Source organism: Pongo pygmaeus, chromosome 15, assembly GCF_028885625.2.
Source record: "Pongo pygmaeus isolate AG05252 chromosome 15, NHGRI_mPonPyg2-v2.0_pri, whole genome shotgun sequence".
Lineage (NCBI taxonomy): Eukaryota > Metazoa > Chordata > Mammalia > Primates > Hominidae > Pongo > Pongo pygmaeus.
In genome coordinates this window covers 75,850,425-75,992,143 of record NC_072388.2, presented here as the reverse complement: position 1 = coordinate 75,992,143, position 141,719 = coordinate 75,850,425, and the positions used below count along the sequence as shown (strand labels likewise).

Sequence of the window (141,719 nt, the reverse complement as noted above, 5' to 3'; positions counted from 1 at the left end):
AGAAGCCTTTGTCATAGTCATCTCCATGCTTTTATGTAACTTGGCCAGCCTGGACACACAGGTGACCTGCTACTCCTTGAGGGTTCTTAGGGCAGAGGAACCTCTGACCAGGCCTCCTGGTGACTGGAAATGATGCGTGCTGAACTGCTGAGCATGCCTGCAAGGCTGGTGTGAACCACCGTCCAGCCCCACCCCCACTCCCGCCCCACCTGCAGGCCCCGCTCAGGTACTCTAATGTGCCTGCGCCTGCCCACCTCGGGGCCTCTGTTACACAAAGGCTTGCAACCAGTGGTTCTGAAATTCGAACATGCATTGGAAGCCCCTGGTGCGCTCATTCACGGATTCTGGACCTCTTCCGCAGAGTTCCCGATTCAGTAGGTCTGGGGTGGGGCCTGAGAGTTTGCCTTTCTTACAAATTTCTTTGCTGAAGTGGCTCGCACCTGTAAAAATCCCAGCACTTTGGGAAGCTGAAGCAGGAGAATTGCTTGAGCCCAGGAGTTTCAGACCAGCCTGGAAAACATGACAACACCTGTCTCTACAAAAAATAAAAAAAATTAGGCCGGGCATGGTGGCTCACACCAGTAATCCCAGCACTTTGGGAGGCCGAGGTGGGTGGATCACCTGAGGTCAGAAGTTCAAGACCAGCCAGGTCAACATGGTGAAACCCCGCCTCTACTAAATATACAAAAATTAGCCGGGTGTGGTGGCTGGCGCCTGTAGTCCCAGCTACTCAGGAGGCTGAGGCAGGAGAATCGCTTGAACCCGGGAGGCAGAGGTTGCAGTGAGCCGAGATCATGCCATTGTGCTCTAGCCTGGGCAACAAGAGCGAAACTTCGTTCAAAAAAAAAAAAAAAATTAGCTGGGTGTGGTGGTGTGCACCTGTAGTCCCAACTACTTGGGAGGTGGGAGGATCACTTGAGCCCAGGAGGTTGCAGTGAGCTGTGTTTGCACCACTTCACTCCAACCTGGAAAACAAAGTGAGACCCTGTCTCTAAAAAAAAAAAAATTTAAACCAGATTCCTTGGTGATTCTTATGCTGCTAGGCCAGGGGCCACATTATGAGAAACACCGGTATAAGCTATTTCTTCATTTGTCACTTCCTCAGGGAACCCTTCCTTGACCTCATCAAACAGATGAGGTTCTCATACTAGGTGCTTTCATGGGATCCAATACTTCTCCTTCATGCCACTTATCACATTTTGCATTTACTATAAATTTATAAAAATGTTAAATTGATGTCAGTCTCCCTCTTAAGCCTATGTCTGTTTTATATACCTTTGTCTCCCTGGTACCTAGTATGGCACCTTGTACATAGTAGGTGCTCAACAAATCACTGCTGTATGAATGAATGAATGAGTGAGTGAATGAGTGAATACATGCAAAAGACATTCAGAGGCTTTCCTATGGTCACTACCAGCTCAGGCAACCCTGAGCACTAGGAGAGCATGGCTACCGGAACCAGATTCTCTGGGTTCAAATCCAGTTGGTTATTACTAGCTGTGTGACCTTGAATTGGCTACTTAATCTCTCCACGTGTCACCATTCTTGTCTGCAAAATGGTAATGTTACTAGTACCTGTGAATAGTTCATAGGGTTGTACGAGGATTAAATGAGCTAATTTGTCTAGAGGGCTTCCTTTTCTGCCTACCACATGTGAAATACTATCCAAGGTGATGGCTTAATTGTTACCAAAGTGCCTGGCACGGAGGCCCCGCTTACTTTATTTTAATAAGACCCTGGGCCAGGCGCGGTGGATCACGCCTGTAAGCCCAGTATTTTGGGAGACTGAGGCGGGTGGATCACCTGAGGTGAGGAGTTTGAGACTAGCCTGGCCAACATGGAGAAACCCCGTCTCTACTAAAAATACAAAAATTAGCTGGGCGTGGTGGTGCATGCCTGTAGTCCCAGCTACTCGGGAGGCTGAGGGAGGAGAATTGCATGAATGCAGGAGGCGGAAGTTGCAGTGAGCTGAGATCGCGCCACTGCACTCCAGCCTGGGCGACAGAGCAAGGGTCTGTCTCAAAACAAAACAAAACAAAACAAAACAAAAAAACAAAGGCTCTGTCTAGGGATCAGCTTCTGGAGCATTTCCTCTGGTTGACCTGGGCAAGATCTAGATACAAGGAAGTAGCCCAGATTTGGGTTTGGATTAACTTTCCCGGAATGCTCCATCCCCACCTACCAGGCCTCCATGATGGTCACACACAGTGCATGTTGGGCGGTGGAGGGCCTGGCTCCCGCTCCTCCAGCTGCTCCCCATGTGGATGGAGCTGGTGTTTCTGGCCTTACCACCACCGGCCTGGCTTGGAGCTGACTCACCGCCAGGAGGGGGTGGTGATTAGTATGCAGGGCGAGTACTGGGAGGAAAGCTGTCTCCACGCAACAGCTCTTGATGTGTTTCTCTGATTAATGTGGCAGAGAGAACATTGCAGCTTTTTCCTGAATGGTCGCCACGTGGAGCCGGAGTCATTAGCATTGTGTCTCCTGCTTGCCATGACCCGCTGACCAACCTAAGTAGATAAAAATGAAAATGGCCAAGGCAGCTGCAAGGCTCAGAAACAAACTGCCTGGTGGCTTTGCAGCCACGGGAGAGTCTTTTATGTGGAAGGTTTCTGGAACAGCCCTGCCTTCTCCATCCTTTCACACCCCTCCAAAGCCGTCCCTAAAGTTTTTGCTTCTGTATCTGCTGGTTCCTAGGGAGGTCAGAATTCCTTTCTCAGGAGTGGAGCCCAAGTTGGGGCACCTGTATCAAAACCTCCCCCAAGGGTGTGTACTCCAAGCCAAAAGAGTGTGGGAGGAGGGGACAGGGGCTTTAGGGGGAGGGATCAGACTGGGCAAAGGACAGGAGATAAGGGAGCCAGGGCAAGGAGGGATCTATGATGGATCAACCAGGCTAGGGCAAAAGAGGGCACGGGAGGACCTGAACTGAGAGCAACAGGGAGTTCGTTGTGCAGGCTGGACAGGAGGATAAATTGGGGGCCCAGTCTGGAAGTGGGGAGAACCATGAGGAAGCCGTTTTCATAATCCAGCGGGGAGTGCACCTGCACATTCCTCAGTACACTTCCTCCCCACCCCGGGGAGCTCTGTGCATCTATGTGCAATCTCTGGAGGCTAAAAGCTTGTGTTGAAACTCACACAACCAGTGGCGACCTGACAGCCTCCCAAGGATAGGAGTGATGGCGGGGGAGCTCCTTCTATAGCTCTGCTTCCTCCTGGGCTCTTTGGGCTTGGACCCGTGTGGCCATGTTGCCTTGAATTATTGCTTTTGGATTTTTATTTTTTTTCTAATTTGCCATATTCCTTCTCCGGGTCTCAGTTTCCCCATCCATGCAATGAGGGTGGGTCAATGGTGCCTGAGCTTGCTGGGAAGCAGGATAAGACACAAAGGCAGCACCAGACATCAGGAAGCTAGAGTTCAAGCCGGCACCACTCCCCCGCATTATGCCTCTGCCACTGACCCCACACCACCATCCCCACTCTATTTGGGTGGTGGTCTTCAAGCCAGCCCCACGGCTTCCGCTTGCCAGAAAGCAGGCCTCTGCACTCGGCCTGAGCTGGAAGGGAATGAGCAATGGTGCTAATTGTGAAGCCGACAGGAGAGGCTGGGGGTAGGCAGCCGAGAGAGAAATCATCTTGTGATACACCAATTACTGATCAGCTGGGACATAATTGCGAGGCTGCCATCCCGGCTGCTGGAGGTACCAGGCCTCCCTCTCGTTAATCAATGATAATCCAGAATTACGACCCTTAATGATTTGCAAAGACACTTATGCACACACGCACACATGCTCTCATACGAACACAAGTAATTGATAATCAACCATGTAATTTGAGGCAATAATTCTGTCCGGGATAGATGACAGGCTCCACCCTGTCAGCAGAACAGAGCCCAAATGACAGCAGACCCCTGCAATGGCTGGAAGATTCTCCGGGGGAGGGGGCTTCTTTCCTCCTCCAGTGTAGGTATTGAGGGGACCTCCGATTGTCTCTAGGCCGTGGTATATGCTGGTTTTTGTTTCCTATTTTTACTTATCTATATTTTCTAAATTTTGTACATTATTATTAGCAGCATTTAAAAACATCATTGGCCAGGCATGGTGGCTCACGCCTGTAATCCCAACACTTTGGGAGGCTGAGGTGGGCAGATCACGTGAGTCCAGGAGTTTGAGATCAGCCAGGGCAAAAGAGTGAAACCCTATCTCTACAAAAAATTAGCCAGACATGGTGGCGCATGCCTGTGGTCCCAGCTACTTGTGAGGCTGAGGTGGGAGGATCACTTGAGCCCAGAAGGCGGAGGATGCAGTGAGCCATGATCACACCACTGCACTCCAGCCTGGGCAAGGAAGTGAGACCCTGTCTCCATAAAAGATAATAAAAAATAAAATGCATATATGCTGAAGTAAAAATTATATAACTACTACATGCACAAAAAGACATCTACAAGGATGTCAAGACAGCATTTTAGTAATAGCCAAAAACTGAAAACAACCTAAAGGTTCATCAAGAGGGAAATGGTTAATGGTGTTCCATTTCTACCATAGAATACTATGCAGGAGTTAAAAAGAATGAGGCTGGCCGGGCGCGGTGGCTTATGCCTGTAATCCCAGCACTTTGGGAGGCCGAGGCGGGCGGATCATGAGGTCAGGAGATCGAGACCATCCTGGCTAACACGGTGAAACCCCGTCTCTACTAAAAATACAAAAATTAGCCGGGCATGGTGGTGGGCGCCTGTACTCCCAGCTACTCAGGAGGCTGAGGCAGGAGAATGGTGTGAACCCAGGAGGTGGAGCTTGCAGTGAGCAGAGATCACACCACTGCACTCCAGCCTAGGCGACAGAGCAAGACTCTGTCTCAAAAAAAAAAAAAGAATGAGGCAGACCTTTGTGTACTGAGAAAGGGCACGGAGTGCAAGGAGGCCATTCTCAGGGTCACAGAGGATCCTGCTTGCCTCACCCTGCTCCTGACCCTGCCAGGGTATATGGATAGGTGAAAGAAGCAAGTCAAAGAACAACAAAGCCTGGGCAACATAGGGAGACCCCATCTCTACTAAATAAATAAATACATAAATAAGCCTGGTGCCATGGAGCACACCTGTGGTCTCAGCTACTCAGGAGGCTGAGGCAGGAGGATTGTGTAAGCCCAGGAGATTGAAGCTGCAGTGAGCTGTCATCGTGCCACTGCACTCCAGCCTGGACAACAGAGTGAGACCCTGTCTCACAAAAAATAAAATTAAATTAAAAACAAAAATAAAGGCCAGGCGTGGTGGCTCACACCTGTAATTCCAGCACTTTGGGAGGCTGAGGGAGGTGGATCACCTAAGGTCAAGAGTTTGAGACCAGCCTGGCCAACATGGTAAAATCCTATCTCTACTAAAACTATAAAAATTAGCTGTGTGTGGTGGTGGGCGCCTGTAATCCCAGCTACTCAGGAGGCTGAGGCAGGAAAATCACTTGAACCCAGGAGGTGGATGTTGCAGTGAGCCAAGATCATGCCACTGCACTCCAGCCTAGGTGAGAAAGCAAATCTGTGTCTCAAAAAAACAAAACAAACAAATAAAAACATCATTGCCATTGCTATATTGGATTGGGCAAAGGATGGGAGAAGAGGGAGCCAGAGCAAGGGGTGCTCTGTGATGGAGCAGCCAGGCTGCAAAACATCATTGCCATTGAATCTGGGCTGATCTGGTGTCTTGCTTGGGGCAGTAGAAGTGGTAGAAGTGACACTGTCCCAGCTTCAGGGCTAGTCCCTAAGTCTGGCAGCTTCTGCTTTCATTCCCTTGGATGAAATATAATTCCCAGCTGCCATGTAATTAATCCAGTTGACCTGAAACCACCATGCTGACCATGTGGAGAGGCCATGCAGAGGAGCGCTGAGATGCCAGGCCTGTAAGTGACACCTTCTTGGCCCTTCCCTCCCAGTCCAGCTGCCAGCTGAATGCAGCTGAGTGACCCCAGCTGACACCACATGGAGCAGAAGAACCACCCAGCCAAGCCCTGCCCAAATTCCTGATTCACAAAATCATGAGAAATAATAAATTGCTGTTTTAAGCCACTAATTTTTAATTTATTTACTTTTTCCTTATTTATTTTATTTATTTATTTATTTTTTTTTTTTTGAGATAAGAGTCTTGCTCTGTCTTCCAGGCTAGAGTGCAGTGGCGCAATCTTGGCTCACTGCAACCTCCACTTCCCAGGTTCAAGCGATTTTCCTACCTCAGCCCCAAGAAGCTGGGACTATAGGCCCTGCCACCACATCTGGCTAATTTTTGTATTTTTAGTAGAGATGGGGTTTCACCATATTAGCCAGGCTGGCCTTGAACTCCTGACCTCAGGTGATCCGCCCACCTCGGCCTCCCAAAGTGCTGGGATTATAGGCATGAGCCACTGTGCCTGGCCTTAAGCCACTAATTTTTGAAAGTCAATTGTTATGATCTTGTTCTGATACACACAAGTTCAGGAAGCATGACAGGCCTCAATTTCCTGATCTGTAAAATGAGAGTTAAATGAGATCATGCATCTAAAACCCCATGCCTGGGGCCTGGCACCTTGCCTGTGCTTCACTGAGAATCTATGATTCTCAGCCAAACAATGCCACGATTCCGTACCCATGCTCTGCCCCAACTGAGTGATGGCCACGCAGACCATGTTGTTCCAGGTCCTCAGATGAACAGCCATCATTCTCCTCTAATGGAAATGGCCTGTCACCATGGCAGCACCCTGACTAAGAGCAATGGCTTCTAAACCAGATAAGCATGGATGTAAGCCCTTCTCTGTCGGTTTCTAGCTTTGTGACCTTAGGCAAGTTATTGGCTGTTCTGAGTCTTGGTTTCTTCACCTGAAAAGAGAGGAAGTCAGCCAACCTCCCTCTCCAGGAAATCTACCCTGATTAGCCTCTCCCCACCATATTTCTCTAAATAGAGCTTTGTCATGGCTTGTTTACAAGACAGGTATTAGTTTCAAAACTTTAAGAAAAGGGATGAAATTAACTATATTGGTTGGAAAAGGAGATTGGGGGACCCCTGACCATAATTTATTAATAATAGAGCCCAACACCTCCTGCCTCTTCCCATCCCCTCTCTCCTTGTTCCCACTAGGACAGCCTCTCTGACCATGCTTCAGTATCTTTGAATTTGCCATTTCTTCTGCCTGGAACCCTCTTCTACCAAATAGCTTCATAGCTCACTCTCTCATCTCCTTTTGGTCTTTATTTAAATGTTACTTTTTCAATGAGATGTTCCCTGACCACCCCATTTAAAATCCCCCACTCATTTTGGGGCACCCTCTTTTTTGCTTTGGTTTTCTGCATAGCACATATTACCCTCAAACATCATGTTTATGTTACTTGCTTATTTACTTTTCTATCCCAGACTCCCCCCTGCACCCCCATACAAATGTATGCTCCAGTGGGGCAGGATTTTGTGTTTGTGTTTGTCTATTTTGTTTACTAATATTGCCCTAGTACCTGGCTATAGCTCAAAGTTTGCTATATGAGTGTGTACAAAAGCACACACACCCATACATATCCTGAGCATGGGGTGCAACTATGGACATCTTGAAAGAATAAGCTGGACCTGACTTGGGTTGTGTGTTGATACAGGTGTTAAAGCATTCCTCTAGCATCAACTGGCTTCCAATCCTCACCTTTGCTCTGTGTGTGTGTGTGTGTGTGTGTGTGTGTGTGTGTGTGTGTGTGTGTAATGAAGGCCATGGGGAGTAGAAAATTGGATGTTAATAAAAAGTCATCAAGAACATATTTCTTATCCTCTTCAAGCCCTTAAAGCCCTACCAACTGTGAAGGATTTGCCCAGTGGTCTGGGGGAGAACAGGAATCCGGACAGGCAATGGTTCCTACTAGGTTGGCACTGAGGCTAACCAGTCCAATTAATTTAAGGAGAAATACCCATGTGTCACCCGGAGAGAAAGTTGCAGGGTAACTGCACGATCCTCCCACATCCACTCTGATGACCTCTCATTAGAGGTTAGGGCTCTATCATTGCCCTGGAGCAGAATGGCTTGGGGCAGGGGTCTTCCGGGGTTCCTGGTAGATGGAGAGCCTGGGGAGATTGGCATGACAGGGTCCCTTCAGAATGAACCAAATGAATGACAGCCCAGGCTCAGAGGGATGAGGTTTCCTTTGAGAAGAGATGGCTGTTGGTGGTGACTGTTAGCTCCCTACTAATGACAGCGACCTTGAAATCCATACCCAGGGTCTCTACCCTCTGGTTTGAGGGGAAGGAGTAGAGAAGTCTTCCATGCTACAGATGAGAACCTGAAGCTCTGAGGGATTATGTTCTCTGTCTAAGATTACTGCAAGTCCACGATGTCAGGACCTTTGTTCATTGCTATATCCCGATGCAGAACCATTTCTGTTGAATGAATGAACATTCAAGCAGATATTGATAGTCTCTGGGCTTGAACCCATGCGTGGTCGACACCAAAACTAGTTGGCTCCAAAAACCTAGCTTATCTTTCACTCATTTTGCATCGCTCCCAAAGCCTGGCGGGGTACCTGACACCTGGGGGTGCTCTGTGAATATTGGGTCAATTGACCCGGCAGCAGCAGGTGGTGCTAACACGAACCACCTGAAGATCCCCGGCGGACAGGCGGGACCTCTGCTCACAGCCAGCAGGGGGCGCGCACACATTGTTTTCCAGTGGGCTCACCTCCCCAGGCCCCCTTTGCAATCCTCCTGTCCTGACCAGTGGTGTGTTAGACAGAAAGGGCCCTCCCTCAACCAGCCTGTTTTATGTCAGGAGGCTTCAAATTGCGCGGTCTTCCCCAGCAGGCAGCCCTCTGGGACGTGTGGCTCTTACACCAGGCGCTGTGCTAGGCCCTTAACACACATTATCTCATTTAATCATCTGAGGTACTGATATCAGTTTTACAAATGAGAGTACTAAAGTGCTATTTTTACCCATTTTACAAATGAGAATACTGAGGCTTGGGGCTGTTCAGGGACTCGTACCCCTCTACCCTTGAGGCCTCGTCTCTTTGGGGTGGTGGGACCCTAACAGGTCCTGGCAGAGGCCTGAGCTTCTGGAGAGGGCCAGATGGGAAAGACCACTTCTCAGAAGAGGAATGGCTCCTGCCCGGGTTCTTCTCCAGTTCCTGCCTCCTCATGGTTTGTCACTGTTTTCCAGAGCTCTGGGCAGGCACCTTGGGCAGGCCTGCCAGCTCCATGCTGTGCCACAGGGCACCCAGGGACACTCCCTCCTGGTGTCAATTCCAGACACCTGGCACACACTGGTGGGTGTCCTGGGTGGTGGTGTTGGTGGTGAGAGGAGAGAAGGCTTCCTAGCATGTCACAGTAGGTCCAACTAGCCCACCCTGTTTGCCATTTTACATGCAAGGAAACTGGCCCAAAGGGGAGGCCCCTGGCCCAGGGGCTTGTCACGGCAGAGCCAGGGCTGGAACCCAGCTCTCTGGATTGCCAGTCTTTCTTCAGGCGCTAGCAGATCATGTTCTCTGAGGCCTGGAATTGCCTCCTTCCTCACATCCACCTCTCTCCCCACCCCTGCCATGTGCCATGGGCAATCCTGCCCATGCTGCCCTAGGCCCGGCCCCCTGCCCCTCTTCCGGGGAGCCTTTGCCATCCTGAGTTAGAACTACTTGTTCTCTTTAGTCTGTAGCAAGTGTGTCTGTCTGTTCCTGGGTGACTTGCCCCATCTCCCCGCTGATCTCTGAAACAAGTGCCAAGGGGTAGGGCAGTACAATGGACGAGGCACTGGGCTTGACTTTGAACCTGACTGGGCCTCCAACTTGCTGTGTGACTGAGGGAGGTCATTTCACCTCTCTGGGCTTCTATATCCCCCCCCGGTCTGGGTCAGGGCTGTTTGGATGCTGTCCATGGAGTCTCTGACTCGAGGCAGAGTGGACAGGACCCTATCCCTGCCCTAGATTAAACTGCAGCAGTCTTAACTTTTTTTTCTTTCTTAAATACTTGGGCTTTGGAGTTCTGAGGCACACAAGTTTAAACACCATTCTGAGGTCCTTTCTGCTCTGATCTTCCTCTCCGTATCTCTCACCCCACCCCACCATTAGCCAGGAGGAATATGGCATCTTACATAAAGTATTCTCAATAAAGATTTGGTGAACAGGCTTGAGCGTCAGTGGCCAGGCGTAGTGGCTTATGCCTGTAATCCCAGCACTTTGGGAGGCTGAGGTGGGTGGATCACCTGAGGTCGGGAGTTTGAGACCAGCCTGGCCAACATGGTGAAACCCCATCTCTACTAAAATTACAAAATTAGCCAGGCGTGGTGGTGCATGCCTGTAGTCCCAGCTATTGGGAGGCTGAGGCAGGAGAATCACTTGAACCCGGGAGGCAGAGGTTGCAGTGAGATGAGATCACACCACTTCACTCCAGCCTGGGCGAAAGAGCGAAACACTGTCTCCAAAAAAAAAAAAAAAAGAATTGAGCATGGAAGCAGGGCTGTGCTGAACCCAGCTCAACAGGGGAGGGGCAAGCAGGAAAGGAGACCCTGAAACAAGCTTCTAAGGTGAAGGCGGCCTTTGAGAAGGCAGCTCAGGCTGCCTTGAGTTTGTGGCTTCTGCTCCCAATCTCCTCCACGTTCCTTCCTGACTCGTCCCTGAAGTGAGCCACCGCCTCTCCCACGCCCTGCTGTGGGTGCCACAATGTCCTTGCACAAACCCTGCCCTGTCCCCTGATGCCAGGACCGCCCACACAGCTGGACGGACATGAGTCTGGCAGACACTGGTGTGGCTGAGCTCTCCTGGAATGAGGTTCGAAAGGGCTGTGGGGCTGGCAGGGAGCAAAACTCCATGGCCTGGTCAGCTGGCCAAAAGCCAGGCAGCCCCCAGAGGCAGCCCCACCCGAGCTGGAGAGGTCTGCTGGGCTTCTCTGGGCCTCTCAGGGAGGACGGACTTGGTGTGCTTTTGGCAAGTCAAAGGCCCTGCTTTACGTTGTGTGGGTATGATGGTTCTGCTTTCAAATCTTGGCTCCTCCTGGAGCTACAGATTATACTCTAAAGTCTGGGCGCAGTGGCTCATGCCTGTAATCCCAGCACTTTGGGAGGATGAGGTGGGTGGATCACTTGAGGCCAGGAGTTCGAGACCAGCCTGGCCAACATAGCAAAATCCCGTCTCTACTAAAAATACAAAAATTAGCCAGGCATGGTGTCACACTCCTGTAATCCCAGCTACTTGGGAGTCTGAAGCACAACAATCGCTTGAGCCTGGGAGGTGGAGGTTGCAGTGAGCAGAGATCGTGCCACTACACTCCAGCCTGGGTGACAGAGCGAGACTCTGTCTCAAAAAAAAAAAGTACACTCTTGCCTTTATCCTGCAGCAGGGCTTCCATACCCCAGGGTAATTAAGGACCACCCTGATTGTACAAGTATGGCTACTTACAATTAGAAAAGCCTGTACATGCAATGTCTAATTCTGACCCGGGTAAGAAAAGGCATGAGAAGTATAAAGGAGAACCATTGTTACAGCCCCAAGAAGTTCCATTAGGACATTTACTAACATAATGTTTGAATTTCATCGTCATTGTCATCTTCATCATTCTAGCACCCACCCACTTCTGAACTGCTCTAACTTTTATTACCATCTGCCATGTTCTCTGGACCACTCTTCACAGTCATTCCTGCATTCACCCCAGAACATCTCAGCAGGAAAGTCTTTAATCTTTGAGAACCTACTATGTGCCAGATCCTGTCAGGCACTTTTTCAATTTTTTTTTTTTTTTTTTTTTTTAGACAGAGTTTTCCTCTTGTTGCCCAGGCTGGAGTGCAATGGTGTGGTCTCTGCTCCCTGCAACCTCTGCCTCCCAGGTTCAAGTGACTCTCCTGCCTCAGCCTCCCAAGTAGCTGGGATTACAGGTGTCCATCAGCAGGTCCAGCTAATTTTTATATTTTTAGTAGAGACGGGGTTTCACCATATTGGCCAGGCTGGTCTAGAACTCCCGACCTCAGGTGATCCACCCGCCTCGGCCTCCCAAAGTGCTGGGATTATAGGCATGAGCTACCTCGCCTGGCCAATTTTATTTTATTTGGTCATCACAGCAACCCTGCGAAGTTGATTGTTAGGATGCTTTTGGCTGCAAGTCACAGAAACCTTGGTTCCACTGGATTGAGCCAGGGGTCCCTCATTGAACAATGAAGGAATTGATGGAAATAGTCCAGATGTGGGTGGCTCCAGGGCAGAGTAATCCAGCTGCCGAACTGTGCCACCAGACTAATGTTCTTTCCACATTTCCTTCCATTCTATCATCTCTCTTTTTTTTTTTTTTTTTGAGATGGAGTCTCGCTCTGTTGCCTAGGTTGGAGTGCAGTAGTGCGATCTCCACTCACTGCACGCTCTGCCTCCTGGGTTCACGCTATTCTCCTGCCTCAGCCTCAGCTGGGACTACAGGCGCCTGCCACCATGCCCAGCTAATTTTTTGCATTTTTAGTAGAGACGGGGTTTCACCATGATAGCCAGGATGGTCTCGATCTCCTGACCTCGTGATCCGCCCACCTCGGCCTCCCAAAGTGCTGGGATTACAGGCATGAGCCACCGCACCCGGCCTCCATTCTATCATCTTTAGTGTGTTGACTTAGTTCTCTGAATGGCTGCCTTCATCATAGCAAGATGGCTGCTGTAGCCCCAGCCATCATCACTGCAGACACACATACAGCTACAGAAAGACAATTAATTGTTTGGCTGGGCGCGGTGGCTCATGCCTGTAATTCCAGCATTTTGGGAGGCCGAGGCAGGTGGATTACCTGAGGTTGGGAATTCGAGACCAGCCTGACCAACATGGTAAAACCCTGTCTCTACTAAAAATACAAAAATTAGCTGGGCATGGTGGCAGGCGCCTGTAATCCCAGTTACTTGGGAGGCTGAGGCAGAAGAATCACTTGAGCCCCAGGGGCGGAGGTTGCAGTGAGCTGAGATCGCGCCACTGCACTCCAGCCTGGGTGACAGAGACTGTGTCTCAAAAAAAAAAAGAAAGACAATTGTTTCTCTCTCTCTCATGTTTTAAGACTGAGAAAATACGGCCGGGAGCGGTGGCTCACGCCTGTAATCCCAGCACTTTGGGAGGCCGAGGCGGGCGGATCACAAGGTCAGGAGATCGAGACCATCCTGGCTAACATGGTGAAACACTGTCTCTACTAAAAATACAAAAAATTAGCCCGGCATGGTGGCGGGTGCCTGTCGTCCCAGCTACTCGGGAGGCTGAGGCAGGAGAACCACGTGAACCCAGGAGGCAGTGCTTGCAGTGAGCAGAGATCACGCCACCGCACTCCAGCCTGGGCGACAGAGCGAGACTCCGTCTCAAAAAAAAAAAAAAAAAAAGATTGAGAAAATATTTCCTAAAACAAGCCCCCAGCCCCCATGTCTTATTCACCAGAACTGGGTCACAGATCCATCCCCAAACAAAGTGTTAGCAAGGGGGATGGGATGCTAAGATTAGCTCAGACTAATTGGGAATTCCCCCCAAGGCACGTGGAACTGAGGGGTGTGGGACTCCTGAAACAAATTCAGGGCACTAAGGAAGAAAGCAGGAGTGACTACTTTTTAGCAATCAACAGTGTCTGCCCCATGGGTAATGAATGTTATCTTCATTTTACAGGTGGGAAAACTGCGGCTGAGGTAAAGTAATGACTTAATGGCACAGTAAGAGACCAAGTTACGATTTCAACCCAGAAATACTTGATTCCAAAGCCCCAACTCTTTCTACTGCATGATATACTAAGCACTATTCTATCTCTACTTCTGAGTAGAATGCTCCAAGATTTTGCTGGGACAGGAAGGGTATAAATAGTACATACATACATACACTTCCATATTATTTTGGTGACAATAAAATTACGTCATAAAAATGTATATTTAGGCATGTTTATTTGACTAGCCTTTATTTAGGGGCTTCTAGAGGCATTTGGGATAGAATGGACCCAACCTTGAACTTCAGTGAGTCCCCAGTGAGGCAGTGTGAACAGATAACTACAACTGTTTTTTTTTTTTTTTTTTTTTTTTTTTTTGAGACAGAGTCTCACTCTTTCTCCCAGGCTGGGGTGAAATAGTGCGATCTCAGCTCACTGCAACCTCCGCCCCAGGGTTCAAACGATTCTCCTGCCTCTGCCTCCCGAGTGGCTGGAATTACAGGCGCCCCGCCGCCCGCCCCCCCGCCCGGCTAATTTTTGTATTTTTAGTAGAGATGGGGTTTCATCATGTTGGCCAGGCTGGTCTCGAACTCTTGACCTCAGGTGATCCATCCACCTCAGCCTCCCAAAGTGTTAGGATTACAGGCGTGAGCCACCGCGCCCGGCCAACTACAACTCTTTGTGATAAATGCAGATTGCAATTGAAGCACAGAGCTGGGAAATGCCAGAGACTATTTTCACAGGAAAGGCAAAAACTGAGCTGGGTTTTGAAGGATGCATAGAAGTTTGCTCAAAAAACAAGAGGGAGAAAACATTCTTTGTAGGTAGAGAAAAGAGCCCCATAAAGGCATGGGGCCTCAAAGTTCATATTGTGTTTAAGGAATAAGAGGAATTTAATGTGGTTAGAAATTAAGGAGAAGGAAGAGGCAAAAAGAGGAATTGGAGGCAATTTCCCAGAGGCCTTGTGTTCCAAGCTAAGGAGTTTTTCTTGATCCTGTAAGGCGCCTGGAAGATTTTTATTTATTTATTTTTATTTTTTATTTTTTTGAGATGGAGTCTCGCTCTGTCGCCCAAGCTGGAGTGCAGTGGCGCCATCTCGGCTCACTGCAACTTCTGCCTCCTGGGTTCAAGTGATTCTCCTGCCTCAGCCTCCCAAGTAGCTGGGATTACAGGTGCCCACCACCACGCCCGGCTAATTTTTGTATTTTTAGTAGAGACAGGGTTTCACCATATTGGCCAGGCTGGTCTCGAACTCTGGACCCTGTGATCCTCCCGCCTTGGCTTCCCAAAATGCTGGGATTACAGGCGTGAGCCACTGCACGAGGCTTGGAAGATTTTTAAGCAGGAAAGTAAAATGATCATACTTGAATGATTTAGAAAAACTTGGAACACCCTAAGGAATCTAATTGAACATGAGTGGGCAACATAGAAAGGAGGACTTGTTGACTCAGATGCAGATGCTGATGCTCAGGACATGTGGATTCTGGCATAAGTTAAGAGAAGTCACAGAGAAAGAAGGAGAAGGTATTTTCCCCAACATCAGTGCCACACCCAACTGTACTTGGAGCCAATATACCTGTATAGGGATGTATGGGCCTTTCCAAGGGTTTGAGAAGATCCACAAAAATGATGACTAACTTGATCAATGTATCTATGCTGAAGAAACACAAAGCTATCGGCTGGGCACGGTGGTTCAGACCTGTAATCCCAGCACTTTGGGAGGCCGAGGCAGGAGGATCGCTTGAGCCCAGGAGTTCAAGACCAGCCTGGGCAACATGGCAAAACCCCGTCTCTACTAAAAGTATAAAAAATTAGCCCAGTGTGGTGGCATGCACCTGTAGTCCTATTTACTCAGGAGGTTGAGGTGTGAGAATCACCTGAGCCCAGGAGGTTGAAGCTGCAGTGAGCCGTGACTGCACCACTGCACTCCAGCCTGAGAAACAGAGTGAGAACCTGTCTCAAAATAATAATAATAATAATGATAAATAAAATAAAAGATAGCATCCATTGAGTACTTACTATATTTTGGGCACTCTGCTAAGTATTCTAAATGCACTATCTTATTTAATTCTTAAAGCAATTTTTTTTTTTTTTTTTTTGAGACAGAAGTCTTGCTCTGTCGCCCAGGCTGGAGTGCGGTGGTGCGATCTCGGCTCACTGCAACCTCTGCCTCCTGGGTTCAGGCGATTCTCCTGCCTCAGCCTCCTGAGAGGCTGAAATTACAGGTGCATGCCACCATGCCCAGCTAATTTTTGTATTTTTAGTAGAGACGGGGTTTCACCATGTTGGTCAGGCTGGTCTCAAACTCCTGACCTCGTGATCCACCCTCCTCAGCCTCCCAAAGTGCCAGGATTACAGGCGTGAGCCACCACACCCTGCCTTAAAGCAATGTTGTAAGGCAGGTTTAGGCTAAATTACATGAAATTGCCAATATTTGATGTGTCTAACAATGAAAACAGATGAGGAAGCCTGGAGGTGCAGAAACGTGGCACAGGCCACACAGTCTCATGAGTCAAGATTCAAACCCAGATCTGTCTGATAAGGCCTCTAGAGTCAGGCAACCCTGAGTTCAAACTTCAGCCACCACTTACTAGCTGTGTGTCCTAAGATACGTTATTTAACCTTTCTGAGTTTAGTTGCTTCATCTATAAAATGGGGACGATAACTGAATCCACTTCATTAAGTGTGGATTAGAAGAGATAATGCATTAAAACACCCAGCACAATGTCCAACACATAAGAGGTGCCCAATAAATGTCAGCCTTGCCTATCATCATTGCTATTAATATCCTAAAGTCTGGGCTGTTAAGCACCTTCCCAACCTGCTGTAGGAAAGATGCTTTCCGGAGTCAGTATGTCCCTGGGTAGAAAGGAAGGAGATTTTACTGCCAGAACCACAACAGTGCTGCTGGTAACAGTCTTCAAACTAACGGGGCGAGGAGAGCTGGGAGCTGTGTCCTCTAGTTTCTATCACCACAAGCCTCTGATTGTTCCACTTCTTCCGAGGTTCTCCTGGCCACAGGGGGTGCAGCAGCCCTACCATTGCAGAGTGGCTGGCAGCTCTGCCCTCGCCCAGGGCGTTCTCCTTAAGGAGCAACTTCTGTCTCCTTTGCCCGTGAACCAACCTGAATGAAGTGTATTTCCAGGAAATATAAGCCGCCTTTGCTTTCAAGAGTCACATCTGGCTAGGTGCAATAGCTCACGCCTGTAATCCCAGTACTTTGGGAGACCAAGGTGGGCAGATCACCCGAGGTCAGGAGTTTGAGAACAGCCTGGCCCAATGGTGAAACCCCATCTTTACTAAAAATACAAAAATTAGCCGGGCATGGTGGCATGTGCCTGTAATCCCAACTACTTGGGAAGCTGAAACAGGAGTATCACTTAAGCCCAGGAGGCGGAGATTGCAGTGAGCCAGATCATGCCACTGCACTCCAGCCTGGGCGACAGAGCAAGACCCTGTCTAAAAAAAAAAAAAAAAAATCCACATCTATCAGTGATGGGTCCTGCGTGTCCCCCTTGCTCTTGTACCTCATCTATGCACACCTACCCAGTAGCTTTCTGGTTTTGTATATAGACAGATGTTTCTGATATATGCGTGCATGTAGTTCTGTGTGTGTTTTCTGGGCTCAAAAGCATCTGCACTGGCACAGGCTGAAGGTTGGCACCACCCTTGGCAGCAATAGCCCAAGGACACTTTTTTGTGCATTGCATTCCATGTCTAGGTGGGGCCCCTGCCTGCTGGGTAGGTGTTGACTCCCTGCACTTTTCCATCTATATCTTGGAGTATTCTTTTGGCAGAAACTACAAGTGTTGCTAACTTGAGAATGAAGTCCAAACCCCAGCACCCAGCTGTTCTCAGTGTATCTCCCTGAGATGGGGTGCTTTGGCTCACGGACTGACATCATGGCAGCTGCCATAATAAAACACTGAAGGGGTGCGGAACAGGCAGGCTCACTAAGCCACACCTTGCTTTCAGAACTTTTGGATGCCCACAGATCTTTTTAGCACTGTCTGCCCTCTTTCGTGGCTGCATTCTTGCACAAGACCTGGTTGCCCCTAGCTTCGTCTCTCTGAAGAACATGTTCAGCTCCCTCCAGAAAAAACTCAGAAACTCCTATGCATTTTCCTGGAATCATTCTATAGCTCCAGCCTGGGAAAGCTTCCAAAAGTTTCCTGAACCAAAGATAATAATAATAAAAGAGGTGAGGGAGGGGAGAATCGTGGGCACACAATTCTGTTGATTAATGTGCAAGGGAACAGACTTGGATTGTAGGGAAAGGAAAAAGAAAGGCTTTTCCAGGTCAATTTAACCATTTGTGTTGTCTTCTTTAGAGGCAACTTCAAAATAGTTGGCCTCCCCAAAGCGATTTTTTGGAATCTACCCAGAGGGCAGAAAATGAACCCTTCCTTCCCCCATCTGGAAAGTCTTCACACCAGAGGCCCCACTCATTCCTGAGCTCTGGCTTTAGAAGGACTTTCCCAACCTTCCAAGATTCCCTGCCCTCCCTCACCCGCTGACCTATAGGGAGTTATGTTTGCTCCACCCTAAGCAGCTGCATTCCAGCTGTGGAGCTATTATGAAACATTTAGGAATCCTCTGGCTAGAAAGGTAAATGAGGAATATGTCCTAATGACAGCTGAAGGCTGGCTAAAATCTGTAAACAGAGAAGCAGCAAGGAACAAATGCTTGACATAGGATTCCCTTTACAATTCTATTGTGCAGAAGAGTCAGCTGTTAACTTACAGAAAACCTTCTAGATGGTCTCACAGATAAAAGTGCTGATCAGCCTGACCCCCTACTGTGAATCGCAAGAAATGAAATTCAAACCTATTTGTGAAGATTCAAAAATATTTTCACTTACTCATGATCGCTCATCTTTTTAATTAAAGCACAACATCTTGCTCAAAACAAGCCTTTGGAACAACAAAATAAACAGAACCTTAATTTAGGGATTTGCCAACTGATCTTGACTACTGCTGGCAGGTTATAGCAGCCAGTTAGAAGCAGAAGATGGGGTTCCCTGCCCTTCCAAAGATGGTGTCTGCCTGAGGACTCAGAAAAGAGGGGGCCACAGAGACCCATGAGGATCCTTGAAATACACAGAAGTTGGCCAGACAGGGCAGGGCTGAGCAAATGGCTTTTTAGGCAGCTGAAGCCCTCTGCAGCTGTCAGAACAACTGCCACCAAGCTCTCCTGGTTGAGGTTGCAGCAAGTGCTGCAGTGTTGACCTTATCTTCCGAGACTGCGTTGTGGACACTCAGGTTAACGGCAGTCCACCTTACTATCTAGTTCTAGAACAGTCAGCGGCACCTGCCTAGCTACACGCTGTCTCACCCAAACCATTTCATTTCCTGGGTCTTGCAATTCTGGACTTTTCCACTAGCAACAACTGCCATCCAGCCAGACAGCAACAATGAACCACCATAGGTATGCTTTGAGAATCCAGTATCCAGGGTGGGGAACTCCATATAATCCTCCATTCATGCATGGTGCTAAAAGCAGATATGGAGAATTAGTAGAAGAGGTGCCCTGTGTCCCAGGAGGCCGCCCAGCTACAGTGAAAGCATCTCTCTCTCCCCACTTCTTCCTGCTCCAGTTGTTCTACCTCAAACACTCCCTACAGAGTACCTTTTAACACCTCTGGAGCCACCACTGCCACGTCACCCTTCACCCCCACCCACTGGCCTAACCACCCAATTCTCAGCCAGGTCTTTTGCAGAGCACAGCCTCCATGGTTGCCATGGAGGGTTCCTCCCCCCAGCAGTACCCCTTGGGGCTTTGAGACCCTATAAGGAAAGCACCAGGAAACCCCAAAACGTTCTCCCTCCTGAAAACAATGGTTCCCAGTGTCTATGCCAGACACACTCACACCACCCAAAATAGACTCATTGTCCTCTTGCACAACATCCAGGAATTTGGTGAAACTCATCATTTTTCAGGTTACCGATAATGCAAGTTTGGAAACTGAAACAGGAAGGAACACAGGCTGAAAAGCTTTTATCCAGCCCACAGCATTTCTCTCTCCAGATGCAAGATAGTTTTTTTTTTTTTTTTTTCCAGCAGTACTTTGGTGGGGTTAAAATTAGCTGGCAGCATTCTGGTCACATGCTAGACAACGAAACAAAAGGGAGTTGTTCCCCCTGCCGCTCCTGAACTGGCCCACGACAGAGCTTCCTAATCCATGGATTTCTGGGATGCTGGCTCTCCGGGCCCTGGTATGGAGGGGCTACACCGAGGACTCCCCTCCGGTTATCATCCCTGCTATAATGCGGCGACACAGACGAGGTCAAGGCTGTTTGGAATCTTGGGGCTTGCCTCGATCTGGGAAGGCACTCAAGGGTCCAAAATGGCTTTTGTAAATCTTCTCACCAAAGCCAACAAAGAAGCAAACACTACAAAAACACTGAGAGAGAGAAGGGTAACATCTGACACGTGACCATGGGCATCCATTACTTGTGGGGTGGTGGCTGCTCTTGGCATGATTGAAAAAAAAATAGCCAGGCATGGTGGCTCACGCCTGTAATCCCAGAAACTTTGAGAAGCTGAGGAGGGCAGATCGCCTGAGATCAGGAGTTTGAGACCAGCCTGGCCAACATGGCAAAACCCTGTCTCTACTAAAAATACAAAAAGTAGCCAGGCGTGGTAGCACACGCCTGTAATCCCAGCTACTCAGGAGGCTGAGGCAGGAGAATTGCTTGAATCCGGGAGGCGGAGGTTGCAGTGAGCTGAGACTGCCCCACTGCACTCCAGCCTGGGCGACAGAGCAAGACTCCGCCTCAAAAAAAACAAAACAAAAATAAATAAACAAACAAACAAATAAATAAATATAATACATCTGGGCTAGAGGTGGCGAACATTTAGGATAGATTCTTTATCTCTTGACATTGATGATAGGGACATGTCAGGGTCTGCTTTGTTCATCCAGCTTAAAACTGTCACCAGAAGCCCTGGATAAAAATGCAGCCTCTGATTCACACACAGTCAGGAAACATGCCTTGTGCTCAGTACAGAAACATGTCCGTCAACCTGGGAAAGGAATCACCACCACGAAATATGCTTTTGGCTTGCCAAAGCTTAGCAGCTGCGAGAGCCAAAAACCCAGCTGCCTGGACTGTCTGGGGAAGTTGGCGGGGGGAGGGGGGGTTGCTTTCTGAATCACCTGATTTCTGCCTCTAACTCTAGTTTAATTCCAAGCCCAAACCTATCTTGAAATGTCTCAAGGGCCTACTGCTCCTAAAAATTGTAGGTTTTAGCTAACCCTTCAGCTCTGTGCCTTCTGGCAAGGTGAAGCAGATGGCGTTTGTTGATTATTTATTTCGAAGGGGCTACTTTGGAATCAGGAAATTCCAGCGAGACAGTGCATCGCCTTGGCCAGAGCTGCCGTGACAATCATGAGCAGACACCCAGAGACAGTCAAGTTCAAAGAAATTGCAGCTAAGCCCCAGGAACTTGGGGCATTTTCAGTCTTTCTCCTCTCCTGGCCTCCATGTTCACCACGCACTTAGGAAGAAATGTTTCGTTCAGTTCAACGTTCTGTGGTCTTCAAGGGTTTGAATACAAGGACCCACATTCAAGGTCCCGCTTTGTCAAAAGGGCTTTACGAAGCTAACAGGCCTCTGACTTGTGTTTCATCCTGAAGCCCCTCATTATACAGACAGATCAAAACAGAAATCCCCCCTGCCTTAATGCCCACCACATAAAGTCCTCTTTAATTAACATACACCATTTTTCAGCGAAACAGCCTCAAGGTGTTAAAAGTGCATAAAGGTCTGAAAGCTGAAGCCCAAGATAAACAGTGTGCTGAAATATATTTAGCAGAAAATATTGAAAGCCACAGGAAAAATAAGTTCCCTTCCTGGGATGTTAACGAAGGTTTAGGTTCAGGAAACCTTCAGGAAGTAGTGAGCCGAGAAGGAATACTGCTCACCGTTTTTACCCCCAATGTAAATAAATCACTAAACCTCTTTGGTTTCCATAGGCCTGGGCTGGAGTGGAATATTTCATTTTTTCCCCATTAAACAGGCCACCCGGAGTGTTGGCATTACGGGCCTGAAAATATACCAAATCTGAATGTGCTATTTTGTTTCTGTACATTAAATCAGACTGTGTTTCAAACGGCAGTTCGTGCTAAATGGGGGGCCAATGATCCAGACTGTGCACCCTCACACACCTGAAATTGGCGCAGCGTAAATGATAGATCTGTTTCACCTTGGATCCCCCCGTGTCTTGTCTCCTACAGAAACACACCCTCTGTCGTTGTTGACCAAGGTGATGTCATGTTCATTCTAAAGGCCGCGGTTCCAAGGGGACTACACCACAAGAAGATGCCTTCAGAAAGACCCAGATTTCCTGCGGTCTCAGGTAGGCGGCAGGGAGCAAGAGAACAAGGAAAGGACCCGCCACCACTCTCCCCAAGATGGATGCTGCATGATGTAAGTGGCTGGCTAAAATATCTGGCATCCTTGCAGTTTTAAGTTGCCAGCTAAATATTATTAAAAAGATAAAATACACGCAAACTGTGCAGAATGCAGGGCTGCTGTGTTTACATCCGGGTTTTGATGACTCAAAGACTTACACTTGGGCTTGCTGAAAAGCTCTATTAAAAACACCGCTTTGTGAAAGCCCCCAGGGAGCAGGAAGAAAGCTGGTGGTGTGAAAGAGGAGAGCGGGAGGATGGTGACCCACCCAAGGACGGCGCTGACACCTGTGCTCCGGGCTGGCACTTAAGGCCATGGAAGTGCTTAGAGGTTAACCTCCTCTCAGCCTCGGAACCAGAGCGGGGAGGGTTAACCTTTTTCCAGAACATTTATTTCACCATCTCACTGACTAGAGGGAGGAGGGGCGGGAGGGGGAGAACGAGAGCCTGCCGCGCAGAGAGGCTGCGGATCACAAGGCCATTCTGATAGCCTCCTGTCCCCATGGCAACTGCAACGGCATTTATCAGTTCCTTCTGCGCACAGGCACAGCAAATCTGCATTGCACATGGCAGGCTTCCAGCATTTCAAATGAAAGAGCACTTTGAACGGCTGCCAAGTTTGGAAGGAGCAGAACTGTCAGGGCTGCTTAAAGCTGGCAGTTTATACTGGGAGGTTTTCGCTTCCCAGAATCCTCCGGGCCTGGCGAGCCGCCAAGTACTTAGCGGAAGCTAAAAAGTAACTCGCTCCCCTCCCTCCCGTCCCCTCCCCCTGCTCACGCTCCCCCTCCACACTATTCACCGCAGTGCTCTCAAAATTTTCCACATGTCCTGTGTCACCAGTGCAGACTGTACAATGAAAACCAGAACGCCGGCTGCCCACGACCAGGCTTTTATTAATAAATAACGGAGGGAGAGGGAGGAGGGGTTGGGATCAGACACTGACAGCTGGGGCACCGGGTCTCCGCGTACCTGCCAAAACCCCATAACCACTGGGTGTGAATGCGTGTGGTGTGTGTGCCTTTCAGCCTTAAAAATACATTAATAAAAATAAAAATAAAGGGAGCCTCAGAGCTGTAGACACCCTGAGTACTGGGGGAGGAGGGGTGGGTTTCGGTTGGATGGTTTGGCGCTTTATTTAGGGTGGGAATGGAGGTCTTGCAGGCAGCGTTGTTCAGATCCAGCCTTTCTAAGATCTGTAGGGAAGAGGGTTGTTATTGAGAGCTAAGCCTGTTTCTGGAGCTTTCCTTGAATCTCTCAGATGTCATGGTGAAAGCTCTGAGGCCACAGATGGGGAGGGAGTTCGGAGATGGTTTTCAATGCAAAGTTTACCAGATAACTTCTGACCATCACGCACAGCCCAGAGCACAAGGGCTTCTATGGGCAGAAAGTGGAAATTGGCATAGTATTCACTGTACTGTTTTTTTTTTTTTTTTTTTTAATGAAAATCTACACTGAGATCAAGGGCTTGGGCTTTATTTTCCAGCACAAATAGAATGAAAATTGTCTGCCGCTTAGGCGGTTGGATAGAGTTCAGGAAAACTATGTCTGGCATTAATTCCAAAGTGGAGGTTTTGGTTCAAGCGAGGCCCATTAATTTCAGTAAACTGTTTTCACTAGTCCAGACCCTGCTGTGCAAGGACTATTTATTACCTTTTGCTAACCTGATGTCTGCAGAGTTGTAAAGCAAAGGGGAAAAAAATCCAGGGTGAAGATATCTATATTTTGCATCAAATGGGTTTTGCACTTCCCTTGGGGGGCCATGTTTTATGGGGAGTTTTCTATCCCTGGCTTTTCTTTATCAGTGCCAATTTTTTTTAAAAAACTCCATCTTGCAATGAATTAGAAAAAAAAAATCCTGATGGAGAGGAGCCTGGTGAGAGCAAATACCCATCTCCTGCCTCCTTCAGAAGGGCACCTCCCAGCCACAGGGATGTTTCGTGTCCCTGTCTTCAGCTCCCAGGCTGCTGGTTCACTGCAAAGCCCTGACATGATTCACCCTGGCGATCCGGTCTAAAATACACCAAGACAGTCAATTTTGGCATTTGTTCTCCCTTAGGAATTTTACTAGCTGCCTTAGAAAAGCACATAAATTACTTCCCCCTCCCTCTCTTTTTTCCGTGCCTCCTCTCTTCATCCCTCCCCCCCACAAGTCCATCTTGATGTCATTTCAAAGAGAAGGATGAAAAGCGGGGATTTGTCAGGCAGTCCGGTTTGAGTGTGTTTTGCCAGGCCCCAACGCGCGCACACACACACGCGCGCGCGCGCACACACACACACACACGCGCACCAGCTGAGAATGTTAATCAGAATTAAAAGCTAGTCAGTACTATTAAAGCATCAAACATGAAGACCTAGAGAAGGAAGGTAATTGGGGGTGGGGGTAGAGGGAGTGGGAATGAAGTAGAATTCCGTCTTCTACACTGACTTCCTAAAATAAAGGAGGGGAGAGGCAGCGGTAACCCCGATTTGGTCACCTTGTCAAATTTATTGGTCTTTCCTTTGAACTACCCCCCCCCACCCCACATCTCCCCATCTCCCTACCCCCTACGCCTCACCCCTTCCCAGCACAGTCAAGTTTTGTGCCATTCCCAAGTGTGATTAATCTCTGGCAGAGGCCAGAAACAGGAGTAGGTTTCTTGGCTGCCCGTTCTGATAAACAATCTGTTCTTGGGAAGAGTAGGTGAAGGGGACTGGCGGGGGATGTGGGGGCGGTAATCTGCGGGCATGATGTGGAGTGGGGGTAGGAGAAGGAGGAAAAGGAGGGGGCAACCTCCAGGCCGGCCCCAGCTAACCCTAGTAGAGGCCGCCCCCCCACCCGCCGGAAAATGCAAGTGCCCCTCCTTGGGGCGCGTGGTCTGGGGGTGGGTCAGGTTTCCTGCCCTTAAAAATGTGAGCAGACAGTATATGCTTTCTTGCTTGTCACTTCACAACGTCCAGGGAACGTCGGAGGGACACCAAGGGCCCAGGGAGAGGGGAAGGAAGAGGAGGGGAGGAGAGAGGAGACCGCGCATCCCTAGGCTTTGAACCCATTTCAAACGCTCTGGGCGTTGCAAACCAGGTGTGCTTGTGCACAGACTGCTTGTCCGAAAAGGAAACCGAGGCAACCACGGGGGAGGCTGGGTAGGGATGGTGGTGGTAAGAAGTATTTTAAAGCGGAACAAGGAAAGCCAGAAGATGTTTAAAACAAAAGGAGAGACTATTGTTCAGCGTCGGAGGTCGCTGGAATGGAAGCTGTAGGCAAGAGAGCTGGCTGTGGATTTTGCAGTGGGTTTATTGTGTGGGCAACCAGGCAGAAAGCGGGAATATGAAAAAGTGGGGAGGGGGAGAGTTGGCGTGAAAGGAAAATCAGTGCCTAGAAAGCTATGCACGCTGAAAATGTCACTAAGGAGAGGGCAGTGGCACCGAATAAAAGATGAATAATCGGCTACCTTTTGGAAAACGCAATGTAAAAATATTAATAAAGGCGAGAAGCCCGCTTCTTCTCAGCCTGAAAAGCAAATCCATTTCTCACCTCCTGCCTCTCCTCCCCATCCCAACACACACAAAACACACACATACACACAGCTCTTGTCTGCCCTGCATCCAAGAAGCCTCAGCTAGGCTCGCTTTCCTTTGGATTTAATTACTTGAAAATGCTGAACAAAAACCTGTAATTACACCCTTAGTCCCTGCCACTCAGGCCCAGTACACTTCCTGCCTAGTTTTGTTTTTTAAAGAAGAGGTCATTGCCTCTTTTCTTTCCAAATTGGCCAAAACAAAAAAAAAAGTAAAAGCCCTAAATAAATCCAGCTGCTCCGAGCTTCACTGCCATCACCAGGGATTTGGAGAGGGGATATCCTTGTCTCTCTAGGAGAGATGAGAAAAAAACAGCCTAACCTTGCTATTGTCTTTCTCCAGCTCTTAGGCCTAGAGCCTGTCATTGCTTGTTTGTCTGCCAGCCCAGAAGGACACGGACATGCTAGAGTGGCCCCCTAGGAGGAGGCCCTCCAAGGGCAAGATGAAGAGAGTGGACAGAGCTTAGCGGCAGGCCTGGCTTTCCACCCATTTTACCTCGAAGGGCTTAGCGCTGGAAAAAAGATTTGTCACAGTGTCTCGCCTTTCTACAGCCCTAGGCATTAACATACAGAATTTCATAGCAAACCCCTGAAGTAGGGAGAACAGGTTTTAATATCAACCTTTGACAGGTGAAGAAATGGAGTCCCAGAGAGAATAAATAGATTGCTCTAAGTCAGTCATGTGGCTGGTGGGAGTACTGAACAAGCTCTGCCTCTTATGACTTTTGGGCTATTGCATCAGGAAAGTAGGACACCTAGGAGGAAATGGAAGCTTCTAGATTCTGGGCTACAGCCGGTCTGGCTTGGTTCATCCAGCACTGAGATAGAAAGTGCTCCCTAAATAAACAGTTGAATAACTGAATGAATGGTAAATGGAAGGGCACTGGTTAAGGAGCTGGGGAACAGAAACCCACCAGGCCATCTGGTAGCCAAGTTTCAGCTTGGAAACAAAATGTAAGTAGTGAGAATAGTTTCACACCAGGGACCTATCAAGCTTACTCTTCCGTGTACGGCCAGAGAGGGCAGTTCAGGTTAAAATCTGGTGGTCCTCTAGATGTGTTGGAGGGGTCACTTTGTTTCCTGGCTTTCTTGCTCCAGTGATGCCTAGGCCAGATTTGATGTCAGGGCTATACACCTACCCTTGGCTAGAAGTGCTTTTTTTTTTTTTTTTCTCTTAAGAGATGAAGGCTGGGTGTGGTGGCTCACACCTGTAATCTCAACACTTTGGGAGGCTGAGGTAGATCACCTGAGGTCTGGAGTTCAAGACCAGCCTGGCCAACAGGGTGAAACCCCATGAAACAATATATACAAAAATTAGCCAGGCATGGTGGCAAGCACCTGTAATCCCAGCTACTTGGGAGGCTGAGACAGGAGAATCGCTTGAACCCAGGAGGTGGAGGTTGCAGTGAGCCGAGATCATGCCACTGCACTCCAGCCTGGGCGTGGGGTGAGACTCCATCTCAAAAAAAAAACGTCTTGCTCTGTCAGCCAGGGTGGAATAGTGGAATGCAGTGGTGTGATCATAGTTCACTGCAGTCTCGAACTACTCCTGGGCTCAAGTGATCCTCCCACCTCAGCCTCCCAAGAAGCTGGCACTACAGGTGTGCACAACTGCACTGCACCTGGTGGCCAGAAGTGCTTTGAGGACTGTAGACGGCCACAATCAAGTGGCCCCTAGCCTAAGGACAGGACAGTACATGTTGGGTGAGTGTCTATACAGCTGGTGTGACCCGTATAAGGTGGCACACGTTACTTGTGTGGTATGACTTTTGGGTATGAGAAGAGGCTCCAAAATGCACTCTCTTCATTTTCCTCCTTGTTTATTGTTCAGCCTGGGGTCTTTTTCAAGAGTGCACAATTAAAATGCTGCTGTCCTTGGTAAGGTATCTCTGTAAATTCCTAAATGCTTCAGTGAGTTCTAGAACTTCAGATTTTCCTCCATCACCTCTGCCAAGGACCGGGGTATAGAAAAGGCAGGAAGAGACCAGATGCGGTGGTAATCCCTGTACTTTGGGAGGCTGAGGTGGGAGAACTGCCTGAGCCCAGAAGAGACAGGCCTGGGCAACATAGTGAGATCCCCGTGTCTACAAAAAATAAAAAACTAAGCTAGGTATGGGGTGGTGCATGCCTGTAGTCCCAGCTACTCCGGAGGCTGAGGTGAGAGATCATACCACTGCACTCCAGCATGGGTGACAGAGTGAGACCCTGTCTCAAAATAAATAAATAACGTGTTTTTGTTTTTGTTTTTGTTTTGGCAGGGGCTGAGCACAGTTGCTCACACCTGTAATCTTAGCACTTTGGGAGGCCCAAGCAGGTGGATTGCTTGAGTCCAGGAGTTTGAGACCAGCCTGGGCAACATGGCAAAACCCCATCTCTTTTTTTTTTAATACTAAAAATTAAAAAAAAAAAAAAAAAGAGCTAGGCGTGGTGGCACGCACCTGTAGTCCCATCTACTTGGGAGGCTGAGGTGGGAGAATCATCCGAACCAGGGAGGTTGAGGCTGCAGTGGGCTGAGATGGCACCACTGCACTCAGCCTGGGCAACTGAAGTGAGACTCTCTCCAAAAAAAAAAAAAAAAGAAAAAGAAAAAAAGGCAGGAAGAAAGAGAATGGTCTTACAGGATGCCGGGAAAGCATAACTACTCAATTTTGCTTCAAAGCTGGATAGTGATTTTAACTCCAAAATAACCTGTGCTAATTTATGTATAACCTTGCATCTACTGGGACATGAACCTGTAAACTCCTATGGGGAGAGAGGTTTTAATTTCTTGCAGTTTCTGAGGAGCATTTGAGACCCTCAAAAAGCTATAGCAACAGGCGGGGTGAAAGAAGAAATGCCAGTTTTACAGCCAGGGAACCTGGTTTCCGAGTAATTCTGGACTTGGCTTTCCTCACCTATACAGGAGGTTGATGAAAGTAACACCTACTTCACAGGGTTGATGTAGGGATTGGTGAAATAATGTCTGGGAATGCTCTTCGGAGCCCTAGACAAATGTTGGTCATTGTATTGTTAATAATTTCTTACATTTTATTTAGCACATTATATTGTCTTCCACACAGATCAACGAGGCAGGCAAAGGAAGCAGTGTAACTTTTTCCCATTTTACGGATGAAGAAACCGAAATTCAAGTGATTTGCTCAAGTTCACACAGCTGTTTAGGGTCAGCCAAGTCCGACTTAAACAACGTAATGTAAATATGTACCCAAATGCTAAGTGCCCTCCCTTCCTCCCTCTCTCCTGAGTTTCGGGTTGAACTACTCAGCTCACGCAAGCCAAAATATTTGAAGGTCCTGGCCCATCCATCCCAACCAGGCACAGCAGTGACAGTTGCCCCGTGTACCAGACCTGACCGAGGGATGGCGAGGCTGCAGGGAGGGTCTTCCCGCTCTGAGGCCCCGCCTTCTGGTGGCCCCAGCAGGAAAGCGCCGGCGGCAACGGGTCTCCGTAGCCGGACGGTGGAAATCCCCAGGTCGGTGCGGGCCAGTGGGAACTGGCTGGCACTCCTACTCCCTGCTGAGGCCCAGGCGCGCGCCCGGTGGGGTGGAGGGTCCGGGGGTATGCGCACCTGTGGCCTGGTCGGCCGCCCTGCCAGCTTTCTGCCCTCTTGCCGTCCAAGGCTTCCTTCCTCTCCAACCCCCCTTTTTGGGGTGTGGGTATTTGTTTTAACCCAACCAGGTCAGTGAATAGCACCCTTGTCTGGCTCTTCCCTCTTTTTTTTCCCCTAGGCCTGGTCCCTGGGCGGCTCATTCCAGGGTTCCTTTATTTTTGGACCTAAAAAAACCACACCAGCTTTTGCTGAGGACAGCGCTGGGCTCCCCCATCCTGGCACGCGGGCAAAAAGAGGAAGCGGGGAGGAGGCAGGAACCAGACGCGACTCCCCCCGCCTTTCTTCCCCTCTCCTCCCTGCTCCCCGCCCCTCCAGGAAGAAATCAGTCAGAGATCCATCGCTCGCTGTGGCCACTGTGCCTGCACCAAACACTACACCCGCCCTCCTTTTCCTTCCACCCGATTTTGCACGGAGAGCCCGGCTGCCCGCGCACCCCAGGCTGGGCAGGTCCTGGCAGGCGGTGCAGGCTTTCCTCCTCCGGGGCTTCTCAGCGAATCACGTCGTTCCTGGGATTTCATGCTCGAGTGGCTCTTGCGTAACCCTACGCCCTGGCCTAAGTTAATACTTTTTTTTTTTTTTTTTTTCAAATACCGGGATTACTCCCTTAGGGAAAGGCAAATACTTCCGCCACGGAATGGGCCTGGGAGTAAATCTGTAAATTATCTTGCTGTCTCCCTTCCCCCACCCTCCCCAGCCTCTTTGCGCGTCTCTACAGGCCCAGGGCTCAAACTGCGCCTCTGGGGTTCCTGGCGCTCGGCGATCAGGGGCCATCGAAAGGCCAGAGGAGGGCCCAACGCAGACGTTTGTTTTCATCTTCTCCAAGGCGGATCTCGCAGGCCAGAGAAGTGGGTCCCGCTTATCGCGGAGCTGTTACCAAAAAAGGCCTTTCTCTCGCTGGAGCGCTTGGCGGCGCGCGTTGCAGCAGGGTGACGAGAGGTTCAGCCCGGGCCTCCTCGAAGGTTGAGCCAGCTGACTGCAGGGCTGCCAGGCCAAGAGCCCCCCCCTTCCCTCCGCAACGCACACACACTCGCGCCCCGTCTTTGCCACAAAACGGCGGGGGCAGGAGAGAGACTGCAAGGAGCTTCGAAGTGCGCGCCTGGCGACCTTCTCACCACTAGTAACCTTGGGCTATGGTGCTCCGGCAAGGCCAGGTGGAAAGCTGACCTTTTGCTCCAGTTTAGAGCAGGGTTCTCTGAGGATGCCAGCCCAGATGGCAGGCTGGGTGGGGAAAGCGACAGTAGGAAGGAACTTTGGGAAGATGATGCCGCCGTTTGGCGCCCGGCTCTGCTAGTCTCTGCTTGTCTCCCAGACCCCATGGACAGAGTTCTGTGAGTCTCTGCACCTGGCAGTTTACGTTGAGGCTCCTCCACCTCCACCACCCCCCTCCCAAATCCTTTCCAGTTCCTTTCCACCGTTGTCATAGTTTTGTTGCACGGGACTCTTCCTCAGGGAGAAAACCCACCTCCAGAACATTGGAGTTCTAGCCTCTCGCCGTCTCTCACACATCCCCAAACGGCCATCTCAGGCAACAAGAGATACCACAAATGATGGTGATTCTTTTTTTTGGTGGGGGGAGCGGTTTGGAGAGAGCTGTGTTTTATAAATGAAAGGATTATGAGTCTGTAATGGAAGTCTGTTTAAATACACATTGATTTCTAACTCAGTGTGTCTGAAGGCACCCCGGCATGTATGTGTGTATATATATCTCCTTTAGTAACAGTGAAGACAGAGACAGACAGGGAGATGGAGACATATGTGTGTGCATACCAAACATAACACCATGACATAGAATCCAACTTGCTTTCTCTAGCAGCCTGGATGGAGGGTTGTGGCTAAGTTGCTATTTCCCCAATATTTTTGGTTTAATAAAGGGAAGGGCTGAATAAATATTAATGTAAAGAAATGGGTCACCCAGCCAAGCCAAAGCTAAGGAGCCCCAGGCTGGCGGGGATGTCAAACCATTTCCCACCCCTATGTTTTGACTCTCTCCAGGGTAGCTGTAGTGTGGGGAGGGCTGAAGTCTAGGAGAGTGAGGCAATGCTCCCCAAGCAGCTCTTTGCAGAGGAATCACTGCAAAGTGCCAGCAGCCCAGAGGAAGTTTATTATTGCTCTGGAGTGCACAGTGAGCTCACTGTTTTGCAAAAACAGAAATCTGGCTGCTTTGAGATGAAAGAGGGGCTCCCTAGGGCTCCTCCTCCTCCTTTTCTGTCCTTAAAAACTCGCCTTTCCTTTGCACTTCGGGGCCCCAGAATGAGCGGGAGATTGGGGCTCTGGGGAGTGTTGGATAGGGGAATAGGCTCTGGAAGTCAAGTGTCAAAATAAAAATAAGTATCTCTTGTTGCTTCCACTGAATTCTATTGCAATTACTAGTAATAAGAGTGGTAAGAATAGTGATCCTCACGTTTTATGCAGTTTACTAAGTACTGTCACATGTCAACCAGCAATAGTACCAACACTAGTATCAATACTAATAATAACTAACACTGTGAGTCCAACACTGCTCTCCATTCTGTATGGTGTATTTAAGTTACAGTCTGGTAGTGGCAGATCTACAACTTCTGTATATAGAACTCAGTGGTACAAATGTGCTTGGAAGGGGAGGCTGGGGGTTGGTTATGAAGGTGTATTGGCGTAGTACTTACGTAAGATTGTATGTAACACCAAATCAACTGGGGCTGATGGGAATTTTGAGCACCCCAAACCACCTCTGTGAGCCTGAGCTTGTCAAAGACACCTCAAATCAGATTTACTGGATTCAAATCCCAGCTCCATCACTAATGGCTGTAGGCAAGTTATATAGCCTCTTTACTTTCCTGGTTTGTAAAACGGAGGTAAAACAATCTACCCTGTAGATAATATTTAAGGGTTTAATACTATAATAGGCCGGGCACGGTGGGTCATGCCTGTAATCCCAGCACTTTGGGAGGCTGAGGCGGGAGGATCACCTGAGGTCAGGAGTTCGAGACCAGCCTGACCAACATGGCGAAAGTCCGTCTCTACTAAAAATACAAAAATGAGCTGGGTGTGGTTGCGGACGCCTGTATCCCCAAGTACTCGGGAGACTGAGGCAGGAGAATCGGTTGAACCTGGGAGGTGGAGGTTGCAGTGAGCTGAGATTGCGTCACTGTACTCCAGCCTGGGCGACAGAGTGGACTCTGTCTCAAAACAACAACAAAATACTATAGATAATATCCCCTTAATAATGTAGATGATATTAAGGGTGATGCAAGTAAGCCAACTAGTTTACTAAGGGTCCCACGGCAAGTCTTAAGCGTTATCTCTTATTATGATAAGAAACAAATTGAGGCCGGGTGAGGTGGCTCATGCCTGTAATCCCAACACTTTGGGAGGCCAAGGTGGGTGCATCACTTGGGCCCAGGAGTTTGAGACCAGCCTGGGCAACATGGCAAAACCCCATCCCTTTCCAAAAATACAAAAAAATTAGCCAGGTGTAAGGGCACAAGCCTATAGTCCCAGCTACTAGGGAGGCTGAGGTGGGAGGATTGCTTGAGCCTGGGAGGTCAGGCTGCGGCCAGCCGCGAGTGTGCCACTGCACTCCAGCCTGGGCAACAGGGCAACAGAACAAGATCCTATCTCAAAAAAACAAAAAACCTAAGTTGAAATCTCAAACAACCCTAATAAGCTGGGAGCTATCATTCCATTCTCTTTTCCATGGAAAAGAGAGATTTTGTGAGTAACTAGCTTGAGGGTGGAAAGCCAGTTAGTGATGGAGAGAAAATTTCAATCTGGTGGGCCAGACTTCAGAACTCGAAATCCCATTATATTGCTTTCCCTTCTCCAGCCTTCCCTGGGATTATCTCAGTTTTCATGAAATAAAAAAAAAAGCAAACCCGATAATTAGAATAATCAATAGAAATGCCCCAAATAGAGCTATGACCAACATATCCATCGTGCCATAAGCAATACTGATGAGCAGTGATCTTGTAAGGCAGAAGAAATCACGGCCTTGGCCGGGCGTGGTGGTTCATGCCTGTAATCCCAGCACTTTGGGAGGCCGAGGCGGGAGGATCACCTGAGGTCAGGAGTTCAAGACCAGCCTGGCCAACATGGCGAAACCATATCTCTACAAAAATACAAAAAATTAGCCGGGCCTGATGGCGGGTGCCGGTAATCGCAGCGACTTGGGAGGCTGAGGCAGGAGAATCGCTTGAACCTGGGAGGCGGAGGTTGCAGTGAGCCGAGATCGCGCCATTTTGCACTTCAGTCTGGGCGACAGAGCAAGACTCCGTCTTAAAAAAAAAAAAAAAAATCACGGCCTTGTTCCGCCTTCTGGGGCAACATGGAGTGAGATTACAGCGCCTGAGAAAGAACTTTGAAAACTGCGGCTGTGCTTTACAAAAATATATCAGTATTATTAAATGCTGCCCCCACCTTTTAAAAATCAAACTCTAGAAAAAGCACTCACCTGTTTGGCCTCTCCGGCCCCTCGCCCTCCCTGCCCTCAACTGCAGCTGTGCGCAGCCAGTTGACTGTTTCCCTTAAAGGCCTCGGGGTGCTCGTATCTTCTTCAGACGTTCAGCCAAAATTTTTAGAGTGCGGCTGGGGGGAAGGGTAGCGCACTCGGAATTCATTTAGCTCCATCGTTGAAGCCCGGGTTCCTAGATCAGGGCACAAAAACAAATAGAAAAGACAATTTCTGGAAGACTGGAAAACAGCTAATTTTGCAGGTGCTTCGGCATCAGTGGTGGCGATGAATGTAACATCCATGCCAGGGGGGGATAAGGTTCAATCGCAGATGAAATGGTTAATACCTTATACGAAATTCACGGTGAAAAATCCTGAAACAGGACATTTAAATTCACTGCCGAGGCTTGGGGGTGGGGTGGGGAGCAGGGATCGGAAACGACGCTAGTGGTTCTTAAATGCGTTTTTACTTGGGAATGCCGGGCAGGGAAAGGAAAGGTCATCGTCTGTTTAATTTCCACCCCCAGCTCTGGACTTCCAGCATTAGCTCGCCGGGCCTCAGCTGTTGTACACACACGGCGAGGGGGGAGGGGAGGGCGGAGGCGCGGAGGAGGGGCCGGCTGGGAGGAATCTGGGCGTTCTGCCGCGCATGCGCCTTTCCGGAGCAACAAGTGGGCTCCACATAGGAAGTGTAAAGGGGAGGGGGAAGAACTGGTGCAGAGCATGGCGGTGACGTCAGCGCTCCGCCCGGGCGGCATCCCGCGCGGCCAAGCCGGGGACAGCGCGAGCCGCAGCCGGAGCAGGAGCGCCGAGACGCGCCTCCGGAACGTAGAGTAACAATCACAACCCCACATTCCGGGCGAGCGCGAGCAGGAGCGGGAAGGGATGCGACCCGGGCCGAGGCGCCGCGCGAGCGCCCTGCAGCCAACGTGAGCGCCGCCAGCCGCGGCGGCCCGGGCGCCGGCCAGGCCTGGGGGCGGCGGGAGCCTGCGTGCGTGCACTCCTTCTCTGCTCTCTCGTGCGTCCTGGAAGCAGTGGCCGCGGCGGCTCTCTCCGGGGTGCAAACCCAGTCGCCGCCAGCAGAACGGCCGACGCTGCGGAGGGGAGAAGGTCCTTTCTCGGCTGCCACCCCCTCCCCCGGTCCTCCGGGGAAGCAGCGGCTTCAGCAAGATTGGACCCGGGCACTGGGTGGCACTGAACCCTCGAGCCCTCGCCCCAGGGGGCCCGTCGGGGAGAGGACGCAGCTCGTAGGGGGGCCCCCGGGGAGAGGAAGAGACAGCCCCTTTCGAGCTTCCACGCACCAGCCACTCCGGGGAGGGGGCCAAGAGGCAACGGCGGCCAGCACCGGGCACCCTCGCCCCCTCCCCTCGGGCCGGGAGCTTCCAGCCCAAGTCTGCAGCACCAGGAAGAAGGCGCCTGAGCTCCCCTCGCGACGAGACAACCGCAGTAGGAGGTGGGGGCGAAGAGAGGGCTGAACCCGTCCGCTGCCCGGGCGGTGGAGCCCCCACGGCGAGGCGCTGCGCCGGCGGTGGAGACTCGCGTTCCCTCCAGCCCCTGGGGCAGAACTTTCTCGCCCCCCCTCTTCCCTCCCCCGCAGTCGGACTCCCTCCCCAGCCGGCCAGTCCTCCCGGAGGAGAAGGCGCCGCGGAGACAGCCCGGGCGGGGGCCTACCTTCCCCAGGGCCGGCATCATGTCGGCGGCGCAGGTGTCCTCGTCCCGGAGACAATCTTGCTACCTGTGCGACCTGCCCCGCATGCCCTGGGCCATGATCTGGGACTTCTCGGAACCCGTATGCCGCGGTTGCGTCAACTACGAGGGCGCCGATCGCATCGAGTTCGTGATCGAGACAGCGCGCCAGCTGAAGCGGGCGCACGGCTGCTTCCAGGACGGCCGCTCCCCCGGGCCGCCGCCGCCCGTCGGGGTCAAGACAGTGGCCCTGTCGGCTAAGGAAGCGGCGGCGGCGGCAGCAGCAGCAGCGGCCGCCGCCGCCGCGCAACAGCAGCAGCAACAACAGCAACAGCAGCAGCAACAGCAGCAGCAGCAGCAACAACAGCTCAACCACGTTGATGGTTCTAGCAAGCCTGCGGTGCTGGCGGCCCCGTCTGGCCTGGAGCGCTACGGCCTAAGCGCTGCCGCCGCCGCTGCCGCCGCCGCCGCCGCTGCGGTGGAACAGCGCAGCCGCTTCGAGTACCCGCCACCGCCGGTGAGCCTGGGAAGCAGCAGCCACACTGCGCGACTGCCCAACGGCCTGGGGGGCCCAAACGGCTTCCCCAAACCAACACCAGAGGAGGGACCCCCAGAGCTGAACCGCCAGAGCCCCAATTCGTCTTCAGCGGCGGCGTCGGTGGCGTCTCGGCGTGGGACGCACGGTGGGCTGGTGACGGGGCTGCCCAACCCGGGGGGTGGCGGAGGCCCCCAGCTCACCGTGCCCCCCAACCTGCTGCCGCAGACGCTGCTTAACGGCCCAGCCAGCGCTGCGGTACTCCCCCCACCCCCTCCCCACGCCCTGGGCAGCCGTGGGCCCCCGACGCCTGCTCCCCCAGGGGCTCCTGGGGGCCCCGCTTGTCTCGGGGGTACCCCGGGTGTATCGGCCACATCGTCCTCCGCGTCGTCTTCGACCTCTTCGTCGGTGGCAGAGGTGGGCGTGGGTGCTGGTGGCAAGAGGCCCGGCTCCGTGTCGAGCACAGACCAGGAGCGCGAGTTGAAGGAGAAGCAGCGCAACGCCGAGGCCCTGGCCGAGCTGAGCGAAAGCCTGCGCAACCGCGCCGAGGAGTGGGCCAACAAGCCCAAGATGGTCCGCGACACGCTGCTCACGCTGGCAGGCTGCACGCCCTACGAGGTTCGCTTCAAGAAGGACCACTCGCTGCTGGGCCGCGTTTTCGCCTTCGACGCCGTGTCCAAGCCCGGCATGGACTACGAATTGAAGCTGTTCATTGAGTACCCCACGGGCTCGGGCAACGTGTACTCCAGTGCGTCTGGTGTGGCCAAGCAGATGTATCAGGACTGCATGAAGGACTTCGGCCGGGGCCTGTCCTCGGGTTTCAAGTACCTGGAGTACGAAAAGAAGCATGGCTCCGGGGACTGGCGCCTGCTTGGAGACCTGCTCCCTGAGGCCGTGCGCTTCTTCAAGGAGGGCGTGCCCGGCGCCGACATGCTGCCCCAGCCCTACCTGGACGCCAGCTGTCCCATGCTGCCCACTGCGCTGGTGAGTCTGAGCCGCGCCCCCAGCGCACCCCCGGGGACCGGGGCCCTGCCGCCTGCCGCGCCGTCGGGCCGGGGCGCAGCCGCCAGCCTGCGCAAGAGAAAGGCCTCTCCGGAGCCTCCTGACTCAGCCGAGGGCGCGCTGAAGCTGGGCGAGGAACAGCAGAGGCAGCAGTGGATGGCGAACCAGAACGAGGCGCTGAAGCTTACCATGTCCGCCGGGGGCTTCGCGGCGCCGGGGCACGCGGCAGGGGGTCCGCCTCCGCCGCCCCCACCTCTGGGACCCCATTCCAACCGGACCACCCCACCTGAATCAGCCCCCCAGAACGGTCCGTCCCCCATGGCCGCCCTCATGTCGGTGGCAGATACTCTGGGCACAGCGCACTCGCCCAAGGATGGCAGTTCCGTGCACTCTACCACTGCGTCCGCGCGGCGCAACAGCAGCAGCCCAGTCTCGCCGGCCTCCGTGCCGGGGCAGCGCCGCTTGGCATCACGTAACGGGGACCTGAATTTACAGGTGGCGCCCCCGCCGCCTAGCGCCCACCCGGGCATGGACCAAGTGCACCCCCAAAACATTCCGGATTCCCCCATGGCCAACAGCGGACCCCTCTGCTGCACCATTTGCCACGAACGTTTGGAGGACACGCATTTCGTTCAGTGCCCGTCCGTCCCCAGCCACAAATTTTGCTTCCCTTGCTCTAGAGAGAGTATCAAGGCCCAGGGGGCCACCGGCGAGGTGTATTGCCCCAGCGGAGAGAAATGCCCCCTAGTCGGGTCGAATGTACCTTGGGCCTTCATGCAGGGCGAAATCGCGACTATCTTAGCTGGGGATGTTAAAGTGAAAAAGGAGAGAGACCCTTGAACCACTGGGCAGCCACCTCCTTTGCCCTAGACCAGCTCCTCTCCAATCCTGAGGGCCCCTCCCCCAACCCAACTCGACCCTCCCTCCCCTCACCCCCAAGGTGTAGAATTGTGAATATAACAAAACTGCAAAAAGTTAGTCTTATGTATAGACATTATTTTCGTCGTATGTTTCTATATTTTGAAACAAAGGTATGTAACTTCTTCATTTGAAGGATAAGCTGGTTTGTGTTAAGCAGTATAATATTGGTTGGATCATTTGCATCATATCGTTAGCATTTATTTGGTGGCAGAATGTTTGCCTAGGCACAGAATTAATAGCCCTTAGCAACGACTGCTGCTGGTGTGTATTTTTGTAAATGTTATGCACTCGCTGAAAGGAAAAACACACACAAAAGAAAAAGACTTTTTTTTTTTTTTTTTTTTTTGCCAAGGCCAGTGTTGCTGCCTAAAAAAAAAAAAAAAAAAAAAAAAAAAAAAAAATGCTATAAAATGGTGAAAGCTTCCTTCTAAACTGCCCCAAGTGTTGAAGTCTTCACTTTATTTTGTTCTGTTTTGTTTTGTTTTTCTGTTTTGTTTGCAAAATGGTAAGGGGGTGTCGGGGGGGATGGGTGTTTTTTGTTGCAATTTTGTGAGGGGGAAAATGTTTTGGTTTGTTTCTACTGACCTGAATGTGTTGGATCTACACGTGTTGTTTTGTTTTTGCTTTATTGATGCACGGATGCTTTTGAACAGTAGAGCGAAATGCTAGACATGGAGAATCTGCTCTGTTTGTCCTTTATACATTTCTGTAGTTAACAGAACACTGTAATGTGCCTTGGAGCTTAGTAACTTGTAATAAATTCAATTGATATTAACTGCGCTGAGTCAGCAAGTTTGTCTTTCTAGGGTTAAGGCCATGCAACTCCGACGTAGGGGACACCCTCCCTACCTCCAGTATAGAACGAAAATCCTAGTGCCTTTGAAAGCCCTGGGAGCTGGCCTGTGGGAAAGGCCCTGTGCTGCCTTGCTGCCCCTCCCCCTCAGTACCAGGCTATTTACATTCACCTCTTGGGGAGGCGACAATTGCTGACTAAGCGATTTCGGTTTACTCTTCAGCATCTCTATTTTCCCCCGGATGCGGGCCCAGCTGCAAATGGCATTGTCAGGAATGCTTTCTGGTGCCTCGCCCTGTGGCGGTGAACATAGGCTGACACCCAATGCAGCTGGTGACTTGACAAGTGGGCGAAAGTCTAGAAGAAAAGCTAGGATGCTTTGCGTCTTAGATATGACAGACATCAATCTGCATATTTAAAACAAAAGTGCCACAGAGCTGGGAGCAAATGCATACACTCAGCCTGGAGAGTCCACAGTAGCTTCAGGCTGGTGCCTTGGAAAACCAGTTTTCACCTCATTCATTACAAGTTTTCTTTCCTGTATTTTAAATAATTATTTTTAAAGGCAGAAATAATTCTAAAGACTTAGTTGATTAGAGAGGGTTTCCAAGGATGAGGAAGAGGGGGGAAAACCCCAAACTTAGTTCCTGAAGCAAAGGTTTACTTCCAACATCAAATAAAAATCCATTCCTGCTGGTGAAGCAATGCAATTATTCATCTAATCAGCTTTTGGCGGCGTTTGTGAGGTGCAGAGAGGCGGGGAAGCGGAGAGAAGACTAATGCCCTTTAGAGCAGAGCCCCTGCTCGTGGGCTGAGAGCAGCCTGGAGTCCTCCCAGTGGTAGGGGAAGGCAAACAAACCTGATCTGAACCTTGTACTTTCCTGGCAGGCAAATAGAAGAGCAGAAAACAGGAGGGAGGAAGCAAAACAAAACCGGCAATCCAGTCAAATTGATTCCTGGCCACATCTCATTCCTGGGCGGGGCGAGCTGGGCCCTGATGGTCCCCTCCAAGGCTGAAGGACTATAAGAAACTTGGAGCCCCCACTCCACTCCCATCAAAGGAGTGGGAAGACTGGGAGGTGGGGATGGGTACAGGCATGTTTGGGGAGAAACAAATCACTGGTTCGCCCAGAACTCTGGTGTGGAGGCTGGGCTGGTGTCGGAACTTGTTAATAACACCCTTTTAGTTTCTGTTCCTGCTTTGCCACTGCTATCACTGAAGTGGTGGAAACCAGGACTCTGTGTGCACGCACACTCGCGTGTGTGTTTGTGGGTGTGGATAAGTGGCAATATTGATGGATCTGCTGCAGCCTCTTAATCCTGGTACATGGGAGGTGCCTGCCTCACCTCTTTAAGAATCTCCCCACATATAAATAGATATTCATGTCAGCTTCCTGCAAATGTGTCCTTGCATTTTCATCTGCTGCCAAGTGTTGTATTGGTGCTTATGAGTCATGAAACCTATTTTCATCTGCAGGGGTAATTAACTTGGGGGTGATAATGCATAGCAGACTGTAGGAAGAGTTAATTCCAAAACCCATCCTCGCCTGGCTACCAATCACACATTTCACTTAAAGGTCTGGGTTGGCTTTTTGTGTAAGTTCATTAATAAAAACCAAGCATGTTTTGCCTGGAAGATCCTCTAAGATGCTCCCAACTCCCACTCCCAAGGCACATACTCTTAAAATTGGTAAAGCTCAACAGCCTGAGAATACAGTGTCACGGGTATAATTTAACCATCACTGAAGGAAGGAGCGGTGGGTGCAGCCACGGCATTGCACAGCGCATGTGAATTTAGACATGTGGATCACCTGTCTGGGCGTGGACCTTATGAGTTGTGTCTGGTGGCTCCAGCTGGGAGTTGTCCCTGTTACCGGTTTTTGTGCACAGCTGCTCCTGCCGGCCTGCAACTGTCTCTTCATCACTATGGTATTATGCTCAGGAACTTTTAGGATTATAAGACCCTTGATTACTAGTGCACATAGGTAGGAAAGGGGGGCCTGTCATTAAGCACTGAGAACAGCATCGTTTCTTTCCTTCTTGTTGCTGGGTGCTATTATGAACAGTAGAAGCAGCAGCTGTAATAATGAGGCATCCAGCCATGGAGGCCAGTTTAGTTTCACTAAGGAAACCTGACTAGAGACGTTGGGGAGAGGAGGGAGGGAGTGGGAGGGAGAGAGCAGGTTGGGGTGGAACCCAGGCTAGAAGTGAATTATAATAGTGCAGTTAATTAACTTTATCATAGCCGGGGGCCACGTGTTAAATGGAGGCTTTTTTTTTTTTTTTTTTTTTTAACCATGTGAACTTTTCCTTCGCTGGGACCCATTCAGCTGCTAGTTTGGTTGCCTTAACCAGCCTTTCTCTGATCCCTCAGCTGGATTCTCCTTTCCCTGAAGCTTTCCACATTGGACGCCTGGGAAGCACTTTTCGTCTCTGGCATGTAAGGATTCTTGTGGGTTTCTGAGATTCAGCCCAGACCTCTGGATGAGCCGAGGCTCCATTCATCTCCGTTTTACCTCCATTTCTTCCTACCCTCATTTCCCATCCTTCTCACTCCCTTTCCCCTCAGAGCCAAAGTGGCCAACATTTAAAAATTCATATTTATTTGTGTGCATCATTTGTGCAGCAAATTCAAACGACATGTTTAAGTAGGCAGAGTGGTGGGGCAACGAGGACTCAATTCAACAGCTTTGAGAGAATAGGCCAATGGGAATAATTTCTTGACCTTGATCTCTGAAGGCAGCACCATAGTCCACCATCAAAGGCGGCTCACCATATCGAGTCCTCAATGTAAGATTCAAGGTGCGTTTTCAGTTGCATCCAGCCCAGACTGGCTGATGTAATAAATACTGAAATTCACTTTTGTTTTCTGTAACACTTCATCAAGTCAGGAAGTTGGAATTGGGGCTGGGCACTTTGGGAGGCTGAGGCAGGCAGGTCACCTGAGGTCAAGAGTTCGAGACCAGCCTGGCCAACATGGTGAAACCCTGTCTCTACTAAAAATACAAAATACAAAAATTAGCTGGGCGTGGTGACGTGTGCCTGCAGTCACAGCTACTCGGGAGGCTGAGGCATGAGAATTGCTTGAACCTGGGAGATGGAGGTTGCAATGAGCCGAGACAGCACTACTACGCTGGGAATGACTCTTAAGGTCATCTAGTGAAATGTTCTCTAAACCTTTCTGGGGTCAGAGACACCTTAGAAAAATCTAGCAAAAATTATGGCTCTTCCCCAAGATATACCAGTGCCCATATACACAAGGATTTGCATACATTTTTTTCTTTTTTAATATACATTTCATATATTTGTTTTTGAGAAGGTAATACATTCCTTTGGTTCAAAATTCAAAGAATGAGGCCTGGAGTGGTGGCTCATGCCTTTAATCTCAGCACTTTGGGAGGCTGAGGCAGGAGGATTGCTTTAGGCCAGGAGTTCAAGACTGGTCTGGGCAACATAGTGAGACCCTTCCTCTACAAAAAAATTTTAAAAATTTGCCGGGCAGGCTGGGCGTGGTGGCCCACACCTATAATCCCAGCACTTTGGGAGGCCCAGGCAGGCAGGTCATTTGAGGTCAGGAGTTCAAGACCAGTCTGGCCAACAAGGTGAAACTTGTCTCTATTAAAAATAGAAAAAAATCAGCCGGGTGTGGTACTGTAATCAGTAGCCTGTAATCCCAGCTACTCAGGAGGCTGAGGAGGGAGGATCGCTTGAACCTAGGAGGTGGAGGTTGCAGTGAGCTAAGATCATACCATTGCACTCCAGCCTGGGTGACACAGCTAGACTCCTTCTCAAAACAAACAAACAAACAAATAACAACCAAAAATTAGCTGGGCAAGGTGGTGCATGCCTCTGGTCCCAGATACTTGAGAGGCTGAGGCGGGAGGATCACTTGAGCCTGGGAGGTCGAGGTTGCAGTGAGCAATGATTATGCCATTGCCCTCCAGCTTAGGCAACAGAGCAAGACCCTGCGTCAAACAAACAAAAAAACAAAGGATGCAAAGAGGGGAATATAGTACAACTGGCCCCTCTGCTACTCAGTTCCCTTCTGGGATGCAACCAATACTACTCAATTTCTCAAGGCATTTATGCATATCTAAAGCCCATTCATGAATTGAAGTTAGAACTTATGTCTGGTCTGGCCGGGCGCCGTGGCTCACGCCTGTAATCTCAGCACTTTGGGAAACTGAGGTGGGCGGATCACCTGAGGTTGGGAGTTCGAGACCAGCCTGACCAACATGGAGAAACCCCGTCTCTACTAAAAATACAAAATTAGCCAGGCATGGTGGTGCGTCCCTGTAATCCCAGCTACTGGGAGGCTGAGGCAGGAGAATTGCTTGAACCTGGGAGGCAGAGGTTGCGGTGAGCTGAGGTCGCACCATTGCACTCCAGCCTGGGCAACAAGAGCGAAACTCTGTCTCAAAAAAAAAATAAAAATAAAAATAAAAATAACTTATGTCTGGTCCATCCACTTTGTAATGATGAAGACCAGAGAGGTGAAATAACTTGCCTATGGTCACACAGTGGCAGAGTCTGGGCTACATTCTTATTAGGGAACAGCTATAATAGACTTTTTTTTTTTTCGAGACGGAGTCTCACTCTGTCGCCCAGGCTGAAGTGCAGTGGTGCAATCTCGGCTCACTGCAACCTCCGCCTCCCGTGTTGAAGCGATTCTCCTGCCTCAGCCTCCCGAGTAGCTGGGACTACAGGCATGTGCCACCACACCTGGCTAATTTTTTGTATTTTTAGTAAAGATGGGTTTCACCTTATTGGCCAGGATGGTCTAGATCTCCTGACCTTGTGATGTGCCTGCCTCAGCCTCCCAAAGTGCTGAGATTACAGGCGTGAGCCACCATGCCTGGTGACTTCTTTTTTTTTTTTTTTTGAGACGGAGTCTTGCTCTGTTGCCCAGGCTGAAGTGCAGTGGCACCATCTCGGCCCACTGCAAGCTCTGCCTCCTGGGTTCACGCCATTCTCCTGCCTCAGCCTCCTGAGTAGCTGGGACTACAGGTGTGCGCCACCAAGCCTGCTAATTTTTTGTATTTTTAGTAGAGACGGGGTTTTACTGTGTTAGCCAGGATGGTCTCGATCTCCTGACCTCGTGATCCGCCTGCCTTGGCCTCCCAAAGTGCTGGGATTACAGGCATGAGCCACCGCGCCTGGCTTTATTATTATTATTATTTTTTAATTTAAATATACTTGAGGCCAGGCGCGGTGGCTCATGCATGTAATCCCAGCATTTTGGGAGGCCAAGGTGGGCGGACCACTCAAGGTCAGGAGTTCGAGACCAGCCTGGCCAACATGCTGAAACCCCATCTCTACTAAAAATACAAAATTAGACAGGAGTGGTGGTGCACACCTGTAATCCCAGCTACTCGGGAGGTGAGGCAGGAGAATCTCTTGAACCCAGGAGGTGGAGGTTGCAGTGAGTTGAGATTGCACCACTGCACTCCAGCCTGGGCAAGAGTAAAACTCTATCTCAAAAAAAAAAAAAAGAATACTTGAGAGCTGGGCGTGATGGTGTAATCCCAGCTACTTAGGAGACATGAGCACTGCTTAAGCCCAGGAGATTGAGACTAGCCTGGGCAGTCTTGGGAAAAAAAAGAAGAAAGAAAAATTTAAGGACAGTTTCTATGAGGAGTGATGATAAGGTGGGCAAAAGGATAGCGATACCTGGTCCAATGGGGTTCACTGTTTTTACTAATTCTTGGAGGACTAGCAAAAAACATTTATCCCTTGTAGCCTTTTGGGGAAGGGAATGTTCAGAGATATTTCTAGGTTTCTGACTGTAAATGTCAGGTGGGCCTGAACTGGTAGAGTCTGTTTTTTTTTTTTTTTTTTTTTTTTGAGACAGAGTCTCACTCTGTTGCCCAGGCTGGAGTGCAGTGGTGTGATCTCGGCCCACTGCAACCTCCGCCTCCCGGGTTCAAGCGATTCTCCTGCCTCAGCCTCCTGAGTAGCTGGGACTACAGGTGCCCATCACCACACCTGGCTAATTTTTGTATTTTTAGTAGAGACGGGGTTTCACCATATTGGCCAGGCTGGCCTTGAACTGCTAACCTTGTGATCCGCCCACCTCTGCCTCCCAAAGTGCTGAGATTACAGGTGTAAGCCACTGTGCCTGGCCGGTAGAGTCTTTTTTTAACCTTTGATCTGTGGCCCTTCACACCACCTCCCCTCTTTGCTGATGGGAAACTTTTGAAGGTTTTTTTTTTTTTTTGGAACAGGGTCCTGCTCTGTTTCCCAGGCTGGAGTGCAGTGGCATGTCCACGGCTCACTGCAGCCTCCACCTCCTGGGCTCAAGCCATCCTCCCGTCTCAGCCCCCTGAGTAGCTGGGACTACAGGCGCATGTCACCACCATGCCTGGCTAAACATATTTTTTAAAGAGATGGGGTCTTGGTACATTATCCAGATTTTTGAAGGTTTAGAGTCGGATAAGCAACGGACTCCAAACCAACAGGGAGCAGCTATGTTGGCATGGAAGAAAGGGGTAAGGGAGGGACACCAAGGACTCCCCCATTTTCTCTTCAGCTTGGGGCTTCTCAGTTCTCTCCCTGCCACCCACCTCTGCCTGGCCATCTCTCCTCCACTGCTAAAGGGGGAACTGAAGGAGTCTAGGGACAGGCCAGACGCTGTGCAATGTGCCTGGCAGCTGCACATTGTACCATTCCAGCTTTAGGCCTGCCTAGGAGGAAGGTGTGATGAGCCCCATTTTATAGATGTGCCAACTGAGCTCAGAGAGGTTAAATAGCCAAGGCCATTTAGACCCAGTGCAATCCAAGCTCCAGGCAGCCTAGAGCCTGGCTCTGCCCAGACTCCACTGTTCCTTTGTGCAGAGGGCCACAAACTTCTGACCTGCAGAGCCCAGGAAACCAAGACTCACAGCACGAGCCCCGTCCCTTGGCCCTCTCCACATCTCCTTGAGTCTGAGTGTGAGCCTCACCGACACCAGTGAGCAAGGCTATCTACAGGCAGAGCTGTCAGGAAGCCCCTTGGGGAGAACATTTTCTAGGTTCTATGTTCATCTTTAATTTTATTATTATTATTATTATTATTATTATTATTATTTTTGGAGATAGAGTCTCTGTTGCCCAGGCTGGAGTGCGGTGGCATGATCTCAGCTCACTGCAACCTCTGCCTCCTGGATTCAAGTGACTCTCCTGCCTCAGCCTCCCAAGTAGCTGGAATTACAGATGCCTGCCACCACGCCCAGCTAATTTTTGTACTTTTAGTAGAGATGGGATTTCTCCATGTTGGCCAGGCTGGTCTCTAACTCCTAACCTCAAGTGATCCGCCCGCCTCAGCCTCCCAAAGTGCTGGGATCACAGGCGTGAGCCACCGCACCCGTCCTAGGTTCTATGTTCTGAAGGAACACAGTGGAGCTGTCCAAGCAGTATTTCCAATCAGGGATTCTGGAGCAGGGCTGTTCTTCTGAAGTCGTCCTCAGTTGCCTCCTACCCTCAAACTTAATTTAAAAATGAGCTTACCTCTGTCTTATTTTTGATGGAACAGAGAGATGACAGGAAACAGGCAGTGGTCCTGATTTGTAAGGTGTATTGCTTCTATGGGGAGCATCTACCCCACTAGCTGGTGTCTTCCCTCCCAGTCTTGCTTTTTTTTGAGATGGAGTTTCACTCTTGTTGCCCAGGCTAGAGTGCAATGGCGCAATCTCGGCTCACTGCAACCTTGCCTGCCGGGTTCAAGCAAGTCTCTTGCCTCAGCCTTCTAACTAGCTGGGATTACAGGCACACACCATCATGCCTGGCTAATTTTTGTATTTTTAGTAGAGACAGGGTTTCTCCGTGTTGGTCAGGCTGGTCTTGAACTCCCGACCTCAGGTGATACGCCTGCCTCGGCCTCCCAAAGTGCTGGGATTACAGGCGTGAGCCACTGTGCCTGGCCTCAGTTTTGTTTTTTTCAGGCTGAAATGCTGGTCAGTTACCTCTTGGGCATAGCTTGATTGTCCTGCCTCTTTGGGGGTCACAAGTGTGCATCCACCAGGTCTGGGGTTCTGGATTCAGGAAAGCTTACCTCTCTACATGGGAACTATAATTGTGGCTCCCAGGTTTAGGTTAGACTCGAGAGAAGTGTCCCAACCTCCCGACTGGTCTCCAGTAAGCTCTGGTGTCTGCCCACTTCAGGCCATGGCTTTGTAGCAGAATCCATTTTTTTTCTACATCTGAGCAAGTCACACCCTTGCGTAGAAACCTGCCTTGGCTCCCTGTTGCCTACAGGGTAAGTCCAAATTTCTTAGAACAACAATCAAAGCCATCATCCACCATTTCGCCATCCCAGGAGTTTGTTTATTTATGTATTTATTTCAAAACAGAGTCTTGCTCTGTTGCCCAGGCTGTGCAGTGGCACAATCTTGGCTCACTGCAACCTCCGCCTCCCAGGTTCAAGTGATTCTCCTGCCTCAACCTCCCGATTAGCTGGGACTACAGGTGTGCACCACCATGCCCGGCTAATTTTTTGTATTTTTAGTAGAGGCAGGGTTTCACTATGTTGGCCAGGCTGGTCTCGGACTCTTGACCTCAAGTGATCTGCCAGTCTCAGCCTCCCAAAGTGCTGAGATTATATAGGCGTGAGCCATCACGCCTGGCCCCAGGAGTATGTTAATTTTAAAAAAGGTATTAGATACACATGGTAAAAGAAAAAAAAAATCAAAGAGCATGAAAAGATACTCAAAGAAAAGTAAGTTGGTCTCCTTTTCTTTCCAAATCTCCAGTTCCCCTGCACTGTGGACAGTTATTTCATGTACATGTTCAGCAGTATTAAAAGCACAGAGAAGTTTAGATCTATAATATATGTCTCCTGGAGGCAGATCTTAGGACAAGCCAGGGACAAGCAGAAAGGTCCAGGACAAGGAACTGGGCTTGGGTCAGAGAGAGCCCCAATCTGGGTCTGGGGGCTGATGCAAAAGTCAGCAAGATGCCCCCTGCCCCCACAGCCAAGGATTGGTTCTGGTGCGTCCTAGGCTTCTGGGCAAGGAGTGTGAGTGAGTGAGTGTGTGTGTGTGTGTGTGTGTTTGTGTGTATCTTTGGCCCACAGGCCCACACCCAGGGCATTCACATCCCTGTGTTTAGCTGGGTGCCCTGAGCAGCCCCTGGATGGCTGGACATTCTCTGGAAGGACTTGGGGGAAGAAGTCGGGCAGTGTCTATGGAGGCCAGCTATCACCCACAGCATCCAGAGCCTTCCTTACCAATAGCCTCATTCCTCTCCCTCTCCTACCAGCCACAACAGCTCATGGAGGCTGTGAGAATTGTACTCCTAGGTCACAGGCGGGGATGATGTGGCTGAAAGAAAAGACTGAAGGAGAGACATTATTATTATTATTATTTGAGACAGAGTCTTACTCTGTTACCTAGGCCAGAGTGCAGTCACGCACTCTTGGTTCACTGCAGCCTCCACCTCCTGGGTTCAAGCGATTCTCCTGCCTCGGCCTCCTGAGTAGCTGGGATTACAGGCAAGAGCCACGATGCCTGGCTAATTTTTGTATTTTCGGTAGAGACGGGGTTTCAACATGTTGGCCAAGCTGGTCTCTCACTCCTGGCCTCACGTAATCAGCCTGTCTCGGCCTCCCAATATGCTGGGATTACAGGCGTGAGCCACCATGCTCCGTGCGAGAGAAATTATTGACTGTAGACTTTGGAACTGACAGTGGGCCAGGCACTGTCATATATGACTTCTCCTTCATTATGGTAAATATTTGAGGCTGGTCGTGGCCATGATTCTCCTTTGAAAGGAAAATCCCCACAGTAGGTCCTATTATTGGTCCTATTTCATAGACAGGCAATCGAGACAGGGGTAAATAACTCACCCCTGCCGGGCTTCACTCCTCTTTGTCACCTGAAGGACAGTTCATACCCTCCCCTCACTCTGCCCCCACACCTCGCTTTTCACCAGCACAGACCCTGCCAGCTGGGGGTGGTGTTTCTGAGGGGAGGAGTGAGCACTTGGAATCCCACAGCTGCAGTTCCAGGAGGTCTGGGTGCATCTGAGAACAGGTTTGGGTGGCTGGGGGCGCCGGGGGCAATACTGATGGCCAGCACCCTGGGAGAGGCGGCTCTGGAATGTAGGGCCATGTGAACGTGAAGGAATTAACTCTGTGCCCCTGGGTCTCAGCCCAGACGGTCATGTGACCACCTCCCACAATCTCCCCCCTCCCTTGTGTCTGCCTGGAGCTGGAGGTTCACAATGCCCTGTTCCGCTTGGACTGGAGCTAGTGGCAACTGATCCCTGACTTGGGGAGTTGCCAACATGCCCATTCTTCTGGGGCCTCTGGAAGTAGGATAGTTTCAAGGGTGGGAGTTTCAAAGGTGACCTTGGTAGGTGACCTTGGGAGCTTCCCAAGGTAGAACAGAAAGTGGGAGAGCTGGAGAGTCCAAAGGAGGAGCTGCTGCAGAGCCTACCACCTCGCCTGGGGCTAAACCAACAGGCCAGGCCACTTGCCAAAAAGTGGCTTTTAGGGCTCCAAGTCAGTCCTGCCCCAGAAGGGCCTCCAGCTCACCTCAGTGAGTGTGGTGACCCCAGTGGGGCTGGGAGAGAGGCAGGGCTGGCCCTCAGGCAGGGAGCCAGCACCTGCAGCTCCTCTTTAGGCCCAAGGACCCCTTGCCTTGTACCCTCCTACCTGGTCCCAGCCTTGCCCCTGCCCATGGATGCAGAAGTAGGTGGTCAGGAGTTGTCCGCCAGCCATAGCTGGTGCCTCCAGCACCCTGGGTACAGGCAGTGCCTCTAACAGCTTCCACCTCCTTTTTCTTTTTCTTTCTTTTTTTTTTTTTTTTTTTTGAGACAGAGTTTCGCTCTTGTCGCCCAGACTGGAGTGCAATGGTGCGATCTTGGCTTACTGCAACCTCTGCCTCCCAGGTTCAAGTGATTCTCCTGCCTCAGCCTCCTGAGTAACTGGGATTATAGATGCGCGCCACCACGCCTGGCTAATTTTTGTGTTTTTAATAGAGACAGGGTTTCTCCATGTTGGCCAGGCTGGTCTCTGTCTCCAACTCCTGGCATCAAGTGATCTGACCACCTTGGCCTCCCAAAGTGCTGGGATTACAGGCCGCCGCGCCCGGCCTATCGCAGGGCTCTTTCTTTGCCCACTATGGCTGAGTGCCTGGGGCAGGGTTCCTGTTCCTGGGGATGGCAGAGGTGAGGGAAGTCTGGAGCAGGCTGCGGAGAGTACTCAGCCCAGGCTGTGCTTCTGCCTGACACGTGGCTCCCTTCTCCTTTTGCCTGCCTGTCACGCCTCTCCTCCTTCAAGACTCATCCAAGCTCCACGCCTCCGTGAAAACTTGCTTTCACTCAACATACATCTATCGATTGATGTGTGGGTTCAAATCCTGGCTCTGCTATTAACTTTGGGCAAGTTACTGGATCTCTCTGGGCTTGTGTCCTCCCTGGGAAGGAGGAATATCCCTCACAAGGTGGCAGGAAGAATCCAAAGAGACAGTGATGTATGTTCTGTTTCAGCACTAGACAGCTTGTTGGCTTCCAGTGACTGTTAGCTGTCTTGTTGCCCTTATTCTTGCTGGCTCAGGGGTCTCCTGCCACCAGGACTCTCAGCACTGGGGGATGGGGCAAATGAAAGTCAACAGCAGCACTGGCGATGGTGCTGTGACCGTGGTGCTCAGGAGCACGGGTCAGGGCCACGGGGAAAGACCTCTTTCTGGAGATAGGGCCCATAAAGGACGAGGAGCGAGGATGATAGAAAGGAGCTCCTGGTGGAAGTGAAACTGGGGAGGCAGGAGAGCAAGTTTCCTCCGGAAAGGCAAAGACTTAGTTGGGTTTGGCTGGAGAGTGAGGAGGAGGCGAGGCAGGACCAGCCAGCAAGATCTTCCTTGTGAAAAAAACGTGGGTCTTGGAATTAATCACAAAGGGCCCTTGAAGGATTCTGTGAGCTGGGAGGGACATGGCCTGATTTGCCATTTGAAAAGATCTTTCTGGCAGCAGCATGAGGACTGGATTGGAGGGGAGGGAAAACCAAGATTGAGAAACCAGCTAGGAGGCTATTGCAGTTATCCAGGCGAGAGGTGGTGAAGCCGAAGGAGGAGGGGGCTGTGGCGCTGGGAGAGGCTGAGCGTGAGCACTGTGGGGAGGAGAGGTCCATGGGCCCTGGTGCCTAGACTCAGGAGGGTGAGGCAGAGGGAGAAAGGGGGCAGGGTCATCCCTCAGCTTGGGTGCCCAGGGAATGCTGCAGGCCAAGGAGGGTTAGGGGAAGAGGCCCAGCTCCGCTCTGGACACTGGGGTTGGGTCAGGGAATGAGATGACGGATAAGCAGGTAGACACGTAGGTCTGGCCTCTGCACACAGGTCTAGGCAAGAAGTGAGAGGTGGTGTCCTCTTTGTGAGTGGTAGGTGGAGGTGTGAGTTTGGAAGAGGGCCCTGAAAGGAAAGTGGGCAGAATGAGGAGATGAGATGGAATGCCGCGAGCTAGTGCTCCAACATCCCAGGCCTGGGGGAGGAGCAGCCCGGGAGGAGAATGAGTAGCAGGAGGGGTGGAAGGACGATCCCAAGAAGTGGTGTCCGGTCTGCCGAAGGAGACCTATGGACCGGGCCCAGGGAGAGAGTCAGGTGCTGGGCTGAGATGGAGGAAGGTAAGGCCAGAAAGGTGTCTGTTGGACTTGGCAATATGGAGTTCCTGGAGATCTTAGCCAGGGAAGCATGGCTATACTTCCTAAGTTTCAGGCAAGAATGAAGGAAGCAGAGGCTAAGACACACTGTGTCGAGGGGTCGGTGGGCAAAGTGTGGGGACAGCAGAAAACCCAGCTTGTCCTAGTCTCTTGGCTCTGACAGGAAGGAGAGAAATGCAGCCAGGGGACAGGTGGGAAGAGTGTCCTTGATGCCAGCTGAGAGAGACATAAGCATGTGTGCAGGGAAAGGGCTCATCCAGGAGAGGCTGAAGACCCTGGAAGGGAGATGGGAATGAATGAAGTGGTGGCTTTCAAGAGGGAGGTGGCGGTTTAGGTACTGGAAAGTCACAATATTAACAATAGCTCTCATACACATAGCGCTTACAATGTGCCAGGCACCTTTCTAACTGCTTTATGTATACTACCCCACCCAATCTGCACAACAGCTCTACAAAGTAGGTGCTTGTATAGGAAGTGCACCTGATAGCAATCACTTCAGCACACCCTTAGAATGACCCTGTATGGCAGATGCACCTGCACGTGTGTTCCAAGCTAGGGGGTCTGGGAGTGGCCAACCCGGAGATTGGTTCCTTGCCTATGAGGAACATCTGAACCCCCAGCCTGCCCTATGGAACTTGGGCCATACAGAGATGGAGGCCCCAAGTTTTGCGCTGAAAGAACGTTGCCAGGTGGAGGTTGTTAGGGAAAGGGTGCTAAGTGACAGTGCTCTATAAACTGCATGCCTTTTGCAAGCGGTTGCGTTTCTTCTGCCCAACCCACTGCCGCTGGACTCTCTTCCCTGAATGTAAGTCCCCAGTAAAGCCCCAGGCACTCTAGCATTTGCTGGCGCTGGGTCTCTGCTACGGCCTCTTGAATCTGGTGCCATCCCCACTGGAGTTGACAGGGGATTGGCACAACAGTGCTATCATAGTCCACATTTTACAGATGGAGGAATCCACACGCAGAGGTTAAGAAACTCGCCTAAGTTTACACAGCTGATATGTGGTGTTGCTGGTGTGTCAGGATTTGAACCTAGGCAGGGGGCCTCCAGAAGTGTGTAGTAGTCAAGAGCATGGATTCTGGGGCCAGACTGTCTCTCAGTTTCCCCACCAAGAAAATGGGCATGAGAATTGTACCTACTTCATAGTGCTCGTGCTTGGATTATATGCATAAGTGCCTATAAAACTCTAGAGTGGGGCTTGGTACATAGAGAGCTTAGGAGAGGGATGCACCTGGGACAGAACTGGGGCCCCACTTACACTGGGAGCAGAGGGAGGAAGCCAGAATGGAGAGATGGAGAGACTTGCAGGGACCCGTCAGGACTTTTCTGTAATATTTATTTATGGGTGCTCTCCTGACCAGACAAGACTCCTTGAAGGAAAGTTTAGGAGCAATTTGTGGTAGAGCTGAAGAAGCCTTTGGGACCAGCCCCTGGTCTCTTTGCTCTATTCAGTAGCTACAGAACCTTCTGCACGTTCTGAGAGCCTCAGCCTCCTCTTAGGCCAAAGGCGGCCGTGATACCCCACCTTGCCGGGCTGTGGCGAGGATTAAATGATACCATGTGTGTGAGCAGGTGTGCCTAGCTCAGCTCATTGCCTGACACCAGGTGACACTCATCAGGCAGCTACTTCCACCACTTCTACAAATGCTGAGGGAGCTCCCAGCAGGGGCCGGCGCTGTTCTACAGTGAAATTAGTAGTATTAGTCCTGAAGCCTTAGCACAGTGCCTAGATGCTCAGTAAATGTTGGTCAGATGAGGAAAGAGGTTGTCTCCAGCAAGGATCAAGGAATGGGTCAAGGAGGAGGTGCTAGGATTAATTAGTCAGAAAAGAGGAGGAGAGTAGAGAGGCTCACTGCCTCACCCCATCCAAGTCAGTTCTTTAGGGACGATAGATTGTCAGGGGCTCTGGGGTAGCCCCTGGTTACATGCAGATGTGACTTGGAAGATGAGAGGTGAGGTCAAGAGTACCTGAGGATGGTGGTGGGGCCTCCAGGTCAGTGGAGGACTTGCTTCCCGACGCCCATGGCAATCGTACTTGCCTTATGTCTGGGATATGTAATTTCCCAGGTAAGGGAGGAGTTTATTTGGGGGACAGTGTGGGTTCTGTGCAGGACTGCCTTCATGGGTGTGGACCTGTGCACTCACAAGGGGTCCCACATTCAAAAGAGATGGTTGAATGTTCTGCTATCACTGTCTTGCAATTCTTGATCATTTGGAACAAGGGGCCTTGCGTTTTCATTTTGCATTGTGCCCAGAAAATTATGGAGCTGGTTCTGGGTCCTGGAGTGCTTGTCTGTCTCCTCGCTCATAATGTTGGAGGCTCCTCACCGCGGTAGAAGTTGAGAGGTGCCTGGCTAGGCAGAGAGGGTTGAAGTGGGAGAGCTTGTGGCTTTGCTCCTCTGGAGGCCTGAGCAGGGGTGAGACCAGTGGGTGTGAAGTAAAGCACACTGGGCAGAGTCAGACAACTGGGTTTGTATCCTAACCCTGCCGCCAGCCAGCGGTGTGCTCTTCAGTGAGCTCAGTGTCTCGGAGCCTGTTTCCTCATCTGAACATGGGGTAGCTCAACCATACCACAGGTAACATGAGGGTTACAATGAGGTACAAAAAGTGCCTGGAGCAAGTAGGTGCTTAGCAAACATTTGTTGTTGAGTCTCTGGCTGGGGCAGGAAGGGAGTTGGGTTGTGAGTAATATGCTCCATTGCAGCAGGCTATGGGGGAAGAGGCATTGAGCCCTGCCCTGCCTCCAGGGGCTCAGAGCTGAGTGGCATCCTTGGAACCATCTTCCAGGAAATGGGCTGTCAGCTCCCCCTCGAAAGTGACCACTGTCTTTGGCCACCTCTGGCCAAGAGGCTTACCATTTCCAGAGTGACCAAATCCCAGCTCTGGCCCAGGGGTGGCAATTCCAGGCTGCCAGGCCTTGTTCCCAGGCCCTGAGTGCCCCTGCTCCTTGTTCCCCCTGCAAGAACTCACACCTTGATTTCCCGAGATCTCTTCACACCAATGCAGGCCTCACACTGCACACCTCTGGCTGGGCTAGACCAGCTCTCCTTTAAAAATAATACGGCAATGTCCCCTTCTCTGCAGAAAGCCTTCCCCTCTATGGTATAGAGCTACCACATATAGAGGCCACATACTCCCTCCTCCTCAATGCCTCAGGGTCCCCACCCCCTTTCTGATCCTTGATTTTCCCTGAGCTGGATTAAGACCTTTAGCAGCCTTAAGAGCTGAAGGATTAAGGTGTACCTCCCCCACTCACTCACAAACAAATTCCAAATAAAATAATCCTAGGCCTTAAAATAAGTGTCAGGAAGTCCAACAAAGTTTTGATTTTCCCCAGGATGACTACTTCCTTGCTATTTTTGAAGTATGAAATATTAGCTCTTAAAAAAGCAAAACCAAACCAAAACACTTTGTTGATGGCCTTTTGCTGCCAGTGCCCTGAGAACACACTTAATCTGCCTACCGGGGAACCTGGCCTCGCCTGCCCCCTCCCTGGTGCCCGAGAAGGAGAGGACTGGCTTGCAATAGCAGGGCATTGGGCCACTCTGCCCAGAGATGTCCCCAGGGAGAGAGGGAAGCCCTGGACCAATCAGTCCCCATAGGGGAGGAGACATCAGCAAAGCCCAGAAGGTTCTGCTGCTTCCACCCCTGCCATAGGGCAACCTCTCCTCCCCTCCAGAGCAGCCAGGGTCAATCTGGGCCCCCTTCCAGTCCTGCAGCTGGCAAGGATGGCTGGGCTGTTAGTCCCTGGGCCTGCTGCCCTTCACCCACACCTGTTGGGCAGGTCTCCCTGCCTGGCCAAGGGCTGCCTGAGCCACTCACCCTCCCGCAGTGGGGGAGGGAGCCAGCCAGTGCTGGAACATCTTCCACAAACTGGCTTTTCCAGATCCTGCTTGTAAACTCTGGTTAAAAATAAAACCCTCATGTCTGGGAAGGAGAGGGTAGGAGGGTACAGTGGTGGGGGACGGAGGAGGCAGGCAGAGGGCTACGGACAGGCGACAACAGCCCACCTTAGCAAAATGGTGGGGTATCCCAGAGAACAAGGCTGGCCGGGGAGTATCCTGCATAATTCCAGGTGGGAGGCACCTTCCAGAGCCCTTTGTTTCGCAAAGAGAAAACAGGCCCAGAAAGGGGCAAGCGGTGTCACAAGGTCTCCAGCAAACAAGCACAGGTGGAATGGAGCCTTTGGCCTTGTTCTTGCTGCCACCTTTTCCTCAAGAGCAAGGCGTGAGGACAACCCTCTCTCTTCTTCCCTGCCAAGGATCCCCTACTCGCCAGGAGCGCGTCCTGATCATGTCAGGGCACCTTCGCCATCCCTTGCCCGCCCAGCCCTGCCCATGATCATGTCAGGACGCACCCTCGTCATCCTCTGCTTGCCCGACCCCGCCCACTCTCTTTTTCTGTTTTTCTCCCTCCCAGTGTCCATCAAGCTGGTCTCCCTTTCGCCTCTCCAAGGGAACGGATGTTTATTGCGCGTCCAGCTCTGTGCATACTATGCCATTTATTCTTCTTGCCAATAAAGCAAAGCTTTCCTACAATGTTTTCTGAAGGAAATGTCACGTTGCAGGGGAGAGAAGGAAAGGCTTTGTGTGTCTGAGTACGTTACAGATGCAGGGTACTCCCCCTACGTGATTTCCAAGCCTCAAAACAGCCCTGCAAAATATTCTGAGGCCCTCCATAGAGAACAGACCTGGAGGCTGAGAGCCTTAATGAACTGGCTTAAGGCTCAGTCCAGCTGACCCAGGGCTGACCCGTTAGTCTTCCACCCAATCCCTTGCTCCTGCAGCCCCACAAGCTCAAGGACTGAGCTCTCAGTATACGGCACAACTGCAGCAACTGAGGCAGGAGATCACGAGCCCAGGAAGCAGAGGCTGCAGTAAGCCGTGATCGCGCCACTGCACTCAGCCTGGCCAGCAGAGCAAGACCGTGTCTCAATCTCATTCCACCCTCCCAGCACCCATCAGTGGATACTAGTGCTCCCCTATTTTACAGAGAAAGGAACTGAAGCATAGGGTAGTTAAGGAACTATGTCTCCCAACCAGGAGGAAGTAGAGCTCGCCTTTGAACCCAGGGTTTTCTGCTGCAGGCCCATGCTCTTAATTACGGCCCAGGCGGGGTGCGGTGGCTCAAGCCTGTAATCAATCTCAGCACTTTGGGAGGCCGAGGCGGGTGGATCATGAGGTCAGGAGTTCGAGACCAGCCTGGCCGACATAGTGAAACCCCATCTCTACTAAAAATACAAAAAAAAAAAAAAAAAATAGCCGGGCATGGTGGCAGGCGCCTGTAATCCCAGCTACTCGGGAGGCTGAGGCAGGAGAATCACTTGAACCTGGAAGAGAGATGTTGCAGTGAGCCAAGATTGCACCCAGGCCGGGCAACAGTGCAAGACTCCATCTTAAAAAAAAAAAAAAAAAAAAAATTATGGCCCAATCTGGACACTCACATGATCCCATCTTCAAGGGATTTAATCCAACCTTCCATCTTTTCTGTCCAGCCCCCTCTGCAGTCTTCAGGCCAGCTGGCCTGGTGTCTCTCTGGGGAGGGCAAAGGCTGTGGGTTCACATTCTGAAGCTGAGATCAGGGGTTGGGCTCAAATAGTGTTAACTGACAGCAAAGCTAGTGGAAGGCTTAGGGAGGGAGAAGGTGTGGGCATGGGCTGAGAGTGGTGTGTGAGATTGCTGTTTTTTCTTCTTCTGCCCTTTTTGGAGTTTTAGCTTTGTCCCCGTTGCCCTGGTGGTTTAAGGTTGAATATTTCTTTCCTAAGCAAGTGCTCCCCCAGAAAAGGCTGTAAAATTCAGAGATGAGGTGTTTGGATTGGATTCGGGCATTGGGATTGGACACAAGGAGGTTCAAATTTTTTCTGTAGGCCAAGTGCAGTGACTCATGCTTGTAATCCGAGCACTTTGGGAAGCCGAGGTGAGAGGATCACTTGTGTCCAGGAGTTCGAGACCAGGGTGGGCAACATAGTGAAACCCCATCTCTACAAAAAATAAAAAATTGGCCAGGTACAGTGCCACACACCTGTAGTCCCAGCAACTCCAGAGACTGAGGCAGGAGGATCACTTGAGCCCAGGGAGTCGAGGCTGCAGTCAGCTGTGATTATGCCACTGCACTCAGCCTGGGCAACAGAGTGAGACCCAGTCTCAAAAAACAACAAACAAACAAAAACACACACACAAATTTCTTCTGTATAGTGACCCTGGGCAAGTCACTCTGAGCCTCCAATTTCTCTTCTGTCAAGTAGGAAGAGGAGTGCCTCCTTGAAAGCATTATAAAGGGGATCAAATGAGACAATAGATGATTCTGAATGGTAAAGTATCTGCAATGTCAATTATGATGCTAATGCTATTGCCTTCCTAAAGGAAAAAAATCAATGTGCAGTTTATTGAGGGTCCTAGGGGGAGTGATAGCTGAAGGCAAGGCGGCTGCTGGTAAAGTGAATGTTGTCCTGGAGCCCTGATACTCCTGAGCTACGGAGGGAGGCTACAGGTGGGTCCGTGAATTGCTTTACCCAGTGAATTGCTTTACCGGTGCCCTGTTCCTGTGCCTGGGGAGTAGGGCGGTCTCAAAACACCGACCTTGACTGGGCTGCTGAGGGAGCAGGAGGTGCTCACATTGCCCTAGGGTGGAATGCACCCATTCACCCTTCCAGAGCAGAGGGCCCTAGGGCCTATGGCCAGAAGACATTATCTTCTCAGCTGGTTCTATTCCAGGGTCTCCGAGTGAGTGGGGGATCTCTGATCTGTCCGGAAAGCTGACAGGTTGAACCTATCAGGGGGTCTTGTCTCCCATCAACTTGGGTGGCTGTGGGGACATAGGATGTTAGGGGCAGATATGAGGGAGCTTCTTGTCAATGGAGCTGGGTGTCCGTGGCTACAGGAGGAGGGGCTGCTACAGGCTGACACAGTCTCCTTGGGTTAAGTAACCGTTTCCCTTAACCTCCAGCAGTAAATGCATAAATGATGACTTAGAATAGATACCAGTTTGGTAATCAAAACCTGGAACTGTCCCTGCCAAACGGTAACTTCCTGCCCCCTCAGCTGAGCAGACACCTGGACTATGGGGGAGGAAAGCAGTAATCAAGTAATCAAGTTCTCAGTCAGAAAACCTGGATGCTCCTTGCTTTGTTGTGTCATTTGGTCAATTATAATTGATTCAGCATTGGGAATGTAGTCATAAGTTAAAGTCCTTGTGGCTATGCTCACAACCAGATAGGGGGAGAGTACCAGAAGCATACAACTTGGTAATGAAGAGGCAATTGCTTCAGCTTGGGCATTTTGGCTTGTGTTTTGTTGAGTAAATAGGAATTCACTGAGCAGGGGTGGGAAAATCTCAAGCCTCACTTATCCACAGGTTTAAGATAAGAAACTGCCCCAGCACCGAGTTCATGAGTGCTGGGAGGTGCTCTAAGTTTACAGGAGAGCATGACTCAGGAATGAGGCCATTCTAGGTTTGATGGTAAATCTCCCTGATACTGTAATTTTGGCCTCTGCCCCACTGGCCAGGCCTCTAGCTCTTCCCTGGGCTCAGGTGGAAGGAAACTTGGCCCAAACCACATTTCTCTCTCTGATTGAGCCATCCAGCACCTTGCTGGCTAGGTGTGCAGAGGTCAAAGAAGGACAGGGAGTCAATACACAGACTGGAGCCCCTTTCCCCAACCCCCAACTCAGCAGGCAGAGAGGCCCTTGGAGCACAGGGTCTGCATTCCCGTTCTCCTGCATTGGCCAACCTCTCTGCAGTTTCCAGCCCTCTGGGCCTGCCCTGACCACACCCACCAGGCACCTTCCACTGTCTTACCCCACTCTTCCCTGGTCCTGAAACACCCTAGCAGAGGCCTTGACCTGTCACTTTCTGGACCTCTGACTTGGCTCAATGGTTCAGGACCCATGACTTTTTCATGGTCACCTCCAGTCATTCCCTAGGTCTTGACCTTGCACGAACAACATGATTGATTCTGCAGCCATCTTAGGGACTCGCAGATAAGAAGTCTTGGACAGCAAAGGCCCACAGCCCCAAGACAACTGTGTGCCCACAGGCAGTCACACAGTTGAACATGGGAGAGCCTGTGTTCACCATTTCTGGGATAAAATGGACCATGGAGTGGGCACACCTGGGCTGTTTGCCATCATTGCCCTTCATTCCCTAAACAACAGGGAATGCAGAGCTACGTATGGATTTAGTCTTAGCTGAATTCATATGCATCTCTTTTTGGAAGAGGTAAAAGCATGTCTGATTATCACATGATATCCCTTTTTTTTTTCTGAGTAGCTGGGATTACAGGCATGTGCCGCCATGCCCAGCTAATTTTTGTATTTTTAGTAGAGATGGGATTTCACCATGTTGGCCAGGTTGGTCTCAAACTCCTGACCTCAGGTGATCCACCTACCTTGGCCTCCCAAAGTGCTGGGATTATAGGTGTGAGCCACCATGTCCAGCCCAAATGATATCTCTTTTCAAGTTAGTTTCCCCATGTGGCAAATGAGAGTGGGGCTTAATCACCTGTTTCACCAAAGGGCCATGTAGGAGATGATGGAATTGGGAGGACTGCCTGGTCCACAGAAGGTTTGCGTCCTGATGCCAGCCCCTGCTCTTCCAGCCCCCACCATCCTCTGCTGCAGAGAAATGGGCTCAGTGCCCACCATAGCAGGCCTGTCCAGAGGGGTGAAGTCCAGCGGACAATACCATCATGATCACTCTGCCCTGCACTTATCTCTGACCCGCCTGCCTCCCCTGCTCTCTACAGCTAAGGAGCGGCTCTTTGGAATAAAGAATATTTACTTTTCTTTGAGACTTCAGTTCTGAATATGATCCGAATGCTATTTGCATGTTTCTGGCTCCCCTTCTAGAATGTCTTGTGTGACACCAAGTGCCAGTGCAGGAATAGTGCCTGGAACAGAGGAGAATGTTTGTTGACTGACTGACTGCCTTGCAGATTAAGTGAATGATCAAGGACTGCAGCTGAGGTGGGGCATGGGCAGGGGGCAGGTGCTCATCCTAGGAGGGAGGAGGGAGGCAAGAGAGATCTCTCATTTCAATTTCTGGGGATGATTAGACGGCTGTGTTTTGGTCTTCTACAGAAAAATAATCGCAAACATCTACATTGTGTCAGCCACTGTCCTAAGTATTTTACATACATTAATATATTGAATCATCATAAAAACCATGTGTATTGCGGGTGCTATCATCATCATCATCATCCCCATTTTATAGGCCAAGATTCTGAAGCACAGAGAGGTTAAGTGATCTAGCCAAGGTCACAAAGCTAGTAACTGCCAGAGCCAGGATGTAAACCCAAATCCCTGCTCTTATCTTTCCCCCATAGATTTATATGCCATATTCTTACCCCATAGACTGCTCCCATAGCTCTTTAACCTATGGGGTGTTTGTGCCCTCGGGGTCCCTGGGATGAGCCAGAGGGTTTTTGAGACTCAACTTTCAGGAAGATCAATTTTAAGCCAAGATTTCAGAAAAAAAGTTAACTGTTGAATTATAAGTGATTTGAGATGATTGACATATATTGTTATAGTGAATAATGCCAAAAGTCAAGTTAATTTTTAAGACAAAAAAGATGGCCAGAAGCAGTGGCTCCTACCTCCCAGCACTTTGGGAGGCTGAGGCAGGAGGATCACTGGAAGCCACAATTTTGAGACCAGCCTGGGCAACATAGCGAGAGCCCGTCTCTACAGAAAAAAAAAAAAAGAAAAAAAAATTAGCCAGACATGGTGGTGTGCACCTCTAGTCCTAGCTACTGGGGAGGCTAAAGTGGGAGGATCTCTTGAGCCCAGGAGTTCCAGGCTTGCAGTGAACTACAGTTACACCACTGCACTCCAGCTGGGGTGGTAGAGCAAGAACCCTGTCTCTTTCTTTGAGACAGAGTTTCACTCTTGTTGCCCAGGCTGGAGTGCAATGGTGCAATGTTGGCTCACTGCAACCTCCGCCTCCCAGGTTCAAGTGATTCTCCTGCCTCAGCCTCCCGAGTAGCTGGGATTACAGGCGTGCACCACCACACCTGGTTAATTTTGTATTTTCTTTTTTAATAGAGACGGGGTTTCTCCATGTTGGTCAGGCTGGTCTTGAACTCCTGACCTCAGGTGACCCTCGGCTGCCTCGGTCTCCCAAAGTGCTGGGATTACAGGCGTGAGCCATCGTGCCCGGCCAAGACCCTGTCTTGAAAAAAAAAAAAAAAAAAAGGAGAGCGATTTCCAAGAAATTTGCAGGGTTTCTGTCCCCAGGCCCAACACCACCGTCAGCCCAGGGTAAGCTGCCATTGTTTGTGAATACCACTCATTCAGCACATGAAGTGCACGCACACACACACACACACACAAATACACACTGCCTACCCCCCTGTCTGGATGGAGTGAGTTGTGGGCCACGTCAAGGCAGGGCTGCAGTGGGAAGTGCTGCTTTCTGATGATTGTGGGCCTGGGGGTGGAGAGCCGGGCAGGGAGAGAGGCTGGGCCTTGGGTCTCCATGGGAGCTTGCATGGGGCTCAGAGTTTCCATTGGCGCCTGTGGGATGGGGTAACAGAGGGACTGGCCCCGTAGAAAACTGCGAGACAATGAAACAGGAGGGAGGAGGAACTTCACCTCTGCACCATGAAATACCGCACCCAGGGCCTTTCGTGGAATTTGCAGAGCACATCCTTAGATGCTCCTCCCTGCAGGGGGAGAGGCATGTCCTGTGGCCGATGTTTCCTGTGTGTCTGTGTATGTCAAGCCCAGGGATACGTGTTGTCCCGGCCACGTGCCACAAAATGGGTCCCACTTGAGGAGGCAATGCCCGTGGGACTCTTACAGGCAGAGCAAGATGATTGTGAGCTGACACTTCTGCCAGTGAGTGACAAGGAGCTGGTGTGCCTCCGCAGAGGACAGGCCTGCTCATTAATGTGGCAGCGTCTTCATTGACAAAGCAAAGAGGCAAACAAGGTGGAAGGGAGTGAGCCACGCAGGGAGACAGTGGTGGCGTGGAAGGAAAAGGGCAGGCGTGTGCGAGTGTGTCTGCAGGGATAGGAGAGGCCCGGGCAGGGCGAGCTGAGCGGGAGGGAGAGGCTGGACAGAAATGTCTGCATCTGTGAGGAAATGTATGCGTGAGAGAGAAAGAAAACGTGAGAGGCTGTGTCTGAGAGGGAACACTGAGCAGCGCTGCGAAGTGTGTGTGTGACGACAGAGAAGGGGACAGAGGGAGCCAGGAAGGGGGGGACGCGGCAGAGGGGGAGGCCTCTCCTCCCTCCTTCAGCCACAGGCTCTGGAAGGCCCTGCGGTGTGGAGTGAGGGACTGGCAGGAGAGGTGAGATTTCATTACCTTTCCCTTTGTGTGACAGTTTCGAGTTAGAGATGTAAGACTGGGGCTATAAATAATCCAGTCACAGCTGCATCCTGGAGATTAATGGTGCATGCCAATGCCAGCCAGCTTCAGGCTGGGGAGGGGTTGGGTTTGCTTCACACAGCCAAGATGAAAGGCTGATTCCCCCCAACTAGCTCCCCCCAGCCCCAGCTGGCCCCCACCCACCCCTGTGCCTCCCTCCTGGCCAACAGAGCCCAGAGGGGAGAAAACCTCACAGATGCTTAGACACCCTCTCTAGTCCTGAGCAGCCCGAGCCCCATGAAGCCTGGCATAGTGGTGGCTCTGCTAGCTGGGGAGACCAATGGGGCAGGGCGAGCAGGGTGGGCAGAAGGTGCCTTACCAGGGTGGGCGCGGTGGCTCACGCCTGTAATCCCAGCACTTTGGGAGGCCAAGGAGGGAGGATCACTTGAGGTCAGGAGTTCGAGATCAGCCTGGCCAACATGGTGAAAACCCGTCTCTACTAAAAATACAAAAATCAGCTGAGCGTGATGGCGTGCACCTGTAATTCCAGCAACTCGGGAGGCTGAGGCAGGAGAATCGCTAGAACCTGGCAGGCAGAGGTTGCAGTGAGCTGAGATTGTGCCACTGCACTCCAGCTTGGGCGACAAAGTGAGATTCTGTCTCAAAAGAAAAAAAGAAAGAAAGAAGGTGCCTCAGACAAGGGGCAGGCCTGGCTGGGCCTGGCAGGCAGGGCCTATAGGTGACCCAGACTATTCAGGCTTAATGAGGTCCCAAGGGGCCATGACCCTCACCCCCGCCCCACCATTCCTATTCTTCCCAATGGGCTGGAACCCTGTTCCATGCCTCAGCTACAAAGACTGCCAAGATGGGCTTGGTGCAAGACTCTGTGTGGGACTAGGGCATCCTCCCCACCCAGGAGAGGGTGGCTGCACATCCCGTTGGCCTGGGGAGCAGCCCATTCCCCAACTATGCAGCCAGTGCGTCTGGGACAGCAGGAGAGTCACCTCCATGGATCTGTCTCCAGCGCTGCTGTGAGGGTGGAGGAGGAGGCGAACGGAGGCATCTGGGGAGCCCAGACATTGGCTCCTCCTCAGGTTCTGTGGGAGTTGGAGGAAGAGGATGAGGGTGGGGGTCTCAGGAAGAGGAGCTGGTTCAAGGCACCCCTGCTATGCCTGTGCCTCTCTGCAGTTTTCCACCGGAACATGTATCCACCTGTGGCCCCCACAAGCCCTAAGCTTTTGAGGGCAGACAGCATGGAAGTTTTACTCTCCCTGCAACCTGGGGACTGTGCGTCAATGTTTGCAGAACAGTCAGGCCCTGGTGCTGGAGTGCACCCTCCCATGGGCTGAGCCCCCAGAAGGAGTTTTCTGAGAGAGAGGTGGCCAGGCCCGCCTGGGTCTGCCTCCTGGGGGCTGAGGATCTCCTAAACTTCCCACCCTCCTCTCCTCCCTCTTTGGGAACCCCCAGGGCCTGCTGGGGCCCAGCTATATCAGGCAGCAGCTGCCACCTCAGCAGTTTCTGCTTTGCTTTTCTTCTCATTCCCTGAGCAAATATTGAATATCCAGAGAGACAACCAAATCCTGGGTATCTGGGTGGTGATGGAGGTGGTAGCTCAGCTGGTTACTCCTTGGGCAGCTCAGCCAAGACAATCCATACTCAGGCCAGGCCTCTGGCAGAGGGAGGATGCTGGGAGGACGGGCCCTTCCTTCAGAAGACTTCTCTGGGGTTGGGGGTTCGTGGGATGCCCGGGGCTTCCAGAACACTCACAGGTTGGTAGTGGCAGGGTCTTTTTTTGGGTGAGGAGGGTAGTCTGTCCTCCTTCAGCCTCCAAAAGTAAACTGTCTGGGACTGGGGTACACACAATAGGATTTCTCCTTCAAGGGGCTCAGAGGCAGCTCAGCCGAAGACACAAAGCAAGCTTGCCCAGTTCAGTGCATGGCAGAGCCACAGGGCTCAGCAGGGGATCTGGAGGCTCTAAGGACCTACCTGACTGCAACTTGGATGCCTCTTCCCCTCCTGCATTTCTGGTGCACCTATCAGGGGACCACCTTCCGCCATAAGCATTGTCTATCTGTCCTGGGTGCTTGTACCAGTCAGTGTTCTCTTTGAAAGCAAGAGAAATGGACTCTGATGCTCTTAAGCAGAGAAAAGATTTACGGAAAAGATTTGGGGTGCTCATGGCATCTACAGAAAGGCTGGACCCCCAGCTTGGAAAATGCCTTAAGGGATGTGGGGCAGTCGGCATCACTGCCAAGGTCATGCCACAGGGTGGTCTGTTTAGGATACCTTTGCTGTCACCACGTCTGTGCCTTCCATGGGTCTCACAGCAGCCTGCCTCTCTGCCACAGCCCCTGCCTCTGCCAGGAATATCTGACCCTATGGGTCTGAGCTACTTCTTTTTTTTTTTTTTTTTTTTGAGATGGAGTCTTGCTCTGTTGCCTAGGCTAGAGTGCAGTGGCATGATCTCGGCTCACTGCAATCTCCGCCTTTCATGTTCAAGCAATTCTCCCACCTCAGCCTCCTGAGTAGCTGGGATTACAGACACACGCCACCAGTCCCAGCTAATTTTTGTAATTTTAGTAGAGACGGGGCTTCACCATGTTGGCCAGGCTGGTCTTGAACTCCTGACGTCAGGTGATCCACCTACCTCAGCCTCCCAAAGCGCTGGGATTATAGGTGTGAGCCACTGCCTGGCCCTGAGCTACTCCTTTAAGACTGAGTTCCCAGTGGGAATTTCTGAATGACTGAGTCTAGGTCATGAGCCCACATCCTGGCTGCCAGCAAGTAGAGGGAGAGAGAATCTCCAGCTTTGATTTCTGTGATTTGATTTAATTTATTCCATAAATACCCTTCAGGAAGGGACAGTCCCATCCCCAGTTTCCAAACAGAATAGGAGCATTCTGGATGGCCTTCCCAACTGGTGCCTCCAGACTTCATTCTCTCTCCCTCCCCCACTCTGAAGTCCAAGAGGCTGATCTGTATGGGCTGCATCAGCTGAACTCTCATGCTTCCTGGCTTCAGGTTGGGTTTGCCCGATGGGCGGCACCATTGGAGGAGAAGGGAGGTGGGAGGTGGGAGGGGAGAGGGTGGGGTATTGTTCCCCTTGCTCCTTTCCTTTGCAGCTTTGGGTCTCTCCAGCATCCAGTCACTCTGTCCCTGTCCCACAAGGTCTTCACCATTTTTTGTTGGTTTCCCTTTGTGCTGCCCACCTTTACAACTTGTCCCTTCTTGAAAGATCCCTCAGTTGCCCTATTTCAGGGTAACATCTGTTGACTGCTGGGACCCCAGAATGATACAGGGGGGTTGAACAGTGAGAAGCAACAAAGCTCCAACAAATGCCCACAACATGGTGGAACAGATGCCCATTGGAAGCTGGCAGCATGATAAATGGGCAAGAGCAAGGAATTTGAAGCCAGGCCTAGGAAGGTCTGAATTCTTAGCCCAGCTCTTACTACCTGTGTGAACTTGGCTGAATTCCTCAACCATGCTGAGTTTTTGTTCTTTTTCAGAAGTAAAAGTTAATCCTTAACACAGGGATTGGTTGTGACATGGATTTATTAAGCACTTGGCACTTAGGAGACCAGTGATGGCAAAAAGGGAGACCAGTGATCCACTTATGTGGATCCCAGGCTATCAGTAATGGTTCTTTGGAGCCCTGTGTTGAGAATTCCGACACCTTGTTCTGGCCTGGAGGTGATGGGTGCACTCGTAATTGATTAGTGATGTTTGTCCCAGTGCAGCCTGGGCAGCAGCATTACTCGATAATAGCTATGCCTTTTTATATTTTTTTGCTCCTTGGGAAGGGAAGCAGGATTCTGCTGGGGTCAAAAAGGCCAGGATCCATTCCCATCAGCACTGCCCAGGTCCTGAGTCATGGAGTCATCTCTCCTGGTTCGGCACAGGCTTCTAGTCAGGGTGGACGCCTGGCAAGCCCTCTCTTTTAATTAGCAAACTGCTTTAGCCCTATTTAGATTGTTTCAATGTCTTTCTGCTGTGACCTCTGTTCATTTCAATCCCCAAATGCCTAGTCTGATCCTCCCTGCCAGCACAGGTACACCACACAGATGCACGCACACCCAATCCCGCGTTCACATAGTAACTCGAATCTCACACAGTAACTTGAATTTCTCAACTCCATGTTACCCCACTCCCCAGGCCTCCCCCATTATCTCCTGCCCCACCTCAGGGGGCCTGATATTATTCCAGTGACACACACTAGAGTTGGCTGAAGATAGAAGAGATAGAAGAGAAACCATGCCATAGGCGTCCTATGATGAGTGCTGGAGTCTTGGTGATCAGCAGGTGGTCCCTGGGGCAACAAAGAAGATGGGAGGGACCAAGGAATCCTTCCCCCCAAATCCTCCTTTCTAGTTTTAGTTGCACATAGGAGCAACCTTCATTTATTCAAGAAACATTTATTGAGTACCTGCTATGTGCCAGGCAGCAGTGCAGGAAATAGACATGCTCTCTGTTGTGAAGGGCAGACAGGCATAACCCAGTGCAGTAAAGTGCTAAGTGGAGGTGGCATGGTGGGACAATCAGGGAGGACTTTCCTGAAGAGGTGGCTCCTAAGCCGAGTCAGGAAGGATAAGGAAGCTGTTCCAGGTGGTGTGGTAAGGGCAGCATATGCCAAGATTCTGAAGGTGTGTGTTTGAAGAGCTGCTGGTTGCTGGCAGCACCATGGCTGGGGCTCTGAGCTGGAAGGGAGGAGATACTGGAGCAGAACTGGCTGGGGGCTGAGGGAGTACAGGTGACAGGTCCTACAGGGCCTTGAAAAGGGGCCCGGATTTTCCCAAAGCAGCACTCACCCCACCCCAGCCTGTCCTCTCCCTGCTTCAGCAAGTGAGGCCCTGAAAGGACAGACCTTCCAATCCCCTCCTTTCTGTGAGCTGTGGGGTTTCCCAGGCAGTTGCGGGCAGATTCCCACCTTCCCTACCCTCCTCAACCCTTCACGCCCTGTAAGTCATCGGGAGAATAGTGAAAGCTGACTCAGGCAGTGGCGGGTGAGCAGGAGGGTGGCAGTGGCTGAGTGAGGAGGAGGTGCAGAGCAGGCCCCCCACCCCCAACCTGCTGAATGAAGGCTTTAGTGCAGTCCCCATAATAACTGGCAGGCCCAACCATGAGGTGCAATATGGAGTAAAACAGGTGTTCAGACATTGTATTTCTCCAATGACTAAATAGCTGTTACCTCTTCCTCTCATTAACCCCCTAGCCCCTTTTTCCCAGCCACCTCCCACGCTCAGACTTGCTTCCCTTTGGAAAATGGGAAATGATGTGTCTATGAAGCAAAGCGTGGCTCTGCATGTATATGTATAGCTATATGTGTGTGTGCATGAAAGTATTTCATGTATATGTGAGGAAGTATATAAAAGGAATATATGGGCTGGGTGCAGTGGCTCACACGTGTAATCCCAGCACTCTGGGAGGCTAAGGCGAGCTGATCACCTAAGGTCAGGAGTTCGAGACCAGCCTGGCCAACATGGTGGAAACTCCGTCTACTAAAAATACAAAAATTAACCAGGTGTGATGATGGGCGCCTGTAGTCCCAGCTACTTGGGAAGCTGAGGCAGGAGAATCGCTTGAACCAAGGAGGCAGAGGTTGCAGTGAGATGAGATCATGCCACTGCACCCCAGCCTGGGCAATAGAATACTTCATCTAAAAAAAATAAAATAAAATAAAATAAAAGGAATATATGTACTTATGTGTGCATGAAAATATATCTGTTGGTGCCATGCATGGGAGCACATGTGCATGAAACATGCATGGTGCTGTGTGTTTAAGTAGGCGTGTCAGGAACATGGAGGCACAGGTGTGCAGGAGAGTATGGGTGGTTACGAGTCGAGGGTACATGAGGCACATGTGTGTGTTTGCAGTGAGTGTGCATGTGATTATCACTCCAGCTACTGTGACAGTGATTGTCTTTGCACGAGAGAAGTTGTTGGGCTGGGATATTCCTATTAACCAAAGCAATAAAACACTCAACTGGTCTGGCTGCCTCCCCTCTTGCTTCTTTGTAATTCATTCTCCACCTAGCAGCCAGTGAGAGCTTTTAAAAATGCAAGTCAGGGCCAGGCGCGGTGACTCATGCCTGTAATCCCAGCACTTTGGGAGGCCAAGGCGGGCAGATCACCTGAGATTGGGAGTTCGAGACCAGCCTGACCAACATGGAGAAACCCTGTCTCTACTAAAAATACAAAATTAGCCAGGCATGGTGGCACATGCCTGTAATCTCAGCTACTCAGGAGGCTGAGGCAGGAGAACCACTTGAACCCGGGAGGCGGAGGCTGTGGTGAGTCGAGATCGCACCATTGCACTCCAGCCCAGGCAACAAGAGTGAAACTCTGTCTCAATAAAAAAAAAAAAAAAAAAATGCAAATCAGATTATGTCACTCTAAGGCTGAAAACACTCCAGTGGCTTCCCATTGCATTTGGAATAAATCAAACTTGTGACAGTGGCTTGCAGGATGTGCCTACGCTTTGAAGCTTTGCTGTCTGTTCTCCTCTCACTCTCTGGGCAGGCACGCCGTGCCTCGGCCACACATCAAGAGCCTTCACACCTGCTGTATCCTCTCTTGGACTCCTTTGCTGTCGGGTGGTGTCCTGCCCTCAGGTTTCAGCTCAACATGATGGCATCATCAGTGGGGGCATCCCTGACCCCCAGGTTTAAATTGGCACCCCCAGCCAGGCGCAGTGGCTCATGCCTGTAATCCCAGCACTTTGGGAGGCCAAGACAGGTGGATCACTTAAGGTCAGGAGTTCGAGAGCAGCCTGGCCAACATGGTGAAACCCCATCTCTACTAAAAATACAAAAATTATCTGGGCCTGGTGGTGCATGCTTGTAATCCCAGCTACTCGGGAGGATGAGCCAGGAAAAACATTTGAACCCAGGAGGTGGAGGTTGCAGTAAGCCAAGATTTCGCCACTGCACTCTAGCCTGGGCGACAGAGCAAGACTCAATCTCAAATAATAATAATAATAATAATAATAAATAGGCCGGGCGTGGTGGTTCATGCCTGTAATCCCAGCACTTTGGGAGGCCGAGGCAGGCAGATCACAAGGTCAGGAGTTCAAGACCAGCCTGGCCAATATGGTGAAAACCCGCCTCTACTAAAAATACAAAAATTAGCTGGGCATGGTGGTGCGTGACCGTAATCCCAGCTACTAGGGAGGCTGAGGCAGGAGAATTGCTTGAACCAGGACCCAGGATGCGGAGGTTGCAGTGAGCCAAGATCACGCCACTGCACTCCAGCCTGAGCTACAGAGGGAGACTCTGTCTCAAAAATAAATAAATAAATAAATAAATAAATACATAAAATAAAAACAAATAAATAAATAAATAAATAGGCCGGGCGCAGTGGCTCACGCCCGTAATCCCAGCACTTTGGGAGGCTGAGGCGAGTGGATCACCTGAGGTCAGGAGTTCAAGACCAGCCTGGCCAACATGGTGAAACTCCGTCTCTACTAAAAGTACAAAAATTAGCCGGGCACGGTGGCGGGCACCTGTAATCTCAGCTACTAGGGAGGCTGAGGCAGGAGAATTGCTGGCATCTGGGAGGTGGAGGTTTCAGTGAGCTGAGATCGCACCATCGTACTCCAGCCGGGGCTGACGACAGCGAGACTCAGTCTCAAAAAATAAAAATAAATAAATAAAATAAATAAATTGGCACCCCTAATCCATGTCCATCCCATCACTCTGACTTAGCTCCTCCCCAGCACTAGGTCCCTTAGGTCTGAAGCTAGCACTGAGATGGAGTTAGGAGTGCATAGGGCTCAGTGGGGAGTGGCCCCTATGACATGAACAGGGAGGATGCTGGATTGGGTAGGGGAGCCATCAGACCATGGTGCAGATCTGACAAGGTCTCTGCCGGCCCATGAGGAGGAGTCCTGAGTTAAGTAGAAATGGCTGGACTCTGTATAATAGTCCGGCTCAATCAGGAACTAGAACCATCCACTCAAATAAAAAGGGGAGTCACAGACTGAGAGAAAATATTCAAAAGACATATTTGATAAAGGACTGTCATCCGAGATAGACAAAGAACTTGGGCCAGATGCTGTAGCTCACACCTGTAATCTCAGCACTTTGGAAGGCTGAGGCAGGAGGATTGCTTGAGCCCAGGAGTTGGAGACCAGCCTGGGTAACAGTGAGACCCTTTGTCTACAAAAAATTTTAAAAATTAGCTGGGTATGGTGGCGCTTGCCTGTAGTACCAGCTACTTGAAAGCTGAGACAGGAGGATCACTTGAGCAGGAGAGGTTGAGGCTGTAGTGAGCCAGGGTTTTACTACTGCACTCGAGCCTGGGTGACAGTGACACCCTGGCTCAAAAAAAAAAAAAAGAATATTATATATACACACAATGAACTCTTAAAACTTTACAATAAAAAAACAAACAACCAGATTTTTAAAATGAGCAAAAGACCCAAAGAAGACACCTTACTAAAGGAGATATATAGATAGCAAGTAAGCATATGAAAAGATGTTCAACGTCATATATCTTTTTTTTTTTTTTGAGATGGAGTTTTGCTCTCTCACCTAGGTTGGAGTGCAATGGCATGATCTCAGCTCACTGCAACCTCTGCCTCCCGGGTTCAAGCAATTCTCCTGCCTCGGCCTCGTAAGTAGCTCAGATTACAGGCACCCGCCATCATGCCTGGCTAATTTTTTGTAGAGACAGGGTTTCACCATCTTGGCCAGCCTGGTCTTGAACTCCTGACCTCTGGTGATCTGCTCTCCTCGGCCTCCCAAAGTGCTGGGATTACAGGCGTGAGCCACCGCACCCAGCAACGTCATATATCTTTAGGGAAGTGCAAATTAAAACAACACTGAGATTCCACCATACATCTATTAGAATATCCACAATCCAGGACACTGACAGCACCAAATGCTGGTGAGGATGTGGAGCAACAGGAACTCTCACTCCTTGCAGTGGGAATGCAAAATGGTACATTTGAAGACAGTTTGGCAATTCCTTTCTTTTTTTTTTTTGAGACAGGGTCTCGCTCTGTTGCCCAGGCTGGAGTGCAGTGGCACGATCTCAGCCCACTGCAACCTCCACCTCCCAGGTTCAAGTGATTCTCCTGCCTCAGCCTCCCTAGTAGCTGGGATTACAGGCACGTGCCACCGCACCTGGCTAATTTTTGTATTTTTAGTAGAGGTGGGGTTTCACTATATTGGCCAGGCTGGTCTCGAATTCCTGACCTCAAGTGATCCATCCATCTCAGCCTCCCAAAGTGCTGGGATTACAGGTGTGAGCCACCACACCCGGCCTCTAGTTTGGCAATTTCTTTTTTTTTTTTTTTTTTTTTTTGGAGACGGAGTTTTGCTCTTGTTGCCCAGGCTAGAGTGCAATGGCGCGATCTTGGCTCATCGCAACCTCTGCCTCCCGGGTTCAAGCGATTCTCCTGTCTCAGCCTCCCGAGTAGCTGGGATTACAGGCATGCGCCACCACCCCGGCTAATTTTGTATTTTTAGTAGAGACAGGGTTTCTCCATGTTGGTCAGGCTGGTCTTGAACTCCCAACCTCAGGTGATCCACCCACCTTGGCCTCCCAAAGTGCTGGGATTACAGGTGTGAACCATTACGCCCGGCTAGGTTTGGAATTTCTTACAAAACTAAACATACTTTTACTATATGATCCAGCAATCATGCTCCTTGGTATTTACTCAAATAAACTTAAGTTCACACAAAAACCAGCACACAAATGCTTATAGCAGCTTTATTAATAATTGACGAAACTTGGATGCAACCAAGATATCCTTCAGTAGGTGAATGAGTGAATGAACTGTGGGACATCCAGACAATAGGATATTATTCGGGGCCAAAAAGAATTTCACTACCAAGTTATGAAAAAACATGGAGAAACCTTAAAAGCATATTGCTAGTCTGGGCATGATGTCTCACACCTGTACTTCCAGCACGTTGGGAGGCCAAGGCAGGAGGATTGCTAGAGCCCAGGAGTTCTAAGCTGTGTATGATTGTGCCACTGTACTTCAGCCTGGGAGACAGAGAAGAAAGAAAGAAAGAAAAGAAAGAAAGAGAAAGAAAGAAAGGAAAGAAAGAGAAAGAAAAGAAAGAGAGAGAGAGAAAGAAAGAGAGAGAGAGAAAGAGAAAAAGAAAGAGAAAGAAAAGAAAGAGAGAGGAAGGAAGGGAGAGACAGAAAGGAGGGATGGAGGGAGGGAAGGAAAGAATGAAGGAGAGAGAAAGAGAGAGGAGGAGAGGAAGAGAGAGAAAGGAGGAGAGGAAGAGAGAGTGAGAAAGAAAGAAAAAAGAGAAAGAAAGAAAGAGAGAAAGAAAGAAGCATATTATTAAGTGAAAGAGGGCAATCTCTTTTTTGAGATGGAGTGTAGCTCTGTTGCCCAGGCTGGAGTGCAGTGGCATGATCTCGGCTCACTGCAACCTCCACCTTCCAGGTTCAAGCGATTCTCCTGCCTCAGCCTCCCTAGCAGCTGGGATTACAAGCGCCCGCCACCACGCCAGGCTAATTTTTGTATTTTTACTAGAGACAGGGTTTCACAGTGTTGGCCAGGCTGGTCTCGAATTCCTGACCTTGTGATCTGCCCGCCTTGGCCTCCCAAAGTGCTGGGATTACAAGCATGAGCCACCGAGCCTGGCCAGGCCAAAGAAGCCAATCTTAAAAGGCTACCTACTGAATGATTCCAACTATATGACATTCTGGAAAAGGCAAAACTATGGAGACAGCAAAAAGATCAGAGTTAGAGCAATGAAACTATTCTGTAGGATACTATGATGGTGGATACATGCCATTGTTCATTTGTCCAAACACATAAAATGTACTACACGAAGAGTGAACCCTAATGTAAACTATGGACCTCACTGATGATGATGCATCAGTGTAGGTTCACAAATTATAACAAATGCACCCCTCTGGTCAGGGATGTTGATAATGGCATGGTGGAGGCTATGCGTGTGTGGGGACAGGGGGTATATAGGAAATCCCTGTACTTTCTTCTTAATTTTGCCAAATTGCTCTAAAAGATGAAGTCCATTAAAAAAAAAAAAAAAAAGAGGCTAGGCTGGGCGCAGTAGCTCACGCCTGTAATTGCAATACTTTGGGAGGCCGAGGCAGGCAGATCACCTGAGGTTGGGAGTTCGAGACTCACCTGCCCAACATGGAGAAACCCCATCTGTACTAAAAATACAAAATTAGCTGGGCGTGGTGGTGTGTGCCTGTAATCCCAGCTACTCGGGAGGCTGAGGCAGGAGAATCACTTAAATCCGGGAGGCGGAGGTTGTGGTGAGCCAAGATCACGCTGTTTCACTGCAGTCTGGGCAACAAGGGTGAAACTCCGTCTCAAAAAAAAAAAAAAAAAAGAGATCAGGCACAGTGGCTCATGCCTGTAATCCCAGCACTTTGGGAGGCCGAAATGGGTGGATTGCTTGAGGCCAGGAGTTTGACTCTAGCCTGAGCAACATGGTAAAGCCCCGCCTCTACAAGAAATACAAACATTAGCCAGGCATGGTGCTGTATGCCTATAGTCCCAGCTACCTGGGAGGCTGAGGTGGGAGGATGGCTTGAGCTCAGGAGGCAGAGGTTGCAGTGAGCAGAGATCGTGTCACTGCATTCCAGCCTGGGTGACAGAGAGAGACCCTGTCTCAAAAATAAAATAAATTCAATTAAAAAATAAAAGAAAAGGAAGAAAGAAAAGAAGAGAAGGGAAGAGAAAAGAAGAAAGAAAAGAAAAGCTTGTGTTCCTTTTGGACTCCCTTTCCTTCTCTCCTCACGGACATTCTTCTGCTGCCCAGGTGTTGTGACTTTCCCCCAGGGGAATGTGTTTGCTAGGTGTTTTCGTCTGCCTGTCCTTTTCTCCTCTGGATTGGCTGAATCCTATGTTAACAATTTTCCAGCTTAGGGGCTGGCCTGGCTGGAAGCTCCTGGATCTCTGTGGCTCCTCTTCCCTCCTTGCAGCTCTCTACCCTACCTTCCTGTGGCCCACTGTCTTTCTGGAAGGAATTTCATAAACAAATGACAGCCACTGTAAGCCCTGTCCTGGTATAAATATGTACCCTGACACCCAACTGGGGAGAAGGAAATTCAAGATTGGAAAGAGAAGAAGAAAATTCTGAGTAACTCATTAGCACCACCTCCAACCAAGCTTAATCTTGCCTCCTTTGGTGTCAGACAGCGGCAAGAGGAAAAACATCTTCCCTCCCCGCCCTCCAGGGATGAAGCTGTCACACAGAACAGACTTGAGGGGGGCCCACCAACTGTGCGCCCCACTTCCATTTCCCAGGCCTTGATTAAGACTTTTAGAGGCAGTAAGCTCTGAGAGGCAGTAAGCTCTGAAAAGTATCTCCACCCCCGTGAATAGTACAAAATGAAATCAATATTAAGCCACAAAATAAGTGTGAGGAGGCCCTTCAACATTTTGAACTTTCCTGTGATGACAGCTTTGAAGTTGTTTATTTTTTGAAATATCAAATATGAAATTTTTTTTTTTTTGGGGGATGGAGTCTTGCTCTGTTGCCCAGGCTGGAGTGCAGTGGCGCGATCTCGGCTCACAGCAAGCTCTGCCTCCTGGGTTCACACCATTCTCCTGCCTCAGTTTCCTGAGTATCTGGGACTACAGGCGCCCGCCACCATGCCCGGCTAATTTTTGTATTTTTTTTTTTAGAGACGGGGTTTCACCGTGTTAGCCAGGATGGTCTCGATCTCCTGACCTTGTGATCCACCCGCCTTGGCCTCCCAAAGTGCTAGGATTACAGGCGTGAGCCACCGCACCCGACCTCAATATGAAATTCTATTTTTTTTTTTTTTTTTTTTTTGAGGCAGAGTCTCGCTCTGTCGCCCAGGCTGGAGTGCAGCGGCGAGATCTCGGCTCACTGCAAGCTCCGCCTTCCAGGTTCACTCCATTCTCCTGCCTCGGCCTCCCGAGTAGCTGGGACTACAGGCGCCCACCACTACGCCCGGCTAATTTGTTGTATTTTTTAGTAGAGACGGGGTTTCACCGTGTTAGCCAGGATGGTCTTGATCTCCTGACTTCGTGATCCACCCACCTTGGCCTCCCAAAGTGCTGGGATTACAGCCGTGAGCCACCGCGCCCAGCCAATATGAAATTCTCAAATGATTTTCTCCTTCTTCGCTGGCTTCCTTCCTGTGGGTTTTGTTTGCATGTTGCTCTTATCTGTGATCAGCCCTCACCCCCAGCTGGCCTTCCTGCCTCCACCAGGCCTGCCCTGGTGCTGGACGTCAGGAGGGTGGTTCTAGGGCCGAGCTTGAGGACCCCAGGGGGTCCTTCCACGGAAACTGGCCTGGCGTGCAGAGGGGAGGGCTGCAGAGTCACGTCCCCTCTCACCAAGGTTAGTGGGCTTGCTGAATAGTCCAGGGTATACCAGCTTAGAGCTGATCAGGGCTGAGCTGAGCAAGGAGGGCAGAGTCCTGGGTGGCTGTCAAACTTGGAAAATCAAACTTGAATCAAACCAACAGACAGCTACTGCAGTCCATGTTGCAGGCAAAAAACAAGTTGGGCTGGACGGGAAGGCCAGTACTGGGGTCTTATCATCCGGCGGCCTTGGGCTCTCCTGACCTGTGGGTGGCTCAGATGGTGGAACAGAATGGTCAAGAACCCACTTGGATGCTGCCCATCAGCTCAGGTACATTACTGTCTATAAGGACTGGAGGATCACCCGCATTACAAATAGGCAAACTGAAGCCAGGGTCCATGCCCGGTGATGGAAGAGCTGGATCTGTCTGTCTGGCTCGGTCTGGAGATTTTGCTCACAGTAAGCCTCCAGGGTCCAGAGTCTGGGTCTCCTCACTCAAGAGTTTTATCATTGTCTGGCACCTTCTGTTGCTGGAGGGAGAGGTGAGAAGCCTACAGGCATTTTTGTCCTGTCTGCATATTTGGTCCACTATGTGTTGGGCATTCACAAATCTGTTATCTCATCCAGGCTGCATCCCTGCAAAGTGGTCAGTGTGGGCCCCATTTTACAGATGAGCTCAGCAAAGGAGAGGGACTTGCCCAAGGTGGGGCATATGGTGGGGACTTCTGGCCCCTTGGAAGGGAATCTCCATGGGTGCAGAGCCTGTCTGGCTCCCAGCTATAACCCCAGGCCACAGCCCCCAGCACAGCCATCAATGCATTGTCAGCAAGCAATACATATCTGGTGAATGAGTAAGTCAGTGAATAGTGAATGATCGCTTGATTCCGTTTGGCCCCAAATCTTTGCCCTTTCCTGGTTTTCACCTAGTCTGAGGAGCTGCAGCTGAAAGCAGAATCCCTGGGCCTTCCTGGTGGAAAAGGCTCCCTGGGCTGTGCTGGTGAGAGCCCCTGGGTGAGAGGCCTCAGCAGTGCCAAGGCCTCCCAGCTTCTGCCTGCTCAAGGAATCCTGCCCTCACCCCTGCCTGCCACAGCCATCCCTAGTGGCCACGTATAGTCCCAGAAGATGCAGGGAGGGTTTCACTGCAGAATAAACATATAGGCTGTACATCCAGTGATTCAGAAGATCCTACTGTGCTGGCCTCCCTCTTCCCCAAACCATGCTGTTGCCATAGCAACAGTTGCCAAACCACAGCTTGCTGAGGGCATCCCAATTAACCCCTTCCTGGTGCACAGGGCCCTCAGTACACCTGTCCACATGGCCTGGATGCCCACAACACTGATGCCCAGGCTAAGAGACAATGGCACAGGGGCAACTTGTGCCAGACAGAGGCAGGGTGGTATTGTGGGCAGAAATGCAGGCTTTGGGGGTCAAAGGGCCTGAGTTGAATCTCTGCGTCAGCTATGCGAACTTGGATACTCCAAGAAACCTTTCAAGCCTCAGTTGCAATATGGACCTAATACTGTGCCCACTCACAGAGCTGTTCTAATAGTCGGCCAGATAAAGAATGCATCATAATGTCCAGTGGAATACGTGGCATGTGGTTAATGCTCGTGACTTTGGGCTGGGTTCATGCTCTCTGCATAGGAGGAGCTGGCCAGCATGCCGTGTGTGCATATCCAGTCCACTTCTGTTATGCGGGGCCCCAGGGCATGTTAGGGGTGGGCACATAGTTACAGGCATACAGAACAGGGATTCATCTGGGAAAAAGGAAGCCAGTAGCCTCTCAAGCTGTACCAGGCCTGGAGATTGCCCTGGGAGAGCTCTCTCAAACAGCCCATTCATTCCACGTTGAACTCAACCCTCTCAAGGCCCCACTGGGCTCTGGGACTCCCAGAGTGAGAGGTTTGACTAGAAACCAAGAGGGGTAGGAGGAAGCTGATGGAGGAGGGGATGGGTCTGTGGGTCTCTGGCGTGCAGAGGGGAGGGCTGCAGAGTCAAGTCCCCTCTCACCAAGGTTAGTGGGCTTGCTTAATAGTCCAGGGCATACCAGCTTAGGGCTGATCAGGGCTGAGTTAAGCAGGGAGGGCAGAGTCCTGGGTGGATGTCAAACTTGGACTTCCTCACACTTATTTTGTGGCTTACGAATAGGTCTGAGGGGGTGCGGGTGGGGAGGACAGAAAGTAAGGCTGTGCTGGAAGCTCTGGACAAACCCAGGGGCCTGTGGCCATGGCCCCCACCCCACCCCTGCCCCCTGTTAACACCAGTTGAGCAAACGACCCCTGGGGAAAGCGACAGCAGAGAGTAGACCAGAAAAGGCAGTATTAGTGGCCGCTGTTGATTGAGTCAGCTAGGGGCCAGAGCAACAACGCAAATAAGGCCACCTTCCCTCCACCCACTGCTTAAAGAACTCTGATGGCTTCTCCCTGAGGGACCCAAACCCTCAGCTGTGGCTTACAAAGCCTCTGTCCTGGCCCCAGCCCACCTCTCTGCTCACTTTGCACTTCTCTGTTCCAAGCTGCTCTGCTCCCAGTCACTCAGACTGCTTTGTTTGTGTTGTTGTTTTTCAAATGAATTGCTTCTTTCAGCCTCAGCCTTCTGCACAGTCAAGGCAGGTGCCTCTACCTGAAATGCTCATGTACTCTTTCCCCAGTTCATTTACTGTATCTCATCAGTTACAAGATGTGCCATAGAAAAAACCCCTAACTTTTTATTTGAAGTAAGTTCAGACTGAATAAAAGTTGCAAAAAATAGTACAAATAATCTTCATATTCTGTTTTACTCTGATTCCCCAAATGTTAGCTTTCTACCATGTTTGCATTCGATGAACACTAGAGCTATCTCTGTGCATCTCCTTCCCAACTCCCTCTTCAGTGACTTCATGGCGCCAGCTTTAAATTGGCCACAGAGAGTATTTACACTGCAGAAATTGGTATCAAGGCTTTTTTGCCCTGAGAGAGTTAGTTGTTAAACATTTTCAGCATACCACCATTTTATCAATCTCTCTGTTTTATCTTTTTAAAATCAAATTCCGTCTGTCTGTTTTTTTTTTTTTTTTTTTTTTTTTTTTTTTTGAGACGGAGTCTCGCTCTGTCGCCAGGCTGGAGTGCGGTGGCGTGATCTCGGCTCACTGCAACCTCCATCTCCCAGGTTCAAGCGATTCTCCTGCCTCAGCCTCCCGAGTAGCTGGGACTACAGGCATGCACCACCACGCCCAGCTAATTTTTTTTTTGTATTTTTAGTAGAGAGGGAGTTTCACCATGTTGGCCAGGATGGTCTCGATTTCTTGACCTCGTGATCCGCCTGCCTCGGCCTCCCAAAGTGCTGGGATTACAGGTGTGAGCCACCGCACCCGGCCCAAATTCCCTCTTTATATGTACAGTGTGTGTGTGTGTTCACTCATTCTTTTTATTTTTTTGTCTGAGATGGAGTCTCGCTCTGTCTCCCAGGTATGCAGTGGTATGATCTCAGCTCACTGCAACATCCACCTACCAGGTTCAAGTGATTCTCCCGCCTCAGCCTCCCCAGTAGCTGAGACTATAGGCGCGCATCACCACACCTGGCTAATTTTTGTATTTTTAGTAGAGACGAGGTTTTGCCATGTTGACCAGGCTGGTCTCGAACTCCTGACCTCAGGTGATCTGCCCACCTGAGCCTCCCAAAGTTCTGGGATTACAGGAGTAAGCCACCTCACCCGGCCTCTTTTTCTTTCCTTTTTTTTTCTGAACTGCTTGAGAGTAGGTGACAGATAAGTACCTTTATCCCTAAATACTTTGATACATTCTTCTTCAAAACAAGGACATTCTTTTATATAATAACCACAGTACATTTATTGAAATCAGAAAATTAGCATGGCTACATACAGTTTTATTGTCTGATGTACAGACCTTATTCAACCATCTCCAACCATCCTGCTAATAGCCTTTACAGCAAAAGAAGAAAAATATTGGGCACAGTGGATCACACCTGTAATCTCAGCACTTTGGGAGGCTGAGGCGGAAGGATTGTTCGAGCCCAGGAGTTCAAGACCAGCCTGGCCAATATAGTGAGACCCTATCTCTACATACACACACACATACACTAGCCAAGTGTGGTGGTGCACATCTGTAGTCCCAGCTTCTTGGGAGGCTGAGGTGGGAGGATCACTTGAGCCCAGGAGGTTAAGGCTTCAATAAGCCTGAATTTCCCACCTCAGCCTTCTAAGTAGCTGGGACTACAGGTGTGCACCATCAGGCCCAGCTAATTTTTGTGTTTTTTTGTAGAGACAGGGTTTTGCCATGTTGTTCAGGCTGGTCTCAAACTCCTGGGCTTAAGCGATCTGCCCGCCTCAGCCTCCTGAAGTGCTGGGATTACAGGCATACACCACTACACCTGCCTATTTAATTTTATTTTTTATTTATATATTTTTTAGAGATAAGGTCTCACTATGTTGCCCAGGCTAGAGTGCAGTGGCTATTCACAGGTGTGATCATAGTGCACTACATCCTCGAACTCCTGACCTCAGCAATCTTTTTGTCTCAGCCTCCTGAATAGCTGGGACTACAGGCACGCACCCCTGTACCTGGCTTTATTATTTTATTTTATTTTATTTTTTAGCACCTTCTCACTTTTTGGCACAAGATGTTCCAGGCTCACTTGTATTTTCCCTGAGCCAACCTTGGAATTAGCTATTCTCCAAAGTCCCCTAGTTCCTTTTAGTGGAGAATGGCATTTGGAAACCAAGATTTGGAAGCTAGGGTGCTTCCTGCTTCTGGGGAAGATGCACCTTTTACATTTCTGACCACAGGATGCATTTTAGAGATGACGTCTAACAATACCCCAGCTTGGCATTTGCCTCTTCTCCTTCTGGCCACCCCAGAAACTAAGCCCAGCGGTGACCGCTCAGCCAGGACCCCTTCCCCACACTTCTCCCCAGGCCGGTCCACACAGCCCCTTTGTCCTACCTCTTCTTTCCACTGAGTCAGAGCCCAGGAGCCTACCAACCACAAACTCGGAAATTTTACACCCGGCAAAGCTTGCTGCAGGGCAAGGTAGATGTCCCTTGGATTCCACCCTATTCTGATCTCTGCCACTACACATCCTTCTTTGTTTTAAATTAGGTGGGAGAGAGAAAACTCCTCTGGGGCTGCAGAAGGTCAAAAGAGCTCTTTCAGTAAGCACAAAATAACATTTCTAAGGTTAATTGGCTGAATTTTTCTCTCAGTGTTATCTAAAATAATAGTGTGGATGATCAATAGAGTCTTAGATTCGATGAAATAGATTGCACCCAGTTATCCTTCAAAACTGAGCTCACACCACTACTCCTGAGTACTTTTCCTCTGTATCACTCAACACAATCAGTAACGTGGATTTGGGGGTCACTGTTGGTCCATATCTCTCTGAGTGCCTTGCAAGTGGACTCCCCTCTGTGTCTATCATGTATTCATATCTGTATCCTCAATGTGAGGTGCGGTTAGACACTCAATAAGGATTTGTGGAATAAATTGCTGGATTAACTTAATCTTCTCAACAAGCCTGCAAGCACAGATGATGCTTTCTACTTTACGGGTGGAGAAACTGAGGCTCCTAGAGCCAAAGTTTGTTCAATATCACTCCACCAGTAAATGGTAGACTCCGGATGCAAACCCAGGTGTGTCAGATTCCTATGTCTGTACAGAGTGTGTCAGTGGAGGAAATGATTTTCGTGAAGAATTGAATTTTTATTCCCGTAATGAGCTTGGTCCCCAGAGTGTATAAATTCCTAGAAATTGGGGCAGCATAAATAAGGGTCGGCGCAGTGGCTCATGCCTGTAATCCCAGCACTTTGGGAGGCTGAGGCGGGTGGATCACTTGAGGTCAGGAGTTTGAGACCAACCTGACCAACATGGTGAAATCCCGTCTCTACTAAATACAAAAAATTAGGCGGGTGTGGTGGCGCATGCCTGTAATCCCAGCTACTTAGGAGGCTGAGGCAGGAGAATCGCTTGAACCTGGGAGGCGGAGGTTGCAGTGAGCCGAGATCACGTCATTGCACTCCAGCCTGGGCAACAAGAGCAAAACTCCTTCTTAAAAAACAAACAAACAAACAAAAAAAGATGCAATAAAGGACACAGAAGAGAGGGGCTGGTGCTGCAAAACCAGTTTCCACAGGTGGCCACAGTCACTCAGCTCATACTGCCACTAGGTTGGCCTGGGCTGCCCTGCCCCTCTATGTGAGGGCCAGGCCAGGCAGAGGCATGGGTAAAGGGCAAGCAACCTGGCTGGGCCTGCCTGACCCCAGGCATGGGCCTTGGCCCCTTGTGCTGCCTGACTAGCCCTGGCCTGTGAAGGGAACTTCCACACAGACAGCGCTTCTCTTGAGGACTTCACCATCCCCGCTTGCTGCCCCTGCACACGCCCAGCGGCGGGGCAGAGTGCAGGTTACAACTTCTGCTTTGCAGATATGGAAACTGAGTCTCAGAGGGCATAAGTACTCACTAGAGGGTAAATCCCTTATTTTCTCCATCTGTAGGATGGGAAGGTTGGACTTGGTGATGGCACAGGTTTCTCTAGCTCTGCAGGTAATGGTTCCGCGACCAGTGGCCACCTCCTCTGTGTCTCTCTCCTCAGGGCTTTCCTAACCACTTCCCAGGGGGAAAGGGTGCTTCCCAATGCTTCCCATTGAACAGACTGAATCAAAACACAATCATCATTTACATTTCAAAAGCCCTGCTCAGTCACCCTAATGCAGACCGGATTTACCGGGTCCACCTGGTCTATGAACGTCCAATCTTGACCTGGGTGGGCTTTCATGAGATGAGGAGAGCGCTTTTGGAAATAATTTGAGAGACATTAAGAAGATCATCTCGATTTCTTGATTATATGCTAAATAAGGGGTGGATAATTCATGAGCGGGGATTTCCTGGGACTGAGGGTCCCTCCCCTGTTTAGACCACATAGGGTAACTTCCTGACATTGCCATGGCATTTGCAAACTGTTATGGGGCTGGTGGAAGTGTCTTTTAGCATGCTAATACATTATAATTAGTGTATAATGAGCAGTGAGGATGGCCAGAGGTCACTTTGGTCACCATCTTGGTTTTGGTGAGGTTTAGCCAGCTTCTTTGCCACATCGTGTTTTACCAGGAGGGTCTTTGTGAACTGTTTCTTGTTCTGACCTCCTGTCTCATCCTGTGACTAAGAATGGCAAACCTGGGCCTGACGTGGTGGCTCATGCCTGTAATCCCAGCACTTTGGGAGGCTGAGGCGTTGGATCACCTGAGGTCAGCCTGACCAACATGGTTAAACGCCGTCTCTACTAAATACAAAAAATTAGCCGGGCGTGGTGGCACATGCCTGTAATCCCAGCTACTTGGGAGGCTGAGGCAGGAGAATCGCTTGAACCCGGGAGGCAGAGGTTGCAGTGAGCCAAGATTGCACCATTGCACTCCAGCCTGGGTGACAAGAGTGAAACCCCATCTCAGAAAAGGAAGACTGTCTCCTCTTCTAAGCAGATTTCTGTCCTAGAAATACCATAAATTTTAATAACCACTCAACACTTATATACACTGACTAGGTGCCAAATACTCACTTAATCTTCACGACAGCCCTGTGAGGTTGGGGTTATTTCTCTATTTTACAGATGAGGATGCTGAGACACAAAGAGCGACTTGCCCAAGGTCGCGATCTGGAATGTGAACTTCTTTGTTGTTTTGTTTTGTTTTGTTTTGTTTGAGAGAGAGTCTTGCTTTTATTCCCAGGTTGGTGAACAGTGGTGCAATCATGGCTCACTGCAGCCTCGACCTCCTGGGCTCAGGTGATCCTCCCACCTCAGCCTCCGGAGTGTCTGGAACCACAGGCTCGAAGCAAGACTGCCAGCTAATTTTTTTTTGTTTTATTTTGTTTTGAGACGGAGTCTCGCTCTGTCGCCCAGCCTGGAGTGCAGTGGCACGATCTTGGCTCACTGCAAGCTCTGCCTCCTGGGTTCATGCCATTCTCCTGCCTCAGCCTCCTGAGTAGCTGGGACTACAGGCACCCGCCACCACGCCTGGCTAATTTTTTGTATTTTTAGCAGAGACGGGGTTTCACTGTGTTAGCCAGGATGGTCTCGATCTCCTGACCTCGTGATCCGCCCACCTCAGCCTCCCAAAGTGCTGGGATTACAGGCATGAGCCACCATGCCCGGCTTGCTTTTTTTTTTAGAGACAGAGTCTTGCTATGTTGCCCAGGCTGGTTTCAAACTCCTGGCCTCAAGCAATTCTCCTGCCTCGGCCTCCCAAAGTGCTGGGACTCCAGGTGTGAGCCACCGTGCCCAGGCAAGGAATCTGATCTTGAACTAAGATGGTGCCACTGTACTCCAACCCGGACGACAGAGCAAGACTCCGTCTCAAAAAATAAATAAATAAATAAATAAATAAATAACGATGGGATGGCTTTAGGCCAGGCATGTTGGCTCATGCCTGTAATCCCAGCAATTTGGGAGGCAGAGGTGGGAGGATCACTTGAGGCCAGGAGTTTGAGACCACCCTGGGCAACATAGGGAGAGCTCGTCTCTACAAAAAAATAGATAAAACAAAACAAAACAAAACAAAAAACTAGCTGTGGCAGCATGTGCCCCTAGTCCCAGCTACTCGGGAGGCTGAGGAAGGAGGATTGCTTAAGCCTGAGAGGTCGAGGCTACAGTGAACCATGATTGTGCCATTGCACTCCAGCCTGAGCAACAGAGTGAGACCTCGTTTCAAAAAAAAAAACAAAAAACAGATGGCTTCAGAGGAAGCTGATCATTACCAGACACTGAATCTGCCGACACGTTGACTGTGGACTTCCCAGAACCATGAGAAATCTATTTCTGTTGTTTATAAGCCAGCCATTTTATAAAATACCATTTTATGGTATTTTATTCTAGCAGCCCAAATGAACTAAGACCGGGCATCATTAACACCTGGCCATCTATCTCTTATTGAGGTGGAGACACCAGTAGCATTGTCCGGTGCTACTCAGTGGAGAGTGACAGTTTGCTTTCCTTCCATGTGTCCTGTCTACACATCCACAGGAGGTGTGGCTGCTAGAGGGGTGAGGGTGAGCTGAGGGGCTGAGGCTGGCTCCTAGCAGGAAAGGGCTGACCTGCTTGCTGAGTCTGAGCCTCTGACATCAGAGCCCTGCCTCCCTCCCACCTCCACCCACACAACTTACACAAGCTCCTCTCCCTGGGCCACCCCAGACCTAAGCTCAGCGTGATGACGACGCAGTCATGGGTTTGCCTCTGAAATTCCCCTCCAGGAGAGCAGTGGCAGGCCTCTGCATGGCCCACCCCTTACGTGGCTGCTGATGGAGGAAGCTGATGAGGGTGGGGAGGGGACGGGCAGTGAAGGACGGGGGAGGTTCTAGGAGAAAGAGAAAGAGGAAGAGTAGGAGGAGGCGTGGGCTGGTGGAGATACGCTAGGGTGGTTGAACTGGATACACTGTCTGTGGGAGTCCAGATTTGGGCTCAGCCTTCAGGCAGGAATGGGGTGTTGGCACTGGCTAAGGGAGATTAGAACTCAGGCCTCCATCCATGTCTGATCCAAAAGGACACCCCCCTCCAGGTTCCCTCCTCTCCAAACATCACTCTAGGATCCAGGCTCCTTGTGACACTCCTATCTGTGGTCAGGGACCTCTTCCAGGAATTTATAAAAGTTGGGGCCCCCATCCTAGGAAAATCTTCCTCCGCACAATCTTGAGCTACTAGTACCCAGGCCATCTGTGGACCCTCCTAGAATTCTCATTAGGAACCTCAAAGCAAAGGGAGAAACAACATTTCCCCAAGAGTTGGCAAGGATGCTTGCAAAAACAGACTCCCAGGCCTGACCTCAGCTATACTGAGGCAGACCCTGGAGGAGTGGTCTGGGACCTACATTTTTTTTTCTTTTTCTTTTTTTTTTTTGAGATAGAGTCTTGCTCTGTTGCCCAGGCTGGAGGGCAGTGTCACGATCTCGGCTCACTGCAACCTCTGCCTCCCAGGTTCAAGCGATTCTCCTGCTTCAGCCTCCTGAGTAGCTGGGACTACCGGGGCACGCCACCACGCTCGGCTAAGTTTTGTATTTTTAGTAGAGATGGAGTTTCACATCGTTGGTCAAGCTGGTCTCAAACTCCTGACCTCAAGTGATCCACCTGCCTCGGCCTCCCAAAGTGCTGGGATTACAGGCGTGAGCCACTGTGCCCAGCCTGGGACCTACATTTTAAACAGGACACCAGGTAAGTCTGGGAAGCTGGCTGAAGGTAGTTGTAGAGAGGGTTAGAGGAGAGGGTACTAGATTAAAAAGGTAGATTCCTGGCTCCATCTCCAGAGATTTCGATTTGGAAGCGTAGGCTGGGTTCAGGAATCTGCATTTTAATCAAACAGCCCAGTGATTTTGATGCTGAGAGACCTTGAAGGAGGCCTAGGAGAGCTGAGAGCCAGCCCTAAGTGATCAGACTAGGTGGGGGCACAGAAAGGCCTGCGATGGATTCATGTGGTTTTCCAGAAAACTGCTCTAGCAACAGATGTGTCAGGCCAGGAAACTGGCTCTCCCCAGGGCTCCTGGTGAAAGGCTGTAAGGTGGGCTGGCCCAGGAGATCTTCTCCTTTCCAGTTAGGCAGCAGGGTGTGAGTCCCAATTTTGTATTCACCACCTGTGGGGCCTTGGCCAAGTCTCCTGGGGCCTCAGTTTTTCTGCCAGTGAAATGAAAGGCCTTTCCAACTCCGACAGTCTGTCACCATGTCATGATGGCCCTGGCCACATGTCAGGGCAGCGTGCAATCCTCATCCAGCCAGCCCTCCCCACTGGCACCCTGCCCCTCCCTGGGAGAGGGCCTGGGGCCAAGAGGCTATCAGCTCAAGTCCTTCTCCACACTGGCTTTCCTTGAGGTGTGCAGCTGGAAGGGCCGCTCTCTCATCTGGAGTTGTCCCCATCCTCTGGGGCACCACGAGTGTTTGGCCTGAGTGGTTGCTGGTGTGTGTGGGAGGTGGGAGGGGCAGGGCTGGGCTGGAGACTGGAGATCAGGTGTGTGGGAATGTCAGGCCCCTGAGGCTGACACCAGCATGGCCCTATCCTCCTGCCTTCTCTGGGGGAAGCATTTCCAGGCCTGAGTGGATGTATCTAGGGTCCTGCCTGGGTGTAGCACACAGAAGGGCAGTGCCTTGGGCCTCTCCACCAAGGCTCTGGAGAGAAGATTCCTGGGAACGCGGTAACCATGCAGGTGGCTTCCCCAGCCTACTGCTTTCTCTCTGGGCAGATCATGTACCTTTGAGCCACTGTGTGCTCCTGCACACTCCTCCCTTCTCTGCTTGCTTCTCTCCCCACCCCACTCCCTCCCTCTCCAGCTTTCTGATTTGGAAGGACAGCTGTGGGCAGCTGGCTACAACAACCCTTGCTCCCCCAGCCCATATATCCAGATTCCAAAATCCTTAGGAAGTTAGAGTTGGAGGGAGGATGAGAGAGGGAACCCAAACTAAACATTTGGCTTCCTCCCTACTCAAAGTTCTCAGCACCACTGTTTTGTATAAGAAACCCACAGACTGAGAAAACCATAAGAGTGTCCAGGCGGCCAGGCATGGTGGCTCACGCCTGTAATCCCAGCACTTTGGGAGGCCGAGGCGGGTGGGTCACGAGGTCAAGAGATTGAGACCATCCTGGCCAACATGGTGAAATCCCATTTCTACTAAAAATACAAAAAAAAAAAAATTAGCTGGGCATTGTGGCGTGCATCTATAGTCCCAGCTACTCGGAAGGCTAAGGCAGGAGAGTCGCTTGAACCTGGGAGGCGGAGATTGCAGTGAGCCGAGATCGCACCACTGCACTCCAGCCTGGCAACAGAGCAAGACTCCGTTTCAAAAAAAAAAAAAGAAAAAGAAAAACATAAGAGTTATAGGAGAGGAAAAGCTCATTCAGTCCTTTCATTCAACAGGTATTTATCGAGCATCTACTATGTGCCAGGCTCCAGGGAGAACAGTGAGCAGATGACGTAGTGTTTGCTCTCATGGAGGCACCAACTTGAGGGGAGTGGAGGCCCTCTCTGGGGGCCTTTTGTGGCTTCCTGCCTTGGTTGGTGGTGAACAGTTGTCCCTGGTCCCAGTCTTCCATACCGGGGAATAGAGCAGAATCGAGTGGCTGTTCTGAACATTTGCTCTCTATGGAGCCGCTACTCCCTGAGGCCTCGCTTTCCACTTGTCCCCGAGCCTCTGGGCATTTACCCCCGGGGAAGCTGTCCCTCCCCATTCCTTCTTGCCTCCCCCTCTCTCTCCCCTGATTTTGGCCCTGGCTGATGGTTCTCAGTCCTGGCCCATCAAGCCCATCAGCGTCCCTGTTGGAGCTTTCACTGAGCAAGGCCTTGCCCCAGGATGGTCTCCCTCTGGAGGTGCAGGGGCGGGACCTGGACTCTGGATATTTTAAAGCTCTCCAGGTCTTTCTGAGACAATTACAGATTGAGAGCTTGACCCCAAAGGCCTAAGGAAAAGGCCCATGGGCATTTCCCCCTGGTATGACCTGGAGCTGTGACATACAGAGCGGTGGGCCCAACAGGTTCAGAGGTGGACCAGCTGTGGGGCTGATCTCACTCAGGTGGGGCAGTGAGAGGCAGGGACCCTCTGCCTGCTCCTCAGGCCACTCCTACAGCCCTTTGTTCCCTGAAGGCTACAGAGGGATCTGGGGCAGAGCCTGGCCCCCTGAGTTCAAGGAGGAGAAGGTGGAAGAGAATAGACATAGAGCAGCCCTGGCTTCTTTCTCTCCTTTCCCTCTTTAGTCTTCCTTATCTTTCAGGGCACTGTTCAAATTTCATCTCCTCCAGGAAGCCTTCCCCGATTTCCCAGATCAAAACCAACCAATCAATTCCTCATAGGGCTTCCACGAGTATTTCCTTTTGATTCACTATTTTTTTTTTTTTTCTGAGACAGAGTCTCACTCTGTCGCCGAGGCTGGAGTGCAGTGGCACTGTGTCGGCTCACTGCAACCTCCATCTCCTGGGTTCAAGCAATTCTCCCACCTCAGCCTCCCGAGTAGCTGGGATTACAGGCGTCCACAACCGCGCCCGGCTAGTTTTTATATTTTTAGTAGAGACGGGGTTTCACCATGTTGGCCAGGCTGGTCTTGAACTCCTGACCTCAGGTGATCCACCCACCTTGGCCTCCCAAAGTGCTGGGATTACAGGCGTTAGCCACTGCGCCCAGCCTCATTTTGTATACTTGATTCATTAAATTTGGATTCGGAAATGACTTTGAAGTTGATTGACTCTCATTCTGCTTCAGGCAGGCCCATAGTACATGCCATAGATGTGCACACCTCACCCCAAAGCCAGAGCTCCAGGTACCTGAGGCCACCTACAGCTGGCCTAGAGCTCCTGAAGGACTGGGATCTTGGCAGCTCTCTTGAACCCCTCTGACTGCAGCCCAGTGCCAGGGCTCCGGCTGCTGAAGCCTTTCACCTGTGGGAACCAGGCAACGCGTTACCCCATCCCTCCTTCAGGAGCTGCAGCCAGAAAACCTGCAGCAAGATTCTAGGCCAAGAGCCCTTCCTAGGCCAGGAACAGTGGCTCACGCCTGTAATCCCAGCACTTTGGGAGGCCGAGGGGGGTGGATCACCTGAGGTCAACAGTTCAAGACCAGCCTGACCAACATGGTGAAACCCTGTCTCTACTAAAAATACAAAAAAAAAAAAAAAATTAGCCAGGTGTAGTGGCGGATGCCTGTAATCCCAGCTACTTAGGAGGCTGAGGCAGGAGAATTGCCTGAACCCAGGAGGCGGAGCTTGCAGTGAGCCGAGATCAGCCACTGCACTCCAGCCTGGGCGACAGAGTGAGACTCCGTCTCAAAAAAAAAAAAAAAACAAAAAAAAACAAGAGCCCTTCCTGTAGATATGCAGAGCCAGATCAGGGCCCCGCCTGGAAAAAATTATGGAGCCCCTCCCCTCAAATGTAATACAAGAAAAACCATATCAAAAAATAAAAAGCCCAGGCTGGGCATGGTGGCTCATGCCTGTAATTCCAGCACTTTGGGAGGCCGAGGTGGGCAGATCACCTGAGGTCAGGAGTCCGAGACCAGCCTCGCCAACATGGTGAAACCCTGTCTCTACTAAAAGTATAAAAATTAGCCAGGCATGGTGGTGGGCACCTGTAATCCCAGCTACTCGGGAGGCTGAGGCAGGAGAATTGCTTGAACCCAGGAGATGGAGGCTGTAGTGAGCCGAAACAGTGCCATTGGACTCCAGCCTGGGAGACAGAGTGAGACTCCGTCTCAAAATAAATAAATAAATAAAATAAACAAAATAATAAATAAAATAAAAAGCCCAATAAAGAATGTGATTTTCAGCCGGGCACAGTGGCTCACACCTGTAATCCCAACATTTGGGAGGCTGAGGCAGGTGGATCACTTGAGGTCAGCAGTTCAAGACCAGCCCGGCCAACATGGTGAAACCCCATCTACTGAAAATACAAAAATTAGCTAGGCATGGTGGCATGTGCCTGTTATCCCAGCTACTCGAGAGGCTGAGGCAGGAGAATCACTTGAACTTGGGAGGCAGAGGTTGCAGTGAGCTGAGATCGCGCCACTGCACTCCAGCCTGGGCAACTGAGTGAGACTCTGTCTCAAAAAAAAAAAAAATGTTATTTTCTCCATGATGACTTTTTTGTTTCTTAAATATCATGTTCTAAAAACTTTTTCTTTGTTTTTTTTTTCCTTTTTGTGGAGAATGGGGTCTCGCTATATCGCCCAGGCAGATCTTGAACTCCTGGGATCAAGCTATCTTCCTGCCTCTGCCTCCCTGAAAGCTGGGATTACAGGCATGAGCCACCGTGTCCGGCTCTCAAAATTTTTTCTCACTTTCTTTATTGTCCTGCTTTGCTGGTGACCTCAGCATGTATTACTCTGTGTATTGGGAAGTCCAGATTTCTGTGTGTGTATGTGTCTATGTGCACAGATACGTGCTGCATACAAATATCACCCATACCTAGAAATGTACACACACACACTCCATATTGACTAGTGGTTCTTGATTATGGCTGCATATTGGGAATACCTGGGGAGTAAAAAAAATCCCAGTACTCATGCTGCACCCTAATTAAAATAAATCAGTAGCCTTGGTGTGGTGGCTCATGCCTGTAATCCTAGCACTTTGGGAAGCTCAGGCGGGTGGATCACCTGAGTTCAGGAGTTTGAGACCGGCCTGGCCAGCCAGACCAACATGGTGAAACCCTGTCTTTACTAAAAATACAAAAACTTAGCCAGGCATGGTGGTGGGCGCCTGTAATCCCAGCTACTTGGGAGGCTGAGGCAGGAGAATCGCTTGAACCCGGGAGGCGGAGGTTGCAGTGAGCCGAGATGGCACCATTGCACTCCAGCCTGGGCAACAAGAGTGAAACTCCAAAAACAAACAAACAAACAAACAAACAAACAAAAAATAAATCAGAACCACTAGGAGCAGGACCCATGTGTCAGTAGCTTGTAAATCTCCCCAGATGATTTCAATGTGTCATCAAGGCTGAGAACCACTGATGTAAACTGCAGCTTTCCTGATAGAATTCCTTTACTGAGCAGTTAACAGGAGTTGCATTCAGACTCAGAAACTGTTGAGACTGCACTTGGAGAGTAGCGGGCAGTAAAATGAAAAAACGATTGGCCTGGATGCAATGTTCTCACCTGCAAAGTGAGGCTATTGGACAAGACCATCTGTGGAGTCCCACCCGACTCTTAGAAAATGCTTTGATTGCAGTAAGTGTGTCCAGGAAGGAGAGAAAGAAATACACTGTTCAGGCAGAGGCCAGGCCCCTCTCTAGAGGCTGATGCGCGCTGGAGTTCTGAGCATCTACAGCACCATAGCTGCTTCTCTTTTTATCATGGGCATAAACCAAGGGCACCCTTGCCCACCTCCTCACTGGACAAACAGCAGCCAATCTGAGCTGCTGGGGACCAGCGATTAGGGAGGGATTATTGAGTGTGGTTCACAGGGGACCTGGAGTCTTGCAGCCAGCTCAAGAGTCTGAAGTCCAGACCGAGCGCAGTGGCTCATGCCTGTAATCCCAACACTTTGGGAGGCTGACGGGGGCGGATCACCTGAGGTCAGGTGTTTGAGACCAGCCTGGCCAACATGGTGAAACCCCGTCTCCATTAAAAATACAAAAATTAGCCAGCTGTGGTGACAGGCGTCTGTAATCCCAGCTACTCGGGAGGCTGAGACATGAGAATTGCTTGAACCTGGGGGCAGAGGTTGAGCTGAGATCGCGCCACTGCATTCCAGCCTGGGCAACAGAGCAGGACTTTGTCTTAAAAAAAAAAAAGAGTCTGAAGTCCAAACACAACGAAGGGTAGAAGGATCAGACAAGACTGTGCATGGAAGGGAGCGTGAGCTGAGGGAACAGGGACAGTGGGCCTTTGGCTGCTTGGACTGTGAAAAGTTTATTTGTTAATTACAGCTTGAGTATCCCTTATCTGAAATGTGTGGAACCAGGTTGAATTTCAAAATATTTGCATATACATAATGAGAGATCTGGGAAATGCAACCGAAGTCTAGCCATGAAATTCACTTGGGTTTCATATACGCATAGTCTGAAGGTGATTTTATAAAATGTTTTTAATAATTTTGTACATGAAACAAAGTTTTTGACTGCATTTTGACTTCAACCCATCACATGCAGCCAGGTGTGGAATTTTCCACTTGTGGCATCATGTCGCCATTCTCGCCATTCAAAATCTTTTGCATTTTAGGCTGGGTGCGGTGGCTCACACCTGTAATCCCAGCACTTTGGGAGGCCGAGGTGGGTGGATCACCTGAGGTTGGGAGATCGAGACCATCCTGGCTAACACAGTGAAACCCCGTCTCTACTAAAAATACAAAAAATTAGCTGGGCATCGTGCTGGCGCCTGTAGTCCCAGCTACTCAGGAGGCTGAGGCAGGAGAATGGCGTGAACCTGGGAGGCAGAGCTTGCAGTGTATATATATATATATATATATATATATATATATATACACACACACATATAAATTAGCCAGACATGGCCCAGCACGGTGGCTCATGCCTGTAATCCCAGCACTTTGGGAGGCCGAGGCGGGTAGATCACGAGGTCAGGAGTTCGAGACCATCCTGGCTAACACGGTGAAACCCATCTCTACTAAAAATACAAAAAATTAGCCGGGCGTGGTGGCACGTGCCTGTAATCCCAGCTATTCCGGAGGCTGAGACAGGAGAATTGCTTGAACCTGGGAGGCAAAGGTTGCAGATCACGCTACTGCACTCCAGGCTGGGTGAGACTCCATCTGAAGACAAAAACAAAAGCAAAACAAAAAAATCTGTTGCATTTGGCCGGGCGCTTTGGCTCACGCCTGTAATCCCAGCACTTTGGGAGGCCGAGGTGGGCGGATCACGAGGTCAGGAGATCGAGACCATCCTGGCTAACATGGTGAAACCCTGTCTCTACTAAAAATACAAAAAATTAGCCGCATGTGGTGGCGGGCGCCTGTAGTCCCAGCTACTTGGGAGGCTGAGGCAGGAGAATGGCATGAACCCGGGAGGCAGAGCTTGCAGTGAGCCGAGATCGCGCCACTGCACTCCAGCCTGGGCGACAGAGCAAGACTCCATCTCAAAAAAAAAAAAAAAAAAAAAATCTGTTGCATTTTAGAATTTTTATTTTTAGAATTTTTTTTAAAATGTAGAGAGGGTTTCTCCATGTTGGTCAGGCTGGTCTCGAACTCCTGACCTCAGGTGATCCGCCCACCTTGGCCTCCCAAAGTGCTGGGATTACAGGCGTGAGCCACCATGCCCGGCAAAAGTAAGATCTTCTTAAAGTAAAAATTGGAACAATATTGACGTATGCAGATAATAAATGCAAATTCTCCCACTCACCATGTCCTCCCTAATCCTACTTCCCTCTCACCATTTTGGTGTTTATCCTTTCAGGCAATTTTCTTTCTTTCCCTTTTTTTTTAAGTTCAGCTTTTTTTTTTTTTTTTTAGGTAGCTGGGCTTACAGGCATGCGCCACCATGCCCAGCTAATTTTTTAATTTTTAGTAGAGACATGGTTTTACCACTAAGTTCAGCTTTTTATCGAATATATTATAAAAGAGGTTTAGTCAAAAAGACCAAAGCCCATGTCATCATCAGAGTCCTCATATTCTTCTTTCTTTGCTTCCACTTTCTTCTCCTCAGCTGGAGCAGCAGCAGTGGAGGGGGCAGGACCTCCTGCTGGTGCAGCACCAGCTGCTGGAGCAGGTCCACCAGCCCCTGTATTGCAGATGAGGCTCCTAATGTTGACATTGGCCGGGGCCTTTGCAAACAAGCCAGGCCAAAAAGGTTCAACATTTACACCAGCTGCTTTAATGAGGGCCTTGATCTTATACTCTGTGACAGTCACCTCATTGTGCAGAATGAGGGCTGAGTAGATGCAGGCGAGCTCGGAGATGGAGGCCATGGCGTGGGCGAGTGTGGGACTGGTGCTGCCGGACGCGGTGCCGGATGAAGTGAGGGCCTCACCTCAACGTGTCCTTAGCTTCCTCGGAAGGACCGAACACCTTGGCAGCAGCTGAGGAAAGCTCAGGCAATTTTCTATATGCTTATGTTGTGTGTTTTGTTTTTATTGTTTTAAAAAACCTTGGGTTGTATTCTACAAATTATTCTGCAAATTGTTTTATCAACAGTGTACCATGATCTCCTCTGTGCCTGTTCCTAAATCAGAGTTACTTTTGTTTTTGAGTCAGGGTCTCACTCTGTCACCCAGGCTGGAGTGCAGTGATGCCATCACAGCTCACTGTAACCTCAAACTCCTGGGCTCAAGTGATCCTCCCACCTCAGCCTCCCAAGTAGCGGGGACTATAGGCACACACCACCACACTTGGCTAATTTTTAAATTTTTTTTGCACAGACAGGTTCTCAATATGTTGCCCAGACTGGTCTCGAACTCCTAGCCTCAAGCAATTCTCCCGCCTTGGCCTTCCAAAGCTCTGGGATTACAAGTGTGAGCCGCCACACCTAGCCCAGAGCTACTTTTTTCCTTTTGGCAGCTGTTGGAGTTCCATGGCCTCTGACCATTTACAGGAATGCTGTAGCCAGTGTACTTGTTGAGCTATTTCTGTAGGATACTTTCCTAAAAGTGGAATGGTTAGTTCTGGCTTGTGGTCAGAGGTGGGCAACCAAGGCAGAAATGGGAGTGAGCATGGAGGAAGAATGGAAAGAGTATGTGCATTCTTGGCTTACCACGGTGGCTCATGCCTATTATCCCAGCACCTAGAGAGGTTGATGCGGGTGGATCACCTGAGGTTGGGAGTTTGAGACCAGGCTGGACAACATGGTGAAACCCCATCTCTACTAAACATACAAAAATTAGCCGGGCGTGGTGGCATGTGCCTGTAATCCCAGCTACTCAGGAGGCTGGGGCACGAGAATTGCTTGAACCTGGGAGGCTGAGGTTGCAGTGAGCCAAGATCCGCACCACTGTGCTCCAGCCTGGGTGAAAGAGAGAAACGCATCTCAAAAAAAGAGAGTCTTACTGTATCCTCCAGGCTGGAGTGCAGTGGCGCGATCTCCGTTCACTGCAACCTCCGCCTCCCAGGTTCAAGCGATTCTCATGCCTCAGCCTCCTGAGTAGCTGGGATTACAGGCGCCCGCCACCACACCCAACTAATGTTTGTATTTTTAGTAGAGACGGGGTTTTGTCACGTTGGCCAGGCTGGTTTCCAACTCCTGACCTCAAGCGATCCGCCCACCTCAGCCTCACAAAGTGCTGGGATTACAGGCATGAGCCACCGCGCCCGGCAATGGGATGGATTTTATCCAAATGTCTCCCCAAAAGCACTGCAGTCCCACCTGCATACCCTCTGCCTCAGAACCTCATCGATGCTGGGGATACTAACCCTTTATATTTTTCCCAATGTGAACGGAGAATGTGAACAGGGCTTAAAGAAAATGTAAACAGTACCTAAAATGCAATGCTGTGGGGCTCTGAGTTGGCCGGCGGGATCCTGTTTTCCCAGGTGGGATGAAGTGGGGAGTGAAAGGGGAGTGATTCTGGTCTTCAACATGCCAAGTGGGAGGAAAAGGAAACACTGGCAGGGGCTCCAGGTGGTTGTGTGTGTGTTGGCGGGTGGGGTTGGGGGGTTCAGTGACAAGGAGGCCATGAAGGGATTATCCATGCCAGCCTAAGGCCTGGGACCCAGCAGCCCACTGAGGGAGCCAGAGACAGGAGAATGCAGTGGGAAGGACGCGGCCACCTGAAGCTAGACTGTCTCAGTTCAAATCCCAGTGTCACCACTCACTTGCACCATAATTTTGAGCAGGTGATATAACCCCTATATCTTCCATTTCCCTATCTCTCTTTTTTTTTTTTTTTTTTTCATTTTTTGAGACTATGTCTCTCTCTGTCACCCAGGCTGGAGTACAATGGTGAGACCTCACTGCACTCTCTGCCTCCTGGGCTCTAGCGATAAGCGATTCTCCTGTCTCAGCCTCCCGAGTAGCTGGGACTTGGGACTACGGGCACACGCCACAATGCCCAGCTTATTTTTCTTTCTTTCTTTTGTTTTTCTTTTCTTTCTTTCTTTTTTTTTTTTTTTGAGACAGAGTCTCGCTCTGTCGCCCAGGCTGGAGTGCAGTGGTGCGACCTTGGCTCACTGCAACCTCTGCCTCCCGGGTTCAAGCAATTCTCCTGCCTCAGCCTCCCGAGTAGCTGGGACTACAGGCGCCCGCCACCAAGCCTGGCTAATTTTTTTGTATTTTTAGTAGAGAAGAGGTTTTACCACGTTGGCCAGGCTGTCTCGAACTCCTGACCTCAGGTGATCCACCCGCCTCGGCCTCCCAAAGTGCTGGGATTACAGGCGTGAGCAACCGTGCCTGGCCACCCTGTCTATTAAATAGGGCTTGGAGAAGTGGTCTTCCTCAGCCTCTAGGGAGAGGATTACCGGCAAAGTTTAGAATGATGCCTAGCAATAAATGTTAGCCTGGAGTGAGTTTCCAGTTGGCAAACCATCCTCCACCCCAACACATACCTTCCTACTCCCCTTCTATAGGGTAACCACTATTAACAGTTTGGGGTATGTTATTCCAGACTCTTGGAAACATCTAATCACGTGGACTTGTGTGTGCATGCAGCTGCCTGTGACAGTTAAAAGCTCACTTAAACCAAATGGAGTTTCAAGGCTCAGAAACTGTGCAAGTCCAGATATAATGCTGACTTTGATCAAGACTTGACCCAGCCACACAGCGTCCCCACAGACCTGGGTCTCTGTCGCTTCTCTGTCTTTTGATGTATGAACTTTCTCTCGAGATTCCACTAGGTGTGTGTGTTCTTCCCCCTCCTCAGCTCCATGGCCTTCCCTCATGGGACAAAAAGCCTGCCACAGTCCTGGACCTCCATCCTCAAACCACAGGATCCAAGGGAAAGCAGAATGTGTCCTCTGTAGCTTGGATGGTTCTGTGGCTCTAATTGTTCATCTGACAATCGCTAGCTCTATGGTCTTGGCCGTACCCATTTTCTTTATCTGTAAAACGAGGACATTAAACTAGAATGTTTTAAATAATCTCAGGTTCTCTTCTGCTCTAGAGTTTGTGACCTGATTGAAGGTAGTATATAGCCATGGGAGAGGTGGCTTTAGCAGGAAATGGCATCTAGAAAAAGGGAGGGGAGGAGAGGGCCTGGAGGGCCCCACCTTGCACACTGGCAGAACATACCCAGGTGGGCGGTGTTCAGATCTGGGCATGTCTGTCTCTGGGAGCCAAAAAACTGGATTGTGGTTGGAGGCAGGCAACCGAGGCCGAAATGGGCCTGGGGGTGGAGGAAGAAGAATGGAGAGAAATGGGAGCGTTTAATCTGGGGAAGAGAAAGACAGGGGTCGCGGAGGGAGGTGGGAGTGCTGTGGGTAAAGGCCTCCTGGACTGACTCTGCAGCAGGGTGAGGAAGGACTGAACATAGTCACTGCGGCCCCTGGGGAAGCAAAGGAACAGTGGCTAGGATTTACAGTGCTTTATTCTGGCACAAAATTAGAAATATTTCCTTAAAAGATTTAAATACATTTAAATAACACTTTACCGAAAGGTAAAAAGATCACAGAAGAGGATATTTGGGGCCCACACTGCTCCTGAGAGGTGGCCTAGCCTTAGGCTCCTCCCCCAGCCTGCTACTCCCAGGCTCAGAACCAAACTGCTTTTTATCACTCTCCCTCCGCCATCACCACCACTGAAACAGCGCTCACCACTGTTCTCACCTACCTGGCCTCTCAGCAGCATGCCACACCATCGGCCACACCTTCTCCTGTGAGCTGGGTTTCCCCCCACCTACCCTCTCCAAGTGGTCCTCCGTGGACTGCTCCTTCTCTGGTCCTTCGCTGGGGTCATTCTCTGCCAGTCACCTCTTTTTTTTTTTTTTTTTTTTGAGACACAGTCTTGGTCTGTCGCTCAGGTTGGAGTGCAGTGTCGTGATATCAGCTCACTGCAAGCTCTGCCTCCAGGATTCAAGAGATTTTCTTGCCTCAGCCTCCTGAGTAGCTGGGATTACAGGCGTGCACCACCACGACCCGCTAACTTTTTGTATTTTTAGTAGAGATGCGGTTTCTCCATGTTGGCCAGGCTGGTCTTGAACTCCTGGCCTCAAGTGATCCACCCACCTAGGCCTCCCAAAGTGTGGGAATTACAGGCGTGAGCCACCGTGCCCAGCCTCTACCAGTCACTTCTATCCTGCCTTTCCCTGGCTGGCGTCCCAGGCCTTTCCGTCTTCCCATCTTCTCACTCTATACCCTGCCTCCATGTGTACACGGTGACCAGTCTAAAACCCTATCCCAGGCCCGTTTAGGGTCTCAGACCACCATAGCCAATGGCCTAGTGTCCCACAGACATCTGGAATTCAGCCTGACCCAGAGGGACCTTGTTGTCTCCTCTCTCTATCTATCTCTCTTCTTCTTCCAACTCTTCCTCCTGTAGGGAACAGAGGGGACCATGGTTTGTGCAGAAACTTGGAGTCATCCTTCCCTTCTTCCTGTCCTCTAACCTCCACATCCACAATCCTGTCTCCTAAATATCTTTCATGTCCACTCACATCTTTCCACTGCAACAACCAAATGCTTTTTTTTTTTTTAGACGGAGTGTGGCTCTGTCGCCAGACTGGAGTGCAGTGGAGCGATCTCAGCTAACTGCAACCTCTGCTTCCTGGGTTCAAGCGATTCTCCTGCCTCAGCCTCCCTAGTAGCTGGGACTACAGGCGCTTGCCACCATGCCCAGCTAATTTTTGTATTTTTAGTAGAGATGGGGTTTCACCACGTTGGCCAGGATGGTCTCGATCTCTTGACCTCGCGATCCGCCTGCCTTGGCCTCCCAAAGTTCTGGTATTACAAGTGTGAGCCACCACACCCGGCCTGCAACAACCAAACTCTTGACGGGTCTCTCTGTGTCCAGTCTTGCCTCCCATTTCCATTTATTATGTCTCTCTGGCTTGAGGCCCTTCCATGGCTGTGTATTAACCACTCCCCACACCCCTCACCCCCCAGCCATCAGCCAGCTGAATGGACTTCCTCCTCAGCCAGGGCAGTCTAAAATTTAACCTGAAAGACTGGTTCAGGCCATGAAGGGAAGCCAAGCCTCATTATACCTCTAACATCAACATCAACACAAACCTTATGTCTGGTAAGAAACACTTATAGTGTTTCTTCTAGTCCATTCTCTCCAAAGCCTGCTACTGGAGGCTTCAACTGCATGATAAAACCTAGGTCTCCACAACCCCTTATCATAGCTCAGACATTCCTTTCTGCTGACAGTAACTTTTTCAACCAATTGCCAATCAGTTTATGTTCAAATCTAACTATGACCTGGAAGCCCCCCACTTCGAGTTGTCCCGCGCTTCCAGATCGAACCCATGTAAATCTTTTTTTTTTTTTTTTTTTGAGATGGAGTTTTGCTCTTGTTGCCCAGGCTGGAGTGCAATGGCGTGATCTCGGCTCACTGCAACCTCTGCCTCCCGGGTTCAAATGATTCTCCTGCCTCAGCCTCCTGAATAGCTGAGATTACAGGCATGCACCACCACACCCAGCTAATTGTTTTGTATTTTTAGTAGAGATGGTTTCTCCATGTTGGTCAGGCTGGTCTTGAACTCCCGACCTCAGGTGATCCGCCTGCCTCGGCCTCCCAAAGTGCTGGGATTACAGGCATGAGCCACTGCGCCCGGCCAGAACCCATGTAAATCTTACATGTATTGATTGATGTATTATATCTCCCTAAAATGTGTAAAAGCAAGCTGTACCTTGACCACCTTGGGCACCTGTCTTCAGGACCTCCTAAGGCTGTGTCACGGGCTTGTCCTTAACCTTGACAAAAATAAACTTTCTAAAGGGACTGAGGCCTGTCTCAGATATGTGGGGCTCACAGCTCTCCATCACCCTCAGGACAAAATCCAAATGGCTGAGCAGACTTTCAAAGTCCTTTTGGGTCTGGCTTCTTTCCACCTTTGGGGACCCCAGCTCCCTGCACTCCCTCCCACCCTGTGAGCTCCAGCCAGCCTCACCCAAATGACACCACTCACAGGCTGTTCGCTTGGCCTGGAAAATCTCTTCCTTGCTCATGGCTGACTTCAAGTCATCTTTCAGGCCTGGATCCAGCTTCTCTCCCTCCAGGGAACCCTCCCTGGCTCCCCAGGGCTGGCTTAGCTGTGCCTCTCTGTGGGCTTGTCAAGAACCGTGTGTTCAACGGCAGAGCGTTCATCCATGTGTTTTATCACTTGATTGCATCTCTGTATCCCAGGTTTCTAGAAGCTCTGTAAGGGCAAGAACCTTGCCTGTCTTGCACTGCATTCCTAGAGCCTGGAACAGAATGCATTTGATAAATATTTTTGACTATTGATGAATCGAGACTTTTGACGAATTGGGTGCAGCCCAGGACTTTGGCAATAGCCGCTGCCTTAAAGGACCAGAGCTCAAGCTCTAGGGTGAGAAGCTGAAGCTGACAGAGAAGTGAGAGTGACTAGAAAGTGAAAGTAAAGCTGAGCAGGGAGGAAAGAACCCCACGGTGTGAAGTCTCTGGGGGAGGGACCGGGCCAAGAGTTCATTCAACACAGTTGAGTGAGGCTCCTGAGGAAGCCGACGGGTGCCGGGATAGGCGGGGGATGTGTGGGCGGGACAGTGAGCTTGACGAAAACGAGAGAAAATGTGTTTTGTAATTAGTCATTGCCCCCTGGGGTGAGGTTGGGAGTTTTCACCGGAGGTGGGTTGACCAGATTTGCAAAATGACAAACAGGGGCTAACCGCGGGCTGGGGCCGCAGCGGGGCTTCCGGCCCCGGAGGCAGAAGTCGAGCTTTCTAGTTTTTTCTCTGTCCCGCCCCCCTACATTCAAGGTTCCGCCAAATAGTAGAAACTGGGAGGAGAAAGACTCTCAGGAGACTGCCCAGGGGCCAAACTGCCCTTTCTGACTCCGGCCCCTGGGCTCTGCGTGGTCTCATGGCCAGGAGAAAGGGGACAGGGTGGCCCTTCTACTTGGAAGGGTCCATCCAAGGATTTTGACTGACTTACCCTGTGGAGGTTCTGGGGAAAGGTGAAAACATTCTGAAGATGGGGGATCTGGGTGAAAGCTACCATCCCTCTTTTCCTGCTAATGAAAATAGCAGGCTGGGTGAGGTGGCTCACACCTGTAATCCCAGCACTTTGGGAGGCTGAAGTGGGCAGGTCACCTAAGGTCAGGAGTTCGAGACCAGCCTGGCCAACATGGTAAAACCTCATCTCTACTAAAACTGCAAAAATTAGCCAGGCATAGTCCCAGCTACTTGGGAAGCTGAGGCAGGAGAATCGCTTGAACCCAGGAGGCAGAGGTTGTAGTGAGCTGAGATCGTGCCACTGCACTTCAGCCTAAGCGACAGAGCTAGACTCTGTCTAAAAAAAAAAAAGAAAAAAGAAAAAATAGCAAAGGGAATGGAGCACATTTTGGCGTGAAGCTGAGAAGCGTATGGGAAAGTGGAGGTCAGTGGCTCCCCTACAGACACTCCTGGGGTGTTGCAACCAAACGCTAGGACAAAGAGACCCCCACCCCCACCCCGCTGCCGACACACACAAAGGGCACACTTTGGTCTCCACTCCTCTATTTTCCAGAGCAGTGGCTTTCGAACATTTAAAATCAAGACCTGCACTAAGAAATGCGTTCCTATCTCAACCCATTACTCAGACAAGCATACTACCCTAAGGCAAAAACTTTACGAAATTAAACGTTCCTTTTAACCTGCACTTCTGTTCTTACATTCTCTTCTATTTCCTTTTTTTAAAAAAAAATTCTGGCTGGGCGCGGTGGCTCACGCCTGTAATTCCAGCACTTTGGGATGCCAAGGCAGGCGGATCACTTGAGGCCAGGAGTTCAAGACCAGCCTGGCCAACATGGCAAAACCCCGTCTCTACTAAAAATACAAAAAATTAGCCAGATGTGGTGGCAGGTGACTGTAATGCCAACTACTTGAGAGACTGAGGCTGGAGAATCGCTTGAACCCAGGAGGTGGAGGTCACAGTGAGCCGAGATTGTGCCACTGCACTCTAGCCTGGGCAGAGACTAGAGACTCTAGCTTGGACAGAATGAGACTGTCTCAAAAAACAAACAAAAAAATTCTGAGTATGACTATGATCCCTTAACTTGATTTCATGACCCACGAATGGATCTCAACCTACAATTGGAAAAACCCACTACTCTGGAGGAGTTGATTCCGTACTCTGCTGGATCTTCAATCCCTGACCGCTGGAAATTGGCTGCAATTTTCCTGGTGAGTCCCTCCCTCCATGTTCTCCTCACTAAAACACCCTACACCAGACCTCCAGTCCTAAAAGCCACCACCTGCTTCAGGTCACCACACCTGTGCCAATCAGATTTCCTCTGTTCCCTCTTGGACCTTCAGGGACCTCCAGGATAAATGCTAGGATCCCGGTTAACTGGCAGACTGAGATAAGGATGACAGCCCCAAAAGACCACGAGGTTCCTATCTGTCCATGTTTGGTGGGCAGCTTTTGTCTGCAAGAACAAAATACAAGCCGGGTGAGGCGGCTCATATCTGTAATGCCAGTACTTTGGGAGGCCGAGGCAGGTGGATCACCTGATGTCAGGAGTTTGAGACCAGCCTGATCAACATGGCAAAACCCCATCTCTACTAAAAACACAAAATTAGCCAGGTGTAGTGGTGCATGCCTGTAATCCCAGCTACTTGAGAGGCTGAGGCAGGAGAATCGCTTGAACCTGGGAGGCGGAGGTTGCAGTGAGCCGAGATCGCACCACTGCACTCCAGCCTGGGCGACAGAGCAAGACCCCGTCTCAAAAAAAAAAAATACATAACTCAAGCAATTTAAACAGTGAGGGGTAAAACTGAAATCACACACCAGGAAGCCCAGAGGTCTGCGGTTCCAGGGTTGGTAAATGAAGTGACCACTCTATGTCTATTTCTCTCTTGTCATTGACACCCTCTGGAAGTGTCTTTTTCTTCCTTAGTCTCAGTATGACAAGAGTGCTATGTCAGGGGGCTTTTGTGGGTAGCAGAAGGGAAGGGTGGGGCCAGGGTTTCAGCTGGCTGGGCAAGTGGGTGAGTCACTAAGTGGCTGGGCCCCTTTAGCCCCATGTAAGGACAGGCTGCAGCCACCCACTGCCCGCCCCAACTGTGTCTGGACAGAAATGGACATGTCTGCTTTGCAGCAGCCACGCCTCATGCTGGGATAAACCTATGAATCAGGAAGGCCACAGACGCTATCACCCCTTTCTCTCCACCAGTCACAGGCCCCAAAAGCAGAAATGGCTGTGGCCTCACCTACGAATCCTGAACGGCGAACCCAGCATCCTGTCTGTAGCTCAGTGCTGGATTCCCTGGAGCAGGAATGCCAAATGTGGCAGTGAGGGAAACTCTTTGGTTCTCCCTTCCACTTTGGGCTCATTCTAAGTCTATTCTCTAGGCACTGAGACCCCTCATGTTGATTTCTTCTGCCCACATGGGCCCGTTGTCTGTTGGTTTCCCCAGGGAGAGCTGGGAACTTGAGGGTTGGGGTGGGTGGGTATAATGGTGGCAGAGTCTCCCCCTGTTCCTGTGTCTATGGTAGTACCTGATAGCACAGACCTTGCCTTAACCTAGGTCTAGTAGCATGTGGGACTGTGTGTGAACTGGAAGGAACATGAGTGCCGCTTCCCTTACTGTGTAGATGTGGAGCCCCAGGCTCAGAAGGGGATAGTGATTTGCCCAAGGCCACACAGCTCCTTAGCAGCAGAGGCATACACTGGGGTTTCCTGGACTTCAAGCCTCCACTCTTTTGCCACTCCCACCTGTGGGGATCCCTGGTTTGCCCCCTAATTGGCTCCACCTCCCAAAGTCATCATAAATGGCCCAGGTGAGAGTGGTGCCCTGTTGCTAGGGGCTACCGGGTCCAGGCAGTAACTCAGATGCCTACCCCAGGAAACTCTGACAGTGGAGGAAACGCCTGTGTTTCTGTCCCAAGCTAGTTTGCCTCGCTCCTGCTGAACACAGTAAAAAGAAGGCAGAATCCACACTGCAGGTCCTGAGACAACAAATGCTCACCCTTCTGAGGAAAGCTGCCTTTAACAAAGGGGAGCAGGGCTTGGCTGGCCCTGGAAAGAATTTGCCACAGGTGCTGGTGTTAGGGAGGGTATGGTACCAACCAGTGTGTAGGAGTTCTGCTCATGGGAGGGTGTACCGGGTGTGTGCTGATTCCTCTGTGTGTGCCCAGGAAGACGGCAGCTAGTGTAGACAACCAGGGAGTGCCTGACTGGCAGCTGGAATGCCAGGGTTCTCTCAGCCACCTGTCAGTCCTGACCTTGAGATTTAACCTCCCAGAGTCTCAGTTTTTCTCAGCTGCAAAATGGAGATGCTAAGAATCTCCTTCACAAGACTGTTAAAGAGGTAGAACGAATGGATGTGCGTATTCTCCCAGAGGCTGGACAAAGTGGCTTATGCCTATAATTCCAGGACTTCAGTAGGCAGACGCAGGAGGATCACTTGAGCCCAGGAGTTCAAGACCAGCCTGGGCAACATAGCAAGACCCTGTCCCTTCTTAAAAAATTTAAAAATTAGCTGGGCATGGTGGCATGCACCTGTAGTCCCAGTTATTCAGGAGGCTGAAGGGGGAGAATCTTTTGAGCCCACGAAGTCGAAGCTGCCGTGAGCTATGATCGCGCCACTGTACTCCAGCCTATGTGGCAGAGACAAACCCTGTCTCAAAAAAAAAAAAAAGTCATTCACCCAGGGACACAGCATGAGGGCTGCTCTGGAGGTAGGGGCTGGCATGGAGATGTGCTCCTCCCCCCTGGGCCCTCACTCTGCCTGCGGGTGTCAGGCAGTGTGTGGTCTGGGGAAGGGCAAGGCAGGGCAGAGCAGCTCCCGAGCCCCTCATCTGTGATTTCCTTCCTGACTTCCTTGGCTGCGCAAGGCAGCACTAAATCAGGTCACCACTTGTCTCTCCTCACAGTAGCTGTCATGCAAACAGCTCCTGCCCAGCTCCCAATCCAGGTCACCATCTCCCCACCCGCTCCCTTTTCTGGCAGCCAAGGAAAGGGCTTCTTGGTGCTTTTGTTCTTAAGTGGCCGTTTATTAGACCCTGGCTATGTGCCTGACACTGGGCCTATTGCTTTAAGTAGAAATAACAGGCACCATTTGCTGCATGTGATATACCAGACCCCATCATGAAATTATCCTCTTTTAGGGAGATATGATCACCTCTATTTTATAAGTGCGGAAACAGGCTCAGGAAAGGTATCTCATTTAAGGTCGCTGTGGCAAGTGCAGAGCCTAGGCTGAGACCTAGATGTGGAGATGTGGCTGATTCCAGAGCCTGTGTTTTCAGCCCCTGAGGTCCCATGTTAGGGGGACTGGTGGCAGAGGGTGGGGTGGGAGCTGGGGGTGCCAGGGGAGGGAAGGTGTGCCACTTTGGCCTCAGAAACCCCAGGGTCACTCCAGGAGACAAGGTGAAGTCTGAGGGGAGGAGGCTGGGGCTGAGGGAGGGGGTTGGAGGGGACACACACACACTCACCCAGACACACGTATGACACACACATGACAGGCCCACAGGCCAACACAGACGCCCACAGACAGGGACAAAGACCCACCAGACAGGCGCAGGGATCAACATGCACTAAGACACATACACAGACTCAGCCATACACAAAAGACAGGCACAGCCGCGAAAATATACACCAGTGATGGACAGGCATCAGACATACAGACAGACCCTGCCACACCCGCACACACCCACGCCACACACCCCTGCTGGAGGGAAGGGAAGGAAGAGCCTCTGCCTCATTTCCGGGCCTCCTCCTCCAAAGCGGAGGGAAAAGCCTTCTGCAGAAGTGCTGAGTCAGCAGCGGGTGACAAATGAGCCTCCGGGCGGCGGGAACGGGCGCGAGCACTTAGCATGCACAGCGCGTTCGTGCCAGCGCCAGCCCCGGCCCGCGGCGGGCGAGGGGGCAGGGAGCGGCGGCCGGCTGCCCGCTCGGGGGAGGCCTGGGGGAGGAAGTGACTCGCTTTGACTTTGCAAACGCCCGACTTTGCAGCCCAAGGTCACGCAGCAGGCGCCGCCAGCCAGCTTCCTGCAGGGAGGCGGGGTGGGCTTTGGCTGGCGCTGGGCGGCAGCCGGGCCAGGCAGGGGAGGGGTTGGACGCGGGGAGGGGAGGGGAGCAAGAGGAGGGGGTGGCCCTCTCAGTGCGGCAGGACTCCGCAAGAACAGACAATGGAACTGCGAGGAGAGGTCCCTGAGCGGGAGGGCCGTCTCAGAAATGCCCAGGGCCGGTCCAGGGGGCTGAGCGTGGCGGGAGCTGATCCCTGGGGTTCTTCTTCTGCTCGCCCGAAAGCCCCTACTGGAATCTAGTCAAAGGGCACCTCGCAGCACGCCTGGGTTGCTGCAGCCGCCCCAGGCGGACTTCTTCCCTCCTGCCCCTCTAATTTATTCTTCACGGAGCAGCCAGCGAGGTCTTTTCAAAACATCAATCACATCATTTCCTGTGATGGCTTCCCTCTGCCCTTAGAATAAATCCAGCCCCTCATTGCGGGTAACTCATCTCCGGCATGAGCCGCTCTTGATTGTGAAAGGATGAGCTATTAAAAACGACACCAGGAGGACATGCCTGAACTGGGACTGTCCCAGCACCAGGCCCAACTTCTAGCCTGTCCCCACTGTGGCGCTTCTGCCTACACCCCCCTTCTTTGCATGGCTGGCCCAGGTCTCAGCATGAATGTCAGTGTCGCCTCTGCAGAGAGACCTTCCCTTGCCATCCACCTGCAGAGGTCCCTGCTCCTTAAGCAGTTATACTGCTTTATTTCCTTCATAGCATTTACCACCCTCTGATTTTACCTTTTTTGTTTGTTTGCTTCTCTTTTGTCTATTTCCCTCCTTCAATAAAAGCTTGAGGGCAGAGACTTTCTCGGTTTTGTTTGGCTCTGCTGTATCCCCAGTACCTGGAAGAGTGTGTGGGACATAGTTGGTGCTCAGTAATATTAAATACAGGAACGAATGCACCAATGGGTGGCAGGCCTGAAAGTGAACCAAGTCCTGGGAGGACAGCCTCAGGGACACATCACAAGGAGAGGGCCAGGGCCTGCGTGGGGGTGTTCATGTGCAGGCTCTATGGATAAGAGCTGCAGGGGCTTTGGGAGGCCGAGTGGGCGGATCACCTTAGGTCAGGAGTTCAAGACCAGCCTGGCCAACATGGTGAAACCTCGTCTCTACCAAAAATACAAAATTTAGCCAGGCGTGGTGGCGGGCGCCTGTAATCCCAGCTACTCAGGAGGCTGAGGCAAGAGAATCACTTGAACCTGGGAGGCGGAAGTTGCAGTCAGCTGAGATCATGCCATTGTACTGCAGCCTGGGCAACAGAGGGAGACTCAGCCTCAAAAAAAAAAAAAAAAAAAAAAAAAAGCTGCAGGGGCTCCTGACCCCTGAAAGCAGCAGGAAAGCTTTAGAGAAATCCCAATCAGGCTTGAGAATCTCTGCTAGCTCTGTCTTTAGGCAATATTTACTATCTGGAAAGTAAGAATGAACACAACTTCTCTAGGGTTGTCGATGGCTTCTGGTCCTCTCCCAGATGTCACCTCCCGTTCTTGCCAGCTCCTAAGACACACTTGGCTCTGCTGGGAAATCCAGGAGTGAATTCCCTTCCTTTGTTTGTGAGTGTTGGACTGTTACAGGGGGTCATGATGGAGGCGTCAGCTGTGTTTCCACTCTGGGTCCTGCCAGGGTTGCCTCAGTTTCTTCCTGGATGGGCAGAGATCGAGCAAGGCTCTGCTGCTCTGAGGTGAACCTCTGGGAACAGGGAGGAAATCTGGCAAAATACAAAACCTACAAAATGTTCTTGACCTGGCTGTCTGGCTTCAGTTGACTCCCAGCCTGGAGGACATTTTTTTTGCATTTGTTTTTTAATTCCTGTCTTCCCTATCCCCGCCCGAGAGTGAGGATCCAGTAAGATAATAATCATGATAGTGCTTTGAAAGTATCCCTGGCAGGCTGAGTAAGTGGTGAGTCACACCTGTAATCCCAGCACTTTGGGAGTCTGAGGCAGGAGGGTTGCTTGAGACCAGGAGTGTGAGACTAGACTGGGCAATATAGTGAGACGATCTCTACAAAAAATTTTAAAAATTAGCTACTCGGGAGGCTAAGGTGGGAGGATTGCTTGAGTCTGGGGGTGGAGGTTGCAGTGAGCTGAGATTGCACCACTGCACTCCAACCTGGGTGACAGAGTGAGACCCTGTCTCAAAAATAAAAAATAAAATAAAAATAAATAAATAAATAAAGGTATTCCTGGCTGAGGAATATAAGGGACTGTCATTATTACTATTTCTTTGCTGAGATTTACTCATATAGATATGGGGCACAGAGGCTGTTGAGCCGCCTTTCTCCCATGTTCAGGAGGCCCCCCAGGAGCCAGTTTTTCTTTTTCTTTTTTCTTTTTTTTGAGACGGAGTTTTGCTCTTGTTGCCCAGGCTGGAGTACAATGGCGCGATCTCGGCTCACTGCAACCTCCGCCTTCTGAGTTCAAGCGATTCTCCTGCCTCTGTCTCCTGAAAGTAGCTGTGATTACAGGTGCCCCCCACCATGCCCAGCTAATTTTTGTATTTTTAGTAGAGACAGGGTTTCACCATGTTGGCTAGGCTGGTCTCAAACTCTGACCTCTGGTGATCCACTCGTCCCGGCCTCCCAAAGTGCTGGGATTACAGGTTTGAGCCGCTGCGCCCGGCCAAGCCAGTTTTTCTGACTCCTAACTCCCACCCCATCTCTGTGAGCTGGGCCTGCTGGTTCTGCTTCTGTGGAGAAAAGAGAAAGTGAAAGTGGCCTGGTGGAAGAGGCTACCCTTGGAGCTCAGGGCCTGCTGGCGGCTTGTGGAGAGATCCCAGCAAGAAAGGGGAGCTCCTCCGCCCCACCCCAGGCCCCTGCCCTGAGCTGCCCGCACAGCCTTGGCCTGCCCTGTGGCTTGGCTCCTTCCTGCCACAGTCCTGGGCAGAACAGGCTGCCTGGGCAGCGGGAGAGTGGCCTGAGGCCACTGTTCCTGGTCTTCTGTCCTGACTCACCCTTTCAAAGTGGGTGAGAGGAGGGAAGGGAGGGCGTGGCAGCCAGGAGCTGTCCCCTGTGGGATGGGTTAGAAGCTGGAATGGCTGGGCCCTTGGGTCAGGATGCCACAGGGCTTCCCAGTGATGTCACTGGGAGGCCCAAGGTATAGGTGTGGGCGAGGAAAGTTAAAGGAACAAGATAATGCCATCAGCCGGCCTCTAGCACTAAGCTAACCTCAGGCCAGGCGCCCTGCCAGGTGCTTTATCCACCTAGAAAACTTAGGGGTGCCTCAAAATCACAAGCCTCTGAAAAATATCTATGCCACTGGCCCTGCCCCGTTACTCCATTTATTCAATTATATATGTCTTTTTAAGAAACAGCGTCTCCTGGCCGGGCGCGGTGGCTCACGCCTGTAATCCCAGCACTTTGGGAGGCCGAGGCGGGCAGATCACGAGGTCAGGATATCGAGACCATCCTGGCTAACACGGTGAAACCCCGTCTCTACTAAAAATACAAAAACAAAATTAGCCAGGTGTGGTGGCGGGTGCCTGTAGTCCCAGCTACTCGAGAGGCTGAGGTGGGAGAATGGTGTGAACCCGGCAAGGGGAGCTTGCAGTGAGCCAAGATCGCGCCACTGCACTCCAGCCTGGGCGACAGAGTGAGACTCCGTCTCAAACAAACAAACAAACAAACAAACAAAAACAGGGTCTCTTGGCTGGGCGCGGTGGCTCACGCCTATAATCCCAGCACTTTGGGAGGCCGAGGCGGGCAGATCACGAGGTCAGGATATCGAGACCATCCTGGCTAACACAGTGAAACCCCATCTCTACTAAAAATACAAAGAATTAGCCGGGCATGGTGGCGGGTGCCTGTAGTCCCAGCTACTCAGGAGACTGAGGCAGGAGAATGGTGTGAACCTGGGAGGCAGAGCTTGCAGTGAGCCGAGATCGCGCCACTGCACTCCAGCCTGAGCGACAGAGTGAGACTCTGTCTCAAAAAAAAAAAAAAAAAAGAAAGAAACAGGGTCTCCTTTGGTCACTGCCCTACAGGCTGGAGTGCAGGGGCACAATCATAGCTCACTATAAGCTCACACTACTGGGCTCAAGCGATCCTCCCGCTGCAGCCTCATGAGTAGCTGGGACTACAGGCACGATACCCAGCCAGTTTTTTTTTTTTTTTTTTCTTTTGAAGGGGTCTCACCATGTTGCCCAGGCTAGTCTCAAACACCTGGCCTTAAGCAATTCTCCCACCTCAGCCTCCCAAAGTGTTGGAATTACAAGCATGAGCCACCGCGCCCAGTCTCAACAAATATTTTTTGAGTGCCCACAGTGCATCAGGCCCTGTCTAGACACAGGGACATAGCCTTGAAAACAGTTTGTTTGTTTGTTTTTGAGTCGGAGTCTCGCTCTGGTGCTCAGGCTGCAGTGCAGTAGTGAGATCTCAGCTCACTGCAATCTCCACCTTGCAGGTTCGAGTGATCCTGCTGCCTCAGCCTCCCAAGTAGCTGGGACTACAGGCGTGTGCCACCATGCCCAGCTAATTTTTTTGTATCTTCAGTAAAGACGGGGTTTTACCATGTTGGCCAGGCTGGTCTTGAACTCCTGACCTCAAGTGATCCACCCGTCTTGGCCTCCCAAAGTGCTGGGATTACAGGCGTGAGCCACCGCGCCCAGCCGGAAATAGATTTTTAAAATCCCTATCCTCATAGAGCTTACATTCCATTGGAGGGAGAGTCAATAACCAAAATACGTGAAAGTTTTAGTACATAAGATGGTGACATGTGCTATGGAGAAAAATACAGAAGGGAAGGAGAATAAGGATGCTGGAGTCGGGATGGGTTTGTAATTTTAAGAAGAAAGGTTGGAAAAAGCTTGCTGAGAAGGTAGCACTGATTCTAATTTATTATCTCTTCAATACTCACAAAAAGCCAAGGCACGGTGGCTCATGCCTATAATCTCAACATTTTGGGAGGCCGAGGCGGGAGGATTGCGTGGGCCCAGGAGTTTGAGACTGGCTTGGGCAACATAGTGAGACCCCGTCTCTACCAAGAAATACTAAAATTAGCCAGGATGTTGGCATGTGCCTGTAGTCCCAGCTACTGGGGAGGCTGAGGTGAGAGGATCACTTGAACCCAGGAGGTCAAGGCTGCGGTGAGCTCTGATCATGTGCACTCCAGCCTGGGTGACACAGCCAGACCCTGTCTCAAAAAAAAAAAAAAGCGCCAAGAATGCAGAATACAGTCACAATTATTAAGGAAGACGACACCAATGCCCAAGTAAGGAGTCCAAGGTCAGAAGGCTGAGAAGGGGCAGATCTGAAATTCAAGTTCAGGTTATGTCTGTGCTTGTAACAACGACAGCATGATATTGGACACACAGAGAGAAAATGGAATGAAAGAGAAAAAGGAAGTAAGAGGGTATATGGCCAGCCTTGCAATGGTGGCCATCTGTTTTCCAACTGAAAATCAGGACACGATCTGAAAGGATTTTCCTGTTGCTCGCAATGAGAGAGGCCGTCTGGGAGAGGCGATTTGGATGTAGGCCTGAAGGGTGAGATTTCTGAGACATTCCAGTGGCTTGTGGGGCCCACAAGGGAGTCCAAGGGTAGGGCATTTTCATGGCAATCTCAGTCTGGCCATTGGGACAGAAGCCTAGTGCAGAGCCACCTGGCAGAGAAACCATGCTGGGCGTGGACTTGAGACTTGGAGGGCCAGGGGGCATGGGGAGCCACTGAGCAGTCAACACTGAGGGGATGAGGAGGTATGGTAGGGGGAGAGGGGAGTGTGTGGCTGGCAGCCCATGCTCTAGGCCAATCTGGAGGATGGGCTGGCTGGTTCCAGGACGCCCTCTGGAAGGAGTCTGAAGGGCAGCTGTGGAAAGAACCCAACCTTTCCTGTTAGCCCAGCCTGGGTTTGAAAGTTCTCTCTGCCACTTCCTGCTGTATGGCCCTGAGTAAGTCACACAACTTCCATGAGCTTGTTTCCTCGTGTGTGAAATGGGGAGAACAACGCACTCATAGGGTAGTTGCAAGGATTCTCATGCATTGAGATAAGGCATGAACTGTGTTTGGCAGACTGCAGACTCCATAAATGAGTATTGCTGTTTCTCTCCACCCAGCGGGGCATTGGGGGCATGCCAAGATGGTGAGCTGGGTGGAATGGAAAGAATTGTGGGGCTTGGGAAACGGATGACCCAGTCACCCAGGGTAGTTTCAGCCTCCCAGCCAAGTCCTGCACATGGGCTGGGGCTTCGTCAGCAACAGAACAATAGTCTTCCCCAAAGGCCAGGCCCACAGTGCAAGCCCTCCTCCCAGTCCCACCACTCTGCAGCTTTGGTGCCCTGGTGGATGGGCCTTGCCACCCACCCACCCCTTCAGGCATCCTGAGCAGCACCAGGGCCCATAGTGCCCTCTGCTCTGGTGAATAGCCAAGGTGCCTTCAGAAGGAACAGAGGGGCTTCCATAGCTTCTGCTGGGTGATCCCTTCCTTTCTGCCCAGCTGCCCAGGCGCCTTCCAGTAAACTCCATTGCTGCCCGCACTATTGCTTCTGGAAGATTGTCCTTAAAGAAAGGAAAGAGAGCCAGAAAGAACTTTTGCATCCCCCCACCACCTGCCCCCTACACACCCTTCCATGGGCTGAGCTGCATTCCTCCAGCCCTGGAAGAGCCAAGGAGAGCTGGAAACCAGCCCAGCTTTTACCAATAATTCACCATGTGACCTTAAACATCCTTTCTAGGTCTCCTTGCCTTCATTTGTAAAGTGAGGGGTTCAGATTAGATCATCTCTAAAGTCTAGTCATAACTTCTAAATGATTGCATTCAGCGATTCTTTTTTCTCTTCATTCATTCATAGCACTTATACTTCCTGACATAGGATATCAGTATATTTCTTATTTGTTTGTTTATGTCTGTCTTAGTCCTCTCCAGCTCCCTGAGGGCACAAGTTTTTCTTTTTTTTTTCACTGTTATATCCCTGCCACTTACGAAAAAGACAGTAGGAACTTATAACTGTGTACTGGAAGGAAACAGAAGATTGAATACTCAAATAGAGTGATCAAGGGTTCAAATAAGAACAGAAGGCGGAGCGCGGTGGCTCATGTCTGTAATCTCAGCACTTTGGGAGGCTGAGGCGGATGGATCATGAGGTCAGGAGATCGAGACCCTCCTGGCTAACACGGTGAATCCCTGTCTCTATTAAAAATACAAAAATTAGCCGAGTGTGGTGGCACACGCCTGTAGTCCCGGCTACTTGGGAGGCTGAGGCAGGAGAATTGCTTGAACCCGGGAGGTGGAGGTTGCAGTGAGCCAAATTGCGCCACTGCACTCCAGCCTGGGAGACAGAGTGAGACTCCGTCTCAAAAAAAAAAAAGAAAATAGAACAGAAAGAACTGGCTGGGTGCGGTGGCTCATGCCTGTAATCCCAGCACTTTGGGAGGCTGAGGCAGGCAGATCATTTGAGGCCAGGAGTTCAAAACCAGCCTGGCCAACATAGTGAAACCCTGTCTCCACTAAGAAGTACAAAAACTAGCCAGGCATGGTGGTGGGCACGTGTAATCCAAGCTACTTGGGAGGCTGGAGCAGGAGAATCACTTGAACCCAGCAGGCGGAGGTTGCAGTGAGCTGAGATCACGTCAGTGCACTCCAGCCTGGGGGACAGAGGGAAGACTGTCTCGTGGAAAAATAAAATAAAATAAAATAATATAAAAAACTATATATATATTTTTGTTTGTTTGTCTGAGATGTAGTCTCATTAGTGCAGTGGTGTGATCTCGGCTCACTGTAACCTGTGCCTCCTGGTTCAAGCGATTCTCCTGCCTCAGTCTCCCAAGCAGCTGGGACCACAGACATGCGCCACCATGCTCGGCTAATATTTTTTGTATTTTTTAATGGAGATGGGGTTTTACCATGTTGGCCAGGCTGGTCTTGAACCCCTGACCTCAGGTGATCCTTCCACCTCGGCCACCCAAAGTGCTGGGATTACAGGTGTGAGCCACTGTGCCTGGCTGTAAAGAACTATTTCTAAAGTTGTAGACGAAGTACGGAGACCAATAAGGAAGGGAGATGCATCCCAGGGCTAACAGCAGAGTAGGGGGTGGGGCTGAGGGGGTGAGGCCAGGGAACCCTCCAGAGCTGTGGCGGAGCTAAGCTGCAGGAGAGGACCAGAGGACAGGAGCTGCAGGCGTGGGTAGAGGAAAGCAGCCACTGGCACCCCATGCCCAGCAAGGAAGTGAGTGTGGGGTAAATACCCCGACCTCTTTCTCCTTCTGCCCTCCAGTCACCTGCCACCTTATTCCATTGGCTGAATCTAACCAGAAGCCAAGGGGTAAGAGCGCTCTGTGGCACAGTCCTAAGAGGTCAGGGTAAGGAAAAAGTGGAGGAGGGTGGACTATGGATCTACAGAGGAAGTGTGGATTCAGGGTGGCACCTGATCAACATTGCTGAGCACTGGCTCCGTGCCGGAGTGCCTGTGCTGTAGCTAGACATGTGACAAGCAAGTTTAAAATCAAGGTCTCTGCCCACCAGGCAGCGCAAACAGGATGCCTTGGCTGGGTCTTGGGGACCCCCGCTTTCCCTCTGCCCCGGGGACTCCTATCCATATCTGATTTTTGGAAAAGCCTGCTTTGCAAAATTACACTGACAAATGGAAATTACAGGAGCACCGTTGAAGGGAGGCTGTGGGTGAGGGGAGGTGAGGGTAAGGAAAGGATTTGGAGGGCCTACGCGGTGAGAACTGGCTGTGGAGCTCTGAACCAGCTCGGGAAGGTGACCTTGACATTAGTTGAGGCTCCAGAGTCTGAAAGGTTCAAATCCCACTCTATCACTCATTTGCTATGTGATGTTGGGCCTGTTCCTTGACACCTCTGATTTTCAGTTTTGGCATCTATGAAAATGGGGGGATGAATAGGACGTAGGAATTTTGTGCGAATTAAACGAGAATCTGTGCGAAGGGCTTAGCATAGTGCCTGAGCACAGGGCAAACACTTTATTATGATAATTAGAGGCCAAGGGCCACGCTCCCCCCTTCCCATTTCTCACCCGACATGGGATCTCCACCCCCTCTCCAGCTCCATTTAGCTCTGAGTGTTTTAGGTCATTCTATGCCTGGCATTCTGCCAAGGCTCTGACAAAGACAGGAGTTTCTGCTCATTCATCCTAATGCAAGTTCCTGCGTTTATGACAATAGGGAAAAAATGCATGAAAGGGCTTGCTGCCTGCAGAGGGGAAATCAGCTTAGAATTGAAAATCGGAGTCCTTCCTTGGCCCAGCTTTCCCCTTCCTGAGCTTTGGCAAAGGCTGCAGCAGGGAGGGCAGCGGGGAAGAGAGGAGAGGAAAGGAAGGGAAGGGGGAGGGGGGAAGAGCTGGCCAGTGAGGCAGAAGGGCAGGGTGGGGGCAGGGGCGAGGGCCCGGCGCACCCGGGTGAATGGGTTTCAGGGTGGCTGAGGAAGCCTGCCAAAAAGGCCAAGTGAAAAGGCCGGCCCCGGGAGGTGCTGCGAGCGGTTTCCATGGCGACACCAGCTGCTGCCTGGGCCCCGCGCTTGCCGGCTCTTTAGTCCCCGCGGGGCCTCGCCTGCCACCACATGGTTACTCAGCGCAGTAGGGAAGAAAAATCCCATGGGTTGCCTTGGCCTAGGTGTCATCAGCCAGTGCCACCGTGTTCTAGACACCATGCTGCCCCCTGAGTGGGGAGACGAGCACCTGGGAGGTACCCGTTGGTGCCTCCTGGAAGCACATACTTCACCTGGTCCAGTGTGGAAAGAGGGGCTGCCTTGCAGGGGCACGACAGGCTCTCCAAGGCCTACGGGCTTTTTCAGTGGGACATGGCAAGGCCAATGTGTGTCTGTTAAAGAGGGCTGTGCCTACGGAGGACTCCTGGAGGATGGGTGGGGTGTGTGCCTCAAGAGGCTAGGCCAGGCTTCTGTGGCTTGACCTAGGGCAACGGTAGGAGGTGAGTGATTTCAGATCAGAGTGATTTAAGAGGTAAACGTGACCAGGCCTGGTGCTTGGTTGGAAGAAGGGATGCCATGGCTTTGGCTTGGGCAGCAGGCAGGTGGAGGCTGTGTCCCCCAGACAGAAAATAGGGGTTGGGGCCGGTCTTGCAACAAGCAAGACCCCGATTCCAAAAAAAAAGAGTGCGTGAAACAGGGTGGGCGTGGGGAGGGAGAGCATCAAGATAAAGAGCTAATGCATGTGGGGCTTAATACCTAGGTGATGGATTGATGAGTGCAGCAAACCACCATGGCACATGTTTACCTATGTAACAAACCTGCATGTACTGCACATGTATCCCAGAACTTTAAAAAAAAATTTTGAGACAGAGTCTCACTCTGTTGCCCAGGCTGGAGTGCAGTGGCGCCATCTCAGCTCACTGCAAGCTCCACCTCCTGGGTTCACGCCGTTCTCCTGTCTCAGCCTCCCGAGTAGCTGGGACTACAGGCGCCCACCACCACGCCCAGCTAATTTTTTGTATTTTTAGTAGAGACAGGGTTTCACTGTGTTAGCCAGGATGGTCTCGATCTCCTGACCTCGTGATCTGCCCGCCTTGGCCTCCCAAAGTGCTGGGATTATAGACGTGAGCCACCACACCCAGCCCAAAATAAAATTTTTTTTAAAAAGAAAGAAAGTGTGTGAAACCAACAAGAGATAGAGATGCACTCTCTCTAGATATTTACATACCAACTCCCTAGATGCACCACCCAAGACTGCCGAGAACGAGGAAAGTCACACCAACCTCTCACATGCTCACACATACTCTGAGTGAACTTTGTCCCTTAAATGTGTCATTTTGGTTTTTTGGTCGTCTTAGCATTCAAATTGGCTTTTACAATTTTTTTTTTTTGTTTTTGAGATGGAGTCTTGCTCTGTCACCCAGGCTGGAGTGCAGTGGCATGATCTTGGCTCACTGTAACCTCTGCCTCTTGGGTTCAAGCGATCCTCCTGCCTCAGCCTCCCGAGTAGCTGGAATTACAGGCACCCACCACCACACCCAGCTAATTTTTATATTTTTAGTAGAGACGGGGTTTCACTATATTGGCCAGGCTGGTCTCGAACTCCTGACCTCAGGTGATCCACCTGCCTCGGCCTCCCAAAGTGCTGGGATTACAGGCATGAGCCACTGCGCTCAGGTGGCTTTCACAAATTGATTGCAGTTCTATTTGGCTTTTACTCACTGTAGAGTTTCTTTCACAAGCCATGTGAGGGTGGAGTCCTTTCTCCTGTGCCATAAAGCACATCTGTCTACCTGTGAGTGTGTGGGTTGCAGGTGCCCCTTGTTCTAAGTAAGCAGATCCAGCAGTTAGGTATTTAACCCAGAGAACCAGTTAGTGTTGACCTCGTGCTCTATGGAAGAAATCTCTGCAGCTTTCCTGCAAGGCTGTGGAGTGACAGCAGGGCTCAGTGGACACAGAGCTTTACAGGGACACCGCTACCTGTGTCATTTTTATGGGGGACTAGCTGGCCAAATGTACACTTTATTGGAATCCTCCCATCTACTCTTCTCTTCCTACCTATAACATGCCTGCTACTTGGTGATGAAATGGGGGCTGGGGGCAGGGGCGAGGGGGCAGGCTGTGCACATCCAGGCCTGCCCTGTGTCCGTAATCCTCAGACTTTACCTGATGCCCTTCGTAACAGACTTCCTCACCCAAACTCCTCTCCCGAGACCAGTTTTAGTGTTTGCAGCACCCTTACTTACCACCATGTGTAATTGTTTTGTTGTTTCCTTGTTTATGATGAAATGTTTATTGCTCACCTTTAAAGTTTCAGTCCCTAGAAAAGTTTCTGGCAATCAGGAGGCCTCAGTTTTGTGTTTTTTGTTTTGTTTTGTTTTTGAAATGGAGTCTAGCTCTGTCACACAGGCTGGAGTGCAGCGGTGCGATCTTGGCTCATTACAACCTCTGCCTCCCAGGTTCAAATGATTTCTCCTGCCTCAGCCTCTCGAGTGGCTGGGACTACAGGAGCACGCCACCATACCCAACTAATTTTTGTATTTTTAGTAGAGATGGGGTTTCACCATGTTGGTCAGGCTGGTCTCAAACTCCTGACCTCAAGTGATCCACCCGCCTCGGCCTCCCAAAGTGCTGGAATTACAGGCGTGAACCACCGTGCCCGGCCCAAAAGGCTCAGTTTTTGATAGAGGAATTAACAAGTGAATGAGTGAATGGGCAAACTAGGAGAAGTGGCCAGTTTTTCTTACATGCACTCCTCCTCTGATTGGGTTCAGGAGGCCCTTAGGCAGTTTTCATGTCCATCTTTCTGTTTCCAAGGAGGACTGGATTCCAAATACCCCTGTAGGGGCTGGATTCCAAATACCCCTGTAGGGGCTGGATTCCAAATACCCCTGTAGGGGCTGGATTCCAAATACCCCTGTAGCGGCCGGGCGCAGTGGCTCACACCTGTAATCCCAGCACTTTGGGAGGTCCAGGTGGGCAGATCACTTGATGTCAAGAGTTCAAGACCAGCCTGGACAACATGGTAAAACCCCTGTCTCTACTAAAAATACAAAAATTAGCTGTGTGTGGTGGCATGCACCTGTAATTCCAGCTACTCCGGAGGCTGAAGCACAAGAATTGCTTGAACCCTGGAGACGGAGGTTGCAGTAAGCTGAGATCAAGCCATTGCACTCCAGCCTGGGTGACTGAGTGAGACTCTGTCTCAAAAAAATAAAGATAAAAAATAAAAAATAAAAAACAAATACCCCTGTAGACTAGACAAGGGCAAGGCTGTTATTTATCACCCACAGATATTCCTTGTGTCCCTGTAAGTGCCAGACCCTCTGTGGGATGCAGCAAAGACAGCAGTGGGCAAGACAGCCAGGGTCCCTGTTCTCCTGCAGCTCCCGTTTTAGTGTGGTAGACAGACAATATGTTGTAAGTGATACACACAAATAAAAAAAGGCCTGTAACAGAGAGTTAAAAAGGGCATCTAATTTAGATAGGGCAGCCAGGGGAGGTCTTTCTGAGAAGGTGACATTCTAGCTGAGCCCTGAAGGTTGAGAAGGAACCAAACATGGGAAGAGCTAATGGGATGATGTTCCAGGGAGTGGGGCCAGAAAGTGCAAAGGCCCTGCGGCAGGAAACAGCTTGGGATGTTCCTGGAAGGCCAGAGGTCAGGGAAACGGGCAGAGTCCAGCGTGGAAGACCCGTATAGCCCATGGCGAGGAGTTTGGGTTTTACTCAAAGTGCACTGGACAATCACTGTAAGGGTTGCCTAGGAGAATTACATAATCGGACCATGCCCTGGCTTCTAGGAGCCAGTATTGGGTAGATTGGGGATGGGGTGGGAAGCAGGATACATCTCTGGAAGTACAGAGCAGTTGGAAGGTGGGAGGGAGGGGAGGTTTAGACAGGTTAGGGTGGTGGCCATAAGGGTGGAGAAAAGTGGGTAGAAACGAGACCTGCATGGAGGTGGGGGTGGGTTGGAGCTGGGGAGGGAAGAGGATGAGTCTCCAGGACTTCTGGGTTTCTGGCTGGAGAAACCCAGCAAACCTGGTAAACAATGCAATGTCCAGCTGCTGTCAAAGAAAGACCGGATTTTTGTTGGGCCTGTGAGAACTTTCCTGAGAGTCTTATAGATTGGGCAATAAAAGCTTCGACTCCTGCTAAATAAAGAGCCCCGTGTGAATGGCGCCCTAACCGTAGGTGTCTTTGAGGCACAGTGTCACAGGAGCAGAGCTTGGGCAGCAGTGATCATCAACCATTCAGCATGGTTTTGAATCATCTCATTCTTTCTGCGACTGTCCCCAATTCTAACATTTGAAAGCCAGTCGACTGAGAGAGCGCTTTACCTTTGAAAGGCCTTCCCGCAGAAAGGGGAGCAGCTTTGTGGCCCCAGAGGGCAGAATCAGACAGTGAGAGGCATGGGGGTAGAGACTGCAGCTCAGCACCAACAGGAAGAGCTTGAATAATGAGAGCTTTCTCATGGGATGAGCCTCCCATCAGTAGGTGTACTCAAGCAGAGGTTGACAGGATGCTGGGGCATCTCCAACCTGGCAGCCAGTCAACCAGGAGACTCAATTCCTGTGGTTGTGAACACCCTTTTCATCTGGCTTCCCTGCATCTCAGGAGGATAACAGCTGCCTCCTATCCCCTGCACTAAAACCCCTCTGCTGGCTAAGGACAGCAGCTAAGTCACATCTAAGCCTGCCCTGCTTGTTCTGGGTTTAACAATCTCAGTGTTTTCTCCCACCCACCCGCTCGCCCATGGCCAGGAGAAGAACAAACCCCAGCGTGGGCAGAGCAGTGGGGGCCGGGTTGATGCTGTGCAGGCCTGTCCAAGGCCTCCTGGCTTTTCAGGAAAGGGTGTCCTCATGTCTCTGGGACTACCAGAGCCAGGCATGGTTCCCTGAAACTCCTCTGCCCACAGGTCAGACTCCTGCGGGGACAACCAAGGGTGTCATGGGTGTGAGACGGGGGGTTTCCTGATCAAGCCTTCTGGACACCCCCCTCCCCTCATCCCAGCTGCACTCCCCAGAACAGCAGCAGCTGCCACTAGATAGGAAGGACCCCGCCTCTGGTGTCCTTGAGGAAAGGGGCCTTGCATAGGTGGTGACACAAGCCACTTGGTCCCAGCTGCGGGTGAGGGGAGGGGCTAACACTTCCAGAAGACCCTGAACTCTGGCAGGCCTGATTGCTTTGCTCCAGGGCTGGTCTCAGCTGCTATCATGGATCCCTGGGAGCAGCTGGAGGGAAGAGAGATGGCATCCAGCACCGATCGTGGGGAGAAGCTGGCCCCTTTGGGAGGTAGCCCTGGGGCATGGCACCACCACTCCTATCTAGGCTACCTCTGATGATTTTGGTTCTTTCTTTGCATTTCTGAGTCTAAGTTTTCATATCTGGAAAATGGGGATAAAACAGTATCTACGTTCTGTGAGAATGGAGTGAAACGATGGACAAGACAAGCCTAGCACAGTTCTGGCACACAGTAGGTGCTGGATGAGTTTTCTCCTAGAATTTTCTTTTTTCTCCATACTCTCCCCTCTGTTACCATCTGTAGAAGTGGGATTGCTTACCAGTGGTGGAGGTGATCTTGTAGGGAGAACGAGATCCTTCTGGTTCTGAAATATCCCTGCCTTTGCTGACAAGATTACAAGCCTGTATTGTTTTTTGCTTTTTTTTTTTTTTTAATTGAGACAGAGTCTCACTCTGTCACCCAAGCTGGAGTGCAGTGGCTCACCGCAACCTCTGCCTCCTGGGTTCAAGCAATTCTCCCACCTCAGCCTCTAGAGTAGCTGGGATTACAGGCGCCCGCCACCACGCCCAGCTAATTGTGTGTGTGCGTGTGTGTGTGTGTGTGTGTGTGTGTGTGTGTGTGTGTGTTTAGTAGAGATGGGGTTTCACCATGTTGGCCAGGCTGGTCTTGAACTCCTGACCTCAAGTGATCCGCCTGCCTCAGCCTCTCTAAGTGCTGGAATTACAGGCGTGAGCCACCAGGCCCGGCTGTTTTTTTGTTTGTTTTTTAGAGACAGGAGTCTCACTTTGTCACCCAGGCTGGAGTGCAGTGGTGCAATCATAGCTCACTGCAGCCTCGATCTCCTGGGCCCAGGTGATCCTCTCACCTCAGCTTCCCAAGTAGCTGGGACCACAGGGGTGCGCCACCACACATTGCTAACTCATTATTTTTATTTTCATGTTTTGTAGAGCCAGGGTCTTGCTATGTTGCCTAGGCTGGTCTCAAACTCCTGGGCTCAAGCAGTCCTGTCTTGGCTTCCCAAAGTGTTGGGATTGCAGGCATGACCCACTGCACGCGGCCCAAACTTGTATTTTGTTAACATAAATAAATGATAGAGAAGGCAGGCGAGAAGGGTAGCTGCCAAGCTGTGGCCCACTGTAGCTGCCCATGCTTTCCAGTGGGTGCTGTGGAAGGGGAGGGCCTAGCTGGGGTGGGCTCCCCGCCTCCCCTGGCTGTGGCCCCACAGCTGGAGAGGGGTCTGGAAAGGGGACCATGGGCATGGTGATAGGAGATTGGTATTCCAGACTTCCCAGGTTGGGAGCCCAGTTGAGAGAGGAGTGGGGCTGGCTGGGAGCCGGCCCTGGGGGAGATGGGGAGGGGCTGGGGCCATTTGCTCTTCCAGCCAGCTGACCCTGTTATTTTTAGCCCTGGAAAGCTCCTCCCAAGCCCCCTTCACTTCTGTTTATCTTGCTTTGGAGTCTTGGTTCTATCCCAAAAATTCCACATGAGGGGAGGCAGAGGGGATTGAGGGTGCCAGAAAGAATGGGACACACTGGCTGGGGCTGGGCTGAGGAAGAGGAGGAAGCTGCTCTCCTCCTTCTCCCCACCCCAGCCCGGAGGCTGCCTTTTCCTCCTTTCTCCATTTTGGCTGGAAAATGGAAAAAACCTGGCTCAGAGAACACTCAGCTGCCACCAAGTTATCCTTCCTTCTTCTCAAGCACCCGGATAAGACCTCCATTGTCCCAGCCCAGGCCTTGGCCGCCCGTCCTCTCACTTTTCCTTCAGGGAGCTCAGGGAGGGTTGAGGTGGTCAGGAACGGTTTGCCTTGGAACTCATAACTGTGCATCAGGACACACTGGGGGTCCCTGGAAGGAGTTCCTGTGTAAAAATGAAAGAAGGGCCAGGTGTGGTGGCTCACGTCTATAATCCCAGCACTTTGGAAGGCCGAGGCGGGTAGATCACTCGATCCCAGGAGTTCGAGATCAGCCTGGGCAATATAGTGACACCTCATCTCTACCAAAAATTAAAAAAATTAGTTGGGCATGTTAGCACGTGCCCTGGGAGGCTGAGGTGGGAGGATTGCTTAAACCCGGGAGGTCGAGGCTGCAGTGAGCTGTGACTGTGCCACTGCACTCCAGCCTGGGCAACACAGTGAGACCCTGTCTCAAAAAAAAAAAAAAAAAAAAAGAAAAGAAAGAAAAAAAGAAAAAAAGAGAAAATGAACAGAATGAACAGGAGTGGTTAGAAAAGAATTGGTATGAATGCTGGAGGTTTTCTCAGCACTCCCTGAGCTTCAGTTGCATCCTCTGTAAAATGGGAAAGACAACAGTTCCCTCTCTACGAGGGATCTGCTGGGAGAGGCATGAGCTGGTGAATAGATGGCACCATTGACATGTGGAAACCACTCCATCAATGTCGCCAGTGCTGGCAGGATTAGCCAGTCCCAAGGCGGGTGTGTGCTTTTGGGTACTGAAGGGGCCTGAGCCTCCTGAAGGCCACACCCCTCCCCAGCCTACTTTAGTTGCTGTCAGGCTGCAGAGTGCTCTGCTCTGGGCTCTTTGTGGTTTTTTTTTGTCTGTTTGTTTTTTGAGATGGAGTTTTTGCTCTTTTGCTCTTGTTGCCCAGGCTGGAGTGCAATGGTGTGATCTCAGCTCACCGAAACTTCCGCCTCCTAGGTTCAAGCGATTCTCCTACCTCAGTCTCCCGAGTGCTGGGATTACAGGCATGTGCCACCACGCCCTGCTAATTTTTTGTGTTTTTAGTAGAGATGGGGTTTCTCCATGTTGGTCAGGTTGGTCTTGAACTACCGACCTCAGGTGATCTGCCCACCTCGGCCTCCCAAAGTGTTGGGATTACAGGCGTGAGCCACCGCACCCAGCCTGCTCTGGGCTCTTGTTACAGGTGAATGTCACTCACCGGCTCCTCTCCCTGCTCCCCCCAGCACAGGGGTGCAGGTGGGCAGTAATTCTGGGATAAGGGACACTTTGAGGCAAGGTAATCCCCTCCTGCCAGTCCTTGAAGGAGAGGAGGGGAGTGTGCCTCTGAGGCTCCCCAGCGGGGCAGGCACACTGTCGCTTCCTGTCCTGTTCTCCAAGCCTCCTTGTGGGAAAAGTCCATCAGCCCTTAGGGAGGGCCGGGCATCGCCTGGAGCTGGCGCTAGGGAGAGAGGCCAAGGCAGTCAATGAAGAGCCTTGGTGGTCCCAGTGCTGAAGGAACGGTGGAATATTCTGGTCATGAGTCAGTCAAAAATGGCCATGCTCCGGGCCTGGTGGTAGCCTTGGGGGGCCATGTGTAGAAGAGAGGGTGGACATGCCTGGGCCAGTTCCGGATAAAGGCAGGGGATGGGGAAAGCCATCTGGGGCAACCACTGTCCCCCTGACATGGGATTAATGCCACTTAGAGGTGGAAAAGAGGCAGCAGCTGCCATATCCCAGGAAAGGCACTGACCTTTAGAACAGGAGACAGAAATAGCCCTGGAGAGTTCAGAATCCTGTGTGAGAGAGGTGGCCAGGCCAGGCAGGGCAGGCCCCAACACGAGGAGGGGAGGAGAACCACGTTAGTACCCACTGTGTCAGACATGATGCCAGGCATTTCACAGGTCTTCCTCACTTTCCACCTCCAGCCAGCAGGGTATGTATGATTGTCTCCATTTTGCGGATGAGGAAACTGAGGCTCAGAGAGGCATGGCCAAACTTGTCATCAGCAGAGTTGGGGCTGAGCCAGACCTTGCTTGTCTGACAGTCCACGTGTCCACATGGCTTCCTTCACCCCCGGCCCAGTTGCTGCTGCCACCCTGGGTGTTGGATGGGGTTATCCGGCTGAACCTGTACTCAGCTGGCCTGGTATAGGGGGTTGGAAAACCTCTCACTGAGGCCTGGAGGCTCCAAAAGGTGAAACTCAACTACTTCTGCTTATCAAGTCACCCCAGAGCCTCTTAATCTTGGCAGCCTTTGGCCAACTTTCCTTTTCTCCCTTGCTCACGGAAAGAGGGACCACCAACATTTCTCCCCTTACGTCCCCTCGATTGTGCCAGGCTCAGGGCTAGGTGGAGCCCCTGGAGACCCCTCCCCTGTGGCAGTGGCAAGGATAAGCTTGGGGGAAAGGCCCCAGTCAAGCCAAGGTCTGAGAGGATAAGAATAACAACGTGTCAAAATAACACGCTGACTGGCTGGTGGGCTCCTCCTCCCTTCCCTGATGGTGTTCCAGCCTCAGCAGCTCCCAGCTGTTTCTGCTTATCTGAAGCCAGGGAGACTGGTTGCCTGGATACCAGGCTGCTGATTCGCAGTTGGGTCCTTCAGGGGCAGGCAGAGCTGCTGCATCTCCAGCCAGCTGGGCGTGGCACCCTCAGCCCCCTGCACCGGCCCTGGGAAAGGTGGCAGGGAGGACTGGGGGTCAGGTGGGGAGCGCTGATGGAAGAGACCCCTTGTGCCAGGAGTTGTCAGAGAATCTGAGCCCTGCCGTTTGCTGGCTGTGTGAGCTTGCTCGTGCTAACCTCTCTGAGCTTTTGTTTCTTTATCTGTGAAGAGGGGATAAATATCCCCTGCCTCGAAGAGCTGTTGAAAGAATAAATGTGGGCTGGGCATGGTGGCTCACGCCTGTAATCCCAGCACTTTAAGAGGCCAAGGCTGGTGGATCACTTGAAGTCAGGAGTTCGAGACCATCCTGGCCAACATGGCAAAACCCCGTCTTTACTAAAAATACAAAATTAGCTGGGCCTGCTGGCACATGCCTGTAATCCCAGCTACTCAGGAGGCTGAGGCACAAGAATCGCTGGAACCTGGGAGGTGGAGGTTGCAGTGAGCCGAGATTGTGCTGTTGCACTACAGTCTGGGCGAAAGAGCCAGACTCTGCCTCAGAAGAAAAAAAGAAAAAAGAATAAATATGATGAGTAAGTGACTGCACAACAGAGCACTACAGCTCAGTAATCCTGACAGCCTACCCAGCACCGTTGGGCCCCATCCAGAACCTTTGGTCTGAATCCCACAGGGAAGCTGTGCATGGTCACTGAAGCAGGCAGCTGGGGAGCCTCAGAGGAGGTGGCCTCGAGCCTGCTTCCTTCCTCTAGGGATGGAGGCTACGACCCAACCTGGGGCCCTCAGAGCTTAGCTGGGGTTGAAGGGCCGGCCTGGGGATGGGTTGGGGAAGACTAGGCCAGACAGCAGGCCGCTGACAGCATCTTAGGTGATGAAAGGAAAGCCAGCTTTGTGTCCAGCCAATGGCGAATGTTCCTGTTCAGCATCCTTTCCTGGCAAAGGGAGAAGTTGCCGGATTGCAGGTGGAAGACTAGGGAAGGAGGCAAGAAAGCCCAGCATCGTGAGCTGTCTAAGGTCCCTGTCACCTGCCCTGGTTGAGTACAGAAGACAGCAAGACTGGGCCGGGCGCAGTGGCTCACACCTGTAATACCAACACTTTGGGAGGCTGAGGCGGGCAGATCACCTGAGGTTGGGAGTTCGAGACCAGCCTGGCCAACACGGAGAAACCCCGTCTCTACTAAAAATACAAAATTAGCCAGGCGTGGTGGCGGGTGCCTGTAATCCCAGCTACTTGGGAGGCTGAGGCAGGAGAATCGCTTGAACCCGGGAGGTGGAGGTTGCGGTGAGCCGAGATTGCACCACTGCCCTCCAGCCTGGGCAACAAGAGCGAAATTCTGTCTCAAAAAAAAAAAAAAAAAAAAAAGACAGCAAGGCCAAGGGAGCAGGAACAGGACCAAGAGGACATGTCCTTCTGGTCTGCTCAGATCTAGTGGTCCCCATGTGACCTTTTTCACTTAGATGCGTGAGGCAAGCTCAGGGCTGTGGGCTGGGGGCTGGCAGAGCCGGGCGGGAGAAACCTGTATCTACTCTGCAGGAAGGGCTGTTCCCAAGCTCATCTGCTGGTTCTCCAGAAACCTCTCCAGAGCCAAGCCCATGGAGCAGGCACTCGGTCCAGATGAGAAGCAGCAAATAACCATGGGCCCTCAGTGATCCTGAGGGGCGTGCGGGGCCATCACAAACCCTCTTCTTCATCCTCCTTATTTAGGAAAAGGGCAGCGAAGAAAAGGGCAAGTGGGAGGGGAAGGGAGGGGGTGCTGTTTCACCAGGGCCTGTACCTTTTTACTCCCTTAATGCAGCAGGAGAGCAGCCTGTGCCTGCTGGTAGCAAAGAGACCAGAACCTATGAATAATGCAGAGAAGAGCATGGGGCAGCTAGAAAATGGTTACTGTTTCATCAAAGTGGGGAATGGGCCTGGAATGCAAAACAGAGGAGAGACGGGGGCTGGAGTGGAGGCGAGGGCTTGGTGCTGCCCTTGGGCCACTGGGCTGAGGGACTCGCCATCCTTGTGCTGAGCCCAGGTCCTAGCTCTGGCCTCTCTGTGGCATTGGTAGCAGCCCGGGGCATGCAGACTGGGCAGAAGGATTGGGCCCTGCCCCAGGTCTGGCCTTCTGTTAGGGCGACGGGAGGCAATGGCCACCCATCATATCTTCACAGAGGTGCTGGCACTGGCAAGCAAGGTAGAAGAGAGGCTTGGAGGGAAACTGAGGGAGCTTCCAGAGATGTCTTAGCAGGGTGGGTGGGGCACTTCCAGCTGCTTGGAAGTTTGAGAATTGGGGAAAACTTAGGGGTCAAGGAGTATCATTTAAGAGTCAAAAGAAGGTACACTTTGGGAGGCCGAGGCAGGCGGATCACCTGAGGTCAGGAGTTTGAGACCAGCCTGGCAAACATGGCGAAAACTCATCTCTACTAAAAAATACAAAGAAATTAGCTGGGTGTGGTGGCGCATGCCTGTAGTCCCAGCTACTCGGGAGGCTGAGGCAGGAGAATTGCTTGAACCTGGGAGGCTTAGGTTGCAGTGAGTCGAGATCATGCCACTGCACTACTCCAGCCTGGGTGACAGAGCGAGACTCCGTCTCAAAAAAAAAAAAAAAAGAAGAAAGTAAATCTATAAGGATGGATTTGGAGTAGGTCTGAGTGGAAAACATACCACCTGTCCTCACTGCCTTGTCCCTGGTGGGCAAGAGAATGCCTGGTTACAAAAGGCCTGAAAGTTATACATCTGCACTTTTTTTCCTGAGTTCCATGAGAATCCGTGGAAGGATTTTACAGGAGAGAGACAAGATCGGATTTAAGTGTGAGCAAATCATAGATAGTTTTATTATATTGTCATGGGAGATCAACAAACCATTTATTATGTATTTGCCTCTGCCTCCTTTTTTTTTGACATAGTCTCTGTTGCCCAGGCTGGAGTACAGTGGTGTGATCTCGGCTCACTGCAACCTCTGCTTCCCTGGTTCAAGCGATTCTCCTGCCTCAGCCTCCTGAGTAGCTGAGATTACAGGCCTGTGCCACCACTACGCCTAACTAATTTATTTTTGTATCTCTCTCTTCTTTTTTTTTTTTTTTTTTGAGACGGAGGAGTTTCGCCCTGTCGCCCAGGCTGGAGTTCAATGGCATGATCTCGGCTCACTGCAATCTCCGCCTCCCAGGTTCAAATGATTCCCCTGCCTCAGCCTCCTGAGTAGCTGGAATTACAAGCACCCACCACCATGCCCAGCTAATTTTTGTATTTGTTTTTAGTAGAGATGGGGTTTCACCATGTTGGCCAGGCCGGTCTTGGACTCCTGACTTCATGACCTGCCCACCTCAGCCTCCCAAAGTGTTGGGATTACAGGTGTGAGCCACTGCGCCTGGCCCGTACCTTTTTTTTTTTTTAAGTACTGTTCCCACTTGATGGATGTCTCTGCTTCTAAAGCTTGTTGGTCACCGTGTGATTTAGGAAGGAGGGGACATGGGGTGAGTTAAGGGGACGAGTTAGGGGACCGGCAGAGTAGTGCAGGTGCAAGAAGCTGGGCGACCAGAGGGTCTGGGTAGGGGCAGGGGGCGGGAGAGCTGTTCAGAAAGTAGAAACAATCACTGTTGGTGATGTTCTGTGTGGGTGGTCACCAACAGAGAAAGAGGCATCAAAGGAGATTCCCGAGTTTCTGGTGTGGGTGTGGCTACTGGATACCAGGGAGATAGGGTGCCTCCAATCCAGAAGAGAGGCCCCGGAAGCTTTGGTGCAGGAGGATAGTGGGGAAGGTGCTGAGTTTGAGATTCCTGGGTGACAACCAGATGGCAGGTGGAAATAGGGCCAGGAGTTTGAGGCTGGGCCTTGCTGCTAACATGGGCACTGTAGGTACAGACAGGCCTTTGCTGGTTCTGGGCTCACCTCTCCACAGCCCATGGGAGAAAAGGGGCCAGGTGAGGAATACAGATTCTATTAAAGTCCCTCCAGCTGGGCCCTGGGGCTACAGGTAATTCTGTCACCCAGTGCTGCCTGGAGCGGACCCTCTCTGCTTTTGCTCCCCAGCCCTCTGAAGGCCAAGGCATCCCAGGCCTTTCTTCTTTCTGCCTGCAGCTGGGCCTCAAGCAGACTCAAGAGGAGTCTTTCCCACGGCAGGACTCCCCAGGAGAGAGGCTTCCTCCTCACGTCACTTTGTCCTCTGGCAGCAACAAGTCTCAGGGGCTGAGGTATCCCCTTCCCTTGCAAATCCCAAGGGGGCGCCCTGAGGTGTTGCTTTTGGGTGGAGAGGGAGCACAGGCTCTCAGGCTGGTGAAAATCCCCTGGGGGTGAGTGTTTACTGCTCTCCACAGCTGCCTCCCAGCCCTCTAGGGGCCACTCTCCTGCTGACACCCAGCTCGGCACAACTGTTCCACCAAGAGGGTGTCCACAAATGCATCCCCAAACGACAAGTGCACGCAAATCACCCAGTTACAGAAGCAAATAGCAGCCCAGAGAGGAGAATAGCCGGTGAGTGGCCCAAGCTAGGGACTAAAGGAAACAAGCTGAGATTGCAGGTAGGGGGAGAGGGGGCTCTTTGGAGAGGCCCAGAGGCAGGAGGAGGCTAAAGAACAGTGAGGAGGTGGAGAGGAGGAGGCTTTGGGGGCTGCCGGGAGACAGAGGGTCCCAATGATCTGGCAAAGCTAGGCTGGTGTCAAGTGGAATGGGAAGTAGAGGGACGCAGATCAAAGGGGCCCCAGCAGGGTCTAGAAGACGAAGTATCATTTGCTCCTGCAAACTTCACTCCTCCCTGTACCTACTGTGTTCCAGGGGCTGGTCTGAAATGCAGAGAAGGGATACGGTCCTATTCCTGGAGTAGTTCACAGCTGTGAAGGGCAGAGACAGGGCAGGACCCCAGAATATGGACCCCTGGCACAGGCTGAAAGGTGCAGGAGTAGTGGTCAGTGACCTGGTGATGGTAGGACCCAGCTGAATGTATCCAGAGGGAGAAGTGGCAGACATCCAAGCAGAGAAGGGGTCGGGGAGACCCAGGGAGCAGAGCAGCCATGCAAAGGTGGAGAGGCAGGAGAAAGCCAGAGGGCTTGCTAGAGCTGCGGTGTGTACACGTGTGTGTATCGAAATGCACAGAATAGCAAGAAGTGAGACAAGGCTGTCTAGGCAGGTATAAAGCATTTGCCTTGCCAAATGCCCTGTGTGCTCTGCTGCGAATACTTGGATGCAGTGGAGCACATTCAGATGACAGAGAGTGACAAGGTAAGATTTGTGTTTTGAAGACAGTGTGGTGTGCTGGAAGACTGAAGCTAGAGGGCAGCTGGTTAGGAAGCCTTTGCAGTATTTCATGCTAGACGTGATGGAGGCCTGACAAGATACTAATAACAGCCATGCTTCCATGCCAGGCATTGTTCTCTGCCTTTTCACAGAGTAATTCATTTGATCATCACAATAGTACTGTAAAGTAGGCACTGCACTACTATTATGTCCACTTTGCAGGTCGGGAAACTCAGGCCCAGAGAAATGAAGCAACATGTTCAAGTTTCCTTATTAAAGCCCCAGAGTTGCCCAGGTGCAGTGGCTCACACCTGTAATCCCAGCACTTTGGGAGGCCGAGGCGGGTGGATCACTTGAGGTCAGGAGTTCGAGACCAGCCTGACCAACATGGTGAAACCCTGTCTCTACTAAAAATACAAAATTAGCTGAGCATGGTGGTGTGCTTCTGTAATCCCAGCTACTTGGGAGGCTGAGGCAGGAGGACTGCTTGCACCCAGGAGGTGGAGGTTGCAGTGAGCCGAGATCACGTCATTGCACTCCAGCCTGGGCAACAAGAGCGAAACTCTGTCACAAAAAAAAAAAAAAAAAAAAAAAAGAGAGAGAGAGACAGACGAAAGAAAGAAAGAAAGGAAGGAAGGAAGAAAGAAAAAGAAAGAAAAGCCCCAGAGTCTGTGCTAAATTGGAAGGCCCTGGCTGTCAGCATGGTGAAGAGGAGACAGACAGGCAGATGTCAAGGAGGAGCAGTCAGGCTGACCTGAAAGCTTCTTGGGAGTGGTGGGGGTAAGAGAGAGGGAAAAATCAAAGATGAGGGTAAGGGAGCATCCTGGATCAAATAGCTCCCCCGCCAAATTCATGTCTAGTTGGAATCCATAAATGTGACCTTATTTGGAAATAGGGTCTTTGCAGATGTAATCAAGTAAAGATGAGGGCATACTTGACTAAGGTGGGCCCTAAATCCAAAGACTGGTGTCCTTTTTTTTGTTTTTTTGAGATGCAGTCTCACTCTACTGTCCAGGCTGGAGTGTAGTGGCATGATCTTGGCTCACTGTAACCTCCACTTCCCAGTTTTAAGTGATCCTCCCACCTCAGCCTCCCGAGTAGCTGAGACTACAGGTGCGTGCCACCATGCCCACCGAAATTTTTTGTATTTTTAGTAGAAATGGGGTTTCACCATGTTGCCCAGGTTGGTCTCAAACTTCTGACCTCAGGTGATCTGCCCCCGCCTTGGCCTCCCAAAGTGCTGGGATTATAGCCGTGAGCCACCTTGCCCAGCCAAGACTGGTATCCTTATAAGCGGAAGGAAACTTGGACACAAACACATGGGGAAGGCTTTGTGAAGATGGAGGCAGAGGTGGGGTGATGGAACACCCAAGATTGCCAGCAAACAGCAGAAGCTAGGAGAGGCAAGGAAGGATTTTTCCCCAGAGCCTTCAGAGAGAGAGGGCTCTGCCAACACCTTGATTTCAGACTTCTGGCTTCCAGAACTGTGAGAGAATAAATGTCTGTTGTTTTAAGAGATGCTGTTTGTGGTCATTTGTTATGGCAGCCCAGGAAACCAATACACTCTCCCCATCTTCAAAGAAACCAGGCCTCTGCAAGGAGGATGGTAGCATATCCACCTGAGTCAGGTAACATTCAAAACACGGAGGGGCCAGCCGCAGTGGCTCACGCCTGTAAGCCCAGCACTTTGGGTGGCTGAGGCAGGCGGATCACCTGAGGTCAGGAGTTCAAGACCAGCCTGGCCAACATGGTGAAACCCCGTTTCTAATAAAAATACAAAAAATTAGCGTGGCATGGTGGCAGGCGCCTGTAATCCCAGATACTAGGGAGGCTGAGGCAGGAGAATCGCTTGAACCCAGGAGGCAGAGGTTGCAGTGAGCCGAGATCACGCCATTGCACTCCAGCCTGGGCAACAGAGCAAGACTCTGTCTCAAAAACAACAACAGCAACAAAAAAACAAAAAAACACGGAGGGAAAGGGCAGGCAGATCCTACAGGTGAGGCTTGAAAGAAGGAGTGGAGCCGACCTGGGAGGCCCTCGAAAATGAGCTTCTGACAGTGTAATCACGAAAGGTCTTGATGCAAAGGAGAGAAGGAGGAGCCTGAGAGACAAAGTGGATCATCGCAGGCTGGCAGATGAGCTCAGACTGGGGAAGGACACATTCAAAGCTGGAGGAAGGGCACAGAACCAAGGGCAGAAATAAAGGAGCAGCAGAGACAGCAAGAATAGAACCCGGCACGCTGCAGCCTGCACGGAGCTGAGGCTTGCAGAAAGGGCCAACCGCAAAACAATTTTTTTGAAGGTGGGGGGAAGGGCAAGTAGGGAGCTTGAAAAGTTTTCTAGAAACAGGAAGACCTGCTTGGGGGAGTAAGGGCTAATTTGGCACTCAAGAATGACAGATATACCCAGATGCTATTTGTCATTGATATTCTCTATAAAGATAACGGGGGGTGGGGGGGCACACATTTTTTTTTTTTTTTTAATGAAAAGGTTAGCACAAATATTGGCAGAAGGAAATTCAAACCCAATTGCTTTGTTTTGTTTTGTTTTGTTTTCTGTTTTTGAGACGGAGTCTTACTCTGTCTCCCAGGCTGGAGTGCAGTGGCGCAATCTTGGCTCACTGCAACTTCCGCCTCCTGGGTTCAAGCGATTCTCCTGCCTCAGCCTCCCAAGTAGCTGGGATTACAGGCATGCGCCACCACACCCGGCTAATTTTTTGTATTTTTAGTAGAGACGGGGTTTCACCGTGTTAGCCAGGATGGTCTGGATCTCCTGACCTCGTGATCCGCCCACCTTGGCCTCCCAAAGTGCTGGGATTACAGGCGTGAGCCACCGAGCCTGGCCCTGATTGGGTTTTAATGAGATACTTGTAAGGTGATGAGATCCCTGTCATAGGAGGTATTCAAGCAGAGACTGGATGAGCCTTTCATCAGAGGTGTTGTAGAAGAAAGTCCTCTGAGACTTTAGAGCGGACACAACTCCTTGCTCATTGCCGGGCCATCTGACCCTTAGTTATGCTCCAATATAGGGAAGACAAGTGGGATGGTTGCCTAGAGCTATGCTTGCTCTGCATTGGTGAGGAGGCAGCAAAAAGACAGTCTTGCCGCAGGGCCACGGCTCAGACTAGGTAGTGCCAGGGAAATCGTAACCCTGTGAATATGATGGTTTTCTTGCTGTGAAGGTTTTGTGATGGTAAAAGTACTAACTTAAGTTTTCAGCTTTGTTTTTGTTAGCAAGCACTGAATGCAACACGGCATCACCAAATCACCCAACCCTCCCCATTCCATGCCCACCGTCCCATCTTTGGACTCCCTCCATCCTTGACCTTCCGCCCATCCCTGCCTATTCGCAGTGGCCTTGTGGCTGAGGAGCACAGGGGAGAAAGGCAAGCCCCTCTCCCTGCTGGCAGGGGGAGTCAGGAGCGGTTCCCTCTTTTCTCCTTTCCTTCCCTCCTGTGTCTCCCCTCTTTGTTCTCCATTTTTCTCTCTGCCTCTATAGCTGGCAGGATGAACTGGCTGGGGATGAGCCAGGGAGAGGCCCTTGCCACTCCTGTTGTCTGTCTGTCCATCAAAGCGGGGGGATGGTGGGATCATTAGGAGGATCTCGAAAGCCCCTTTGCTCCCACAGTGCAGGACGCACACTCCTCCCAGCCATGCCAGACCTGGCTCTCCTCCACTCAGGTTTCCCCAGAAGGCTGGGTCTACTCCTTGTGTGTTGGCTGCAGGTGGGGGAAGAAAACAGAGAAGCGTGCCCTTGGCTGAGGACAAGAATCTGCACGATGTTTTCTTTGACCTTGAGAATGCCTTTTGCTTGCCCTGCAGAGCAGGAGGAGCTGGAACTTTCCCGTTTGGCTCTGTCAGCCAAGTGCAGCTTTCAAGTTCTCTACGGACTGCTGTATTTTCTCATGAGTGAGTCAAATGCTCAATCTGAGGCCTGGGAGACAGGGTGGAGGAGGGGAGTGGGGAAGGGGACACCAGCATCTACCTTCGGGTGGGAGAATTAGTCTGAAGCCTGTCTGGGCTACTGGTATGTGTCCTCAGGCCACCAACACCATTGTCATCTCAATAAACAGCATACGCGGTGTGCTGGGTTGATAGCGTTTCTCTCGGGTTCTGACTTCAGATCTCTGGCTCCTCTTTCACTCGACAGATTCCAAATACTACAACTCCCTGTGTGACAGCTGGAGAATCACTGCACCTTTCTGGGCCCCATTGAGTGACAGAAGATCGGAATGGATAGTCACATGCCTGCCCCAGCGTGGAAGGAGAAGAGCCTATACTTCCATCCATTTTGGCCTCTTCCAAGTTCCCCTCATTTTTCTCTCTAAGATCAAATAAATAAACATGTTGTTATTATTTGTATACATTTAATATATGCTCATGAAAGAAAAGTAGCAAGGGCCAGGTGTGGTGGCGTATACCTGTAATCCCAGCACTTTAGGAGGTGGAGGCGGGTGGATCGCTTGAGGCCAGGAGTTCCAGACCAGCCTGGTAAACATGGTGAAACTCTGTCTCTAATAAAAATACAAAAATTAGCCAGGTGTGGTGGCACACACCTGTAGTCCCAGCTACTCGGGAGGTTGAGGTGGGAGGGTCACCTGAACCCAGGAGGTTGAGGCTGCAGTGAGCTGAGATTGCACCACTGCACTCCAGCCTGGGTGACAGAGTGAGACACCATCCCAGAAAGAAAAGAAGCAAAAAGGCTATAACAAGAGTCACCACCTAGAAAACAATCACTGTTCACATTTTGGAATGTATTATTTTTTTTCTCTCCCCATTCATTCCTCTGGCAGACACTGAGGACTTCTCCGTGACAAGACAGGCAGGGTTCCTCCCTTTCTGGTGCCTACATGTCAGTGGGAAAAATTATACATAAATCTATATAACATCTACAGACAAACAAGACAGGGCTCTCCACGGAAGTCCCTTCTGCATTCTCTCTGTCTCTGTTGCCATTGATTTCCTCCCCAAGAATCCTTCCTTTTCTTCTACACATCTATGCTTTAGCAGAAAAGGGCTTAGTATACCATGGGAGGGTGCCAGGGCCCAGGCCTGGGTGGGCTGCATGCTGGGACTGTGCCCCTGGGCAAGGGAGAAGCAGCCCCACCCTTGGCAGGAGCGAGATTCATTTGGGTCCTTGTCTAGAGTGCTCAAGGCTGTTAGTGCCCCTGCCTCATGTCAGCAAAGCCTCACTCTGGTGGGTGCAAGGAGAGCCTCTGCAGAAGTCGGGCCCAGAGAAGGGTCTGGTCACCTGGCCAGGTCACAGGAGCCAGGACCTGGTTTGTTCCCATGAGGCTTGGGACCTCTCATGGCCCTTTCTTTGCACCCCAAGTAGTGTGAAGGAGGAGGAGGGGGTGCTGAGGCAGCTGAGGAAGGAAGGGAGAGAGAGAGGAGGGAGGAGAACCAGCCTCGTTTCCAAAGCAACCACACATGTAAGCCAGCTGCTGTCACCATGGAAACAAGGGGAGCCTGCTCAGAGGCTGCACTGTCTCAGGGGAGACACAATTTTTGACCAAAAAAAAAAAAAAAATATATATATATATATATATATATATATATATATCCTTTGATAAAAATAAAGAAAAAATAATGAAAGCCACACTCTTTGGAATTCGAGGGCACTGCAGAGTGAGGTGACAGAGAGGAAGGGGCTGGGCTTTGCAGAGGATGCTGCGGCTTCTGCTGCTGCAGAGAATTGCCGAGTCAGTGTTTTAGAGCCAAAGGAGTCCTCAGAGACCACCCCCCCTTGATGGATGAGAGTGGGTGCTGGGGAGGGAGGCTGGTGGCCCCTGGAGGTCCCAGGGCAGGAAGAATCAGCACAGGGAAACCCAAGGCCCCTGGGAGAAAGGCAGGGTCACGCTGGTTCTGTGGGGCTTTTCTTTTCTTTTTCCTTTTTTTTTTTTTTTTTTGAGATGGAGTCTCTCACACTCTGTCACCAGGCTGAGGTACAGTGGTGGGATCTCGGCTCACTGCAACCTCTGCCTCCCGGGTTCAAGCGATCCTCCTGCCTCAGCCTCCCGAGTAGCCGGGACTACAGACACCCGCCACCATGCCTGGCTAATTTTTGTATTTTTAGTAGAGACAGGGTTTCACCATGTTGGCCAGGATGGTCTCAATCTCCTGACCTCGTGATACATCCACCTCGGCCTCCCAAAGCGCTGGGATTACAGGCGTGAGCCATTGCGCCTGGCCTGGGGGCTGTGCTTTTCAGGAGCTGTTGTGTGGGGCCACGAGGGAGAGAGAGGCAGGTGGGCAGGTGCAAGCCCCTTTAGCTAGGACAGGCGGTCTCGCAGATGTCTTGGCCTCTTTCTTCCTCTCCCTTTGCCCCAGCCTTCTGCTAAGCTCAGCCTGCAAGGTTCTGGCTGCCTCCCTGGGGACAAAGCTGGGCGAGCTCCCACCAGTTGGGCAGGCCTCAAGCTCAGTTTGGTGGGGATGGGGCAGCAAGAAGTGCTCCTGGCGCACTGGTCCTTGACTAGATATTTGGCCATAAGGAGATGCTCTTGGTAGAAGTCAGGTCAGGAAAGATCAGGAAATACACAGGACAGGAAGGTGGGGGCCTTAACAAATCTTTTTTTTTTTTTTTTTTTAAGGAGTCTCGCTCTGTCGCCTAGGCTGGAGTGCAGCGGCGTGATCTTGGCTCCCCGCAACCTCCGCTTCCCAGGTTCAAGCGATTCTCCCCTCAGCCTTCTGAGTAGATTGGGACTGCAGGCATGTACCACCATGCCCGGCTAATTTTTGTATTTTTAGTAGAGACAGGGTTCCACCATGCTGGCCAGGCTGGTTTCGAACTCCTAACCTTATGATCCATCCGCCCTGTCCTCTCAAAGTGCTGGGATTACAGGCGTGAGCCACCGTGCCCGCCCCCATTTTTTTTTTTTTTAATCACAAGGCTTTCTGAACTGCAGTAGAGCTGGGCCTGGACCAGACAGGGGAGGCCAAGGGTGGACGCCATCCGAGTGTCCTCCGATTTCACTAGGAGAGTCTCTGCTTTTATCTCTTTTATATGCTTTTTTTTTTCCTTTCATAAAGCACTTTCCTGAATGTCATCTCATTTGCTTCTCTCATCACCCGTGAGAGGAGATGTACCCATCCCTTTCGTGAGGATGAAGACACAGCCTCAGAAAGGCTACGTTCCATGCCCGAGGTCACAGAGCTCCCCATCAGCCAGAACAAGAATCCCAACCCCAGTTCCAGGTGCTGACCCCATTTCACAGGTGGGGGAGACTAGACACGCCCAAAGGTGTGCTTCTCGGGCAGGCAGGATCGTCCCTGGCCTCTCCGAGAAGAGCCCAGAGCTGCAAGGAGACCCTGCGCCAGGACAGTGACACAGACTGGCCCAGGTCAAGGGCACATCTGGGGGCAGTGGTCTTGCAGCCTCTTTGTCCTGGAGCTCCACCTACTCTTTCCCTAGGGCTTTGCGCAGCCTCAGCTGAGAGCCCTGGAGATGAGGGTGAAGGGTGGGCGGCAGCCACAGGGTCTGGGCGGGTGGGACTCTGCCAGGGCAATGGGGGGCGGGCAGCAGAGGGGGTGGGCTCCGGCTTGACTCTGCCCTCACCTCTGGGAGGCTGGTGCCTCTTGTTAGCTGCCCTTCACTCCCCCCATCCCCCAGCCTCTAAGGCAGCGACCACGTGGGTGAGTTGCCATGGAAACCGTAGAGTTCTATTTGAAAGCAATACAGGGTGTAATGTGAGATGGCTTGTTGGGGGGTGATGGGGGGTGTGATAGGCAGGTGGGGCATCTACACCTGTTTGGCTAAAGTCCTCCCAGCTAATCTCTTACCACCAAAAACTGTTTGGGGGCCAGGCCACCTTCCTTCCCACAAGATACTCGCCTCCCACAGTCCCACCGCCAACCACCCACTTTCCCCAACCCCGTTTGTAATCTCAGGCAAGAATCCCTAGGCACTGTCCTGACTACCCCCCACCCCAGAGAAGGAGCCATTATCCCTGTGACATAACACTAGGTGGCAAGAAACCAAGGAGGTCATTTTTGCCATTCAAGGGACAGGACGGAGCTGCAGGGATTATCTGGATTACAGGGCGCCTGTGTGGGAAGGGGGTGGGTAACACTGGGGTCCCAGTGCTGCAGAGATGAACACGTGAACCCCCCTTCTCCCCCTCCCCACCGAGGTTTAACAGCAAGGCCGGCCAGAGTCTGAGGGCTGGCAGGAAGCAGGAAGGCTGAGTCTAAGGAGAGATGGGCTTGCCATGGCCTCGGAATTTCCCTGCGGTCCACGCCCAGTCCCTTGCTGTTCCTGGCTCACGCCTGGTTTAGGCCCTGCTCTTGGTCTTGCGTGTGTCACTTTCGCGGTGTCCTCCACTCCCACTCCCACCCCCAGTCCAAGTGATAGCAGAAGAGTTCTGAATTTTCTCCTCCATTTGACTGTGACTTGGGGTAAATCGCCTAGCCTTTCTGAACTTCACCAGCTTATTCCGTGAAACAGGGACAAGGAAAAAAAAACCTGCCTCATAGAGTTGCTGGGGGATTAAATGAAACAATGTATTCAAAGTGCTTAGCATAGCGCCTGGTGTCAACAAAAATAGAAGTATGATTACTATTATTATCCATCCTTCAACACTCAGAACAAACCCCATCTCCTGCAAGAAGCCTTCCTTTCTCAGAGGGAGGAACTAGGGCTTAGGCGCAGCTGCTGTGTGCCAAGAGCTTCGATGCGTTTTCTTACTGCGTCCTCACAACAGCCCCAGGAGGGCGGTGCTGTTTTCATTATCCCCATTTTACAGAGGTGGACACGGCGGCGCAGCGAGTATCTTGCTCAAGGTCGTTGGCTAGTAAGAAGCAGGTTCAAGGTTCAAACTCAGCCTGTCTGGTTTCAAAGCTGTGTTTTTTCTACGATGATGCACACCTCATAAATGGTACAACTCCTCCCCCAGCCATTTTCCTTCCAGTTCAAAGCAGGTCATCATTGCTTCTGATTTCTTTCTTGCCTTCTTTTTTGCCTTGATTCCCTGCACCAGGGCAAAGAGTAAGGAGGTAAGCCGAACGCTCAGGGAGGGTCAGGAACTCAGACATCTCCTGGCTTACTGGAAGCTTATGCAGCAGGGAGCTGGAAGCCAAGCTCGGGTGTTTGTGAGAAGCAGGTGACCCAGGTGGGGAAAGGGTTCCAGGTGCTGGTTGAGGTGGGCTGGTCTCCAACAAACTCTCCCCAAGCCCACTCTGATTTTCTGCTTAGCTCTGGCCTTGGTCTCTAGACCCCAACTTCCCAGACCAGGCCTGGTGAGGATCTTGACCTGGTTTTGTCTTTTGAGGGGCTTGAACTGTCTCCTTTAAGGAAGAGGAGAGAGATTGAGGGAGAGAGAGTGAGAAGGTTGGGGGAGAAAGGAGAAACAGGAGGGAAGAAGGAGGAGGGAGGAAATGGAGAAGGGGGAGGGAAAGACAGCCGGATGGAGAGGGGAGGACAGGGAGGAGGGGAGGGAAGACAGCCCTGTGTGGTTGTGAGCTCCGAGGCAGAAGAAAGGATGAGAAAGCAAGAAATCAGCTTCAAGGGAAGGACGAAGGGGGAGGGAGCCGAGGTTGGTGGGAGAGTGCGAGAAAGAGGAGGAGGGTGAGAGAAAGAGAGTGAGGGAAGGAGAGCGAGCTGGGGGAAGGGAGATGAGAGGGTGGGGAGAGGCCTGGGGAGAGAGACGAGAACAAAGGCAGAGATTGAGCACTGCTTTCTCCCGCCACACGCAGAGGCCTCAGTGGGCTCTGAGGGGCTGAATGAACCTGGAGCCAGTCATGACTCAGCCTTGGGGCTCTCCTGCCCCACAGACAAATCCTTTCTGGCTCAGCAGTTTCTGCTCTATCGAGTGGGGGGTACCATTCTCCACTGTCCATCCTCTGCTGTCCTCCATCGTCCTCCACTGTCCATCCTCTACCATCCTCCACCCTCCATCCTACACCCTCCATCGTCCACCGTCCTCCACCCTCCATCCTCCATCCTCCACCCTTCATCCTCCACCGTCCTCCACTCTCCATCCTACACCCTCCATCCTCCACCGTCCTCCACCCTCCATCCTCCATCCTCCACCCTTCATCCTCCACCGTCCTCTACTCTCCATGCTACACCTTCCATCCTCCACCATCCTCCACCCTCCATCCTCCACCCTCCACCTTCCACCCTCCATTCTCATTCCTCCACCCTTCATCCTCCACCCTCCATCCTCCACCATCCTCCACCCTCCATCCTCCACCATCCTCCACCCTCCATCATCCACCATCCTCCACCCTCCATCCTCCACCCTCCATCCTCCACTGTCCTCCACTGTCCATCTTCCATCGCCCTCTGCCATTCATCCTTCACCGCCCTCTGCCATCCATCCTCCACCGTCCTCTACTGTCCACTCCTTTCCTGGGAGGGAGTCTTCCCTGAGGCCCTGATGAAAGCCCTGTCCCCACCTCCCAGGACTTTGTGGCTGGTACCTGCCCTGAGTTCTTCCAGTTGCACTGTCCTGGACAACCCTTCTGGAACCTTCCAAAGAGGCAGAAACTGGTCGCTGTGCTGGAGGAGTGAGGAGTGGGTGTGCATGCAGCCTGAACAATCTCCTCCTCCCCCAGCTGCTGAAGCCTGTCACCTTTCTAAGGAGGTTGTGCCCAGGAACCAGCTCTTCCTTAATAAAAGAACTCAAATATATTGAGAGCTTAGCAGGAGCTAAGCAAGTTTTATGTTGTATCTCATTTAATCCTTCACAGCAACCCTAATAGGTCATGGCATTCCAGTTTCCAGAAGGATAAATGAGAGTTAAGGAGGTTTGGTTATTTGCTCAAGCTAACATAGCTAATAGGAGGAGGAACCCTGGTGTCTAGCTCTCATCTCCCAGGGACAGAGGTCATGGTCCTCCTGGGGTTTGAACCCAAGGCAAGGGCTGAGGCAGGAGAGTATGGGATTAGCTAATGGTTTATGATGGCTTGGGCGAGTCTTGGAAGTCTCTGTACCTCAGTTCCCCATCCAGCATCTCAGTTGCTGTAGGAATGGTGGGAGGGAGAGTTGACCTGAGGAGTCAGGACACGAGGTCAGTAAGGCAGTGTTTGAGGGTGCTGTCCTCTTGCAGGGAAGAAGGCCCCAGGTACCTGGGAAGAAAGCTCTGAAATGGTGTTCCCCTGCCAGCAGCCTTATCAGCATCTTCTGGGAAGACCAGATGGATGGTAATAAGGCCCCGTTTTCATGGGGCTTCCAAGAACCTTTCTCCAAAGCACTTTCATATATGGGTAAACACATAAACCTGCACAGACACACATGCACACATACACACACATACACACACACATACAGACACACACACACACACACACACACAGCATTCTTATCATTAAAGCCACTTCTCATGCACGTAAAGTCCACCTGACAT

General features: G+C 51.1%; 2 protein-coding genes and 1 long non-coding RNA gene across 3 annotated transcripts; 2 read left to right on the top strand and 1 right to left on the bottom strand.

Moving 5' to 3' along the window:
- Positions 1-35,273: 35,273 nt before the first annotated feature.
- Positions 35,274-38,528, top strand: IRF2BPL (interferon regulatory factor 2 binding protein like). Its single transcript, XM_054448093.2, has one exon. It carries the CDS (start codon positions 35,300-35,302, stop codon positions 37,670-37,672), a length of 2,373 nt encoding a protein of 790 aa, XP_054304068.1. The 5' UTR covers positions 35,274-35,299; the 3' UTR covers positions 37,673-38,528.
- Positions 38,529-51,067: 12,539 nt separating this feature from the next.
- Positions 51,068-134,706, top strand: LOC129012471 (uncharacterized). Its single transcript, XR_008493614.1, has 3 exons — positions 51,068-51,135; positions 134,197-134,283; positions 134,525-134,706. It is a non-coding gene; the product is annotated as an uncharacterized LOC129012471 (long non-coding RNA).
- Positions 93,769-94,124, bottom strand: LOC129012470 (large ribosomal subunit protein P1-like). Its single transcript, XM_054448092.2, has 2 exons — positions 94,062-94,124; positions 93,769-93,980 (listed from the first exon to the last, which is right to left on the bottom strand). Exons 1-2 carry the CDS (start codon positions 94,122-94,124, stop codon positions 93,783-93,785), a joined length of 261 nt encoding a protein of 86 aa, XP_054304067.1. The 3' UTR covers positions 93,769-93,782.
- Positions 134,707-141,719: the final 7,013 nt, after the last annotated feature.

Bases quoted from the DNA above. Each gene is read 5' to 3' on its own strand.
- LOC129012470 (XM_054448092.2), bottom strand. From the start codon at position 94,124: ATGGCCTCCATCTCCGAGCTCGCCTGCATCTACTCAGCCCTCATTCTG. The intron at 93,981-94,061 runs GTCACAGAGTAT...TTGTTTGCAAAG, and splicing joins TTCTGCACAATGAGGTGACT to GCCCCGGCCAATGTCAACAT.
- IRF2BPL (XM_054448093.2), top strand. From the start codon at position 35,300: ATGTCGGCGGCGCAGGTGTCCTCGTCCCGGAGACAATCTTGCTACCTG.